This window comes from Suncus etruscus, chromosome 17 (assembly GCF_024139225.1).
Source record: "Suncus etruscus isolate mSunEtr1 chromosome 17, mSunEtr1.pri.cur, whole genome shotgun sequence".
Lineage (NCBI taxonomy): Eukaryota > Metazoa > Chordata > Mammalia > Eulipotyphla > Soricidae > Suncus > Suncus etruscus.
The window spans coordinates 16,548,342-16,659,579 of NC_064864.1; the positions used below are offsets into that span (position 1 = coordinate 16,548,342).

General features: G+C 37.5%; 1 protein-coding gene and 1 pseudogene across 1 annotated transcript; both read right to left on the minus strand.

Annotated features, from left to right (window-relative positions):
• Window positions 1–18,694: 18,694 nt before the first annotated feature.
• On the minus strand, window positions 18,695–77,099 carry LOC125995117 (neutral ceramidase-like). Its single transcript, XM_049764670.1, has 21 exons — window positions 76,968–77,099; window positions 75,707–75,711; window positions 73,462–73,637; window positions 71,985–72,134; window positions 66,167–66,343; window positions 64,502–64,629; window positions 63,310–63,387; window positions 47,505–47,625; window positions 45,446–45,571; window positions 39,375–39,461; window positions 38,635–38,739; window positions 38,436–38,517; window positions 35,848–35,963; window positions 34,137–34,231; window positions 31,713–31,752; window positions 30,730–30,825; window positions 28,061–28,156; window positions 25,303–25,449; window positions 22,545–22,604; window positions 19,583–19,671; window positions 18,695–18,946 (listed from the first exon to the last, which is right to left on the minus strand). The coding sequence occupies exons 1-21, from the start codon at window positions 77,096–77,098 to the stop codon at window positions 18,757–18,759; spliced, it is 2,295 nt and encodes a 764-aa protein (XP_049620627.1). The 5' UTR covers window position 77,099; the 3' UTR covers window positions 18,695–18,756.
• A 22,964-nt stretch (window positions 77,100–100,063) lies between these two features.
• LOC125995019 (E3 ubiquitin-protein ligase TRIM7-like) overlaps window positions 100,064–111,238 on the minus strand; it is a 35,508-nt pseudogene continuing 24,333 nt past the window's right edge.

Below are 111,238 nucleotides of genomic sequence, written 5' to 3' on the forward strand. Positions count from 1 at the left end.
GTCCAGGCTGTGGTGGCCCAGTTTGATAAAATAATGAAAACCATCATAACCACCTGCATTGGAGTCAATGATTACTGTCCAGAACAGGGCTAGGAGATTAGAGCTTTGCATCAACGTAACCAAGGTGTGCCTTGAACCCCTGAGGACCCTCTCTAAAATCTGTATAACAATTTCAGAATGAAATCTCCTAGACTTAATCTGACATGGTCCCTGGGCCTTCCCTTGAGGGCCCCCCTGGGTTTGAACCACTGGTCTCCATTTTCTGCTTGTTTTCTAGGTGGTGCAGAAACCGTCCTTCCTGAGGTGGCTAGTCATTGGGTAGAAGAACTCTAGGTAGGACTCCAGTTCCCAACTCATAGTTCTGCTTCTTTCCAGGAGTGCAAGAAATTGAATAACTTCTCTTCTGCACACGCAATCATCTCTGCACTCAATAGTTTCTCAATTGACAGACTGAAAATTCTTGGGAATATGTCTCCAGGTGGGTCGATATTTTTAAGAGAGTCCAAATTTTCTGATGGATATTGGCTTTGGCTGCTGCTGGTCACTCAGTCACTTGAGGCCAACCCCATCCCAACCAGCAGGGCCTGGTCTCAGGGACTGTTCTGAAGGGCAATTTCCCTCAAAGTCACATATTTGGATGAGATGGACACTTTCCAAGATGTTTTGTCCAAGGTAACAGAATATCTGTGGTTAGACCACAGATAGGCCCAACCCAATTGCATGGATGTCAGAAGAGCAATTTTTTTTTCAGAAAGCTAAATGGCTCATTTTTAGAAGGTTTTGCACCTCAGAATTCCCAATTGTTCTATCACCTTCCTCCTCCCCACAGAAAGAATTCTCGAATATTTCATAAACTCTGCTCAAAAGATTTAAAATCCAGCAAGAGGCTGACCCTGAATGTAGAGTGGAGGCAGGAAACAGAGGTGAGAACCAGGGAATAGGGAACTTTTGTATCCTATAGCATCATTTCTTTATAAATAATCTTATAGTGGGACCAAAAACTTCAATAAAAATGTCATTTACTCAGAAGATGGTGGAATTCTGGAGGAACAATGGGGTTTTTGCACCGGAGTTGGCGCCTTTACATAGTGGCATGGCAACTACTGTCACAGGTAGTGGTGGAGAGCTGTGATGTTCAGGGGGGTGTGCTTCCTTGGAGAGAGAAGGAACTGAGGACACCAGTGAAGAATGCTTGGATTTAATGACTGTTCTCTACCTACAGGAAAACATCTCTAGATTTTTCAGATTACTCAGTAAATCAAGCAGAAGGAAGTATCCATGGCAAAAGAAGGTTCGTGGTCCTGCCTGGTTTGGGCTCAGAAAACCTCCTGGAGACCTGAAAAGAATGAGTTAGGGACATGTTGCCTGTAGCTTGTCTGATGTGTGCCAGAAGGAGGTCTGGGTCTGGGTCAGGGGGGGGGGGGGCACAAGAAGCATTTGGGAGGGGTGTCACAATCAATTCCCTGAGACTGGGCAGCTCATGGGGGGAGGGAAACAGGGACATTGTGTGTGACAGCCTCTGAGGCTTTGATTCTGACTTGGCCAGGACGATGCAGAAGAGAGTGTTTGGGGAACATTTCTGGTGATACCCCAAAATGGTTCCCTACTAGCAGTGCCCCAATTTTCACAGGGAATTGTTCCATTTTTGAATCTCTTTCTATCCAAATTGGCCACAGTAGATTCAAACCATGGACAAATACATGGGGGTCAGTGGGTCGTGCCTGGCCTGGGAGAACAGGGTGGAGATTAGGGGGTTGGGGTATGCACAGATCCCTGCCTGGATCCCTGAGCTCCCAGGATCTGCTCAGGTCATCACACACCTGACTGAGCTGGAGCTCCTGCGAGTCTTAGGGAGGATCAAGCAGACACTCCACTGGCTTGTCCCCTACTTCTTCCTGGGCTGTTGACTTCTAAGAGCACTGTTGGGCTCCAGGATGGTTTGAGTTTCTGTGTGGACAACTGAGCCTGGCTGTCCTGTGTGCCCTTGTGGGGAATAGGAAGGCAAAGAAACATGTCTGTGGGCTCAGGTTCCTGATAGTGAAAACTCAGTCTCCTGATTTATCCCAGAGAAGTTGACTGCCTGATGTCATTGAGAATCCAGCCTCGTGGCCTATCTCTGGGACAAAGTCTGGCCTTGCTTTGAACTGGTTGTCATTCAGCCTATCCTCACATGGTACCCTCGTGGTAGTGCAGCATGAAGAAGGAGGAGCTAGGTTGCTGCTCCTTCTAAGACTTCTTCCTTCTGCCCTTTCTCTTTTATAGGGGAACCACTTCAATAAAGAGAAAATGCTCTTGATGAGTAGTTGTGTGTTCTATCAGAGCAGGGAGAACAGGACAAATTAGGCCTCCTTTCATCTGGACCACACTTGTCTCCCTGCTCTGAGCTAACACTGAGAACTAGAACAGTGTGGTAGAGATATCCAGTAGGCACTTGGGAGAGGAACGTATCTAGGAATTTTCCTTTGTGAAAACTTATTTACTCCTCAAACAATAGTGAAACCCACATTAAATATGCTAGTTATGTGTGCAAATCCCCAGTATCAGACCACAACTTTTCTTCTCAGGAGATACCTGTGACATCACACACACGCACACACACACACACACACACACACACACACACACACACACACAAAACCACACACACACACACACAGAGCACCCTGTTTCAACTTCTTTCCTCTGATCCCAGGAGAACCAAATTTTAAAAGACAAAACCATGTTCCAACAAGCTGCTGAACATTACAAGCTGGAAACCATGGAGGACATAGAAAGTTGGTTCCATAATTTTGAGACACTGAATAGGACAGACAGGTGAGAAGAGGCCCCACCTATCAAGGGAAAGAGGGACTGTTTCCGGGTCAGTCTACAGTTGTCTCCATGGATGCCTGTATTGCCCCTATTTGATTGTCTTTGCCTAGAAGCCAGATTCAGCCACTTGGAAGACACCAGGTGGGGCACCAGAACTGTGACTAACAGGTGTTTGTGTATCCTTCTTTCGTAGTTACAAACTGTCCTGCCAACTCGAGCCCAGATTCCAGGAAGAGACTCCATCTCCTTGTCAATTTAGAATTGTTGATCTCTACTGATACCAAGTATCACCATTGCAATGGTGCCTCTTCACTACCTGGCTCCCTTCACTACCTAGCAACTTCACTACCTGGCACCTATGTCCCTAAGTTGCCATTAATCATATTAGTAAATGCTGTTTGTTTAAAATCTGGAAGTTCTTTGTTCTTTTTCATAACTAATCTCAGTGTCATCAGATTAAGTCTTCCCCTTTCTTTTAGACTCAGAAGCTTTGTAGGGTTTGGGTAATCGCACAAATGTTAGAGTATGTGTTTTGCATGTGGGAGGCCAGGTTGTAATGCAGCAACATGTAATTTCTAAGCACTGTCAGGCATGACCACCAAGGATTGAGTCAGGGTAGCCCCTGACTAGCAAGTTCAGTATGACCCCCGGAATACAATGGATTAATTTCCAACCTGAAATTTTTATTTTTTGAGCAACCATCTTTTTTTCTAGCTAGGGGTGAACTCAAGAATGATGATATCAAAGAAATTTTAGCTACATTGTAAAATACTGAAACTTTAGGTATTATGTACCTGAGATCATGGTTTGATACCATACTATTTTTACCACAAGCAAGTCAGTTTATGTTCATTCACTCACCAAGCTGTTTTAATTTGTAGAATACTGAAACTACTCTCTGCCTGAACTCTGTTTGCACAACATGGCATTGCTTTTTCTAACTATTTTGTGGCAAATTTGACTGACAGAAATAAAATTTATTTATTTATTTATTGCCCAGTCTATACCTAATACTCATATTCTCTGTTCCAAACCCTTTTCCCAATCCTGGTAAACCTTTAATTACTCGTGGTTTTTCTGAGTGCAAAACCATGATTAAGAAGAACTTCTACTCAGACCCCTAAGACATATTTTGGGGTTAGAAAATTAAGTATGGCCCAGGTTTTGCATAGTTGGGCTTTTGGTGGGATACTTCATGGGTAGGTTCTCCCTACTTTTTGGCCAAATTTTATTCCTTTCTATTTCCCCAACATTGCTGAACATATGAAGAAAAATATAGAAAGAAAAAGAAAAGAAAAATGTGCCATACACACACCTTTTTTGTTTTTCTTGTTTTCTTTTAATTCTTACATTTTAAATATGGGCTCCCTACTTTTTTAGAACATTGGGAAGCAGAATGTTTTCTTTTAATAGACATATCTTCATTTTTCTATAAAACTAAGAAGAAAAGAAAAAAGAAAGGTCAGGAGTCAGGGGCCAAGTATTCTCAGATGCATTGTTGGAGAAATAAAAAGGACAGAACTAAATATTCAAGCCGAAGTCAACAACAATAAAATCAAGACCCAAATTTTAACAATCTAAACTTAAATGGGCATTTTTTAAAAATAATATATTTATTTAAGTACCATATTACAAACATGTTTGTAGTTGGTTTTCAGTCATAAAATAGAATACCATCACCAATGCAAACTTCCCATCCCAAACTTCCCATCTCCCTCCTCCCACACCACTGTCTATATTTAAGGCAGGCATTCTACTTCTCTCACTCATTAATATTGTCATAATAGTTATTACTGCAGTTATTTCTCTAACTGCACTTGCCACTCTGTGTGGTAAGCTTCATATCCTGGGCCGGTACTTCCAGGCTTCATCTCTATTGTTTTTATTTTTCTTAAATCCCACAGATGAGACTATTCTGTGTCTATTTCTCTTCTTCTGCCTTATTTCATTCAGCATGATAGTGGTACTGGCAGTCCTTGAGGGTAGAGGGTGGTTGTACAGGATGTACTCTGGAATCATTGGTGGAGAGAGGTCTACACTGTATATCTGAAATTCAACTATGGAGAACTTTGTAGATTACAATGGTTTCAAGAAAATAAAAATAATAAAATCAAACAAACAAAAGAAAAAACTTCAGGTATTGCTGAAGATACACCAATCTGATTCTTTCAGAAAATTTTCCTTTACTTCCAGCATATAGACTTACTTCAATTTTCTTCAGGCAGTACAAAGCTTTCCTCTGACAGTGGAGTCTTGGAAATGAGTGTATTAAATGTTTCCCATCAAAAATTGACAACAGAAAGGAGATAAAAGAACTCAAAATAATTTCTTAAACTATTAATATATAAATATACCACTATTGAGACAAAATATCAGATATGCTTGAAATTCCAGTATTTGCTCTACAAAATCTAACACAATTATGTGCATAAAGATGCCCTGAATCATTCATCATAATAAAAGACACTGCTTAATCAAATTTATATTATAATTTAGAAATTTATAAAATCCTTAACAACAAAGGTGAAATTTTTTTTTTGCAATTAAATATCTAATCTTCATGACGATATCTCTATTGTCATATCTTAGAACCTTGAATATGGTCGAAAGGATAGCTAAATTTTTTTCCTGGCAGAAATCATTCATAATCTTTAGTTTATATTATGTTGATCTCAAAATTATTAAACATATTCACTGGATATGTTTCCCTGATAAAAAAAAAACCTAGATTTTTTTTCAGCTAAGTATCATAAAGAACCATAATCATGATGTAATCTGAAGGAATTCTAATCTTTATTCCTATTTCCCTAATGGCCTGAAAGGTGAACCAAACATAAAGTTCACAAAACAAACAAACAAACAGGAAAAGTAGAACCTGTCCTCTCTGCTTTCTTCACACACTAGCTTCCTGTTTCTTAACTTCCTCCTTGTCTCTTCTCTTCTCAGCAATATTCCTACTAGTCAAAAGTTAAGCTCTGCTTAAAAATTCAAGTTACATATACTAAAAGCTAATGATACACTCTAGGACTATAAGATCAAAGATGTATTTAGAGACTCAACATCAAGGGCAAGAGAAAGAAAACAGGAATAAACAACTGAAAATAGAGCAAATCAAAGAGCTCTTACACAGCAAAAGAAACTGCCACAAATACAAAAAGAAATCCTGGCATCTAGGAGAAGTTATTTGTATATCATAATCTGATTAGGAGCTAGTTATGCAATATTATAGAGAATTATTGTAATTTAACAACTAAAAAGTAAGCAGCCCAATTTAAATGAGTAATGGGCAAAACCAGAAGTGGGTGATTTTCCAAAGAGGATATCTAAAAGATTTCCAATCAATGAAAGACTGTTCAACTGCATATATTATTAGTATATGAAAATCAACCACCACTGATTAGATATCAGTTCACAGTAGTAAAAATATCCTTTGTCCAAAAGGCTGAAAACAGCAATGCTATCAAGGATGCACAATAAAAGAACTTCTATTTAGTATACTAGTGGGACTATAAACTGGAAATGGCATAGAAATTCCTTTAAAAAATAAAAATGTCAATTTTCCATGAACCATCAGTACATATCTAAGTATTATCAAGTTTGGAAAGATATTTACAACTCTATGTTCATGGTGGCACTACTCACAGAAACCAAAAAATGGAATCAACCCAGATACACATTAACAGATAAATGGATAAGAAATCCATGCTATCTATACTGAAATTATAACCACTGAGCAAAATGTCAATCTCTTGCTTCTCCTAGGGGAATCTATAAAGAATCTCTAAACCAGGACAAATATGAATGGGTGCTTATGCCCATCCCCTTGCCAAGCAAGTCTTGCCCTCAACTATCACAACACCAGATGCCCTGTTGGAAGACCTATAGTGTGGCTAAGAATAATATGTGTATAAGAATCCAGAGTGTGAGGTTATAATTTTATTTTATATTTTATAATTTTAGCACTTCCGCTTTCTCACTCATTGCTTTATTTAACAATATTGCTTCAAGTTTCTCACCTTTTCTCTGTAAGACAAGATCAAAATCACAATCCTATATTGAGGCATAGGTCAGCTGACATATGTGAAACACATTGCACTTTATCCAGCATACGTGAAATTAATATTTCAAATCCCCTAAAATAAGCAAACTATTCAACTCAATTAAGGAAATATTGATTTAGACAAAATTCAAGAGATGTCTTAATTTCAGAGCATCTAACAACCTCTATTTTCTTATATGTGAACATGAATCTCTGCAAGGGGATTGAATGTACAGTAGTTCTGAAGCTTATCATTCTTTATTTTTTCCACAATAGTACTATGAATATTACCATGAATATGGATTCACAGAAAAATCTAACAGAACCTTAGTAAATGTTACTTACCTTCCTTCTTCTCCAAATACTAACTCAAAAATGCAAACATATCTATGATCATTGCCACATTATCTATCACAGCTGAAATAGCACAAGAAGCCAACAACAGAGAAATGGATAAAGAAGGTGTAAAATATATGCATATATAGAATAAATGTAGAATATATGCATCTATTCAGCTATAAGAAAAGAAGTATTTCTTTCTGCTACAGCATGGATGGAACTGAAAACTACAACTTAAACAAAAGTGAATCAGAAAGATAAAAGCAAAAAAAAAAGTGAATCAGAAAGAAAAATTAAATAAGAAACTATAAAAGCCCACTGTAAACACTACACAGAATTGATTCAATTCCCTCAACAGACAACAGAGTTGTTGAGGGATAAAGGGTCTCATGGATTCTTTAAAGAAGAGGGTTATCGGTTGTGGATGTGCTAGGGCCATTATTTTTCCTAAAACATAAACATTATACCCATGAAAACTAATATTTATCTCAGAAAATTAATAATTTTAAGTAAATAGACCACAAATAAACAAAAGAAATGCTAGGATTTTTTACTACAAAGATATCAGAAGAATGTTTTGTAGCATTTAATATTCCAGTTTATTTAAATTATGAAAATTGAAAAAGAAAACAAATGATGTATAACAACATAGGAATGACTGTTATTGTTTGATTAAAACCAGTCATGAGAGCTTCACAAAAGCACTGATCTATCAATATTTAAAAATGTAAATACTGCTAAATTATAACATTAAAATATGCAGTCTTAAATAAAAACATGCATTTCCTCTCAACATTTCCTGACATACTTTTACTATTTTTTTGCATTGATTCCTGTGTGACTCAGTAGATGGCACTGCAGATTTAACACAAGAGTTTCTCCTGATTTATCCTGCTGCCAGGCCCATTCTTATTTGTGTACAGCATTTCTTCTCAGTTTAGAGGGGAACTTTATTTTGTTTGAGGGGACAGAGGGATAAATAGAATTAAGAAATGGCTCTGAAGGAGGGCAGAAGGGGAACTGGGTACATTGCTGTACACTGGTGAAGAGATGTATTGGAACAATGTATGACTGAAATTCAAAGTTGTAGATGGACAACTTTATAACTGGTTATTTCATGGTGATTCAAATTGTAAAATTAGTAAGAAGAAAAAAAGGCTTTCTGGATTGCAGAAATAGTAGTGCTGGAGTTAAAGTGCATTTCTTTGTTCCTTTGGGGGCCATACAAAGCTGTACTTAGTGATTGGTTCTGACTCTAGACTTGGGTATCACTCAGGCAGTACTCAGGAGACTACATGTAGTGTAGGGGAGCGATCCCTTGTTGGTAAGGTGCATGTGCCTGACCCAATGTACTATCTCTCCAGCCCCTAGGTGCTTGTTGTACATGCAGCCAACACTGGTTTGATTTCCAGAACCATTTGGTCTCATGAGCATCCCAGAACATGGCCCTGACCTTCCCCTAACTCCCACCATTGTTTCAGCACTGCTGGGCCAAGCAGCCGGCATCCTCAAGCCCTCTCACTGAACCACCAGCCCAAAAACTGACTGGGAGAAGGCAGGTAACCTCTGGGCATCATTAAGGGGTGTGACTCACATTCCCACCCCACAACAAAAGGAATAGCTTTCTCTCCCATTTGGGAATTCTGCTCTTGAGAAAGATGGCATAGGGTTATTTCCAACAGGAAGGTCATTTTTAAGATGAACATGAGGCTGCTAACCCAGACCCTACAGTCTGTCAGATAGCACTAATCAGCCAGAGCATATATTCCTACTGGAAGGAGATCCTTCTGTGTGCTTTGTAATAAACTTCTCAAGCAGTGTTACATAGATGAGTTACAAAGACACCAACCTTGAAATCTACTCCTAAACCTGTAATAGAGTTCAGGGACTTTTAGCATCCAATTTTTAATTAGATTCAGATTGGGGGGGGGGGTACATCAAACCGTGCTCAAGGGTTACTCCTGGCACTCAGGGGCTACTCCTGGCTCTGCAGCTCTGTGCTCAGAAATCCCTTCTGGCAGGCTTATGGGACCATATGGGATGCCGGGAATCAAACCTGGGACCATCCCGATCAGTTACATGCAAGGCAAATGCCCTAGCACTTTACTATCACTCTGGCTCCTAGACTCAGAAATGTTATGAGACTTTCAAAATTGCTAGAACCAGGCCAGGAGAGTGGTCTAGCACTCTTTACTCAGGACATCTTAGTTCCCCAAGACTAAAAGCAGACTACTTAAGTACAAAACTAAGAATCAAGTACACATAATTTAGTGATAACTGATAGGGTCTGTCTGAACTCATATGACCCTCAGTGGGAGCCTAGGGTTGAAAGAGAAAACAGACGTGAAATCCAAAAAGTTTATTGTTAATTCAACTGCCCAGCAGACATCTTTTATCTTACCCCCTGAGAGACCTGCTCTAATGACCACAAATATGGATCCTTCAGTTGCTCCCACCTTGGAGCCCCAAAATTTAAATGGTGCTTGAGCATTAGTGCAGAGTCAAGAGTAAGCCCTGAGCATAGAAAAATATGACCTCCTTACCAAAAAAAAAAAATCAATTTTAAGAAAAGCTGTTGGTTCCCTAAATCCTATGCCAGAATAATGCTCTAGTAGACATCACAGGCATTTTGAATAAATTGCAACCAGAGATTTAAATACCACAGATCCAAAGGGATATTGGTGCGCTCCATCATTCTTGAATTTTCTCTAGCAATTGCTGCTCTTCAAGGCACTCCTATTCTCTATTCAACTAAAAATGAAATCTTATTTTTAATTTCCTTCTTCCCTCCCTTATCCATGTTAATTAGGAGGCTACACACTCATATTGATTCTTGTCTGTTCTACATCCATTCCTTACTAAAATTTCAATGCAGCATTTCACATATATAAAAACATTAAAAGTACAATACATTATATAATCATATATGTCCATCATTAAACTACAAGAATTTCATCACTACTTCATTTATTATGTGTTATTAATATATTGATTTGGGGTTGTGTATTTAGGTTTGATCATTTTTCATTTCCACTCAAAGCTCATAAACTGCTTTGCCCCTGGTACCATCCACTTTTATTTTTCTCAATTTGTAGGAAGACAGAAATACAAGGCAGAACGAGATGATTCATGTTCTATGATTCTGTTAAAAAAAAGAAACAACACTGTGATTTGCACTACTGTTAATGTCATTCATGTCACTTTATCCCCTTTCAGCACCTCATTCTTATCCAAAGTGCTCAGTTCCAAACATCACTTTCATATTAGACCCTTCTCAATTCTACTCTAATGGAGATGGAGATTATTATGCTGAGTGAAATGAGTCAGAGGAAGAGCGATAAAAATAGAATAATCTCACTCATCTGTGGGATAAGGAAAAGAATTACAGTGTGGGGATGAATGATATCTAGAGGCAATAGAGATGAGGATAAGGAGGACTAATCTATGGTAGGAAGTTTGCCACAAAGAGTGGAGAAGAGCAGTTAGGGCAGAGAAGAGACCACTATAACAATGATAGTTGAAAATGATCTCTCTGGACAAGAATTGCGAGTGCTGAAAGGAGATAAAGTGATATGCATGTGGCCTCTTCAATAACAAGATTGCAAACCACAGTGTCTAAAAGGGAAAACAGGGGAGTGGGAAGAGGAGTAAAATGTCTGTCTCAGAAGCAGAGAGAGAGAGAGAGAAAGAGAGAGAAATAAAATATACTACTCCCAGAATCAGGGAGGGCAGGAGGGAAACTGCAGACATCAGAGGTAGGAAATGAGCACTGGTGAAGCATATTTTACTTAGTATGACTGAGCACAATCATGAACAACTTTGTAACTCTGGTGGGGGGGGGGAGCTCAACTGTATGATGAAGAACCTTGTAACCATGGTGTTTAAATAAAGTAGTAATTAAATTAATTTAAATAAAAATGCATTTTATGACTGAAACCAAACTACAACTTGTTTGTAGCCATGGTGCTTAAATTGATATATTATATACCAAGAAAAAAATATCGGGGGCATAAAAGAGTTCAGTTCCAGTTTGCAGAGTGTTTCTAATGGTTGACAATATCTTGCCCCAGCTCAGGTTTTGTTAAATCCGGGGATGCCAATTTTTTTTTTTTTGCCCCTCTCCACTTCCTTATGAATGGACTCAGCTCTGAAATCCACCTCTGCTCAGAGCTTCAGAGCAATGATATTCTAGAGATGATGGGCCTGGGTTCTCCGGTGGGTTTTCTCTGCAAGGTCCCAGGTGAATTCTGTCTAATTTGATGTGTTGGTGCCACAGGAGTGCTCTCATACCTTCTTTATAAATTATAACTTGGGTTAAATTAGTTGACTAGGAAAGCCATCCTTTCTGAAGAGCCTACACAGTGGCAGTCTTGGAGCAGAAGAGATGTGCCCTTCTGCAAGTTCACTTATCGGAGCGTGGAACTGGACATGTCCTAAGAGCCACTGATGCAGCTGAATGGGCCAGAAGCATCAGTGCCTGCAACCCGGAAGCAGCTGTCACTGTTGGGTGCCTTGCAAAGACAAGAAGGAGGTGCCACCCACACAGAAGCCCCAAAAGCATGATCATCTTGGCCAAGATGGTGGTGGTGAGTATATACACACACACAAACACACACACACACACACACACACACACCTAGGCAAGATGATAATGATGGGTAGCATAGTAGATAGTAATGATGGGTACCATGGTGGGCATCTACATATACACACATACACACACATACACACACATACACACACACACACTGAATTATCAGATGGTGATACTTCAGATACCCCAAAGTATCAGACGGTGAGATGTGGAGGATATTAAAACAGAGCTGTTTCTTGCTAAGGAAATAAAGTGCCACTGTTCAAGGGTGCACATAGGAAAGTCCAAGCTAGGCATAAAGTGGCAGAATCTAAAACCTTTATTAGGGCCTATCAATAGAGACCTCTGATGTCTCAGGCTAACCAATTTAAACCAAAAGGAGCATGATATCAATAAGCTCTACAGATTCTTATCTAAGTAGTACAAAGCGAGAATTATACCCCTTCTACAAGACAAGTATGCAAGTATGTCCTTGTCCTTGACCCTTTATAATAAGGGTCATTGGAAGGAGTCAAGTTAAGAACTTAGTTTACTTGTGACTCTGAGGCATTTTATCTAAAGAATGTATGCAGTCAGGCTTTGCACAGGGCCAACTCCGGTTCTATCCTCTGTATCCCATATGCTCCCCCAAGAGAGTTACACCTCTAGGGATAATTCCTGAGTTGGATTGCTGGATGTGGCCCCCAAACCAATTTTTTTTGGGGGAACATCCCAAAATTATTTTTTTTATTTTTAATTATCAAATAACATACTTATTAGGTTAAAATTAGAACAGTTGAATGGTCATTTAGAATAGTCAATATAATATATAAATAGGACATTAAAGCATAAAAATTATTAGATTTCTACTTGTACATTAAAAAATGTAAACATGAGAAGAAATTATGGTTAAGATGGAGGGGCACAAAAAAAGAAAAAAAGAAAATAAAAGTAAAAACTTGAAAATGTAGAAGAAATAAATTATCTTTCACTCAAAATACTAATAAAACAAAAGATAACCTATGACTAATAAAAAAATTAATGGAGAAAAATCTGCAATGACAAAAGGTAAATAAATGGCAATATGAAAAAGATTACTAAATTACTAACAAAATATTGATCAAATTGAAGACATAAGAAAATAAAAGTGTATCTCACGAATGTTTGTTGGAAAAACTACCAAGATTATAACTAATTTTTATTAGTAGTATTTAAATTATAATCTAATTTAAAAAATATATAAAAATCAACCTATTTTAAAAGGGCACAAGTATGTAAATAGTAATCAATATAAAAATATAATTTATACCTGTGATCTCAGAATTAAGAGATACTCAAAATAATACTATTGATATGCCACTTTCTAACAATTACTTTAGAAAAATAATAAATAGAAGTTTTAGTAAGATAAATATTATTCAATGTAAAGGAAATGTGAAATAATATGAAGCTGCAAAGAAAAATTTGATAATTTTTAGTTCCATATTCTTTGATCTCTAATGCAGTAATTTCATATCTAGGAATCAATCTCAAAGATACATTTGCAAAATGTGCATGGTTAATAGTAGCAAAATCTTGGACACAATCCTGTTTAAAACACTATGGCATATGTGAAGCTATAAAAATCACAAGAAAAAGATCTCTATGTAAAATGACATGGTTTCTAAGTACATTTTAAGTAAAATAAAGTACAAAGGAAAATTTTAATTGACTAGTTTATAAATAAAAAAGGAACAACCCTTACGCTGGTAATGGGTGATGTACATTCGATGACTGAAACCCAACTATGAACATTTATGTAACCATGGTGCTTAAATAACCAACTATGAACATTTTTGTAGCATGGTGCTTATATAAAGAAATTATTAAAGGAAAAAAAGGAACAATCCCAAACTTTTTTCTTTTGCTTTAACTTTTATTTAGGCACAGTGGTCTACAATACTATTGATCATAGAGTTTCAGATGTATGATATTCCAACTCCTTAGTACCATCGGCATCCATGTCCCTCCACCAATGTTATAAGGTCCCCCTCCGAACCTTTCGCCCCACCACTTGGAAAACCTTTTTTTATTGTTTTACCTATTTTAGTTTGAGTCACATGTGTTCAACAGAGTGGACACTTGTGGTTTTTGATCTACCTGACTCACTTGGCAAGATCCACATTATCCTGATAAGGAAATAAAACTTTAAGACTGACTGCTTTCTTTGACAGATAAGACCAACTTCCTGACTCATACCCAGAGGAGGCCTTTGAGTCCCAGAAACATGTTTCCCTGGCCTGAGTACCCTCTAGGAACTCTTTGCACGTTCACAGCTACACCCCAATTGTGGGGCCATTTATGTGCATCTTCTTCTTCTTCTACATAACAACACAGGCAAGAAGAGAATGGACTGATAGTCAAAATAACTGAATAGAAAAATCTTCCAGGGCCAGAGAGATAGCATGGAGCTAAGGCGTTTGCCTTTCATGCAGGAGGTCATTGGTTTGAATCCTGGCATCCCATATGGTCCCCCGTGCCTGCCAGGAGCAATTTCTGAGCCTGGAGCCAGGAATAACCCCTGAGCACTGCCGAGTGTGACCCAAAAACCACAAAAAAAAAAAAAAGAAAAAGAAAAATTTTCTAACGTAGAGTCCATCGGGCTCTCATTCATATTTGAAAGAGGGATAAAAATGTTCTCAAACAAATAAGAACTGAAGACATTTGCTGCATTGACATTAACTCAGAGACTAGTGTTTAATGGCCTCTTAGTTTTTCAGATCAGAGAGATATTTCAAAGAACCAATACACAATTTTTGCATGCAAGAGTCCTGAGTTTAACTCCCTGAACTCCCACAACCACTGGGTAGACACCAGAGAGGCATGACTTTCAATAAATATTTTTTTGGATATTTAAATGGATGGTTCTTTTTGTTGTTGCTTACTTTTAATTTTTAACTTTTTAAAGCTGAAAGTTTAAATGTATGCTACTTCTGATATGAGGGAAACAGTCAAACATAATTTATCTCCTATGTACAAAATAGACAATAGACAGCTACCAAAGAATTCTTGGGAAAAAGAACAAAATTAATGTTGCTGTAACCAAATTTTCAGATCTACCTAAGGTTTACAGGGTAGATCAACAATAGGGCACAAAACTAAAACTCACAATGGGTTGTATGTTCTTTACCATGAAAAAAAAATCAAAGGTCAGAACATGGGAAAAATACTATACAAATAGCATGATTTCTTTAACAAGCAAATGGCCTGTATAAAGAACTATGCATTGAGTAGGGCATTTGCCTTGCACTCTGCCTACCCAGTTTGATCCCTGCCATTCCATATGGATCTTAAAGGCTTCCAGGAGTAATTCCTGAGTGCAGACCCAGGAGTAACTCTGAGCACTGCAGAATATGGCACCAAAACAAAACAAACAAATATATTAAGAGCTACACTTAGCAATAAGTCAGTTAAAAAAATTTGTTTAACTTCAACTTAAATAAAGAAACCCTACAGTTAAACAAATAAAAAATGCCCCCCTTCCCCAACAGAAACCCAACTACAAATATGTTTGTAATCATGGTGTTTAAATAAAGATATTATTAAAAATGCATATGCTAAAGAAATATTACATATGTGTATATAGATACATATACATATATTTTTGGTTACATCTAGCAGTACTCCTGGCTATCTTTGTAGGAATCACTTCTGGTAGAGGACCATATACAGTGCCCAGAATTGAACCAGATTGGCTACATGGAATCCTAACCCTAATATTATCTCTCTTGACAACATACTAAGTGTCTAGAAAACATAATTCCATTCAACTCTATATCTACCCTCCATAAAATGTGAAAAAATATGGTAATATATACTTGCAATCATGCTGAAATGTTCATGATATTACTTGTGTGAAGGTCGCACAGGAAAGATGAAATCTACAGAAGACTGTAAGATTTTTCTTCAGGAATGTCATAGGCCTCAGTCTGAAGGAAATATCTTATTTGCCAAAACAATCCAGTAAAATTATGCTAACATTTGAAGTGTTATTTGAATAATCAAAGAAAAATTTGCGCCTTGAAAAAGAGATTTTTCTTTCAACAGTATTTATGGAATTATCATACTTATGAAAGCATTTCTTAAAATAGAAAATATTTCTCAAATTTCAATATGAAGTGAATAAACCATTAAGAAGAAAAATGCACTTGCATTTTTTTCTTATATATAATACCTTTCTATATTATAGAAAAGTATCTACCTTCTTTAATTGAAAACTACAAATACCATTATTTGAGATATAGTATAGGGATAAAGGTGTTTGCCATATAGATGGTGAACCCCAGTTCAATCCCTGACACTAAATATGACCACCATGAGTGATTTCTCAACAGAGAACCAAAAGGATGTAAGCCCTAAGCTTTATATTTTGGGGTTCCAAAACCCAATAATAATAAAAAATAAATAAATAACAAATAACAAATTATGAAAGTATATATTAATTTTTTAAACTTTGCCTCTACTAAGCACAAAGATATATTTTATACTAACATTTCCTTAATTTGCTGCAGAATATATATTTATATAATAAATTGGAAAGAAAATGCTTCTATTGAATAAGAACTAAGAGTAAACATTCATAATTATAATCTGTCCTGATTCTGTCTTATAGATATATAGTAGATATTAACAGCCTTATACATAACCACAAACGATCAATTCTCAAAATTAAATAATGTCGATCCTCCATAAATTTTAGAACTGCTTCCTCCCTGATTTGTTTTGTATGGCATGTAAATTAGTTTAAGAATTCATTGCAGTCTTTGACAGGAATAGATGACTCTCATATGCAGCAATGATAGATATGAAATCAATTGTATCAAATAAGCATATTATTCAGACTATAGGACAGACGTAATTACTATGCCTCCTCATCTGGTTGGCACCCAACAATCTTCTTTGGCAGGTGCCTAAAGGAGAATAAATTGATCTATTGGTTGCCAGTGTTTTTGTTTCATAGGACCATCATAACAAAACATCCACAAACCGGCTGAAACCGTGGTAATTTATTTTCTCATCAGTTCTGGAAAGAAAAATTAGAAGTCTAAGACTGAAGTGTAGGCAAGGCTGATTTGTGCTGGAGACTGTGAGGGAGAATAAGTTCATGTCTCCCTCCCTTGGTTTGTGTAGTTTATTAGCAATCTTTGGCATCCTTACCTGGTCAATGTATTGGCCTTCAGATTCATATTGTATTCTCCTTGCATGCACTTCTTTACATGACAATCTTTTTTCAAAATATTTGTCATATTGGATTAAGGGCATGCTGTAATAAGATTTGCAGTAGGATCTCATTCATCTTATTAAAGATAGTTCCAAAGACTTTATTTCCAAATAAGGTGACATTTTGGTGTTGGAGAGGTAGGACAGTGGGTAGAACACTTTCCTTGCACACACCTGACTAGGTTTGATTGCCAGCACTACAAATGGAACCTCAGGCCCCAGCAGGAGTGATCTCTGAGCAGGAGTGTTCCCTGAGCAGAACCAGATAAACCAAATTTTATGTTGCATCCTGGAAGTTCCAAATTAATTTGAATAATTTCAAATGCAATTTGAAATTTTATATCAGATATATATGTCACAGATGAATAGTCACAAAACCATAAAACAATTTTCAAAATACCTTTGTCAAATTATCTAGTGCCTCTCTCCTCCAAATTAAAATGCTCAACAAACATGTTATAAAAATGTGACTTAATAATGATTGAATTTTAAATGCCTTACCAGAATTAATACATTAATTGAATAGTTCCTCTTATAAAATGGTAAACTTTTGAAATCCATACTTTCATCACAAATTTCTCACTAATTACTATACTAGCCTGAGACTAAAGCCTTAAGTATTCTAGGATTCAATAGGTCCTTGATAAAATGAGTGAATGATACCATAATTGAATGAAATTTTTTTGAATATTCTTTTTGAAGACTTTCTCCAAAACTAGTTATATTTCCATTTTTCTATCTACTATCTTTGTCATTTGGTGGTGAATGTAATTTGTGAAAATAGCTAAAACTGACTCGATCAAATATTGGAAATTAAAAACATAATTCAGGGGCCGGGAAGGTGGCGCTAGAGGTAAGGTATCTGCCTTGCAAGCCCTAGCATAGGACGGACCGCGGTTCGATCCCCCAGCGTCCCATATGGTCCCCCCAAGCCAGGGGCGACTTCTGAGCACATAGCCAGGAGTAACCCCTGAGCATCGTACGGGTGTGGCCCCCTCCCAAAAGAAACATAATTTAATGGGATAAGGGCACTTAGGGTAATACAAGGCATGGCTAAAATGCTACACACCTACCTTCTTCATAATAGGCTCTGAAAGGAACTCCAGAAATGATTGGGGCATTCACAATTCAGATTAATATCAACTCCAGATTGACAGATTTAAAAAAATTATGCTCAAATATTGACCATTAGCATGCTTATTTTCTCTAATTGGTCTTAAACATTCCTGGTCAATATTTTTAAGTAATACTTGATTTTTTAAGCAATACTTTTTCAATGTAGCAATAGGGAAAGGTTGTGTAGACTCGAGCTAATCTTAAAGCTACAAAATTTCATTTTTTTCACCTGTAGTTGTAGTCAAGCAAGATAAATTTTCAAACTTTCCCAGTCTAATGAATAAATTAGTTGAACATTGTTCACACATTTTCAGCAACTCTTACTAACATTTCAGAGATTTCACATTAAGGGGAAACTATTCCATTGAGCATCATAAGGCTCTGAATCTCAAAATAAAGAGCTGATAAGACAACAAAATGGGACACATGTATACCTCATGCACATGTGCACACACATGCGAGCACACACACACACACACACACACACACCTGTTCCATTAGCAGTAAATACTCTGTTCCCATACAGGGACAATTATAAGACTTAACATTTACATTCACATAAAATCGATTACATAAATTAAATATTGGATAGCTAGTCTTCAAATGATTGTCCAGATCTTCACCATGTAGACACAACTTCAAAATTGGGAGAAGAGCCTTCAAAAGGGAAGAATGTGGGCTTGAAAAGTCCCTGTTTTCGAGAGTGTCCAAAGTATCTTATTCTGTACGTCCCAGGCTGGGTAGCTTCTGAAATATGCCATTGTATGATCGCATCACTATGGCCTGTGAGTCCCTTGCGCCAATAGAAACTGTTGATAGAAAACAAATGAACAAATCCAATTTTATTCTTTAAAATGCTGCAGAGAGGACCAGAGTGATAGGATAGCAGGTAAGGTGCTTACCTTGCACATGACCCTAAAGGGTTTGATCTCCCATATCTCATATCATCCCCCCTATGTCCTGCTAGAAATTATCCCTGAGCACAGAGCCAGGAGTAAGTTCTGAGCTCTAGGAGTGACCTCTAGGGGTGACCCAGAAACAGAAAAACAATTGTGCAAAGCATATTGACGATAGACTGAACACTTTCCCAGAAAGACAGTAAGCCATCTCAACAACTTTATCCAGAACCCCTTTCAATCAATTCACAAGGACAGCCAGCAATATGACAATGTCTGTGAACATGGGAATAAAAAAAAAAACTAACATGCTTATATGATTGGATGTTATGCCCTCATTAGTATTTACTCTTACAGAAGCTATAATTATAATATTTCACAGAAAACAGAAATGAATAAAAATCTAACATAACTAAATATGGTGAGAAGGCCCTTTTGGAGTTTAATATCATTAGTATGCATTGAACTTGTCTTCCCATTTTTATTCCCTATATGACTAGCCAACTATTGCTAAGGCTTAAAAGATAAATGTTCAATAGATATGCTCACCGAGTATCCCAGGAGGCATCATTATGCACTATTTTCCAGGTTGCTGAAGTGTTCTCATATTTCTCCACAGTGAGGAAGGTATCATAGGTCTGAAATGCAATTAACATAATTGATCAGATACTACTGCATAATGGCAGAATTTGTCTGCAAATATTCTCTTCTTCAATCTTTCCTTAATAAATTACTTCTGTAAAAGTGAATTAAAATTTCACCCAAAATCCTAGGTGTTCGTCTAACAATAATGTAATATCTTTAAAATAGCTATTAAAAACAAGAACTTTCATTTTTAGAAAATGTTGAACAAGCACAGTTGTAGAGATGATGACAAATTTTTAAAAGCAAGACAAAAAGAGGTGGAATAAGGGGGCAAAGGGTAGAGGTATAGGATGCATATTGGGAACAGGGGTGGAGGGAGGTCAACACTGGTGGTGGGAATGGCCCTAATTCACTGTCACTATGTATCTTAAATATAAATGTGAAAGATTTGTAATTCATATTGGTCACAATAAAAATTATTTTGAAAAACAGTGGAGGGGGCCCGGAGAGATAGCACAGCGGCGTTTGCCTTGCAAGCAGCCAATCCAAGACCAAAGGTGGTTGGTTCGAATCCCGGTGTCCCATATGGTCCCCCGTGCCTGCCGGGAGCTATTTCTGAGCAGACAGCTAGGAGCAACCCCTGAGCACCGCCAGGTGTGGCCCAAACTTCCCCCCCAAAAAAAAGAAAAAGAAAAAGAAAAATAGTGGAGGGTCCAGAGCGGTGGTGTAAGCTGTAAGGCATCTGCCTTGCCCACACTAGCCTAGGACGGACCTTGGTTTGATCCCCGCATCCCATATGGTTCCCAAAGTCAAAAAAAAAGTGGAATAAAATTTGATCTTTTTAAAAGCTAAATAAAACTTTTTCATTGCTTATTTATTGATATATTCCAAGTTAACTCAAGATTTAGGAGAAAAAACAATAAAAGTTTTTGATCTTTTCCATCTCTAGTAAAATGAGTTATTAATAATGAACTTCCCCAAGTAAAAGAATTAAGAAGAATGCATAAATCTTCTTTGTTTTGTATGCTAAAGAAACCCTTATATTTTGACATAATGATTTCTAGACAACATATCAGAATATATGTTTTACTTTCCTGTTAGAAAATAGATATATATGCGTAAGTTGTTTTAAACCAAGAATTCAACTTAAAATAAATAAGATATTTGAATAGTGTAATAGATTTAAAGGTACAAAAGCTAGGCTGGAGAGATAGTACAGCAGGTAAGGTTGCTTTACACAAGGCTAACTACACAGGCTCCTTATACAAGGCCAACTATACTTATGTCCCCATAGTGTATAAGGACCCTTTAGCCACACCAGGCGTGACCTCTGAATGCAATGAGAAATAAGTCCTGAGTACCAAAGGGTATATATACACTACCCCCTCAAATTGGGGTGGGGGAGGGTTTAAAATAAAGGGACCTACATCTCTAATTTTCTTTAAAAATATTTAGACTGTGTGTGGCCTTTGAAGGCAAGATTTGAATCTAATTTTTATTAATAGTATTTTACAGCTGTCATTTACAGTTGAATTAATTAGATTCATGTGATAATGTATATATAGCACATGACCTCATAAAGGCAAATATTAGGCAGTGATAAATAGTAATGATGATGACATTATTACTAATAGCAAGAGTATTGAAAATTGCTTAATGTTCCAGAGAAATAATTCTCATCAGAGGGTTTTAAGAATTTTTTCTTCTGCTTTTCCATGATAACAATGATGATAGTATAGTGTTTCTCCATCCTAAAGATATTAAATGACAATTCATTCTGCTGCTTTTCCCTAACTGTTTGATATCATCAGAAAAACGTATTCTAAACATAAATTCTCTGGCTTAGCTTCACTGACTAGAGAATTTCAAACAGGTGCATGTTTATATCCAATAAAACATTTCCCCTGTGTCATATTTGACAATATCATATTGCTACAATTGTTATCACTCAAAAATGATATTTTAATGAGCAGAAATTGGAGTGATAATTTAGAAGAAAAGTAGCTTGAAAATTGAAAAATTTATATAGCAATTGAAAAAAGCAACTCACCAATTGACTCAACTCAGCACAACTGACTCCATATTGCAAGAAAAGATGTTTGACCTTGGAAATCACTTTTATATGCCCACTCTTATTTTCCTATATATCTGTTTATGGTTTAATTTTTCACTGCCAGAATGTGTCCAGTCATGACTTATATAGCCATATCAACATTCTAATAAATTTACAGATGAGTAAAATTGTTTATTTTTATAACGTTTCACATGCATATATTTTAAAATCTACAATATTCATAGATGTGATCAAAATAAAAAGTTCTGAAATTATATGCTCATAACAAACTATGAACAGTAAATACCTGTACTTGTTTTTGGAAAGGGTTACTTTCACAATGCTATTTGGTTCACTTTTAAATCAGTTATGCACTGGACATGTAATTCTTGTGGTATTTCTCAAAATTAGTAAATAAAGACCCTACTAGTCCCAGTAGTGATAAATAAGAAAATGGCCAATGCAAAGGAAAGGAAAGAACCTAGACAGAGTATCTACTATGTTCATTGTAATTTCACAACTGAGGAGATAGTACTGCCAGAAGAAGAAAGAGTCAAAGACACACTTGATTTTTTGGTTCCTTCATTATTTTCCAAATGTAATAAGGTTTCACAATTTTAAAACATAATGGAATTGGTGTCACATTTACATCCACTCAAAAGACAATTCAATTCTTTATTATTGTGTTGTATATACTCCTAGGTTAAATATTACCTGAATATCATTTTTTCAGACTATACCATATTAACTTGCCCTATGCAAATTTTTCCATTAACTTAAAATAAGGTAAATAGCAAATTGGAAAAAGTTACCCTTATGTAGTAGGCTTAGAGGAAAATCTTTAAAAGTTTATGAAAATTTATTAAAGATTACCCGGTTTTCTGCTGAATTCTTTGGGTTGGCACCTACAAAGCTAACTTCAACAACTTCTCCCTGAAATTAAAAATTTATTTAATGAGCTACAATGAATCATTTCTATACTCATATTTGGTCCATTGTTTATTAAACATGTAAGGAAGGATCTTAAATGTATCCCTATGTACATATAATGAAATATTAAATTAACCAAATGAGTCATCTTCTAAGAATGGTACATAACAGTCCTTCAACATGATCATAGAAAATTAAAGCCCTTAAATTATCCAGAATTTTTGGCCAATAAATGTATACTTGCCTGATTCAGAAAAACATAAATATAGAAATATAGTCCATACTATAAAGTATATGTTTAACTGGCTTTTTTTAGCTATTTAATATTTCTCTTACTACCCACACAAAAGAAATGAAGCACAAAAAAATATATATATATATAGGGGCCAGTGAGGTGGTGCTAGAGGTAAGGTGTCTCTGCCTTGCAAGCGCTAGCCAAGGAAGGACCGTAGTTCGATCCCCCAGCGTTCCATATGGTTCCCCCAAGTGAGGGGCAATTTCTGAGCGCTTAGCCAGGAGTAACCCCTGAGCATCAAATGGGTGTGGCTGGAAAAAAACAAAAATAAGGAAAGAAATGAAGCAAATCAAATTTTAAAATTTTCCACACATAAATCATACTTGTATATAGAATATATTATAATATATAATATAATTATATATAATATATAATGTCCAAATTTAAAAAATGTTAAACAGAGTGTGCTTATTTTTCCACCTGGAACAACTTTTAAAAATTAAAATATATTGGGAGACCAGAGTGATAGCACAGCACAGCAGTAGGGTATTTGCCTTGCACGCAACCAAACCCAGACGAACCTGGGTTCGATTCCCAGCATGCCATATGGTTTCCTATGCCTGCCAGGAGTAATTTCTGAGCTCAGACCCCTGAGCACCGTCTTATGTGCCCTCCAAAACAACTAAATATATTTGTATTATATAACCATATTATATGATGTTTGTAAAGATAATTGACACCAGACAATAAAAATTATCCTTAACCTGAAAGTGATCCTTGAGAGATAGAAAACAAAATTTCCATTGGTGTTGTGTCTTAATGGAAACATGAGATTCTATTTGCATCCCTGGCACTTCTGTATAGTATCTCAAGTACCAGCAGGAGTAATTCCTGAGTCAGAGTCAGAAGTAATCCCTGACCATCATGGGTATGACACAAAATAATTCAAAAGCAGCATGAGAGAAGTGAATCCTTACTTATAGGGAAACAAGCTAAGATTAACAGTTAATATCTAGCTCATTGAAGATTGAAGGACTGTAGATGACAAACTAACTTCTAAAAGTGATAAAAGAAATTTCTTAACCAGGTTAGAGAGATAGTAAATGGGTAGGAAGTTTGCCATGGATACAATCTACCCAAGTTTGATCCCTGGCACAATATATAGTGGATGGAGCCTAACAGTAGTATTCCCTTACTGTGTAGAGCCAAGAATAAACCCTGAGAAGATTTGGGTGTGATCCCAAGACAAAAAATAATTAATCTCACCACAAAGAGTGATGAGTTTAGTTAGAGAAATAACTACATTGCGAACTATCCTAACAATGAGAATATATGAGGGAAATAGAAAGCCTGTCTAGAGTACAGGTGAGGGCGGGGTGGGGAGGAGGGATATTTGGGACATTGGTGGTGGGAATGTAGCACTGGTGACTGGGGGGGGGTGTCCTCTTATATGACTGAAACACAACCATAATCATTTTTGTAACCAAGGTGTTTAAATAAAAAATATTATTTAAAAAGAAAAGAAAAAAGAAATCGCTCCTGGCTTGGGTAACCAAGAAAAAAAAAAAAACTGGACATTGAGCTCCCATGTGATCCAGCTATACAACTCTTAGAGATATGCCCTAAAAACACAAAAACACAATACAAAAAAATGCCTTCTGCACACCTCTATTCATTGCTGCACTATTTACAATAGCCAGAATCTGGAAACAACCAAGATGCCCTTCAAAAGATGGATGGCTAAAGAAACTGTATTACATATACACAATAGAATACTATGCAGCCATCTGGAGATATAGTGAGTGAGGGAAATAGAATGCCTGTCTCAAAGACAAGCAGGGGGTGGGGGAGGTTGGAGATAGGGGCATTGGTGTCTGGAAGGTTACACGGGTGAAAGGGGATATTCTTTTTTTTTTTAATAACTGAAATCCAGTTGCAAACATGTTTGCAATCATGGTGCTTAAATAAAGACATTATTTAAAAAATTAAAAAAATAAAAAAAGAAATTTCTCAACCAATTATATAAAAAAAGCTCATGCCCAAAGATAATAGAAACAATAAAACTAAAACTATCCATAGAAACTTCTAATCTATATAACTCCAAATACTTGTTAGAATAAAAAAATTGTAGATTAAGACTAATAAAAATTGTAGCAAAAATAATTCTGCTACCTTTCTATATGTTTTTGCTACTTTTGATATAAGAGACTTTTCTGAGCTTTATGATCACTGTTTATAAAAAAGGAATAACTGAATTTTAGAAATTTATTTTACATGGATAATGCCTAGATAAAACATTTTTCCCATCTCAAGTTTGAGATCTTCTTGCAGAGAGATAATTGTTAAAATTATCAGTGCTACCAGCTGTTCTATGACATGATTAGAGGCAGGGAGCGACATTAAACAGAATTCTCCATTCTCCCACACAGAATCTGAATGATTCCAGGATCTCTTTGTGAATCTTACCACTTTATACTGAGGTTGCGTTGAGTTCAGAACATCCCCAAAATTTTTGCCAGTCGGTGTGTTGTCATTAATATTAGGAATTAATGAGCTTATCAGTTGCTTGAAAAATGGAGGCTCTGGACCACTGCTCAGGTCAGCTACAGTGTCCTAAAACAGAGAACATCTATGTAAAAAAACACAGTATATAGTTAAAAACATTTTCCCAAACCCTCACAGCAAAAATGATTTTTATTAAACACACACACACACACACACACACACACACACACCACTTAAAACTTTAGCAAAATGTCAGGTGAACTTTGCTAAACTAATGCCTAAATAACTACAATTTAATCTTTCATTTTTCTTTTTATGACTGAAACCCAACTACAATCATGTTTGTAATCATGGTTCTTAAATAAAGATATTTAAAAAAAAAAAAGAAAAAAGAAAAAAAAATTTTAGTCACAGTATTTTTGGTCATTGCCCTACACAAAGCACACTACACAGATTCAGTTTCTAGAAAATCCAATTTTGACTTTGTAACTTTGGAAAAGGATAAACATACTATAGACACATTTATATTATAATATGAATATAATATATATGCATGAATATAAAATGAATATTAAAATGAATACAATCTATAATATGATGTAACTGCTCTTTCAATTTTTAAAACTGCTAAGCTCTCTTAAGTACAAAGCTTTTTACTAGATTCTTCTCTAAGTTAATTAGAAAATAGAAGATATTTTAATTTAAAGTTTAAGATCATCCTGTATCATACTGGTTTTTATCTATTTTCCACAAAAAGTCACTTTATATACTGTCATCAAAATAATATACTTTTTCATTTGAAATTACTATCATTTGACATTACTGTCGCTAGCCTTTATATGTACTTATGAACTTTAAACTTCATTTTATGTATTTAATTTTTATAATGGCCCCAGATATGATTTCATTTCCATTACACCAATGAGAAAGCAAGACACTTTAAGAACAAAGGTCTGTTTTCAGTAGATTAAATATAACTATAATACTGTATACTGTAATACTCAAGCAAATATTAAATAAAATTAATCTGATTTTTCTGCCTAATTGTTATAAAATATGAAGATATTTTTTCATTGGAAAACTATAGTCTTTAGTTTTTTTTTTGGGTTTTTTTTTTTGGTTTTTTTTGTTTTTTTTGGTTTTTGGGCCACACCCGGCCGTGCTCAGGGGTTACTCCTGGCTTTCTGTTCAGAAATAGCTCCTGGCAGGCACGGGGGACCATATGGGACACTGGGATTTGAACCAACCACCTTTGGTCCTGGGTCGGCTGCTTGCAAGGCAAACGCCGCTGTGCTATCTCTCGGGCCCTGATTTTGTTTTCTTAAAGGAAAATCCATCGGGGCCCTATAGTCTTTAGTTTTAAAGAAATTTTTAAGTGGTAATCTCCATGAATAGATTCAAGTTTACCATTTTCTCTTTTGTATTTTTTAGGCCACAGCCAGTGATGCTTATGCTGGTTACTCCTAGCTCTGTATTCAGGAATCACTCCTATCTGGGCTGAGGAAATTATATGAAATGCCAGATAACAAACCCAGATTGACTGCATGCAAGGCAAGCACCTTGCCCACTGTATTATCTCTCCAATCCTTATACTTTTCTATATTTTCACAGTTCTGGTTCTATTTTTCTATATCATAGCTTTTATAATAAAAATTACGAGAACTCTATTTTGAACAATTAAATATCATCCGAAAATTGGAAAGAATTTTATGTTAAAATAATAACCTATTTTCTAATAAAACACATTAACCAAAATTTTAAAAACGCCATCAAATACATTAGAAATGGTCGTGTAAAATTTCACCCATTCAAATGCTTTAATCTTTTAATTTTTAATTTAATTTAATTTTAATTTTTAATTTAATTAAAATTAATTAATTTTAATTAATTTTTTTTCCTTGGGACCATATGGGATGCCAAGGGATCGAACCGCTGTCCCTCCTAGGCTAGTGTGCACAAGGCAGATGCCTTATCGCCACAAGGTCCTCCTGTTATTTTAAGGTATATCTTAATTAATGATTGAGAAAAATAAATGAAAATTATTGATTGAGAAAAATAAATGAAAATTACTGATTGAGATTGATTCAGAAAATAAAATGCCATTTCATAAATGACTGCCAATATCAAAATTTCCTTAGTAAAATTATTTAAGTTTATATATTAAAATAGATGCAGCTTGTCTATACATTTCAAATTACTGCTATGCTTTATTAAATATAAGCTTCCATTGATTATACATTATTACCTTCAAACCACCAGAAAAGTAAAAACCTGGCACTAATTATAACTACAAGATTCTGCTAATTGAAAAATGCAAGCCAATTAGAGAAATATTACAGTAGGATAGGAGCTCAGGTGGCATGATCAATTCATGAAGTGATGGAAAGAGTCTAACCAAAATTAGAAAATACTTGTTTGGCTCCCAGTGATAATGACAGTCACTTGCCATCTCCAAATATACCTATTCAGCTTGAAAACAGGGAGTAAATGATACCTTCACACACCACATAATTATTGTGAGGCTAAAGTGAGATGAAAAAAAATGACACTACCAAAAGGTCTTAGCTAAATCTGAATTGACTCTTTCATTTGTTTGTGATATCTATAGACAATTTGAGAATAAAGATTGTCCAAGAAATTGAGCACACAAAGCTAAAGCTCTCCTTTGCTTCTTTTTGCATTCTTCTCCCATTGAGACAAAAACACAGATTTGTGGTACCGTAGCCAGGGCTTTGGCAAGGATTCTGAACTGATGAATGTAAGCAGATAGAGTGTGCGGTCCATAAATCGTAGATGCTGCCTCGTACCGCTGGGCCTGCGAGTTAAAACAGGGCAGAGTTATACAATTTTTCTGTACATTTCAGCTCATTCATTCACAGAGATATCATATTTTGTGTAGGGGTGATGCTCAGACATCTTACCTAAATCCTATCAGCACACTTAACTATAACATAACTATACCTACAAGGAGTGTGAGCATTTTCACTTCACACCACCAACTGCGTGATAAAGGTGCTGGTTTGCCACCGAACTGGAATTCCTTTTAATCTGAACAAGATTAATAGCCCCTGAGGTTACTTCTAGCTGAAGTGTTTGGTTTTCCCTAGCGAATACAGCAGTTGTAGGTGAGGATGTTTTAGTATTCCCTGAATAAGTTGGGGACTGAAGACAGCAACTGAATAAGATTTTTTTAATTCATGCTAGTACTGGGAAATGGTACCAAATGCATCTCCTCTCCTTTCGTCTGGGCTTCAAATCTTCGATTATTCCATAGGAATCTTAAATTTACCTGGTGGAAACTTAATTCTCAATCTACCAGCTGCTCCCTATAACATTTTTCATTTCAGTGTGTGCTCTTCCTTTACTCTGCTCTGCCAGGGTTATCTAGAATTATCCTTTCTCATTAATCCTATAACCCCCCCCCCAAGTCTTATTACTCCTTAAAATCTCTTGAGTTCATTTTTTTCTGCGTCTACCACTTTTACTTTAGTCAAACCCTTAGCTTTCACCCATATCACAACTGTAACTTTTGAGTCAGTTTTCTGCCTCCACACTTGTCCTTCCTGTGCTTTTAAACATCTAAGTAAACTCTCAAAAATCACAGATTTGACTAGAACATTCCGTTCTTGAATTCTACTGCAAAGCTAGAAATATTGCATTATGACCCACTGAGCTGATATATTCATATATACCACATGGAATCTCCATTAATATGTCCCTGCTTCCCATTCTGGCCCTAGTTTCAGATCCCTTGCCATGTGCTCACCTCATGCTATTCATATAATTATGCTTTCTTTCTTATATTAATTCTTTCCCTCTGGACATTTTCATGTACAACCTTTTCAATATGGAGCACCTTTCCTATTATCTACCCAGTTTACGCTATTTATTCTCAGTATTTCATACATATGTTACATCTTTCAAAAAATCTCCCAGTCTTTAAATACCCATATAGATAGGCATATTAATTTATACATCTCTTGCACAGAAATTTAAAAATCTTGGTCATAAATGTTAATGCTCTAGAGGTCAGTGGTGAATTTTTTATCACTGTTATGCCCAAATAATAACTGCGATAAATTCTAATTCTTACAGAAGTATATCTCTGACCATGAACTCCTTTGACCTGTTAAGACCTACTCACTTATCTCAGAAAAGTTTCAGAACACACATAACAAAATACAGAGATTAACAAGAAAAACCAATTAAACTGAAATACATTAGTCAAATAATATATGTATTGTGTGGCACGTCAGTACTTTGCTTATTGCATGATTAAATAATAACTCTAGTAGCAAATATAATTCATATCATTTTAAAAGATGAAGAATAAAAAATATTTCTAGATATTCAATAATTGTATATGACAGGACATAAACTCTACAGAGGCCAGCAGAATTCCACTGCCAGTATCACTGAACATAAACCAGGTAATTTGATATAGGGGTGCCAGGAGATATTTCAGAAACCATTCATTGTACTACTGTGCGACATTTTGTTTTTTACAAATACTTGTGCTATATTTATAAACAAATTATTAGCCACCAATCTCTCCTACATTCTCCGAGACGCTACTTATTTTGTTTGTATGTGCAGATATTTAGCTTTACTTGTATTCTGAATAATTTTTCATTAAGGATGCTAGTAAACATGTTTTGAAGGAAAAATCTGGCCCAATTTTTTTCTAGATATCATAAAAATAGCTTAGCAAATTTAATATTTTACCATCTACAAGCATTTCTGAAATATAGGATAAAAGATGACATGCTTTCATTCAAAGTGTCAAGGTAGTAAAAGAACTTTTGAGGGCAAATTTGCTTCAGCTCTTTATTCTACCTTTCGGCCTCATGTTGGACTATTATTATCACCAAGTTCTCAGAACTGATGTATGATATTTATTTATGTAAAATACTGATCCTTAATCTAAGTCTAATTTCAAGGATTTCTAAAGATCACTTTTGCAAAAGGTTTAACCAATGCACTCAATAAGTAGTAGTTGTCAGTAAAACTTTTCTTTCCTCCTTTATTCTACATAAACAAAAGGAATCAGAAGAATTATCGTTAAATTTAGAATGCTGTGTTCCCCAGCCTGCCTTAATATCAGCTCTCCTGACAAAATAACTTAGTTTTAGGAAAATGAAAGTCAGTAAGATTAGTGTCCTGATGGTAAAGCTAAAACTTCCAAATACAACTTATGATTATTATTCTCTTACATGTTCTAGGATAAACTCTTTTCTCAACAACATGATTAAAGAATTCTAAAAAGAAACCAAGCATTGATGGAATAGCATTGCATATTGACCAGAGTATAGCTCATAGAAATGATAACAACATTTTACTTTATCTGGTGTGATGGTGGTTATTGATAAACAAAATGAAATTCTTTACCTGATATTCCTCATAGGTGGTAATATAATGTGTATAGACATTGCAGAGACCAGACACAACAACAGTCATATTCTTCATTCCATTACGTTCGAATTCCTAGAAGAGGAAAATAAACCTTAAAAAATTACTCTCCATCTAAACAAGTGCTACATCTAAATGTATCACTTATGCTTACTACTTAACACATAATCACAATAAGAATCATTAGTGTAAAATGTCTCTTAATATCACTTCTAATTATCAAAACTCCTAGGGATGTAGAATATATAGTTCACGAGAAGCTAGAACCTATCACTCTGCTCTATAATTAAACAAGTCAGTGACTCTATGAGCATTTTAACAACCACATTCCCCTTGTAAAGTATTTTTCTACTAAAGTATAACCTAAAAAAGCTTGATGGGCAAATTATGTCAAGCTAGAGTTATTTACTCCCAGACCCAATAAGACAATGATTGCTTGTCATTTTACAGTATGGTTACCACTTAGAGTACCTGCTAAATATTACTATTTATTCAAGTTTATTTAGTTATTACTAAATAAATTAGCAAGTGTTATAATTGGTTACATATGTAATAATGAATATATATAAAATCATAAATATTGATAAATTATAATATTTCTAGAATGTGTTTAAATAGAACTTTAAAATGTTTAGGTACATAGTATTTATTTAACTATTTAAAACATAAAACATTATCTAGTTAGAAAATTTTGTATATAAACACTAATATTTTGACCTGACCACAATTCATTTAAAATTTAAAAAAAAATTATAATTATCTGACAAGAATCCTATTCATGTCTAGCTGTTGCTTTTAATAAATTAAATTAAAATAAATTAAAATTTAAAAAATTAATTTTAGTAAATGTAAATCCTGGCCATTTTAGCAAAGATTAACTTTATAGCATATAAAGAGACAGGAAGTTCTTTTCTCTTCAGCAAATATGAATACATAATTACTCCATTTCCCTTTTAACTTACTTCTTGAACTGCCTCCCTAAGTCTTCGTCCAGACATGGTCCTGAGACAAGAAAACAGAATTATTGTGTTTTCCTAGTCAGAATGTGTGCAAAGGATAAGGAATGACTTGTAGTAAAAGCCAAAGAGTTGCCCTAATTCGTTACATGAATATAACATAAAACATCTAAGAACTCAATGAGAGTACAAAACTAAAGTGGAGCTTTCTTTACTGATAAGACTAACTCCAAACCAAATCTTCAAGTGAAAAAAGAAAAGTTGAAGGTGACAAATAGAAACAGTGAATATCACAATTATTTTCCATTTATTAATTCAAAATGCATCGATTTTATTCTAGATTAATAGTAGCAATGAGAACCAGAAAAAAATGCCTGCCTACAAGAAGCTTACCTTTTCATTTGTTTAATTATTCAATAAAGCACAGATTACTGAATCACTAGCAAGTCTACTTCTAGTACTAAGAGTGCAGTGGTATAAAATTTGAAAGAGAAGATGGCCATCAAATAAAAATAAGAGTTTAAACTAAGGGGCAAGTGCTAAAGAGAATAACAAAGGTCAGGCTAAGATGAATGGTAATGAAAAGCACAAAGTTATTTTAGGACTAATAATATGAATGCTGGTGCTAGTGATAAAGTGATGAAGGAGATGGTGGTTAATAGAAAACAGTGTTAAGTAGAATAAGCAGGACTGTCATCTCCATTAGTTATTTGAGCAGAGATGAAACAATTAAAAAAAAAAAAAGATTGGTCCTTGAGATGAAGAGAGTATGTTTTCTGGACAAAAGAACTGAGAGGTTTGAAATCCCTAAAATAAAAGCATATATGATAAAAATGTAAGCAGTTGAGGATTTACTTAGAATGAGATGAGAAGCACTGGAGAGCTTTAAACAGTGAAATAATTTAAATTAATGAAAAGGGATTACTGTGCCTGTTGTGTTGAGAAAAGACCACATGCCAAAGAAAAAAAGGAAGCACAGAAGTGAGATAAGAGGTTAATGTAGTGAACTAAGAAGATATAATTGTGGCTTAAACCAGTTTGGGATTAAAAAGAAAGTGTTGGGAGGACCACAGGGTGTTTGATGAAGAATTTGAGTCAAAGAGGGAACACTGGAAAGAGAAACCAGTAAGAAAATGCCAACACTTCAAGAATTAGAGCTTCATTAAAGTAATAATTATTTAAGTGATATTTTTAAAGTAAGAAAGAAATTTATGAGGAGCAGAATTTGAAAAAAAAATAGGGGTTTGTGCCGGGAGATAGCACTGTGGTAGGGTATTTGCCTTGCATGCGGCCAACTCAGAACAGACGTGGGTTTGATTCCCAGCATCCCCGATGGTCGCCCAGCCTGCCAGGAGTGATTTCTGAATACAGAGCCAGGAGTAACCCTTGAGCACTGCCAGGTGTGGGCCCCCCAAAAAAAATAAAATAAAATAAAAATAAATAAATAAGCAGGGAGTTACTTTAAAAACCATTTTCAAGTACAGCATACTCAGTGTAATTATAGCCTGTGTTGTACATTGCATTTCAATACTAATTTATATAAAAACTGGAATTATGTGACTTTTTGCCTCCTCCACCCAACTCTGCCAGCATCCACTCTTTAAAAAAAAAAAACATGTTTTGGGGGCTGGAGAAATAGCATGGAGGTAAGGCATTTGCCTTGTATGCAGAAGGATGGTGGTTCAAATCCTGGCATCCCTATGGTCCCCCGAGCCTGCCAGGAGTGATTTCTGAGCGTAAAGCCAGGAGTAACCCCTGAGTGCTGCCGGGTGTGACCCAAAAAAATAAATAAATAAAAAATAAAACATGCTTTGGCTCAATGCTGGTGCTTGTCTTTCTCTATAGGATGCTTTCTTGGCACTCTACAGGGTTCCACCTCCAGGAGTAAATTCTTCAGTACAGAAGTAAAAATGTAAGCCATGAGCACAGCTGGGTACAATACAAACACAGGAGTAAAAATATTTTTGGCTAAATAAGATGATAAATGCAGACTTTATTGTGACAAGAATTTCACAATATGTATGGCAATTAAATTATGGTGCTATATGCCTTATACTTTACAGCAGTTATTAATTCTATTTCAAAAAACTAGAAAATTTCTTCCATAATTCTATTATCTAATAAAGTTATTTAAATTACCTGTATTTTAATATTCTTTTGCTTATTTCTACTAAAATGATCATTCAGATGTCAGTTAAATTTGTAATAAATATTTAAAATGTTTACCTTTAAGACAAACTCCTACCAGTAATAAGCATAGAGAAAATTTCTTTTTTTAGGAACACCAACATAATTATTTAGTACTCATTTTATTTGTAGTCCCAGAGATTGAACATACAAGAGCTTCACATATTTAAGGCTGTTCCACTGAGCTATATCCCCAATCATAAAAAAATACAATTTTAACTTAAAAATTCATAAAGAACTTACGTAAACTCCCCAGGAATGGCAGTTATGGCCAAAGATCCAAGAGTAATAATCTGAATATCAACAATATCTGGGTGCCAGGGATGAGGCTTTGACAGCTAGGAATCCAAAACACAAAAATCAGTTTTACGAATATTTTTCTCTCTATGGTAAAGAGATAATATTCACAGAAATTACCCTATTAAAATTTTTTAAATATTTCCAACTGAAGAGGGAGGTTTTAGTATTTTATTCTACCATTACCCCAATGTTCTTTCTAATCTGTAGGCAATCTTCAATATATAGATAAAATAAGAATCTCAAATGTCAGTGCCTCTTAACCTAACTAATTAACTAACCTCATTAATTTCTCATAGATGAATGTTTTTGATGCATTTGTGCAATTATAATGTATAATGTATAATGAAGATTTCTCAGAAAGTATTGTGACTATTACAAAATGAATAAATTTTTCATAATTTAGAATGGGCTAACATGATTCTCTTTGACTCTAATAGTATTTACAATATTCAGTTCCGAAGTTTTGTCTTTCTAGATTTCTTCTAAGAGATTATTTATTTTTATATTCAGACTAATATAGAGTTTTTCCTTAGTGTTTTCTTTTCCTCTTTTTCTTCTAACAGAATTTTATTTGAACATTAGGGAATATTTACTTAGAAATTTTTCTGCCAATAAATGATTTTATAAATGTTGACATGCCCCTTTGACATTAGAATGTGAAAATCCATGTTCCAGTGGGGTGTCTTAAAAAAACTGATTTAATTAAAACTGCTGTTTAAACTGGGAGAAAATTAAGACATTAACATATTTAGAAATGCTTTTTTCTAAAGATAATTCTTTTTTTTTTTTTTTTTTTTTTTTTTTTTGGTTTTTGGGCCACACCCGGCGGTGCTCAGGGGTTACTCCTGGCTATCTGCTCAGAAATAGCTCCTGGCAGGCACGGGGGACCATATGGGACACCGGGATTCAAACCAACCACCTTAGGTCCTGGATCGGCTGCTTGCAAGGCAAACACCACTGTGCTATCTCTCCGGGCCCATCTTAAGATAATTCTGTGTGAATTTCTATTCAGGAGTAAACAAAATGGATTCTAAATAAGCCGGGCGGTGGCGCTAAAGGTAAGGTGCCTGCCTTGCCAGCGCTAGCCTTGGACGGACCGCGGTTCGATCCCCCGGTGTCCCATATGGTCCCCCAAGCCAGGAGCAACTTCTGAGCGCATAGCCAGGAGTAACTCCTGAGCGTTACTGGGTGTGGCCCAAAAAACAAAAAAAAAAAAAACCATTCCTATTCTTTCTTTTCACTGTTTTAGTTATTTATTAAAATGGGAAAACTATAAGTAAGTCTATAAAATAGTCATTTCTTATATTCTCTAATTAGGTTTATAGAATTCATATTTTTAAATTCAAAGTTTGATGCTTGGGGCCTAATTCTAAGTACCCTATACAGGATATAGGGTATTTGTCATGCAAGCAGCCGATTAAGTTTCAATCCCTGGCATTTCATACAGTCCCTTAAGTCGGTTACCAGGAGTGATCCCTGCAACAGAAAGGAATAATGCATAAGTATCACTGGGTATGGCCCAAAAATTAAAGAAAGAAAAAACTTAAAGATTTTATGTGAGACTATCTGATTTGATTGATATTTCAAGAGACATCTATTATTACATCTGATTCAAAAGTACATAATTATTTCACCATATATATAAATGCACTACCTCTCCAGTATGAAGTAGGATTGGTTTTGGTTTATGGCATTCTTTGATTTCTTCAGATGGTACACCCAGGATTCGATCCCGAAGTGAATCCCAAGTTGGGTCTCCTTCCAGCATCCCTATGTTGAATAGTTTGATTATTATGATACAAATGCTCTGAAAGTACCATTTTAAAAAAATATTGTACAAAAGTACTTTTAGGAGTTTCAAATATTTGTTTAAAGTTGTTGTTCAGTGATTCCAGACATTTTACAGAAAAGGAGAGATGAATTTTACTGTGCAGTCTACAATAAGAAGTAGTATATAAATAGGCTGTCAAAGTGATCAACACAAAGAATACATTTTTTCAACATTCTTAAAGTTTTGCTACTAAAGTTATGCCTTGTTCATATTATAAATAAAAACAATATTAAATATATAATTAACAACAGGTTAAATATTAGTAGTAGATTAAATGTTGTATAATTAACATGATATTAATTTTTTCCTGACTTGAGAACTATAAAATGACCCCTTCAGCCTGAATTACAAGTTAATTGACTTGATAGAGTCTTACCCTTTTTGGTTTTTGGGTTACACAAGGTGGCACTCAGATTCTTGTGTATAGCTAGATTCCATTTCTTTAAAAATTGTTGTCTTTGCCATGGGGCCATACCTAGTGGTACTCTTGGGCCATTTTCAGTGGAGCTCAGAAGCCATGTGTTACCAGGGATTGATGTAAAAGATTAGATGCCCTAATACTTTGGGCTGCTGGACCAATTGGGAAGACTCTAATCATAGCCAAAAGGGACTGCTTATATTATTAAAGGTATATCTATAACCCTTCTCTGCATGACTTCATACTGGTCTTTTATTATCTTGTAAAAATAATAATAAAATCTATTATTTTAAGATAGTAAAATTAGCTTCCTGCACATGTGATTGTATAAGGGAGATGTTATATACACTTATTGATGAATAACAGACAGCTCAGGCAACAAAGGATTCATATGTGATGGTGGTTCCAATAGATTCTATCAAGTTGTCCTGTGTTGGGCGATGCCCCTTAGGCTTCTGTAATTAAACTCCATGAGTCACACAAAGAATAAATAACCTAATGGCACATTTCTCATAATGCATTTCCCACTATACAATAACATGAGAATGTTGGGTCAATAGCACATCAGGTAAGAATTTTGCCTTGCACACAGCCAACCTGGATTCAATCCCTGCCAACCCACATGGTTCCCTAAGCACTACCATGAGTAATCACTGAGGGCAAAGCCAGGAGTAAGCCCTGAGCAGCACCAGATGTGTTCCCAAATTTAATAGATTAATAAATATAATAAAATGGTACAAGAATGTATATAGAGTGGAATACCACTAAAAATTATTACTTATTTATACTGCTCGTATCATAAGTACTCCCCAAGTATGTTCCACAAGTATATATCTTAAGTATAATTATTTATACGGTGATAAAAGTAGTAACAAATTAATGTATATATTATTAAATATAAATTATTTATTGATAGTATATATTGTTATATATGTGAATACTTATTTTCCATGTATATGGTAACCTGGTTATATTTACTTTATAATATAATAAGTAACATATATTATAAAGGAAGATCCTCAGGGAATATTGCTAAATGAAATGTCGTAAGGATAAAGCAATCACTATATAGTTACATTCAAGTGTGGAAAGAAGTTAAACATAGCAAAAACTCTTAGATTATAAGAACAAAATAGTGTTTTTTCAGAAGGGAAGCAAAAGAGTTGGTGATTAATAGTGTTTTTTCAGAAGGGAAGAGAATGAGTTGGTGATTAATGCTTGCTCTCAAATGTTTGTCTTGCATGTGGTTGACTTGCACCCAATCCCTGTCAACCCATATAGTCTCCTGAACCTCTCTCAAGTGATTCCCTTAGCACAGAAGCAGAAGTAAGTACAACTGAGAGGCCCCATCAAAAAAAGGTTGGGGGGGGGGGGGGAGTCAACTGTAATGTGAAAGAGAAAAGGTAGAGTCTTGGTGACAACCATAAACTAACATACAAAGAAATTAGTTTATAAAATAGTAACTATAGTTACCAACATGTTTGTAGTTGGGTTCTGGCCTTTTCGGAATAAGGTCAGGCAGATTCCCCTCCCTTACAACTAATTCAGCAGTCCACAACCTCCTCTGTTAAATAAATAGCTCAGCTACAAATCCTGAAGCAGTCATACTTCAGAAAATTTGGAAAGTTCTCCAAATTTCACAATACTAGCATCCCAATAGTATCACAACAAGTTTGAAGGGACAGTTTCACAGAAGCCCACCGAGCTCAATAAGCAAAAACAATAATACAGAAGGCTAAACTGGCCCCAACAAATGACATTAGGAACACTATTGTGAGACATAACAACCAATCATCACAAATCGACTTTTATCCATCTATTTTCTGATAATTCCACTTACAATTTTGTTGTAGCAAGCATAAGAAGTAAATGTGTTCTATGGGGCAGAATTGCAGGGTAGAAGGTATAATAAAAATATATATAGTAACTATATTAAACCTTGAATAAGGTTTAATTAAACCTGGAATAAAACTGTATATAAACTGTACCTTACCCTGTGAAAAATTGAGACCTCCAACTCCATCGATAGTGCCGGCTGCAAAGCTGTACCCCAAGGCTGGTTTGCATGTTTTTATCTAAGGGAAATAAATGTTTAAAAAAAAAAAAAGAAAACAGGAGATAAAATTCAAGCAAATCATAAGCTCAGGCTAGAGGGCCTTGTGATAAGAGTCAGATGACTCAGGAGCTCTTACACTGTGTGAGGTATTGACCCAAATAGTGATATTTGTCATATTGACCCACTGATGAGCTGAAGCCAGGTGTCCAGTCAACTCCTGCGAGGCAGAAGCAGACAGTTCCTAGGAAAGACACATTAAAGAAAAAGATTGATGGATATAAACAAATAAATACTAAAAGTATACCCCATAACCACATAGGCATTTCTCTAGCAGCCCAAGTTGCTTCACAATAGTTTAAAAGTCCAAAAGATGGGTTCCCTGGGTATATACCCTGCAAATATGTCGTCCTCATAATGCAGACAATGGCATCAAATCCTTCTATCTGCTCCCAACCAAAAGAGAATGTTTTATTGAGGACTTCGTTTTATTTTTTTTTTAACTTGATTGATTGATTGGTTTTGGGGCCACACCCAGTGGTTCTCCAGGGTTACTCCTGGCTCTGCATGCAGAAATCACCCCTGGCAGGCTGAGGGACCAGATGGGATGCCGGGAATCAAACCAGGTCTCTCCTAGGTTGGCTGCAAGCAAGGCAAACACCCTACTGCTGGCTAGCTCTCGGCTCTGATGACTTTGTTTTAAATACACTTCCTGTATGAATTCAGACAAGAGCAGCCAATGTGACTTATGAAAGCAGCCTTTCCACTGGCGTGTATCCAGCTGAGGCTGAAGCTCAGCATCCTTTTAATCATCTACTTCCTAATGAAAAATGTCAGCGAATTATAAATAAAGATGAGAGGAGCTGTGTTATGACTTACCTTTACTCTCTGATATAAGATCCTCCCTATAATTTGTGTGCTGTCAAGCATATTCTCCCCAGGTCCCATGGCCATGCACATGTTAGGCTGAGATAAAATGAGACAAAATATTTTCTTAGTAAAATAAGTAACTGTTAAGAAATTAAGTTACAAGTTCCAAAGTTACAGGTGAATCTAAGCAACTTAGTTATTTTTATAAGTCACACTTTAGCATTTCATTTCAGAAGTTCTTTCCACTTAAAGATGAAAAAAAAAAATAGAGGCCGAAGTGATAGTACAGTGTAAGGCGTTTGCCTTACACGTGGCCAACACAGGATGGACTCCCGTTCGAATCTCAGCATCCTATATGGTTCCCAGAGCCTGCCAGCAGCTATTTCTGAACATAGAACCAGGAGTAACCCCTGAGCACCACAGGGTGTGGCCTAAAAAGCCAAAAAAGAAAAATTGTAAGGATTTTCTGGAGATTATACAAGTGGCCAACATCTAAGCTAAAACTGTAAAACCTCATCTTTCCATTTGCTGTAGTTCTTTTCTACTTACTTTTTTTTTTTTTATGGCTATTCCTCATGACAATCTTAAACTGAAATTCAGAAACTGGATTTGTATTCAGATACTGAATACAGATATTGGTCAGATACTGAACCAATTTTCTCCTGGAAAAATATGCAAACATACCTTTTATACTATATTATACTAGACAAGTTAATAATGGTCAAATCCTAAAATATTACTAAATGGAACAAAATTTAGTTAAGAAAATATGAGCATCTGTAAATCAAAAACAACTATTATGAATAACCATAGAACCATAATGTTTAAATAAATAAATAAAAGTTACAAAATGTCAAAAAATAAGGTATGAGCAAAACATACCTTTAAAAATGAGTAAATTGGATGGGTGGAAGAGTGATAATACAGCAAATAGGGCATTTATTTGATTGCATGCAGTCAACTTGGACCCAATATCTGACATTTCATTTTGTCTCTGAACACCACCAGAAGTAATTCCTGAGTACAGTGCCAGAATTAAGCCCTAGGTAATGCTAGGAGTAGTACAAAATCCAAAAATAAACAAACAATAAACAATGAAACTGTGTGCTGAAGAGATGGTACATTGAATAGGACTTTTGCCTTGCACAAGTATTTTAAGCATAAGTAACCCTGAAAGACAACTGATAAGATAGTGACAAACCAAAAGTTTTATTTATTAAAAGTTTTAAAAATTCAGTAAGATTAAAATGACTTTTGATTTATTCATATTAGCTTTGATCTTTCATTTGTAGGATAAAGAATCTACATGTATAGCAAAATCATTATATTGGATACCTTCAAATTTTACAATGTTATGTATTTTTACAATGTTAATCTTCATAAATCTAGGAAGGAATACAAAAAAGTAGGAGGAAGAGGAGGAAAAGAAATAAGAAAAGATAATCTCCCAGTAGATACACCGTGAAATTCAGATGAAAGTTACAAGAAAAATCAAATGAAAATGCTCAGTCTTGTGAAAAATATCATTTTAAACTTTGAAGATATAACTTCTGCATATTGTGTTGGCAGACTGAATTGGATGGATCTGTCACTCATAAGCAATGTGAGTGAGAGAGCATTTGTGTAACATTCCTTCTCTTTGACAGCAAACACACTGTTAAGAATTTGTCCTAAAATGAAACTCATACAAATGTGAATATATACAAAAGCACAGTGACAAAGCATACTTACATGATGGAAAGGAATAAAAGAAGAGTCTGAGAGAAGAAATAAAAGACTAGAAAGAAAATATTTGTGAGTAGAAAGTGGTTAGTTTTAAAAAAAAAAAAACTATAGGCTTAAAATGGAAGACTGGAGTCAATTATGTCTTAAAATATATTTGACTAAAAATTGGGAGGCATTATATAGAACATTAATACTGTGTGATCCCATGTATATAATTGTATGCATATACTTACATATGCACAGAGGCATGAAAAGATTATCTGAAAAGAATGTTCACTGAAGGTTTAAGGAGACGTCAGAGAGATAGTATAGAGATTAAGGTATTTGCGCTGCATGCTGCTGACTAAATTCAATTCCCTGACTGCTTATGTTTCCCCAGATCCATCAGACTGACCACTGTTCAGTGCCCCCTTTCCAAAATCAAGCACACAAAAGATATTATAGGGCAAATAGAAACATCTTTATGTGCAATTATTTTCAAAATTTTTCAATGTTGTTTGAATGTTTAACCCTCATATAGAATAGCTTAAAGATAAAATGCAACTATTTTCTAAATTAGAACTCTTTTTAGGGCTGAAACAAAGGGCATTTGTCTTGCACCTGGCCAACATAGATTTTATTTCCTGTATCCTATATGATCTCCTAAGCCTATAGGTGTGATTCTTGAATTCAAATCCTTGAGTAATCCCCTAGTGCTACCAGGTGTGACCCCAAAGCAAACAAACAAATCTTTTCAAACAAACCACAATAAAGCAAAATAATGGTCTATGTTTTGGAGATGGAGAAATGGGTAAATAGCCCGTGTACTAAGGTATTTGTGCTTCGTACAGTCAGCCCTAGATCAAGTTCCAGCTCCTAAATGTGGCCTTGGATGTCTCCTCATCCTACCACCTTGGTATGACCCACACATTTCCCATAACTGCAGGACTGGGGCAGTATAGCATCCTACAGATCCCTGAGCACTACATGGCAGAAAAATGACAACATTTGCCTATTTACCTCTTTATTTTGTTTTTAGGGGAAATTGTCGGTTTGTTTGTGTTTTTGTTTTGTTTTTGTCTATCTGCTTGTTTTTTGTTTTTGTTTTTGTTTTTGGCCACATGTTATGATGTCCAGAGGTTACCCCTGGCTGTGCACTAAGGAATCACTTCTGGTGGTAACTGGAGTCCCTATGTGACGTTGGGTATTGAGTTTGAATCATCCACATGCAAGACAGGAGTCTTGCCCACTTTATTTCTGGACCAACTTTCTCTTACTTAAATGAATCCTGACAAGGCCCAGGAAACCACTTCTCCCTTTGTTATTAAGCATTCTGTTTCCAGTCCAGATAACTTGAAAAAGATCATGGCGATAGCTGATGTTTGTCAAAGATGGTCAGAAACCCTACCTGAAGACAATCAACAAGGGTCATTCTCCAGGAACTGTTCTGGCTCCAGAGTGGGCAAGTGATATAAACAGAACCAATCAGACTTTCTAAAATGCAAGCCCTTCCACTCTCCTTTCTATTCAAGGGAAGAGATGAAGGAAGAGTGGGATGGAAAATAGACCTTTCTCACTTCTGAAATCTTGCAAAGGTGAGGAAAACCAGCCCAATACACAGAGAGATAGAATTCTATAATAAAAAGGGATTGATTTTTTTTTGATTTATTCAAGTTATAGATAAGATCTAAAAAAAATCACTGAGTGACTTAAAACACTGCACAGAACATCCGACTGCAAGTTCAAACCCCATTGCCACTGACACACTGAGATGATCCTGACCATGGAAACAACTAAAACATAAAACTAAAACTAAAACACTCATTGTGGAAAAAATACACATAAGGGGCCGAGAGATAGCATGGAGGTAAGGCGTTTGCCTTTCATTCAGAAGGTTGGTGGTTCAAATCCCGGCATCCCATATGGTCCCCTGTGCCTGCTAGGAGCGATTTCTGAGTATAGAGCCAGGAGTAACCCCTGAGTGCTGCCAGATGTGACCTCTCCCCCCCCCAAAAAAAAAGAAAAGAAAAATAATAAATGCACATAAAAGGAATAAAATAGTAAGTTACATAAATAAAAGCTAGGATTAAACTCACCCTTATAAGTGTCAGAAAAGAGAATACCATAATATTTTTGTTTGGTTTTGGGGGGGTTGTTTGTTTGTTGGGGGCCACACCCTCTGATGCTCGGGGATTACTCCTGGCTATGCGCTCAGAAATTGCTCCTGGCTTGGGGGGCCGTATGGGACACCAGGGAATTGAATCGAGGTCTGTCCTATGTCAGCCTTATGCAAGGCAAACACCCTACTGCTCTGCCACCGCTCAAGCCTCGAGACTATCATAATTTTATCAGAATACAGTTATTTTCAAAAATGCAATTGCAATGAATATGTGATATTAAATCTGATTTACTCATTTGACTATTATGAGATTTTTCATAACATTAACTATTTCATGAAACTAATGCATAAAATTACAAATAATTATAATAATCTAATTACCAATTTCATCTATAAATTCTGAAATTCTATAAGGATGCTTAAAATGTAATATAAATTAATAACGTGTGAAATTTTTCCAAAAGGGAGGTAACAAAAGAAGATTTTCTTTCTAAAAATAGTAATGCATGATATAAAAGAATAATTGTTGAAAATAAGTTGCTTAATGGGTGGGTTTGATGGAAATAGAACAAATAGTCCAGAAATAGTGTTTCATAGAAGTAATATCAAAGCAAGATTTACTATCTCCAAGATAGTAAATACAGCAGAAGCATGTTCCTGACCCAGTTTGATTCCTGATATCAGATGAAGCCCTGAGCATCATACAACCCTAAAGACCCCTAAACATCAAGGGGTGTGGCCTCCGAAGCCTCCAGCAAAATCACCACTTGGGATGACGTGGGTATCCCAGAACTTCAAGAGCAGCACCATATTATCTGGAGCTTAAAATGAACCACTGGATTGGTTGGCCAAGAATTACTGATGAGGACTCCAGGAGCCTCTAGAGCACTGCTTAGAAAGCTAAAAACAAATAAGTAATAGCACTAGAAAAAAAAAACTAAAAGCACAAATAACAAAAACTCCCAAACATTTGTTCATCAAGTCCAAGTTGAAAAAATATTAATGAATATGAGGAGGAAGCAGCTAGCACTGTTTGTTTTTAAAATCTTACATTAAAGACCCATGTATAGTTATTAATATATCTTTAATAAAACAGTGAAAAATTCAAGCCCTAGGCAAATAAAAACATCAAATAAATGGATCATAAATTTTGTTTGTAAATGCACAAATACACAAGTAGCAAAAGTGAGAGTGTTGACTTCTGGGAAGAAGACAGAGATAAATAAAATTCTAATCTCTGTCTTCTGTCTTCTTTGAACTTTTACTGCAAAATTTTCCTATTTGTAACATTAAAAGGAGGATATTATCTGATGCATTATGAAAACCCTATAAGTTTTCTAAACAATGATAACTATCTGAGGCAGAATTTGGGACACTAACATTGTCTTCAAATCCTGAAGCTGTTAAGAAAAAGATTTAACATACTTGGAATCCATTCAGATGCTTCTCCATTCAAAAATTAAGCCATATTTAAAATATGCAATATGACACAAGTGATATTTAGTAGATTCTTCTAGAAACATTTTTGTTTTTGTTTTTGTTTTTGTTTTTGTTTTTGTTTGTTTGGGGGGAGATTGATTTTTTTTGTATTATTTTTATATTTTCCTTCCTTTTTCACGTTCTTTTCTTAAACTGATTTCTATAGTCTCTAGAAGGACTCCTCTCGTTTTTCTCTTGTTTAAATTTTTGCCCCCCCCCTTTCTTTTCTTACCTTCAAACAGAACCACATAACTTGAACCATCTTCTTCTGCCTCACAAATTGAGGGGGAAATAATGGAGGATATCAAGACCAAAGAGTTGTATGAACATTGAGTAGAAATAAAAAATGATCAGATTTAAACACCAAATCCAAAGCCAACTACAACAGAATCGATACTCAATCTACAACAAGCTAGACACAGAAGGGACCACTTACACTAGCAGCCCAAGGGGCAAAGGAAGGGCGATATGGGAGGCATGCTGGGAAACGGGGTGGAAGAAGGACAACATTGGTAGTGGGAATGCCCCTGATTCAATGTCACTATGTACCTGAAATACTACTGTGAATGATTTGTAGTCCACTTTGGTCAAAATAGAAATTATTAATAAAAAAGGAAAATAAATAAAAATTAATTAATTAATTAAAATAAATTAAAAAGAAAAGTATATGCTAAAGCTTTAAAATAGACTAGTGTATTTATACTTAAAGAAAACATTTATAAATTACAAATGTATATTTTAAATGCAATAACAAAAATTCTTTGTCTTAATTACTTACCCCGCCAATAGGACAAGAACTATTGGCATTGTCACAAGTCTCTTCTGTATTGATACAATGTGGTCCCAGAATATTAGGAGATACGTCTCCTAGATTTGATGATGCGAAAGCTGCTACATAAGGTCCCTGCCAAAAGAAGCATCCAATTGTCCTTTATTCCTTAGTTTCTGTAATAATTTCCACTAAAATATAATTATTTATACAAATAATTATAAAATTATTTGTATAAATAATTATATTTATATAAAAATATTTACATAAACTATTTAAAAATTACCTGAATACATTAAAAGGAAAACAAACAATATTCTGATATTTTATTTCTGACCTTTCCATAGTATTATCAGTATACATACTATTATTATTGGTGATTGTCCAATTATCAATAAATTCATTTTAAGTAAAAGTTTCCAAGTTATGCCTCAAATAAAAGTATTTTGACAAAAAAGTATGGCTTGAAGTAACTAATTATAAAAGTCAAACTAATCAATCTAATCTCTGGTATTGTCGCTGAAGCTCAGAGAAATATTCACTTATTACAGTGCATATTTACTGGCTTAAGAGTCAAGTCAAATTTTTGTTTCAAACTTAACCTAAGTATATTTCCAAAATTACATTTTTTTCTCTCTTCCTTCCTCCCTTCCCTTCTCTCTCTTCTTTCTTTCTCTCTATCTCTATCTTTTTGTCTAATTCTCTCTCTTTCTCTCACACTCTCTATTCTCACTTTCCCCCAGGGATTATTCCTCACAGTGTTTATGGACCCATATAGGGTACCAGGGATTGAACCTGGGTCATCTGCAGGGAAAGCAATCACCTTACCAACCTTACTATATTTTGACCCTTTATTAATCTAAGAAATAAATAGTCCTTTGAGTAAAGCATTTATTTTTATTTTTTTAATTTTTATTTAATTTCATCTTCAATGTTTCCATTTTCTTGGGAAAACAGATAATCAAATATCAGATATCATGTGTCTTTCTTATACTTAAAAGACCATAATTTTCAAAGTTAGTAGCACTCAGCTAGAAATGAGAAATTTCTTTCCTTTCTCTAAAGTTTGTCTAGGAACCAGAGAGATAATATAAGCAAGTGCTTGCCTTATATGCAGCCAACCCAGATCCAATATCTCGCATCCCATATTGATCTCCAAGGACTACTAGGAGTGATTCCTGAGCACAGAGCCAAGCATAACCCCTGAGCATCACCAGGTGTAACCCACAATTACTAAATAAATAAATATGTATTATATGTGGTCTTTGATAAAAAATGGAGTTTTCTCAACAGAGACTAAAAGATTAGACCAAATGTTCATAGAGCTAATGTCTTTATAATAGCATTTATTCTAGATAAGCACTTGGGTTCAAGATACTGGAGAAAGGAGAAGGGAATAAAAATAAAATAAAAAAAAACAGACAGTGTCATTTCTCCCACTTTTCTACCTGAAGAATCTAAAGAGAGTGGAGGAACTTCCTAATTTATAACAATTAAGTTCCTTACCAGCCATCTCTGACTCTGCTACTCACTGTCTCCCATTTACCAAAAGAATACATATACATCATGATTATGTCTGGCTAGCCTTCTCATAGAAAAGTAGAATAAAATCCCTGAAAAGAAATAAGTCCAGAACAATGAACAGAGCCTATCATTCAGATTTTTATTCTATAAGAGTATTTAATACTTTTATTGCTCAAAAGGAATTTAAATATTAACACTACTTACCCTATATCCAAAACTCTCGGATTTTTTTACTCTGAAAATAAATTTAAATATCAACAATATATATATTATATCCAAAAATATTGAATTGCAAAACTGCAAAAACCTTGACCTTGTCCCTCCTTATCCAATTAGTTATAACCTCACAACTATAATTTGCAACCAAGATTACTATTCACTTTCAATCTTCCTTTCCTCACAGAGAATTTTTATTTTCAATCATGTCAGTATGTAATACAAATGATGACATTTTCCTCTGGAGAGTAGAATCAACTGTTCTGGACATTGTGTGAATAGATACTCAATGAACTAGGACAAAGTTGTCAGTGCCGTGAATTCTCACCTCTCCAGGTAGATATTCTTTGTTTTTCTCTTGCTCAAGAAGGTAGGCTGCATAGCCGACATTGTCACTATTTACAAGATGGTTGCTGTTGTTCATGCTGACTGGGTGAATGGCAAACCAGCTGTAAAAACACAGGAAGGACTAAGTTGATGAAAAGGATAAGGTACAAAAAAAAAAAAAAATAAGAAGCTTAAGTTTCCTCCCACAGAGAAAAAAAACATTATTATAGCATCTCCACTTTTATGTTCTTTCATTATTATGAAGCTTAAATTATAAATAACATTCTCAAAGGTTTATTCATTGACTCAAAAATACAAAATTACTTTTATAAATATTTTATCATTCTCATCTTCCTTACAAGTTTTGAATAAGAACTAATTTTGGGGCCGAGTTATAAAAATATAGGCATAAAGCTTTTGGGACACCAAGAAGACTAGCAATTAATTCTGAAAGGCATTTCATGGAAAGCGTACAGTTGGGTAAATGCACAAAGGTGTGAAAGGGAATATTAGGCATCATTCAATATATTCTATTGCAAAGTAATACCTTGCTTACACATTGAGCTGTGCAATCTACAAATTAATTTCACATCTTAACATTCTTTGAACTTTAACAAAAAGACTTGTGAGACAGAATGCTATTACCTTCAATGGTGTCTCAGAGAAGAAAAGCAGTGACACACTCAAACAAGACTCAATATTCATCTTGTTACATCTTGTCTTTATAGGGTCAAAGCTCCACCCAGCAGAAAAAATATACTCACAAGTGGGAGACTATAAAGTAGATTAATTAGTAGGCTTGAGAAGAAAAATGAAATACCATTTCATAAAGTTTCAGTCTAATTTCAGACTTATTCAAACTCTTGATTAAGTCCTTTGTTAAAAATAAATCTTTAAAATAGTTCAGCTATGTTACTACATAATGCAGTGTCCAAAACTGAATATTCATTAAAGGCTAAGCATGTTTTTGAACTTCAGTGTCATCATTCAGGATTCTCTTCTCATTGCCCAAGAGATGTTCAATAAAACCTTCACTTAATGTTGTCAGTAGTCTTAGAAATGGCAAGATTAACTGAAGGAGGCATGATGAAGCCAGGTACTCAAATAAAATTGTTTGTTTGTTTTTAGCTTTATCCAGTAGTACCAGGGGGACGATCTGGGGCATCTAGAATTGAATCCTAATATTGCAATTGCCTGTAAGGCAAGCACCTTATCTGTACTATCACTCCTGTACCTCAAATACTGAAGTGACTAGGCAATGTCTTGCTTGTATAAAACCTGCATTCAGTGGCCAGAGTGATAACATAGAGGGGAGAACTTTTGCCTTGCATGTGGTGGTCCCAGGTTCAATCTTGGCATCCTATATGGTTCCCTGAGCCTTCCAAGAGTAACTTCTGAACACAAAGCCAGGTGTAACCCTTGAATGCAGCCAAATATGCTCCCCCCCAAAAGAAAAACCTGCATTCAATCTCCAGCACCCTATATAGGCTTCAGAGCACTGCCAGGAGTACAGAGTCAGTGGTCAGTCCTGAATACAGACCAATATGGCCTATAAAACAAAACAAAAATGTTCTATTCAATATCAACATGAACTATATTTTTCCTCATCAATGATATAAATATTTATGTCAACATTTATGATTCTCCTTAAAAAGCAGGTCAAAGGTAGCCAGCTCAGTGGTAAGGGATTTGGAACCCTATACAAATGAATTAAGCTAATTTGGGCAAGAAGGACTGTGCAGACTATGAAAACCTGGCAGTTTTTTCAAAGTCTAAAGCCTACAGCAGCTGCTGTGCACCAGCAAAATGTTGCCTTATGAAAGTAACAGTGTTACCTGATTTTAATGAGTTTTTTTAATGTTTTTAAAAGGAATCACAAATCAATATTTTTGTGAAGTATTCATTGATTTAAAATTTCTTAGAGAGAGGCTGACGCGATAGGACAACGGGTAGGGCATTGGCTTTGCATGCAGTCAACCTGGGTTTGATCTCTGTTATCCTATTGCCATACACCTTTAAAATACTTTACTTTTTCCTTTTATCTTTTCTGAGTTAATTAGCACAAGTACCCTTAATTATGTCCATCCTGACTCTCGGGTAATTTATGTTAAACTCTGGCTAATAAAAGTGACAGGGGAGGAGCCAGAGAAATGGCACAATCGTAGGGCATTTGCCTTGCACACAGCTGACTTAGGACAGACTGCTGTTGGTTTCCCCCAAGCCAGGTGCAATTTCTGAGCACAGAGCCATGAGGAACCCATGAGCGTCACCAGGTGTGGCCCAAAACCAAACAAACAAACAAACAAAGTGGCAGGGGAAAGCAGCAGAAAAAGAAGTTTGGCTGAATCACTAAGATCCAAGAAGCTGCTCAACAACCCCTGGCCAAAATGAACCTTCTCCTCTGACTCTGCCTGACTTCTTGTGTGAAACTGCCAGCTGAGATCCCACATGTTAGAGAATGGCACCCAAACAGGGACATGAAACTTCAAAATTGTGAATGGAGGAACAAATTTCTTGGGGCACTGAATAACAAAACTGGTATAGCCAGGTCAGCCCCCTCTTGCTGCACTGAATGTGCTATATCCTCTACTATTTAGCTTACATAAACCTCTTTCTGAGTTGCATCATGCTATTCTGGAATATTTACCAACATCTTTCAAGATGTTCAAGTAATATCCTGGAAAGATCTATATCCCCTGGGCATGACTCTCACACTAACACGACTATGAGCCAGTTAGTCAATATTCATGCTTGGAGTCTGAAGACACTGACCAAGATAAGGAGAAGTCAGGACCTACCAGATTAGGGCCTCGTGAACTGCCTTCTTATCAAAGACTGACTTCATTGGGCAGCTTTAAAAAAAGCTTGTGCAACATATGACTCACGTCTCCTATTGTAGAGTGTCTGTGAGGATGGAGTAAGAATGCACTTTGGACACTACAAGATTTCCAGACTGTGGTCAGAGTATGCCTGAGCCCCTCACAATATTCACAATGAAAAATATGGTACAGTGACCAGGCCAAAGCCAAATTACACAATCTGGGCAGGTCTGGTAGGAGGTTGTCAGGAAACCAAGTTACTCTATATATGTTACTGGGAGAAAGGAAGTTTGAGAAAACTACCCAGCAGGCTACTCTACCTCATACTGTGTTAGCTTATGCTTGAGACCTTGCATTGGCTGGATGGGAAAAAAATATATTCAGATGCAGAGTACAAGGGTGGTTTAATGAAAATATATCAGGGAGTTACAGAGCATTTTGCCCAATTCATTGGCAAACTGACTCAGGCATTCCAAAGGCAGGTGAAAGGAAAGAAAATCCAGGAACATCTCATTAGGCATCTTGCCTTTGAGAATACAAATGAAGACTATCAATCAGTCCTTGGACAGTCAGAAAGGAGGAGGATGTGATGGGTTACATGAAGGCTTGCCAAAACGTGGGTTCCATCTCCCACCAGGCATGTGTGAATGCTCTTGAGGCTTACTCAGTTCAGAGGAAAACTGGCAGACAAGGGTATCAGCATAGAAATTATGGGCCTCATCCGACAGTAATTTCAAGACCAAAACCTAGACCTTGCCCTAAATGTGGCAGAGTTATTCACTGGGCAAGAGATTGTAGCTCTGTAGAATATGGAGAAAGTAGGGAGAGGATAGCCCCAAGCCTCTCAAGTCTGGATTAGATGTTATTACTGTTGGATGTTTGGCCATTATTTGGGGGAATGAGTGATCCTCCCTAGTCCCACCTTCTGGAGACCACCACCTGGGTGGGAGATGCAACAGGAGGGGATCATTGGGCAAGGGACTGTCCCAACAATTAGTAAAGGTAGGGAAACTAGGCAGAGGACCTACCCCAGTCCCTCCAAACTCAGGGGTCCTAAATCAAGCAAAGCTGCAACCCACCACTACAGGAAGTGCTGCCCTAGACATACCATGTCCAGATGATATCACAATAGCACCAGAACATTATTGAAAAACAAAAAAACAAGGAATGCCTTACTTGATTTTTGTTTTGTTTTGCTTTTGTTTTTGAGTTACACTGGTGATGCTCAGGGGTTACTCCTGGCTCTGCTTAGAAAATCGCTCCTGGCTTGAGAGACCATATGGGATGAAGGAGATCTAACCGAGGTCTGTCCTGGGACAGCCACGCACAAGGCAAACACCCTATGGCTGCACTAATGCTCCAGCCCCTCCACTTTTCTATCCTTATCTTTATTTTTCTCTAACTTTTCTAAATATGCCACAAGGAGAACCCTATACTGCTATGGAAAAACACTTCCAAACCTACAAGCTCTGTCTATTTGGTTGAAAGTTTAGAAAGAATGGGTAGCAGGAAATATAATCATTAGTGGAAGAGCCTATGCATATGTTTCTACTGAGGGCAGTCCCCAAAAGCAAGTATGGGCCCCGCTACGGCTCATCAGATCTTGTCAAGATCTTGTCAGATCTAGTCAAGATTCCTTGATTACAGGAATCAAAAAGTAGCCTTTTATTTTTTTCCTATTTGATATTGTTCCCTTTCCTTTATTACATAAATATTAAGAAATGAAACTCTGACTACCCTACAAAGCCCCATATAAGCAGAAGTAGCTAGAAGATAATAACACTGGAATTCCTACTCTTTCAGATATTTTACCTTGTTAAAATTAGGTTTAAGTTCGGGCCAGAGCAATAGCACATCGGTAGGGCATTTGCCTTGCACATGGCTGACCCAGGATGAAGCTGGGTTCGATCCCCTGGCATCCCATATGGTCCTCCAAGCCAGGAGCAATTTCTGAGCATCACCAGGTGTATCCAAACCCCCCCAAAATAGGTTTAGTTTCATTTATTTTCAAAAGTACCCCTAAATTTTGTTCTAACTAAAGAATTAATGTTTCTATTTTTGTCTTTTTTAAGCCATTTATACACCACCTTCATTCAGAAAAATAATCTAATTCTGATAAATTTCAAACATTGTTATTAGTTGCTTTTTGTAATTATAATTAGTTTCATTTTAAATAGTATTTAATTATTTTATATTTAAAATTATATAATTTATATATAATTTAAAATTATATTTTTAAATTATAGTTCAAAACTATTGTTTTATTATCTAATAATATTTTATTATTTAACTAATAAGTAGTTTCTTTTGTTGTTGGAGAGCCAATCCACCCTTACAATAATGGAGCTGCTGCCTGCCTACAGCCCAGTTAAAGAAGCTTAAATCAGCAAACTGGTAATCTAAACCTGCAAAGAGATTGGCCACTCCTAACTGCTCTGCAGCAGACTGAAGTCGTCAAAAGCTGCAGAGACTTATTCAGAAGTACGGATCTGTACATGGACACAAGTCCAGGCCCACTAAAACATTTTATTTATACTAAGACAGGGAGAAATCTTGGAGATCAATCCCCCAAAAAGGGGCCTGCCACTTTAAGAGCAAAGGGTCCTCTCATTTTGAAACTCCTTTGTCAAACTGAAAGCAGTTATGCTGGGCAATTAGATCCCTTGCTGTAGGCAGGGAGAGTGATTGAGTAGTGGCAAGTTGGTGGAGTGATATTGGCTGGACTTTCTTAACCTGGCCCCCCTTCTTATTAAGCCCTATTTATTAAACCCTATTTGTCTTATTAAGCCTTTGCAGACAAAAAACCCTATTTGGCTGCAGTTGGTGAGCCTGCCAGGAGTAATTTCTGAGTACTGCCAAGAAAAAGGAAGTTGTAACAATTGACACAAGAACCAACAATTGAAGATTGTGGACTTTATGGGATTGGAAAAAAAGATCCAGTATGTGCTAAGAATGAACAGAGTGGCCAGAGCAGAATAAGTCAGGGCAAGGAGAAATGGCAGTTCTTCCTTATTTTAATTAAGATGAAATTTATTAGTATTCAAGCATGTGGTTGTCATTGTGTTACAATGCACAGAATATAGAAAGCCAATATACTATAATACTGATAAAGAATGAAAGTTCTAATCATTGTTATCTATAGTAAGACAACAAAGTTGAATTCTTATTTCACTTTTTTGAAAATTAGTTAAAATTAATTAAACTTTTTTCTAAAAAAACTGAAATAACTCTTTTTAAAAGATTTTTTTTCCAGAGTAAGAAGTTTCTGAATTTTTCCTTCTCTGCCCTCTGAAATAGGTGCTATTAAAATATCAGGCTTGTCACAATAACCATTTTACTGTGATAAGAGTTGAATATTTATAAAGCTATACTGAAAGGTATATCATTTTCATTTAAGAAAGCTATATTCAAATTTTATTTAATTTGGTCAAGAATATTCATCAGGGAAAAGTGCAAAAGAAAGGAAGAAAATGTGGCTAGTTTTGAAAACTTTTAAACTAAAAACACAATATAAAAACACACTATTAATAAACATGTTTAAATTAGGATTTTGTCACAACTAATGTATACACAATAAAATGGTTTATGGCTGGATCAATAGTACATAGTGGCATTTGTACATACATATTTATGTACATATATAGCAATAATATACAGTAGGGCATTTGCTTTGCACACATCTAACCTAGGTTTGATTCCCAGCATTCCATGCGGTCTCTAGACTATACCAGGAGTGATTCCTGAGTACAGAGCCAAAGGTAGGCCTGAGCATCCTTGTTTATGGTCTGGTCCAAAAGGGAAACAGCCTACCACAATCAAGAATAGTAAGTAAAGTCAAGAGACTTGAATCATATTTTATTTTGTAATCAGTTAAAATTTATGAACCTTCATTTTCTAAGGTTTAAAAATAACAAATTTCTACTATGCTTATGGAGCAATATATTAAAAAGGCTATTCTATTATAATTGAGACATTTGAAGCAAAACAACTATCAGACCCAATCTAGTGTTCTTTCTCTCAGTCCTGGGTCACCATTTCCATATGCAATTTGTGCTTATACAAAGTGACCAAAATAAGTAAGTTAAAGCTAAAATTCAGCGATGAGAAACAAGAATGTTTTTGCCTGACTTGTACAAGGTCCTATTTGCTAGGGATAGCCACCCCAGCTGAAATATCTAGTGATAAAAAGAAGTCTGTTTTCCACTGAAAGGAGTGTTCGCAAAGATAAACAGTGTCATGGAAGCCTTTCCAGTAAACTATACATTTGGAAAAATGAATGTCCTTTCAAAATTCATGTCTATCAGAACCTCAGAATCTTGAAAGGACATTGTTCAACGCATTACATTTACCGTGATTCATCTCTGAAGATTCTATTTCCAAATTGTTCAAACTTAAGTCCAAAATTCCACCTTAGAATGTGACGTTATTTATCTGTAAATAAAATCTTTAGAAATGTAATCATGGTAGAGAGTAAGTGAGATCAAACTGACACTGTTTAGGTCTGAAATCTAATGACAGATCTCATCAAAATAATAGGAAAGAAACAAGAAGCACCCAGAAAAAAGTGAAGTAAACCTTGTGCAGATGTGGGTAAGTAATAAAGTGCCCCAAAATCAAGAACAATCGACAGTCACCAAAAGGAGATTTAAGAAGAGATTCTCCAGGGCCGGGAAGGTGGCGCTAGAGATAAGGTGTCTGCCTTGTAAGCGCTAGCCAAGGAACGGACCGTGGTTCGATCCCCCGGCGTCCCATATGGTCCCCCCAAGCCAGGGGCAATTTCTGAGCGCTTAGCCAGGAGTAACCCCTGAGCGTTACCGGGTGTGGCCCAAAAACCAAAAAAAAAAAAAAAAAAAAAGAAGAGATTCTCCCAAAACACTGAAAGGACCTAATTCTGTAAACACCTTACTTTTGGACTTTCAATCCTTGACACTACATATTTTAATAAGTTTTAAACAAGCCAGCCCATAGTGATTCAAAACAAAAGCCCTAAAAATTAATATTGTAGCCTTATGTTTTGATGACTAAAAAACTAGTTTTGGGGTTAAATATAAGTTATTTATTAATTTATTTAATAAATCAATACTTAGCCTATTTGAATAGCATATTCTTCTCTATAACATAATTATCAATCTATTTCAAAACACTTGGAAATTAAAGGAACTATTTAAATTATTTAGCATAAAGACTGGTTTATATTAAGATTGGAAAAATCTTTTTATACTGTTTATACTAAGAATGAAAAAACATCATCCTGGTATTGGTGATGATACTGGTACTGCTGCTGTTGCAAATTATAGAGATAAGACTATCCCTTTTAATAATTAAAAAAGGGGCCGGATAGATAGCATGGAGGTAAGGCGTTTGCTTCGCATGCAAAAGGTCGGTGGCCGAATCCCAGTATCTCATGTGGTCCCCCGAGCCTGCCAGGGACGATTTCTGAGCGTAGAGCCAGGAGTAAACTCTGAGCATTGTCGGGTGTGACCCAAAAACCAAAAATAAATAAATAAATAATAGTTTAAAAAAAAAACCTGAGGGGCCGGTGAAGTGGCACTAGAGGTAGGGTGTCTGTCTTGCAAGCGCTAGCCAAGGAAGGACCATGGTTCGATCCCTCAGCGTCCCATATGGTCCCCCCAAGCCAGGGGCAATTTCTGAGCGCTTAGCCAGGAGTAACCCCTGAGCATCAAATGGGTGTGACTGGAAACCCCCCCCCAAAAAAAAACCTGAGCATCTGGAGTGATAGTACAGCAGGTGAGGCACTTGCCTTGCACACAACCAACCCTGGATCAATTTCCAGCATTCCATATTGAGTCTAGAATCACTCAGGAGTGACTCCTGAGTGCAGTCAGGAATAACTCCTGAGCACCATCAGGTGTGCCCCCCCTTAAAAAATCAATGAGAGACTTCATCATAAATTTAATATGTTAAAATATATAGTTTCAGGGTTGGACAACAGGTAGGGCATTTGCCTTGTACATGGTCCATCTAGGTCCAATCCCCAGCATCCCATATGGTCCCCCTAGCCTGCCAGGAGTGATTTCTGAGCACAAAATTAGGGATAACCCCTGAGCATTGCCGGGTGTGGCCCAAAAACCAAAAGAGAAAAAGTAAAATATATGTTATATATATACATATATATGTATATATATATGTTTGCGTGATCTTTGCATTACATGTTGTTGAGTGTGTAATACATGCTCCATAGGCTAGAACCATGAAATATTTAAAATGAAGAAACTCTGCCCTCTTGTGGCAAACATTTTATATCTATGTACTCAACTCTCCAACTCAGTCAGGGTAGGGCAGGTGAACAGTTTAGGCCAATAATGCCTCTTATGCAGAAGAACCAATCAATCCTTAATAGAAGTGGAGTGTGCTGGAAATAAACCTTTAACTGTGTTAAGCAATTTAGGATTTCATAATAAATCTGGTGTTCCTGGTATAACTTACCTTGTCTGTTGTGGTTCCTGGTATTAATTACACAGATTAACATACTTCTCACCTCCCTAGCAGTTTTACCGAAGCACACTTTCAAACTATTCAGAGTAAATGGAAAGAATGATTTGCTACATACAGTATACTGAGCCTAGAAAGCCAACCTGAATTTCAAACCAATAGATGCACACATACAGACCAGAAATACTCAAAGAAAAATTTATAAGGTACATATAAATGTGGCCTGCCTCCTGAAAAAAAGATTATTCTATCTTATTTTACTTTATTCCATTTTATTCTACCATCTTCTATTCAATTTTATTTTTCTTCTATCCTATTCTATTCTACCATCTTCTTTTATCTTCAAAAGTCCTGTTTGTTAAAGCTCTTTTCCGTAATATTAACAGTTAAGTTAAGGCAGAATCCATTAAATTCCTGCAACCAAAATGCTTGAATCAAGAGATCAACAATAAATAAATAAAACAAATAGCCAATATGAGTGTTTTTTAATTAGGGCTAACAAGAAATTGAAGAAATTACATGGCAATTTTGGTCCATCCCTTAGCAACAATTATAAAACACCAGGATTGGCAAAAGATACACACCCACATATTGTTTGTAAAACATCAATGTGCACCATCAAAACCTTTCCAGAGAAGAAGTTGGTACTTTGTGAGAAAATACTTAACAACACACTTTCCTCTTTGGCCCCACAATCGAATTTCTAGGAATTTATAAGAACATCACTAGCAAATATACAATATTATCTGTTCAAGAATGCTTACCAATGTATTTTGTGCTGAGAAAAGCTATAAGTTAAATAGCAAATGATAGCTTCTTAGTTGAGTATAAGATCTTACTGAGAATACTATATTGTATAAATATTTTATGTAATTTTATATCAATTATATTTAGCATTTTAAAATGGCAATTTTTAAACTTCAAAGAGCTGAGTTATCAGGAACAAGTACATTTGGACTTTGTGAAAGATCTTTATTAAACATGAAAAGACACTCAGAATATTCAGAATACATGCAAGCAGTCTCAATATTCGATATAAACTCATTATTTTCACAATTTTTACAATCAGCTGTATTCAGGGCTTAAACCTGGTTCTATACTAATTTCTGGCAAACTCAGGGGACTTTATGGGTTGCCAGGGATAGCTGTTCTATTGCTTCAGTCACTTACAGTGAAACCAGTAAGTCCCAGCTTTATAGAATCAATTTCTAGTCTTGTTTATTCCTGTATTCCACACAGAGGAATGAGGAGAAAAAAATATTCCTGGATATTTACCACAGTTGATGTTGGAAAATATAGTGTTGAGTTTATTTTTCTTTCTTATGGGGTCTTTTACCAAACTGGCTTTGCCCAGAAAGTACTCCTGGTTCTAATCAGGAATCACTCCTGGCACTGCTCCAAGGAGATACAGAACAAGCCATACTGTCCATAGCATTTCCTATTACTCTGGCCTTACAGTTTTCCTGATTTTTGATGCTCACCATTTTCCCTGAGAGTGAGCATTTTGATTTGAATTCCCCGATAATCAATGATGATCCATTGTTTTCTAAATGAACCTTCCTATGATCCCTTTCCATAAGAATGAGAGGAATTGTATAGAAGAAATAGAAGATGAAGAAGAAGAAGAAGAAGAAGAAGAAGAAGAAGAAGAAGAAGAAGAAGAAGAAGAAGAAGAAGAAGAAGAAGAAGAAGAAGAAGAAGAAGAAGAAGAAGAAGAAGAAGAAGAAGAAGAAGAAGAAGAAGAAGAAGAAGAAGAAGAAGAAGAAGAAGAAGAAGAAGAGCAATGGAAAATCAAACAACTGCTGAGACTTTCTTACTGATTTATATCAACCAGTTTCCTCAGACTACCTCTTACAGCCCACAGGTTAAGAGGCAAACAGGGAGAAAATGTCCACATCACTTCTGCCAATTCAGGACAGAAACTGAAAGGAGCAAAAGAGAGTAGAAAAAGAATCCTAGAGCGGTAGTCCAATTACTTGCACCAACCAGTGCTGAGAGTGGGCTATCCTGCACTTTTGCTCTCTTGCTGTGTTTAACCTTTGCTTTGTTCTCTCTCTCTCCAAAAGTTTCTTCATCACATCCAGCCTTATTATATCAGGTTCTCAGGTTCTCAAAGAATCAGTTTCATTTTCTCCTTTGAGGAACAGCCTTGTTCTTTGAAATTGCTTCCAGAGTCCCCCAAAGTGAATTTGTAAATGATACAAAACTTACATTTTATGGATTTTTGTGGTTGTTGTTGTTGTTTGGGGGGTTGGTTTTTTTTTTGGGGGGGCATACCAGAGACAGTGCTCAGGGCTTGTTCTGACTCTGCCTTCAAGGATCACTCCTAGAGGGACTCACGAGGGGTGCCTGGGATAAGGCAAAGAAATATCTGAGTTAAATGTCCCTACATCTATTTGTCAGCTAAATCCAGGGTCAGCTCCATTTTACAGCTCAGCTTGGCTTTCTCAATGTTCCTGCCTAAATCGAGTTCTTTGCAGAGAGGTCTACATAATTTCCTTATTGTTCTATAATTATAATGTCTTTTCAAGCCTACTTAAATATATTGTCTTCAGAAGTAGGTGATAAAAATTTTAAGAAAAGTAATTATATCTATTTATATAAAGCCACCTTCATTCACAACTTACATGAATCACAATTTTTAATAAATGAATGCATAAATAATAAAATGTGGAAAGAATATGCACATTTGCAAAATGTGGTAACTGACTCTCAGTGACTTTAAAAAATTTGCTTATGGAGCACTGACATATGCATTTGAGTTCTAGGTATTTGATTCTTCTGTTGGTTGGTTGGTTGGTTGGTTGGTTGGTTGGTTGGTTGGTTGGTTGGTTGGTTGGTTGGTTTGGGGGCCACAGTCGGTGGTGCCCAGGGGTTACTCCTGGCTCTACACTCAGAAATTGCTCTTGGCCGGTTCAGGGGACCATATGGGGTCTTGGAATCAAACCTGGGCCTGTCCCAGGTCAGCCACATGCAAGGCAAATGCCCTACTGCTGTGCTAACTCTCCTGCCCCTAGATATTTGATTTTTAATTTTAGGTATCGCATCCTATCACAGACTGGGAAATGCTGCATGACACACACTAGGTGAAGAAATGAAAACCAAAATGCAAGTAAGAAAGAAAAGATCATAAACTTTAATATGGTTTTTAATGTAAAGACTCCAATCTTCATGTTGGCATTGGCTGGTTCAACAGTGTTCTGTGACCTGCCAATTCTAAGTCTGTGTTTCCAAACTCTTTGTTTCTTGGGATCCTATCTAACAGCAGGAAACTACATGTGGTAGTTGGGTTACTTAGCAGTGCAGATTTAATTTTATGTTGTAGATATTTTTAATATATTCAAAAGAAATTATCACTGTGCAACAAGAGGCAACCGTAGGAGCAATTATATCAAGGATAACATATGGCCTCTATGAAAACAATAGAAAATTAGTGCAGGGTGTTAAGCACAGCAGCTGGGAAAACATTATTTTATCCATAATTTTTGACCCTGGAGCTTCTATTTATGTCATACAGTTATGTGTGAGGGATCAAAAACATTTGTGTAGAAACATAACATTTCTAAATTCTCTATTTTCCATGTTAAATGATTCAGAAACACATGAAATGTAACTATAAATGACCTCATTCATTCAACCAAGGTTTAAAAAGATGGTTATACTACTTTTTAAGGAGCCTAATATACATGCTGTTATACTATCCTCCCCCAACCAAATTTTCCACCAGAGCATTCCACCATCTAAATTTCCTAGATTCCTTGTTCATTCCCTTCCAAACTCAGCCCATCTTTTAGAGAGATAATTCACCACTTTTTCTGACAATGTAAAAAAATCCATAACTCTGTAAGGTCTGATTGGAATGTCATTTTCTCTATGAAGTCTTCTGCAAAGCTAAAAAATAGACCTCATACTATTCCCTCTAAACATCAGAGGATAAGTTTTGCCCTGGTGGTAATGCTGATAGTCATTAGACTTATTTTAGGATTAATTGTCCTTCAGCTTGTCTACATCTAACCTCAATAACCCCATCCAACAAAGCTGGGAGACAATTAGGGCACAGACTGGCATGTATCCAGCTCCACATGGCTCCCTGATCATCACCAGCTAAACAAGGCTCCCTGAACAAGATTGAAGTGGCCTAGGTAGTCCCTAAAAAACATGGTAACCTCAGGATCTTGCAGTGAATTGCTGGCCTGGTAGCCTGAGAATTGACAGAAGGGATTCCAGGATTCATGAGCAACACTTGGAAAGGCCCTTTCCCACCCCCAAATTCTTAATACTGGGATAAAGTCTTATTGAACCTAAATAACTCAGGCTCACAGTTACAGGCCTAACTATTTTTATTGTTGCTGTTGTTTTATTATTTTATTTAATTAAAGAACCATGATTTATAAGTCTAACTTTTTTTTGTTTGTTTTTTGGGTCACACCCGGCAGTGCTCAGGAGTTACTCCTGGTTCTATGCTCAGAAATCACTCCTGGCAGGCTCAGTGGACCATATGGGATGCCGGGATTTGAACCACTGACCTTCTGTATGCAAGGCAAATGCTCTACCTCCATGCTATCTCTCCAACCCCTATAAGCCTAACTCTTAAAAATGTCTTTTTATTTAAACGCTATGTGGCAAATGACACATCTATTCTGAGAATGAATATAAATCTTGTTATATCGGTTTATATGAGAAAATTAATTTTACCAGAAAATTTTGTTTTGTTTTATTAGTACACGATATCCAGAAGTTCCCAAGGGTTGCTCTAAGTTCTATGCTCAACCGTAAGCCTGGTGGGCTCAGAGAACCAAACTCAGGTTGATAATATACAAGGAAAATACCCTACCCACTGTACTGTTGCTCTGGCCCAACCAGAAACTTTTGGTGACTGCATTATACCCAAAGAATTAACTCTTGAAGCTAGGAATTTCAAGCATTCTAATACATTAATAATGGAAGAGAAGGGTTCCAGTATTATTTTCATTTTTACCATTTAGCTAATAATCTTTGAATAATTTTTGTATGCCAAGAATAGAACAAGAAATTTTCATGTGCTATATTATTTAATCTTAAAGAAATTCTTAGGAGTATTATCATTTCCATTTTCAAACAAAATAGTTATTATATATATATATATATATATATGAAACAGCAACTGATCTCAGGCTATAGGTCTAGCAAATGGCAGAACTGATATGGAAATCCAAGGCTTAAAACCTAAATATTGACATCTGAACTCTATCATACCACCATGCTCTTCTCTAAATTGTTATGGGGTCAACCTTAGTATCTAAATAGAAGATCATAATCTTCAATACTTGTTTTTATCCCTTATTGTTTTTAATTTAATACACATAAAAACTTTCACTTAGGTATTTTATTAATTCCACCTGATAGACTCCTACCAACTTTAATAAAATGCATTGTAACCATTTTTATGAATTTACTTTTTAGAGCCAGAGTGATAATACAGCAGGTAATGTTCTTGTCTTACAAGTGTTAAACCAGATTCTATTCCCAGCATCTCAGAGCAATGCATGAGAAATTCCTGACACAGTCAGGAGTTCCTTCTGACCATTGCTGTGTATGATCCAGAAACAAAAAAAATATTTTTGCATTTTCATAAACAGAAAATATGTGAAACAGCTATTGTGCAACTTGACCAAAGTCATATTACCACCATAATAGAAATTCCAAAGGTAAAATCTTGATATAAAAATAACTGATCTAGGGGGCCGGGAAGGTGGCGCTAGAGGTAAGGTGTCTGCCTTACAAGCGCTAGCGTAGGACGGACCACGGTTCGATCCCCCGGCGTCCCATATGGTCTCCCCAAGCCAGGGGCGATTTCTGAGCTCATAGCCAGGAGTAACCCCTGAGCGTCAAATGGGTGTGGCCCAAAAACCAAAAAAAAAAAAAAAATAACTGATCTTGGGGCCGGTGAGGTGGCGCTAGAGGTAAAGTGTCTGCCTTGCAAGCACTAGCCAAGGAAGGACCACGGTTAAATTCCCCCGGTGTCACATATGGTCCCCCCAAGCCAGGGGCAATTTCTGAGCGCTTAGCCAGGAGTAACCCCTGAGCATCAAACGGGTGTGGCCAACAAACAAACAAACAATAAAACAATAACTGATCTTTAAAACATGTGCCAGACAGTGCCAGGCTCCAAATCCAGATAAGCCATGAGATTCTTAGAATACTTCCCATGATTGGATCCGAGGTATGTCTACACTCTTAACAACTCACCTATTGTCAGCCTCTGCTGCCAGTCTTCTCCTTCTTAATTAAGGGAATTCATTAAAGCAATTAAAGAAAATTACACAGAATTTTTTGGTAATGGAAATAACCTAGCTACAATAGTGTTAATGTTTATTTAATGTCAATATACAAAGTTACTGCACCTCCACCAAGTGTTATGTCACTATTGTTATGTTATTCCTAGTCTGCCTCTTCCTTTCCTTCCACCCTCAACCACTTGATAATCTCTGATCTACAAAGTTCAAGGATAAGCTATTATTACTGTTAGAAAAAAAATTTTAATAAATACAGTACCTTAAAATGCCCAAGTCATTTCCATTCAAATCTACCATTTTCAAGACCACCATTTCCTTGTCTACATCAGAAGAATATCTGGTCAGAAGGAGGAAAAAAAGAAAATTAGTCAGTTAGAACCATGTGTGAACCTCCTAAATATAATAGAAGTCGACAAAAAATACATTTATCTTTTTAAATTTCTATCCCTATCCTATTCAATGAAATGTCTTTAAAAACAGCATGAAATACGTAAAATCAAGAGTTTCAATGGCCTGCAATTTAAAGCATTCTTATACATCCTTTCAAAAGAAATTAGATTCTGTTATCTAAAAATCAAGTTCTTTAAAAGCTTCAAAAGTAGCAAAAAAAAAAAACTACAAATATCAAATGGTCAATTTGAATTGAAGTTATTATTTTATACTGCTACAGTAACCAAGTACTTCTTTTCTGTTACAACCTAGTCCATTGCTTAAGATTAAAATAATAATATTAAACTAATGATCTCGCTTTTTATTTTATTCAATATGCTAGTTTTATTTCTTGCTATTTGTTTCCAGAGTTTTGTTCTTTTATCTCCTCTCTTGCTATATCCTCTTAAACTAATATGATTTCTCTGAATAGCATAGCTATTTTTTATTTCTCAGATACATTTTGCACTTATTTTTTTCCTCAATTTTACAAAGGAAGAAACTGTAAGTTAATAATAACTTAAGGTCACATAACTGTGATGAGAGAAAATTTAGATGAAGCCATAGCAGTGTCGATTCCAAAACTCAGAGTCTTCACATTCTTGCCCTGATTCCCACCAGCCAACAAAGTGGGAAAACCAATGCCCAGATGAAGCTTCTACCTTCAACTTCTATTTCTGCTTGTTTTAATGTTATTCTTTTTGTTTGTTTGTTCTTTGGGCCACACTCACAGTGCTCAGGGATTACTTCTTGTTCTGCACTGAGAAATCACTCCTGGCAGGCTCAGGGGACCATGTAGGATGCCAGGGACCAAACCCAGGTCTATTGTAGGTCAGCTGTGTGCAGGGCAAATGCCCTACCGCTGTGATATCACTTCAGCCTTTTGTTTTGACTTTAAGTTCTTACCAATTTTTCACCTTTATCTTTTTCTAGAGTTCCACCATTTTTCTCAGGTAACAGATTTTCTTGTTGCTTTTAAAATAAAACACATCATAGCTTTTTTTTAATAATTTCCCGCTTACCTTGCTCTCTCGGACTCTGGATTCCAAAGGTAAGAAGTAGGGCTTCGATTGATCTGGGTACCATTCACGTTTCCTTTATTGATAAAGATTTTGCCCGGTTTCATATTTTTGTGTGCTATATCGATGCTCTGTAGATTAAAGCAATAGTTCAAAATGAAATAATCTCCAGGGGATAATGACTTTGTCAATATAAATAGGAGAGACTGTGATCAATTTCCTTTGTGTCCAATCTGTTCACACACACACACACAGAAGAGGAAAGCTAGAGAATTATCACAATGGCAGTCATTTCCAGAGGTTAAGAAAAAAAAATCATCACTGATGAGAGAAAAGAAATTCTGTGTGTATGAAAGAAACTTAATTCAATAAGTTGGAGGACTTTGTCTCTTGGGGCCATGGGTCAGGTACTATCTTCCATTTTAAATGACCAAAGATCACTTAGCGTGATGGGAGGTGTGATGGAAACAGCTGGATCTATGGGGTTGGTGTTCCCATAGATCCAGCTGTTTCCATCACACCTCCCATTTTTTCAAACTTTGTGAAGCAGAGAGATTAGAACGTTTTCCTAACAGCATACATCTACCTAAATGCATATGTATTTTATAGAAACAAACATTCACAAAACAAATCACATTCTTCCTATGTTTTATACACTGTCACTGTCATGATATAGTTTTGTTTTTAATACTTATATTTATTTTTAATACTTTGGGTTTTTTTTTAGATTAAATTCTTTTTTTTTTAATGCATAATTTTTTTTTATTTAAACACCTTGATTACATACATGATTGTGTTTGGGTTTCAGTCATAAAAGGAACACCACCCATCACCAGTGCAACATTCCCATCACCCAAGTCCCAAATCTCCCTCCTCCCCACCCAACCCCCGCCTGTACCCTAAACAGGCTCTACATTTCCCTCATACATTCTCAATATTAGGACAGTTCAAAATGTAGTTATTTCTCTAACTAAATTCTGTCAAAGTGTGCTTTATACTATCATTTAGAAATGAGCAACTGGAATTTGAAACATATTCTTATAAAAATACTGAAAACTGAATTTTTGAATGTATGAGAATAATTTTGGAGAAAAGTAGAGAGAAAGTAATTCTGAAAGAAAAAGGAATGGAGAAAGTACTAGCAAGAATCCTCTGCACTTATCCAATATGATGAAATATAGGACAAAAATGAGTAAAATCTACCATAGCCAGGAATGGGAAAGAGTTAATGCATTTGAAGGGTTCATGCGGGTCTTGAAAGTCTGGAGAAATGAGGGTGTGTGTTCATAAATTATATGCTTTTGTATGATTTTAAACAAACAAAAGAAACACTAGGAGAAGTAAAATTGCCTATAATAACTTAAAGTTCTTTGATGGGTTTACTTGATGACCTGGTATAGAGAATAGACCATGTCATACCCAATAATTTATGAGAGTGATCTACAAAGTGGTTTGTTTCTTTAGCTGTGCTTACTACCACCAGAGAAGCCTCTTCTTCCATCCCATTGGTAACTCAAACCCACCCACCCTTCTCAAGATCAGGAACCACTAATGTGGAAAGGAAAAGGCAAGTAAGTTCTAAAGCTGTGCTCAGACCAAAATCCTTCAGAGAATTCACATCCTCCTGAACTGCTCCAAAAGTTAGCTTTCTTTGAGGTTATTGCCTACCTTCACAATGCCAGAGACCATGTACTCAAATGTTCGATTGCTGAATCCTTGACTGGAGATGACAAAGACAGTATACTGAAAATATCCTCCAGGACCTGAATGCGTGTGAGTACCACTCAGGATCACATTGTCTCTTCTGTACAGGGAGCCATATTTACTCTTTAGTCTGTTCAGGACCTTCAGACAAGAAAAAGAAAAATATAGAATTAGAAAGAAAATTACATAGGCGCTTAGTATGAGACTAAGCTTTGATGAGTCCAAATACTGATTCATATTCGTATCATCCCTGTCAAGTGGGATTTTACTTTATGATTCAGTGTATCACTATAGTAACAGCAATTGTAATATCCAACATTACAGACATTTTTTCTCTGTGCAAATACAATGTTGATATATATATGTGTGTGTATATGCTTTAGATATAACAATTCCAAGAGATAAATGGTTTTATATGTGTATATATACGGATAGACACATATATGTATATATACATTATATATACACACATATATATAAATTCAAATATATAAATTTAGATTTAGATGAGGACACTAAAGTACACAAAAAGCTAAATAATTTATCTAATAAATAGCAGAGTCCATGCTCCAGTTCTAAGCAGGTACATCTTCAGTATTCATTCAGCGCAAAGTATTAGTATGGAAGTACTGTTTTAAGGACTAGGAATATATGATGTTTCTTTTTAAATGAGGAAGAGAGGTCATAAATTTACATGTATACATGTGAAAATGTATCTTCAGGGGAAATAAAGACACTGAGGCTCTCTTTCATCTTTTGAGTGGAAGTCAGATAACCAGAGGAACTGCCATCGCTGGACAACAGCCATGTAAAGAATGACAACTCCAGCTGTCCCTAGATTCTTTGACTAGTATGGCATTGACTGTTCTTCACCCAATAGCCTTTCCCACAGCTATGTCTTGATTGTTCATTATCCTTGGCTCTGTAGAATGTCCTCCCTACTAAGCTCTAATAAAGTTTGGGTGCCCTGACCAGCTTGTTGCTACTGGTTCAATTGGCTCTACTGGTCCAGTTCAGCTGGCAAGGCTGGTCTCGTTTGCTGCTTCCACCACTACACAATATGAAATTCACCGAGTGCTTTCTTTGTTACTGGAAATCATTATGTACAAATTCTTGAAGATCTAAGCTAGCAGCATAGTAATTTGTATTAAAAGGATACCTATAAATGTCATTTTATACATGTAGATAAGTGTATCTATTGTTTGGTAAGGAAAAAAAGGCATGGGAGGGTTTTTTTTAATGTTTTTTAATGTCTATTAAGATTTAATTTTAAGCGCTGAGATTTCCAATATTGCTACTAGCAGGGTTTTATTCAGAAACCTTTCTAACACCACAGCCTCCATCAGGGTGTTAGATTCCTTCCACCATGTCTCAATGTCATCCTCCTCTATCATCCACTGTCACTATCCTCCCTACAGTGATATGCTTAAAAACCAGTTTTTAAATCCCTTAAAAACCAGTTCTCCACCCACATGTCCAAGAACAAGTGAGAGGATAAATAAACAACAGTACATCTACACAATGAAATACTACACAGCTGTCTGAACACATAGCCAGGAGTAACCCCTGAGTGTCACTAGGTGTGGTCAAAAAACAAAAAACAAAATTTAAAATTATGGGCTGGAGTGATAGCACAATGATAGGGCATTTGCCTTGCATGCAGCTGACCTACAACAGACAAGGGTTTGATACCCGGCATCCCATACGGTCCTCAAAGCCTCCCAGTAGTGATTTCTAAGTACAGAGTTAGGAATAACCTCTGAGCACCTCCAGGTATGGCCCAAAAGTCAATGATTATTAATAATAACAGTTATTATTAATATCATAATTAATCATTAAATAATTTATTATAATAAATTAATAACAATTTCTGTTTTTCTTGCACTTGAGTGATTTTTGTTTTTTAATGTTACATATAACACATATGAAGAAGATCATTCTGTGTCTGTCCCTCTCCTCAAAGTAAATATACTGACAAACTCAGTATAATTGATTTATTCAACCACTCATTGAGTAATTGGTCAATTGTTGACTGTAAAGGATAGTTGAGATCTAAAGGATAGTAGCTAAGGTGTGGAAGAACTCAATATTGTCATTTAAAGAATTTTATTGATTGATTTTATTGTAGTTTACAATAGTGTTGATTGTGGTTTCTCATGCCCGTAATTCTAATACCACATCCAAGAAAGTAGTTTTAGTGAAGAAAGATTTTCCCAAAGAGGCTGGCTTTCCTCAAGGCTTTGAATGTAGAATTTAGGCTGGTCCTACCATCTCAGGACTGAAATGTCCTGAGCTCAAGGAATAGACAGTGCAAAGGTCTTCTTTATTGCCCTATTGCTCAAAATGAAGATTCAACATACACTGACTAATTACTGTTCTAGGAAGCCAGTTTCTCAGATTCTTACAAAATCATCCTAAACTTCAATCTCTGATATAAAGTCAAATATAGAGGTAGGTCATCTGGGAAAAAGAAATTTAAAATTTAATTATCTAATAACAAAGCCTATAAATAATCATCATAAATGGCATGTTTCCTATTCCTACAGTAGGAAAAATTTTAATTGAGACATTACATTAATATATAAAGTTTAGTTCTTTGCCTTCAGTTTTTACCTGTTTGCTTTTAATGACACTCTGGCAACAATGAGGAAAAAGAGAGTAGGAAACCATCTATTTTTCTGCTGTGTCTCATTGCCTAGAAGTCTTCCTTAACATTCATTTAATGCTAAAAATTTCATCAATCCTAAAATGAAAACTGAGAATTTACCAGAAACTAAGTGTCATACATAAGCCAAACAATCATTCACACATACTTATTTTTTATAATTTCCTTGGTTTAACTAAATGGGCCCATTTTAAGGACTTTGCACTGGAGGCAGACTAGATCTCAAAGTAAATATATGAAGAGACACAGCACCTATAAAACAACACATTAAATCTTCCCCTTCACACTTCAAACTTGCCAGCTTATATTTTGACTCTCCTTTTTTTTTTTTTTTTTTTTGCTAAAAACTCCACCATTCCCTCAATCACAACTATCTCTGACTCATCAGAAAAACAGTGTAATGCAGTGTTAATGAATGTGGGTCCTGGCACCTAGATGCCTGTCCGACTCTGCATACTGCTTCTTGTTCAAGTTAATTGACTCTGCAAGTCAGTTTCCCAATTGTCCAATTACAAAGCAGTAACTCCCTCATTTAATTGTTTGGAGGATTAAATTAATTAAAAAATATAGGTAAAGCAGTTGGAGGATTAAAATGGTATAGATGAAGCATTTAGAGCACTCCCTGGTTCATCATGAGAATATGTCCGCAGCAAGCTTTTATGTCCATTCATTCCCTAACTTGTTAGTATTGAATTTGATAATGAGAAAACCAACCTCTTGCTACCAGGGAGTCTCAATGCAGTGCTACCCCATTTGTTTAAGATTCTCATGCCAGCCTCATGGGATGTTGGGTAAATTACCAAATTAAGATAAAATTTGTTTCTGCCACTGAAATTACCAAGAGTTGGGGTAGAGATATTAGGGATGGGAAGAAAGACTAAAAGTACCATTAAGACTGGTGAAGTAGTACTAAAAGTACCATTAAGACTTCATCAGAGTTGAAAATAAATTGGCATACCAGAAGCACAAAAATTAACACTATTGTAAACTATGTTTATAATATGTTACAATGTTACATGGTATGTGTATATTATATGTTATATGTACATAATATATGTTATGTTTGTATACTATGTTATAATAAAAATTAAAATATAAAACAAATAAAAATATTTTACCACCCTGAATTACCTTTCTAGCTCTTAACTTTTCAATACATCATGAAGCTCATGTATTTAATCTTTTTTATTTAAAGTGCCTACTGTTTCCTCAACAGATCTTCACTATTAGACCTTATATTAATAGAAATAATCTGTTCATTTGTGGTATAGTCTTAAATTCTTATCAGTTGTTTATCTTAAATATTATCGAATAATCATCCTGAGGCAAAATTGTGTTTGCATCACTTCTCCACTTCACTTTTGAGAATTCCCTATTACCTGCCAAACTATACTCAACTTGGCATTCCAGGACCTCCAAAATTATGAAAGTACAACTATCCTAGTTGATACATATTGGACATACATCTTCAGTTAGGTGCCTAGATATGTTCTAATAGAACTAATTACTGTCCCTTCAAAAAAATACCTTTCGGGCCTGGAGAGATAGCACAGTGGCGTTTGCCTTGCAAGCAGCCGATCCAGGACCAAAGGTGGTTGGTTCGAATCCCGGTGTCCCATATGGTCCCCCGTGCCTGCCAGGAGCTATTTCTGAGCAGACAGCCAGAGTAACCCTGAGCACCACCGGGTGTGACCCAAAAACAAAACAAAAAATAAAACTTTCTTATTTTCTTATTCTTCCCTGATATCTCTGTGTTCATACTATCCTCTTCATCTTTGTGTTAGTCTCAAAACTTTTAACCATTCAATGCTGTGAATGGGACTCACGTAGTTTCCTTACACAGCTGATGCCCTGGATATAATTTAGGTACATCAATAAAACAAACAAAAAAGCAAAACAGACAATAAATAAACCTTTAAATACTGCTCATTGAAATGGAGGTTGATAAAATCTAACAGAACAAGTCTAAAGACAAAATTAGATTCTTAATGATAAAGATAATGTAATATACACAGGTATTGTTTTATGAGGATACATACCTCAAATATATACCAGTTAATATGTTAATGCAATAGTACTTCACTTCTAAAAATTGATGAAAATTCTACCATTTAAGTATCACTTTTGCTTTGAAATTTTTCTTTCATTGTTATATTTAAATTCTCATTAAGTTCCATGAATAAATTCTCATATAACAACTTAAAGGGAGAATTAGTGGTTACTTGGTATTTTCTACACTTTCACCAACAGGGATTAAATAAGAGCATGTATATAAATACCTTCTGAAAGCTTTCAGAAAACCAGCCCTAATAATGACATGAAAGGGGGCCGGAGTGGTCGTGAGGCAAAAGGTAAGGCATCTGCCTTGCACACACTATTCTATGACAAACCATGGTTTGTTCCCCTGGTATCCCATATGGTCCCCCAAGCTGGGAGCGATTTCTGAGTGCATAGCCAGGAATAACCTCTGAGTGTCACCGGGTGTGGCTGAAAAAAAGATAATGCCATTATAGGGGCCAGAGTGGTGGTGCAAGCGGTAGGGCATTTGCCTTGTACTCACTAACCTAGGACTGACTACGGTTCGATTCCCTGGCGTCCCATATGGTCCCCCAAGCCAGGAGTGATTTCTGAGCACATAGCCAGGAGTAGCCCCTGAGCATCACTGGGTGGGACACCCCCAAATAATTAAAATTTAAATTAAAAAACAATAATGCTATGAAATATCAACTGAGTTCAAAGCAAATTTTGACCAAGAGGACTTGAGTGAGGATATAGACTGGAGAAGTAAGACAAAGGCTAAGGCACTTGCCTCTAATTCTGCTTCAAGGTGGGGTACCACCATGGATGATCCCCCAACAGAGAGCCAGATGTGACTCTTGAGCACCACTGAGTATACCCTAGGCCCCCCAAAAGTGAAAATTAAACCTCTTTTATAATTTTCTGTTGGACTATTAAGCTAATTTATTATGTGGACAGTAGGAAAAAATTACTATATGAAAAATCAAGAAGTTAGTTATTGTCACATAATTTTAATGATGACATTTATTTCATTTATTTTGTGATGTTGATTTGTTGTTTAATAAATCTTAATGTAGTAAAGGTGCCTTAATCACTGACCTCAAGCCTGAGTCGTTGGGAAACCATCCCTATTTCGATGGAGACGAACACGGTCCGATTGGACCCATCAGGCTCTGCCATGATGAAAGCACGACTGTACAGTCTGGTGAGGAGGCCTCGAGCATTCTGGTCAGATCTGGCATAACCCATCTGAAAAGGAACAAGAAGCCACTTTATCTCACGAGCTTGCTGCCAATAATTAGGCAAGACCACATAAGACAAATACTTAAGACAAAGAAAACATAACATTGTCATTCTAAATGAGATGATTTAAGTGTTTCAAGAATAACCCCAACATTAGAAAATTAATTTTACTGTTCTGTGTAGAAAAATCTAAAGGGAAATAGTGTTCAGTTTAGCAAAGCTCTTCACTGGTCTACTAATGAGTAAGAACCTGGTGTGACTTGAGAATTTCATCCCCACTCTTGAAAGCTTTTAAAGCTTTCTTCTTTTTAACAATTTTGTCACTGTATATCTCACAGGGATTCGATGGAAGAATTTATTTATTTATTTTTAAATATCTTTATCTAAGCACCATGATCACAAACATGTTTGTAGTTGGGTTTTAGTTATTAAAAAAAAAAAACGCCCCCTTCACCAGTGCAACATTCCCACCACCAATGCCCTCTATTCGAAGTAGAACCTTTTTTCCTGCTTGTCTGAATCGCTACACAAGAAAATAGTTTTCTTAACACCATCCCGTATTTTCCAGGAACAACCTGAAGACTGCAGTTTCCTTCACTGTTTAATGCATCACTTTTTCCCCCTGAGAAAAGTGGCTTCTTTAAATAGTTAACTTTACTGAAGGTGACTCACCCTGGCTTTCATTCTGGTTTAACCAGAGTTGTTTGGAAAATTAACATCCTCAATCCAGAGATTTTCTGACTTATTTTTTAGAAAAAAAATACTTGCATACCAACAATCAACTAGATAAAGATATATGTGTTTGCTTGTAGCATTGGTTACCTCCCAATAGTCCTAACTGTTCTCCTGATGGTTCCTTATTATCTGACATGGGCCTGCTTCCATCATTTATGGTACCTGCCTCTCCCCTGGAAAATTAAAGTTTGCTAACCTTATCACTTCTTAAAAGTAGCCAATTGCATTTACAAAGGTGCTATAGTTGAACAAAAGTTTCTCCTCTTCCTAATATTTTGGTGTTATAGCATTAGAAGACACTGATGTCAATATAAAAACCAAAAGATGGTGTAATCATCAAAAATAAAGAAAAGGTGTAAAATAATAAATGATAATGAGGAGATAGATAAAGCAGCTTGAGTGATTGTTTTGCACGCAGCCAACCCGGTTTCAATCCTGCACATACAAAATATTCCCTGAGTTCTGATAGGATTGATTCCCTGAGTTTGGAGAAGATTGATTCTTTGAGCATAGGTCCAGGAGTAAGCCCTGAGTACTACTAGGTGTGGTCCAAAATTCAAAGAAACAAACAATCATGAGAAGCTCATAATTTACCTACCAAATTGATATCAGCTACCTGTCCTGTACAGTCAGCTCGCCCAACACCAATATGGTAGCCACTGAAATTCTGAAAGAGAGGAGGTTTTGGGGCGGTGGTCACTGGAGTTTGGGTGCTTGAACGTTTAGTGGTTGTGCTGGTTGTGGAGCTCACAGTAGTGGAAGGAGTTTGTGTGGCTGGAATATAAAAAGTATAAAAATATAAGTATAAGGAGAATAAGAAGAATAAGGTATGTAAGAAACAACATTTTGTGGCCTGAGCAGTGGCGCAGAGGTAGGACATTTGCCTTGCACGTGGCTGACCTAGGACGGATAGCTGTTCGATTCCCTGGCATCCCATATGGTCCCCCAAGCCAGGAGCGTTTTCTGAGTGCATAGCCAGGAGTAACCCCTGAGTGTCACAGGGTGTGGCCCAAACCCCACCCCTAAAAAAGAATTTGGCCAACTAATTTGGGATTTTTTTTTTTTTTTTTTTGGTTTTTGGGTCACACCCGGCAGTGCTCAGGGGTTACTCCTGGCTCTACACTCAGAAATCACTCCTGCAGGCTCGAGGGACCAAAGGGGATGCTGGGATTCATGGCCAACTAATTTGTTACCATTAATTAGAACAGGTAAAACTAGTCTGCATTTCGCCTCCCCCAGGAATTTATTGTGTATTATAATAGTAAATAGAATTTTTTTTATTTTAAACTGCAGATATATCATCCTAGCAATCAAGGTCTCTGTCAAAAGTTTAGATTTTCATCACCACTCTCTGTAGTGAACATAATTTTCTTTTATGTATTCTGGCCCTTTGACTCCAGTTGAAGAGGATATAGTTTTCTTTCACAAAGCCTCCTAAATCCACCTTCTGGGGATTTTTCCTACCATCATCTCTTCATCTAGAAACTTCCCCCTGTTCTTCTTCACCAACAAATATCTAAAAGCCTCCTCAAATTTAGTTCATTTTCCTCAAACCCATACTTAGCTCAGTCCCTTATCTCCAGTATGTCTTCTTAGCCGACTATACCCTGCTCTAATTTTCCTTTATCTTCCAAAAAGTTTGTATTGTAACCAAGAGCATTATCTACTTTATGACATTGTTCTATCTTATTTTAAAGATATCATGTCATAATGTGTAAATTTATATGCACATAAATATACACACAAGGATATACATGCCACCATCAAAGGAGACAAAAAGTCAAAACAAACAAAAAAAACACAAGTACTAGAAACAAATACTTTGTGCTTGAAACTGACTCTACAACTCACTAGCTGAGAAATGATATAACCTGTCTCATCCACATTTTCTCCTCTGTAAAATTGAAGTAATAAATTTTGGAGCTATTTTAAATAATAATATGTCAATATAGAGTTAAAAAATAACTAAAATGGTTTTGATATTTTTTTACAAACTTTAGAATATCAAGTTATATGTCAAAATATAGAACATCAAAATAAACATTGTTTATGTTTCCACCTATGCACAACAAGAAGTTGTTATTGATAGGCCAACACAGCAAAGATCAGTGACACAAGATTTAGTGGTTAGAAAGTTCTTTAGGTAAAATGTTAACATGTAGCATCCTTTTACTACTTCAGGTTTAGTAGCTGAAAATAACACACCAAAAACAAAGAAAAACGTTTCCTTCATTTTACATATGAGATACTGGAAATCTAGAAAAGTTACTCAACCAACATTTCATGGTGAACAAACTACTTCTTCTACTTCAGACTCGATGCTTCTTCTACAATATTCTGAATAAAGTTAGATCATGCTTTCTCATCCCTGTGTCTTTTTTTGGTGACAAGACACTAATATTTCAAGGAAGAAAACAGACATGCTTAACCTTGCTTCATGGGTTTCAATGACCGGGGTTCAAACCAAAGCCAAACATAATCAGAGACAAGAGCAAGTTCTTTTCAAGATTCTGACTCTGTTTTGTTTCCAATAAAATAATCCTAATGTCACAACTACCTATGTATAAATTTTATGTGAATCAAGTGAGAACATTATCTAGATTCCTGACTACAGAGTTGAAACAAACCATTCCCTAAATAAAGCAACTTTTACCATGAAAAAAGTTATTTCAATCATTAATTTCCCTGAATCTGTCTTCAAATCCATTCATTTTAAGAGCAGAAACTAAACAAGTTCTACATATTCCTTCATTTGTAGAAATCTAAGACCCTGATCTGCTCACTACTAACACACGAGGAAAAGGAATGCAGAACACAGGGGCCCTGCTTGAGAGTACACAGACAAGGCCTAAAGGCCTCTGAAGCAAAAACCAATGTGAAAATTTTGTCTCTGGGACCAGTGATGGGGTACACTACATGACCATCTGAGCACCACAAGGTATAGCCCTGGAGTCCCCTGGCCAGCACTGGTGGGGATCACTGGTGTGATCTCTAACCACTCAGAAATTGAGCAGTGTCCCATCCCTAGCCTTAACATTAAACTATCCTGCCTGAGTGGTGAGAACTGTCAAGTATGGCCCCAGTGTCTCAGAAAAGCCAATGCTTTCTCTAGACTAATTTAATCCCATTGTTTTCCTTCTCTACACATTGGGAGGGGGTGTCCCTAGGACCCTAGCAGCTATTCCCTGTGTTATTTGGCTTATCCATGAATGGTCTAGTTTTAAGGCCAAAGGTGCAGTGCTGCTTGGGCCCTGTAGTACAAGAGACCACCAGAATTATCCAGGCACACTCAGGGGCCACTAGAGTCACACCCAGCCGTGCTTGGGGACTCACAGGTTATACTCAGTGATGGCCAAGAGTCCATGTGGTGCTGGAGATAGAACTTGGGTCAGGCATTTGTCCTAATCCATGTACTAAATCCCTAGACCTATCTCTACAGATTTTAACAGATATGCAACTTAACACCAAAGTTCAGACTCCATCACAGACTCATCATAGATGGGATCACAGACTCTATCATAGATTGGCTATAAATGTTGCCTAGAAAAAAAGTAATTTTTTTCAACATTGAAATAAAGGAAGAGTCTGGGGATGGTATTTTATACCCCTTTTGCCCCTAGGAGAATATGATACCAAAATAAGAGAAAAAGAAGTTCAAGCATCTTAATGGACCTGAATAATTGTGTGTGTGTCTCTCTTTCTGTGTGTGTGTGTGTTTGTGTGTGTGTGTGTGTGTGTGTGTGTGTGTGTGTGTGTGTGTGTGTGTGTAGGAACTCAGAGGTTCCTGGGATTATTCCTGGTTGTGCACAGGAGTAGCTCTTGAAAATGCTCATGGAACCATATGTGGTGCAAGGACCTGGAAGTAACTTGATTAGAACTATGAAAAAGTATAAGACAAATAAGTGCTTGTTAGGCTATGTGGAGGCAAAGGTAAACCTAATAAAAATTGATTTTTAAAAATATAGAAATGGCAATTCAAGAAAAGGTTAAACAAACACCTTGAACTTTAGTATACTTTGAACTTTCATACTATCAGCATTATCAGGAAACACTCTCTTGTCCCAGTAATTAAGTAGTAATAGCATATGATAGTCGCCATGACACTTGCCTTTATGATTTTCAATGGTTCCACTGGTTATAAACAAGAGGCTGAGAAGAGCCACAGTGATTGCTGTCATCATCACGAGGACAATAATTAGGAATGTTTCCAGTACAGAAAAAGTGCGCTTGGCCATATCACCTGAGGAAAAACAGAGATGGAGAAATAAATAATTAAAGGTGTTAAAAAATACAGAATCATAAATTTAAATGTGTGTGTTTTAAACGGCTAAGGGTTAAGACATCTTAACATTAACATTAACATCTTAACATATTTCAGATAAATATAAACCAGGGTCAGCAAATCCAAATCCACACATACTAGTCACTATTTCTATACCTCAAGCCCATGGAAAGAAAGATCAATAGCACTTTTGAAAAACTCAGATGGTTTTTTTCTCAGCTGAGTTCAACCTGGTAGTGACCATTCATCATGTGACCCCTAAGCAAAAAATACATTTCATTCCTTGACTATATCACAGTTACTTTTATTTATGATGTTTTTATAGGTCTATACAAGGTCTAGGTTGGATTATTTCTGTCAGCAGAATAAGTGGTGTGCCCACATCTTTCTATTCTTCTGAGAAAGCTAACTAAATTTAAGTCTATGCTCCAACAAAATTATTTTGTTTACATGTTGGAGAAAATTATTAACTTTGGTTTTAAATACCATATTCTGAGCTGGATGGATAGCTCAAAAAACTACACCATATTCTTTGCATCTTGAAACCCTGACTTTGGCTCCCAGTACCACAGGTTCCATCCAGGCACTGTCAAGTGCAATTTCTTTTCTTTTCTTTTCTTTTCTTTTCTTTTTTTCTTCCGGTTTTTGGGTCACACCCAGCAGCACTCAGGGGTTATTCCTGGCCCTACGCTCAAAAATCGCTCTTGGCAGGCTCAGGGGATCATATGGGATGCCGAGATTTCAACCATAGTCCTTCTGGATGCAAGGCAAATAAATGCCTTACCTCCATGCCATCTCTCCGGCCCCCCAAGTGCAATTTCTGAGCATTGGCAAAGTAGTTGCCCTACACCCAATTAGGTTATGGCCACCCGAAAACAAGAAAGTTGGAACAAAACTAAAGATCCTCCATATTTTAACTTTTTATTTCTTTTTTGTTTTGTTTTTGGATCATTCCCAGCAATATTCGGTGGTTGCTCCTGGCTCTAATTTCAGGAATCATTCCTGGTTGTGTTCAGGTAATGATATGGAATACCAGAGATTGAACCCATGTCTTGCAAGGCACATGCCTTAACTGCTATACTATCACTCCAGCCTCTCCATGTTCTAACTTTTAATAATATCTTGTGTTTAAACAGTAACTTGTTAGAATACATACTGTTTTACCCAAAACAAATACTTTCCCCAACCCCATCAGTCATTTTCACTCACCCCTCTTTACATGTAAAAGGACCAACTAGATTGGATTAGTTTGAGAGTTTTGTCACTCTCTACCCTTCCCCCACCAGATTTGGATTGAGCTGGTTAATAAAAAGAGGTTAGTTTGGTGGGCTCCAGATAATATTGGAAGCCATCCCATCTTTATGCTTTTCTACCATATGAATGTCTCAGTTTATTAATATACATGGCAATCCAGCTCCAGACCCTTTCTCCTGGGGTTAGATTACAGAAGTGCTTCTCAATTATTTTCTGTCATGCCCCGCTAGGAAGAAGAAAACATTTTTCGCACCCCCCGCAGAGACATAAACACGGGGTTTAGCTTGTTATGACAGTGTTTGCTGAGGTCAAACGCGCCCCCTTTAAGGAGCCTCGCAGCCCTCTTGGGGACGCACCCCGCTATTTGAGAAGCACTGGATTACAGGAAGTGAGCCTTTATATCTGGTACCCAATGCATTGTCCCAGGGGTTACCCCCCAGGGTGAAATGTTAATAATCTCTGTTGGATGATTGTCACCTATGTCTTATCTTTTGGCCAACAGGTATTCAAGATTTTTTATGAGCCCAACCTTCATCTTGAGAATCAGCAAAATGTTTTATAATTTTCTATATGTCAAAAAGTCCTTGACTTTCTATATTCCTGCTCTCACAGTTATGGGTGTCCCTAAAAGTATAATGATAAACAATGGTTCAGCATATATGTCTGAAAAATTAAAACATTTTTTCAACAATGGTCTATTAAACACTCTATTGGCACCCTTTATAAAGCTATAAAGAAAGAGCCAAAGCTTCACTAAAGGGGACAAAGCGCTTTCATGCGGCTGACCCAGGAAAGACCTGGATTTGATTCCTATGTCTGATATGGTCCCCAAGCCAGGAGCGATATCTGAGCTCATAGCCAGGAGTAACCCCTGAGTGTTACAGGATGTGGCCAAAAAACCAAAAAAAAAAAAAAAAAAAAAAAAAGTTTCACTGAAAGCTTGCTTGTAAAAAAAAGTTTCACTGAAAGCTTGCTTGTAAAAAAAAGAAGAGGGGGAGGGTGATATATAAAGCCTTTCTAATTTGGGGGGAGATGTTTGGGCCACACCCCCACACCCAGTGCTCAGGGGTTACTCCTGGCTCTGCTCTCAGAAATTGCTCCTTGCAGGCTCTAGGGACCCTCCTTCGGTAGTCTCTGTGCAAGACAAATGCCTTACTGCTGTGCTATCACTCCTGCCCCCAACTCTATTTTGTTGTTGTTGTTCAAGACAGGAAAAAAAATTCTGCAGTGGAAAGAATACTGGCAAAAGGCTAGTAATTAAATTCAGATTGATCATTTATTTGGTTTAAGGATGAAAAAGGAGAGAGCTGGGGAAAGACTTTGTTTTGGGTAAAACAGAATATAATCTAACAGTACCTGATGAGTATAAAAAACTGCACTTTTTGCTATCATTAAAGAGAGTTTATATGAGGCCAGATTTTTAGCAAGCCTAGTACTCAAGAATATATAAGAAACTAAACTGTGGTATAGTTACACAATGAAATACTATGCAGCTCCTAGGAAATATGAAGTTATGAAATTCTCTTATTTTTTATTCGCAATTTTTGTGGCAATCGAACTGAGTTGCCCATTTAGAAAAAAAAAAAGCTGTCATTTGTCTAAAGAATCTGGTTATAAATATGTAACTTCTAATTTTCTTTCCAAATGTTTTATACATGGATGTATATGGAGAGTATTATGCTAAACAAAATGAATCTGAGGAAAGATAGACATAGAATGATTACACTCATTTTTGGGATATTAAAAAAAAGGTTGGGGCCGGAGAGATAGCATGGAGGTAAGGCGTTTGCCTCTCATGAAGAAGGTCGGTGGTTCAAATTCTGCCATCCCATATGGTCCCCTGAGCTTGCCAGGAGCGATTTCTGAGCATAGAGCTAGGAGTAACCCCTGAGCACTGCCGGGTGTGACCCAAAAACAAAACAAAAAAATAAAAAAAGGTTGTCTGGGATTAGTATTAGAATTGATCCAAGTTCAATTCCTAGTATTCCATATGGTCCTTCTACTTACCAAAAGTGATCCTTGAGTGCAGAACAGACAGTTCAATGTTAGAACCTGAGAACACTGCAATGCTGTCAGCTCTGCTGACTATAAGGCCTCAGGACTTCACCTAGCAATGCTCACGGGGGCATATGGTGCTGTGGATTGAACCAGGATCAGATGCATTGAATGCATGCACCTTAATTTCTGTACTATCTCCATAGCCCTAGAATCCATTATTTTAATCATGCTTCAGGAAGCCAGAGCAGTGAAATGGAATTGGAATCCCAGTGCTTATACCTAAATAGTGACATTAAGCTAAGATCATTTTACCCCCAGAGTTATAAATTTGTAACAAATATAATTATTATAACCTAAATAATTGTTGTAGCAATCTGAGTTGTCCATTTAAAAAAAAACTGCCATTGGTCTAAAGAGTCTGGTTACAAATACGTAACTTCTGATTTTGTTTCCAAATGTTTTATAAAATATGGCATGTTGAGCTAGCATTTCTTTTACCAATAAACTTAGTATTACTATCTGAATACTTAATATCTACTTTTGCCTTTGGATGGGGCATGCCTATCAGCCTTACAGTCCTAACCCATAAATTTTATGAATCAAAATTACTATCCAGTGTTTGTATTCATTGCATTTGCAATCCCTGAACTAAAGGCTGAAATCAGTCCAGGAAGAGAATTCAGAAGGCTGAAGTACTCAAACTTCTAGGTTCAATCCCCAGCACCAAATGGTTTGCCCTCCAGCATCTGGGAACTGAAGTGAAAAGAAGGGGAGGGGAAGGGAGGGGAAGGAAAGGAAAAGGGGGAAAAGAAAGAGAGGAAGGGAGGGAGGGAAGGAAGGAGATAGGGAGGAAGGGAGGGATAGAGGAAGAAAGGGAGGGAGGAAGGAAAGAAGGAAGGAGGGGGAGGAAAAGAGGGAAAGAAAAAGGAAGGAAGGAAGGAAGGAAGGAAGGAAGGAAGGAAGGAAGGAAGGAAGGAAGGAAGGAAGGAAGGAAGGAAGGAAGGAAGGAAGGAAGGAAGGAAGGAAGGAAGGAAGGAAGGAAGGAAGGAAGGAAGAAGAGAGAGAAGGAGGGAGGGAAAGAGGGAGAAAGAAAGGAGATTGGTCATTGGTTATGGTTATTTTCTGATTTGGGGGGGGTCACACCCGGCAGCGCTCAGGAGTTACTCCTGGCTTTACGCTCAGAAATCGCTCCTGGCAGGCTCGGAAGACCATATGGGATGCCAGGATTCGAACTACCATCTTTCTGCATGCAAGGCAAACACCTACCTCCATACTATCTCTCCGGCCCCTGGTTATGGTTATTTTCTGATTTATTTATCATCATTATCATCACTTACCGCAATACCAACAGAAACAGCTTCAAATTTAAGGAAAAGCAAATTAGTTCTGTCTTAGCCACAACTTTTACTGTCAGCCCCAGATGTAAAATATCTTTAAAGCTTTAGTGACACAAGGAAATTTACTAGTTATTCATTAGTTTGTACTCCAGTGGCAAACTTTGAGCCCAATACCAAGTTCTTGATTAAGTTCCTAAGCTCAAAGCTTTGTTTGCACAAAGATTTAAAAAAAAATGGACTAGTACTTGGAGTACTCAACTGCAAAACATCTCCCTCCACATATTCTATATTTTTATTGTTGTTGTGGTTGTTGTTATTCCTCTGTCTTCCTCTCTCTCCTCTTCTTCCTCTTTTTCTTCCTTCTTCTTCTTCCCATAGTCACTGGATTTAATTGTTTTAATAGTAAATTTTCCACCTCTTACTAGGGTTTCAGTAATAGATCCAATATGTTTCACCACTGAGAAATTCAACACTTAATTCCAGCATATTACCTTATTTTTGAATCCATTATCACTATTTGTTTCTCTCGTTGATGTTTAAAATTTCATTTCAAATGGTAAAGTACAAACCATATAATCTTCAGAAGACAATGCACCTTGAAGTGCAAAGACCATGAAAACATTTTAAAGGATTCTATATTTCCTCAGAGTATAGACTTAATCTAGTTTTTAAATTTCTCACAATCATGAGGAGGTTCTAAATACCTAATAGCAAATCACCCTCTACATCCTTACCAAGCTAAGGTCAGAATGAAATAGTAAAAAGTAATAATTTAGCGAAATGAATTTCCAAAGCTAAGAAATGAAACTTCAAGTTTCATCAACCCCTTGGAAACACTTATTCTAGACAAATCCCTCCCTCTTCAAGAAAATACACATGTTCTTACCTGAATTGATTACTCCAAAGAAACTTGTATTCCCAGGAAAGCAACCAGTTTTGCAAAATGATGTTTCCTTCTGCCTTGAACTTTGCTTGTTTGATTTCTCAGAGCTCTCTGGTATCTGTGGAGGAAAAGTATATCAGACTTTAATTTTCTGATACCTGTGATAAATGTGGGTGTGGGTGTGGCTTAAGGATTAGATAAATGCACTTCTCCTGAAACAGCCTGATAATGGAAGATCTGCTGGTCTAAGTCCATTTTTGATATGCACATCCTAGTAAAGAATGCCTGCAAACTAAAACAGAAAATTAAATAGAAGTTATACCTACCACTTACCAATCAACTATTGATGAAGAAGGAATGAAAAGTATACTGGACATTTTATATGGATCCTAGGACAAGAGTGACTCTCTATTCTCCATCCATATGACATTCACTCATGCACATACATTTTTGCCCATGGACAGATGAAGAAGACATAGGTGTAGAAAGGACTTCCAGATCAAGAAAGAATTGTTGGGGCCGGGTAGGTGGCGCTGGAGGTAAGGTGTCTGCCTTGCAAGCGCTAGCCAAGGAAGGACCGCGGTTCGATCCCCGGGCGTCCCATATGGTCCCCCCAAGCCAGGGGCGATTTCTGAGCACATAGCCAGGAGTAACCCCTGAGCGTCAAACGGGTGTGGCCCAAAAAACAAAAAAACAAAACAAAAAAAAAGAATTGTTAAATTGTGCATAATCCAGAAATAGTCATTTCAGAATGCAAGCTCAGTCTTTGAATTCCTATGCTTTTGCATTCATCGAACTCTTACTGTCTATCAGGGGTCTCAAACTCGCGACCCACGGGCCGCAAACAGTCCTCCATACAACATTTTGTGGCCCTGCCCTAGAGGAATCTTTTTTTGTTTTGTTTTGTTTTAGTTGTTTGGGTCACACCCCCCAATGTTCAAGGCTTACTACTGATTTTTGCACTCAAGGATCACCCCAACTTTGCCTCCTGTAGCCCCCAGGTAAACTGAGTTTGAGACCCTGACTCTAGGTTATTTTGACCCTACCTTGGTGATTTTGTCTCTGGAGTATGCCAGTTCCTATGTTCACTCCTCACAAATGATAAAGCAAAGTCATATTCCTTCTTTAGCTCGTAAACTCTTATCATCAGGAAGAAACTACCCAACACAGAACAATGCGAACTGGGGAAAATCAGGTAAATACATCCAAGTCAAAAAAATTTTTCTTTCCAACCAAGATGCCCTTGAAGAGATGAATGGCTAAAGAAACTGTGGTACTTATACACAGTGGAATATTATACAGCCATCAGGAGAGATGAAGTCATGAAATCTTCCTATACATGGATGTACATGGAATCTATCATGATGAGTGAAATAGGTCAGAGGGAGAGAGATAGATGCACAATAGTCTCACTTATCTATGGGTTTTAAAAAAAATAAAAGACATGTTTGCAATAATTCTCAGACAAAAGAGATGAGAACTGGAAGGTCCAGTTCATGATATGAAACTCACCACAAAGAGTGATGAGTGCAGTTAGAGAAATAACTACACTGACAACTATCATAACAATGTGATTGAATGAGAGAAATAGAAAGCGTGTCTCAAGTGCAGGCGGGGGTGGGTGGGGAGGAGGGAGATTTGGGACATTGGTGGTGGGAATGTTGCACCTGTAAAGGGAGGTATTCTTTACATGACTGAAACCCAACTACAATCATATTTGTAATGAAGATGTTTAAATAAAGATATTTTAAAGGGCTCAGAGAGATAGCACAGTGGTGTTTGCCTTGCAAGCAGCTGATCCAGGACCAAAGGTGGTTGGTTCGAATCCCGGTGTCCCATATGGTTCCCCGTGCCTGCCAGGAGCAATTTCTGAGCAGACAGCCAGGAGTAATCCCTGAGCACCGCTGGGTGTAGCGCAAAAACCAAAAAAAAAAAAAAAAAAAAAAAAAAAGTTATTTTTTAAAAAAGACAATAAGAAAAAAACTGTAACTTTTCTTTTTTAGAAAGGGGGTCAGAGCAGTGGCGCTAGAGGTAAGGCATCTGCTTTGCACTTGCTAGCCTAGGACAGATCACGGTTCATTTCCCCGGGGTCTCATACACTCCCCCAAGCCAGGAGCGATTTCTGAGCACATAGCCAGGAATAACCCCTGAGCATCACCAGGTGTGGCCCAAAAAGCAAAATAAAAGAAGTTAGCACTACAAATACTAATAATTTACATATGCTTCTAGAGTAGTGATCATACAAGGCTTGGAAACATTTTTCACATACCAATGTTACACACAACTGACCCCAGTTTGATCCCTGGCATCACACATGGTCCTCCTGTACTTCCAGGATGATTTTTAAGCAGAATCAGGAATAAGACCAGAGCACTTGAGAAGTAGAATACAGAATGGAAGGACATCATGGACTTCCTTGCATCCCAGTAAAGCAACCAGTTTTTGAGCTTTGAACATGTGCTGGACTTTAGCCTGACATTGCATGTGTAAATATTTTTTTCCTAATCCCAGTTTGATTCCATTTTCCTGATCTCTCCTTTCCCCAAGACTCACGAAAAAAATAAGAATTCATAATTTATTCTAACTCTTTAGAGTGTTTTTTCCCACAAAGTTGCCCCAGACTTTCCTCCAATGTAACGAACAAAGGATAAAGAGAGACCTTGCAAGGTCTGAAAAGAGCAGAAATTTAGAATCTGAAGACTGAGTTATTTTTCCCTTGGTTATCTTAGTCCTTTGAACTTAGAGGTAGGAAAAAGTCTACGTTGCTTTGAGTCACATAGAAAAAAAAATTTTTTGTGTGTGGTTTTTGGGTCACACCCGGCAGTGCTCAGGGGTTATTCCTGGCTCCACACTCAGAAATTGCTCCTGGCAGGCACGGGAGGACCATATGGGACGCCGGGATTCGAACCGATGACCTCCTGCATGAAAGGCAAACGCCTTACCTCCATGCTATCTCTCCGGCCCCACATAGAAAATATTTTAAAGCTGTTTCTAACTTGGTAGTATCAAGCAAATAAATTATGAACTAATGATATTAAATGTGAATGCTCAAGACTGATAGGTTCTGTACTTTATCGGTTTATTTGAGTTTGGGGTCACATTCTACTAAGCTTTGGGGAAAGGGTTTGCTCCTAGTGTTGCTCAGAGAAGTATTTGGTGTTGTGAATCTCACACATATAAGCAAAGGAAGTGTTCTACTGCTGAACCACATTCCCAGTTGAAATTCTGTACATTCCACTTCCCCATTCAGATTTCAAGTGCTCAGGTCACATTGTTATCCTGGGTGGGAAAGGGGGAAATTAGGCCATACCCAGGGTTATTCAAGGGTCACTGCTGGATCTGCATTCAGAAAATACTCCTGGAGATGGAGGAGCGTGAATGACATTTTGTGGTGCCAAGGGATTGAACCCAAGTCAGTTATATGCAAAGCAAGAGCCCTACTCACTGTACTATCACTCCATTCCCACCCCAGTATTTATTAAATCACTCAGCCATCCTCCACATTTTTTGCCACTCAGGATCACAAACTCACAAATTGTAGCTTGGTCAACATTGCCTCTATAAGCATAGGGCGGACCATATCAGGATTTGAACTCACTTTTGGTCACTGAGCCATTTTCTGGGCCTCTTCTTTCTGTGCATTTTAAGTCAATCTTGGCACCTTATTGATTAGGAAAAAATATTTAAATGTGTAATCTCAGGCTAAAAGTCCACACATGTTCAAAGCTCAAGAACAACAAACCATCCCAAAAAAATAGGGAGAGAAGATGAAGAAATATTTCCCCAAAGAAGATATAGAAATGATCAAAGGCCATAGAAAAAATTTTCATCATCTCTAATTATCAGGTATATGCAAAGCAAAACAACAATGACATATTATCTCACACTAGAGAGAATGGTTTATATGAAAAAGACTAGAAACAACTGAACTAGGAAGATGCGGTGAAAAGGAATTTTCATTCACTGCTGGTAGGACTTGCCTGGTTCAGCTTCTTTGGAAAAGGATTTAGAGACATTACAAAACATGAAGAGAACTGCCTTATGATGCTGAAGTTCACTGCTGGGAATATATCCCCAGAATACAAAAAGATTCATCCAAATAGACTTAGGTGTATCTAATGTTCTATTTACAACAGCCATGATCTGGAAACTATCTAGGTGTCAACAACAGATTATTGGATTAGGAAGGTGCATATATATCATTAGGATAGATATATATATGCCCAGTAGAATCTGAATCAGCTGAGAAAAGCTAAAATTTCAGCCCACTGTAAATTGGATGAAGTTAGAACATGCAGTGCTAAATGAAGTGAGTCAGAAAGAAAAAGAGAAATACGAGATCATTTTGATAATATATAGAGCATAAAGAATCAAAGAAAGAAATTAGACACTTTCCAATGCAAACAAACCATGAGACCTGGTTATTAAAACAGGAACTGTGAAATCAAGGTGGGGACTTAAAACATTGATGGAGAGCTTGGGTTAGTATTTCTGCAATTAAAAAACAATGACTTCCATAGTATTATAAATTCAATAGCTCATTCAAATTAATAAAAAAATTTTAAATATAATAGTGAATTGTTAACAACTTGGCCAAAAATATAAAACAAAGTCAGGTTTGGTTTTTGCTTGTATTTCATTTGTTTTACAATTTTCAAAATATCAGAAGGTTTAAAATGTAAATAAAATAGGAATTACTAAAGATCTTTACCTCTATGTTAGATAAAAAACTAAGAGTTAGTGTTTCTCTATCATGTTATATAACTCTTCTGAGTATTTGGAAATTATTCTCTAATGGTTTATCTTTTTCAGAGAGGCAGATAAGAATGTATTGCACTTGACAATGACAAATCCAACCTGTTTTTCATACAAAATTATGATACCAGATTGGGAGAGAATAGGCTGCTGCTAAATGTATCATCATTTCAGGGACAGGAGGATATTATCTTTTGATTTAACTCTTCAAACTACATAAATCTCAGATGTTTAGTACCTCACCCCCATATTATGAATCCGACGTAAAGAATACTGTCCTTTGAAAGGATTTAGTAAAGGACCAACAGAATAAAAAAATCAATTTTCTTTTATCAAATTTCTGCCAAATTCTATGTTCTCTCTGTCAACAGGGGCAAAGGTAACCTGGGAAGAACATGGTAAAAAAAGAATGTTATCTTTCTATACTGTGCAGACCAAGCATGAAAGGAACCCCACCAGGAAGAATATTTCTTCTCTTCCATGCCCTGAGCAGATTTACTGAAAATCATTCATTAGATCAATCAAAAGGTTAGAAGGGAGGAAATGAGGCCAATACCAGGCAAACAAGCAATTGTACATCATTTTTCTCTCTTCTCTTTTCCCCTCTCCCTTTCTCCTTCTCCTTCTCCCTCTTCCTTTCTCCCTCTCCCTCTCTTTCTTACTCTCTCTCTCTCCCCAAATCCCTCCATGCTTAGGGGACAATATGGGCTGCTGGGGATATAATCTGGGTTGGCTCCTTTTAAGTCAAGCACCTATCTATTGTATTATTTCTCGGTTATTGCGATTTGTCTGACTTATTCCCAAGGACCATCCAGTCAAGGGCCTGGGAGAAAAGCAAAACTATCATTTATATCTTCCTTAAGAAAACAATGTTAACAGGAGTAATTAACATATTGGATTTGTCATTGATTGGGGTTCACAGTAATCTTGAAGGTTATAGTCAGTGGAATGCAAGGGGTTATATGTCTGATGATTCCTCATGAGGTGGAAGCCAGGGGTGAGGCTTGGAGTAAACTAGAGCTTATTCAGCATTTCAGTTCTGAGAAACAGACACTGGGAAAGGTTTGCCACCTTTGCTACCTAGATTACTCAGGAATCTCAGAGGCCAGTACATGAATCAAATAAAAAAAATCAGACTAGGATGTCAGGAAGAAACTAGCCAAGAGTCTCAAGCAGGCAAGAGCCAAAAAGAATCCAATTATGATATAGTCAAGGCAGGGCCCTGCAGAGAGGTAATCTAAACTAAAGAGGATGACACACAAGTGCAGCAAGGCTTGGTGGTCTTGAACAAAGGCCTTTTATAGACAGTGTTTGTGATTCTATTTAATGAGTCTGTAGATTAGAGAACACGTTGGTTAGGTGACTAATGACACCAGGACCCAAGGACAATAACTTGCTGAATTTTTACTATGTAGATATTCATCAAACCAAGACAAGAAAGATAATCATCTTTTAATAATAAAATCATATGATGACCAAAGCAAAAGTTATATAGGCCACTTGCCTTGCAAGTTTGAGGTTTGATTTCTGGTACTACAGTAATAAAAAAAAAAAAAAAAAAAAAAGCCCCTTAGCCAGGCCAGGAATAGTCCCTAAGCTCATAGCCAGAGTGTATCTTTAAGAGAATGAATGAGGGGGAGAGCAAGAGATAGAGTTTCAAAGATAAAGAAGGAAGTTGTTGAATGGTTTTCTAACTCAGAGTAATAATAGATTAGCTAGGTGTGGCTGTTATTGAATCCCACCCCACAGAAATGGCAAGTGGTAATGGCGACGTTGAAAATCACATCCCCATGAGGAAACCCTTAGGACTCAAATATGCTGTCAGGTATAGTGGTACTGAAAGGCTCTTGGTACCTTAAAGTGGGACCATTTGCAGGGTGCTGCAGATGTGTGGCACAAACTAAATTTCCTGATGTGATTATACCATTTCTTACAGAGCTCAACTAAGCCAGAAGTTCCAGATTTCATCAAAGATTTAATGTCACCAATTATGGGACAAACCGGATTGTTCCCACATCAACAAAGAATTCAAGCACCAGCCTAAGGCAAGTAAGGGATCAGGTGGTCTCCATAGCCAGGATCAGGACTTACAAGTGGTCAGGATGTGGACTCACATACAAATTTTTCTTGTTTGTTATTATTTTTTATGTTGATAGATTTACTGATGTTAAACCATCCTTGCATTCCTGGAATGAAACTAATTTGATCGTAGTGAATGACCTTCTTGATGAAGCATTGGATCCTATTTGCCAGGACTTAGTTGTGGATATTTGCATCTGTATTTATCAAGAATATGGGTCTACAATTTTCTTTTTTAGCTGCATCTCTGTCTGGTTTTGGTTTCAAGGTGATGTTGGCTTCATAAAACCTATATGGAAGTGTTCCCATTTTTTCAATTTCATGAAAGAACCTGGCCAGGATTGGTAGTAGTTCCTTTCAAAAGCTTTGCTAGAATTCATTAGTGAATCCATCTGGGCCTGGGCTTTTGTTTTGGGGCAGACTTTTGATTACCATTTTAATTTCCTCAAGAGTGAAGAGGATATTTAGATATGCTACATCCTCCTTATTCAATCATGGAAGGTTATGAGTCCAAGAATTTATCCATTTCTTCCAGGTTCTCGTGTTTAGTGGCATAGCTTCTCAAATTAGCCTCTGATTACCCTTTGAATCTCTGCAATATCTGTAGTGATCTCCCCTTTTCATTTCTAATACGGGTTATCAAGTTTCTCTCGCTTTCTTTGTGACTCTTGCCAATGGTCAATCAATCTTGTTTATTTCCTCAAAGAACCAACTTCTGCTCTTGTTGATCTTTCTAATTATTTTTTTTCTAAATATGGGAGGGCAGATGTGGCAAATAGTTTTTGTTTGTTTTGTTTTGTGTTTATTTTTAGATCATAGTCTGTATTTCCATCTTCCTGAGGAGCCGTTAAACAGGATCCCCAACACCATTTCATACAGATGCCCAAGGAAGAGTCCCACCAGAACATGGCTAAGCAGGCTGTGACACAAAAGTTCTCTGAGATTGACATGCTTTTGTTAAGCTTCAGAAGGTAGCTATCAGGGCACATTTTTCCATGCATTCATCAAACTGCGCTGTTGTCCCATGTTTGAAAATTCCAGAATTGAGGCTGGAGCAATAATACTATAGTGGGAAGGGCATTTGCCTAGGTTTGATCTCTAGCATCCAATATCATCCAGCAGATTACTAGGAGTGATTCCTGAGTGCAGAACCAGAAGTAACACCTGAGCATCCCAGAATCTTGAAACTCCTCCTTGCCCAAGGGAAACTAGACTTTGGCAGTTGATGGGTCTTGTTTGGGGGCCACACCTTCACATGCTCAGGGCTTGAGGGACATGTAGGTAGTGCCAGAGATTGAATGACACATTTAAGTCACATTTAAGGCAAGCCCATTGTAATTTCTCTTAGGCTCCTTTACCTTAACACTGGAAAGGAGTTTAAGCAAAGTGAAGATAATTAGCTATCCACTGCTGAAGTGACACACAGCACACTGCAGGTTTGAGGGAGGAAAGCTAATGCTGCTGTTGTCCTGGGCTTAGCCCCTCATCAACACTTCTAGATAAAAACACCCCATTTTCAAAATGAGATCAGCACAGGCCAGCACCTGAGTATTGCTGTAGAATTGGTGAAGATGGCAGGGCAGGTCCTGGGCATGCTGTCCAGGAGGCAAACACTTGAGATCCAAGGAGAGAATGAGGTGGAGTTGGCACAGTGTGGAGTCCAAGCTCAGTTCAATTCTCTCCCTTTTTCTCTACTGTCCATGAAGATCTTTCTTAAAACTTTTTTTTTGAAGGGGTTTTTTTAAGGACTACACACAATGATGCTCAGGGATTACTCCTGGCTATGCACACAGAAATCGCTCCTGGCTTGGGGGAACATATGGGACATCAGGGAATCTAACTATGGCCCATCCTAGGTCAGTGCGAGCAAGGCAAATGATGCCTTACTGCTTACGCCACCACTTCGGCCTCTTTCAACTTCTTGAATAGTCCCTTAAAAATAACGAACTTGAAGGAGACGTTTCATACTTTACTCTAAATTTCAGAAGAGACTGTGGTAGGTTTGCAGGCAGGTACATGGCTACATCTCTTGAGTGTGTTTTTAAACTCCTGAAGGAATTCAAGGTCATCCTTGCCCACCATTTCCTGCAGCTGCCTGCTAAGTTTCAATGGTTGGGTTATATTGTCCCCTAGCTGGGCCAAGGTCTCATTCTGCTTCTGCAACACTTCCTGTGAGAGTTTTTCCAGGTAGCTCAGGATTCGGCCCTCCTGCTCCACATGGAAGGCCCACAGAGCCTGGAACTCAGCTATTACCTTCTCTCCCACTCAGCTGCAATCTGCTTCAAGAGTTCCACTCTCTATGGTGGAATGGAAAACCTAAGACATACAGTATGTCTCTACCTTTGAAGCATACCATCATAAGGCTGACTACAGGCTCTGTATATGTTGGTGGTCAAATCCAAAATTTCTTCATTATAGGTGCCAAAAAAATTTTAGCTCTGTGGTGGTTGTCAAAGCCAGTTCTCTATAATAAGAGATTTTGGGTTTTGCACAGATTCAAGAATAAAACCTTGGATAGTGTCTTTCTTTATGGTCCTAGGAAAAGTTCTGTTCATTGGCAGTTGTTGTAGTCAGTCCTTTGTAATTACTGATTGTGTTTTATGCACAGATCCTAGGATAGAGAGACTTTTGATATCATCTCACCATTATGAGGTGAGGTAGGACAACCTGCCCTGAGATCAAGTTGTTGCACTTTTCGTTTCTTCAGGGTGTCTTATGAACTTACTCTGGCACAAATTTGTGCCAAAAGAGTATTAGGGCCTCCTCAGAGGTGGGTTGATTCCTGGTGCTGGTACAGGAAACTGTGCCAGTTATGAGATTGATATCTGGGTTCTCAATTGGACAGTCAATATCCAATCACACGAGGTCTAAGTCATGTCCGCATGAAAAATGTTCAAAGAAGATGGAACCCCTATATTATAAAATATGAGTTCTTATCCATATTAGATGAGAACTTCCCTCTATACATAATATTTATTCATTTTAACGTGCCTATGAAAAAAGGAATGATGCCATATTATATTATTGATGTATTTGGAGGTAAAATGACAGCTATACAATCTCTGTGCCCTATTTTTTTGACCTGAGTTTTTATCCCAAGGAGGACTTTTCTACCAGAATTTCTTACTAAGCAGAACCCCACAAGCAAAAATAAAATGGGGAATGGAGGGGAAGGAGACTACTCTACATATAGAAATAAACACAATAAGAGTTATAACATTTAAGGAAATACACATTCAAAGAAATGTAGATATCCCCATCAAGTTTTCTGTGATAGTCTGCAGGGGGATTTTAGGTGGGGGGGGAGACTAAGATAAGATGAAAGGCATATTTTTGTCCCATACCATGGTCTTGTGGAGTCTGAAAATGGTTTGCAGCAGTAAAGATCAGGTAGTGTCCTCCAATTGGGGGTCCCTCTGAAGCTGAATCTGGTAGCACGTCATAGTCCACAATGACGGTAGTTGGGAGAACAAGAGCCACATCGAATGAGTCAGCAGGAGCAGTGGCTGCAGCTTTCTTCTGAATTGATAGATGGGGGGGGGGGCCCGAGAGGGTTCCTTTCTCTTTGGGAGCTGATTGGCAGCTTACTGGGACAAGAAGATAATCTTGGTTCTTTGGTTGTTAAGACTTGAGGGTGAAAAGGTTTATTGGGGAGAGATAATGGATCAGGACTGAGACCATGAAAGGATGGAAGTTTTGGAAGTGGTGAATGGAAATTGGAAAGGAGGGATTAAATAAAGCAGGGCCTATATATTTAGGCAGGAGTTATTTAAAATACAGTTTAGACAAACAGAGGAGTCCACTACATACTCACTGAGACCCACCTGCAGACAGACATTACAGATATTCATAGGTTGTAGTTGGATGCCTGACCTTGATGGGATGGATTAGAGTACTTAAAATATATTTCTCAGGACTGAGTGGTAGCACAGAGGCAATGTATTTGCCTTTCTTGATGCAGATTCAGGATGGACCTCAGTTCGATTCCCAGCGTCCCATATGGTCCTCTAAACCAGGAGAGATTTCTGAGAGCATAGCATAGTCAGTAGTAACCCTTGAGCATCACCGAGTGTGGCCCAAAAACAAAAAAAATTTTTTCTCTTTTTTAGGGGCAGAGGCAGAAGTTCAAGGAGGAGCTCAAACATGGGACCAATGGCCATTCAGGCCTACTGGGGCTGAATGTATTGAGAGTAAAATGTGAATTAACATAAAAGTACAAAACTAAATGATCAAGTAGAAAACTCGAACAAGTAAACTCAGAAAAGTGCAGACATTTGATACGTAAGCTCTTTGATTTAACCCCCAGGACAGGAATTACCAAAAAATTCTATTCTTAATTTTTAAAATATTACAAAATGGGGCCCAAGAAATAGCATGAAGGTAAGGCATTTACCTTGCATGCAGAATGATGGTGGTTCGAATCCCAGTATCCCATATGGTCCTCCAAGCCTGCCTGGAGCAGTTTCTGAGCATAGACCCAGTAGTCACCCCTGAGCGCTGCCAGTGTGACCCAAAAACTAAAATATTACAAAATATAAAAAAGTGAGAAAGATATGAATGGAACTTTTAGAATTATATGGCACTGACTGAATAGAATAACAAGGAACCAATCAGTGCTCTGTTCAAATTTGTTAGTTAAGGACCAAACCACAGCTTTTTTGAGATGCCTTAGCATCTCACACACACACACACACACACACACACACACACACACACACACACACACACACATAAAAGACAACTACCGGGGGCCGGGCGGTGGCGCTGGAGGTAAGGTGCCTGCCTTGCCTGCGCTAGCCTAGGACTGACCGCGGTTCGATCCCCCGGCGTCCCATATGGTCCCCCAAGAAGTCAGAAGCAACTTCTGAGCGCATAGCCAGGAGTAACCCCTGAGCGTCACCGGGTGTGGCCCAAAAACCAAAAAAAAAAAAAAAAAAAAAGACAACTACCGGTTTTCATCTTCTTCCCTCTGATATCAAAAGAAGTGAATTATAAATGATATATCACAATGTTCTAACAAGCTTCAGACAACTACAAGCTGGAGTCAGTATATGCCATTGGGACTTGGTTCCATAACATTGAGAGGGTGAATGGGACAGACCAGTGAAAAGAGACCTGTCTCCATGGCTCCCTCCATTATCTCTATGAAATTATCTTTGACTGCCTGGACTTGACCACTGGGCAGACACCAGGCAGGGCACCCAGACTGTAACTAATAGGTGTCTGCGTATCCTTCTGTTGGTAGTAATGACCTGTCCTACCAACTCAAGTCAGGGCCACAGGGAAAAGGCACATCGGCCTCCCAGTTTAGAGTTGTTGATCTCGACTACATACAAATATATCACCACTGCAGTGATGCCTCTTAAACACCTGGCACTCTTCACTACCTGGCAACTTCACTACCTGGCACCTATGTATCTAAGTTGCCTTTTAATTATGTTATTTAATGCTATTGGTTTGCAATTTGGAAGTTCTTAATTCTTTTTCTTTTCTATTATTCAACTATAATCTGTTGTCATCAGAGAAAGTCTTCTCCTTCCTTTTAGACTCAGAAGACACATGGGTTGTTTGAGTTGGGTCCCCCTTATGCTTGTAATGGTGTCAGGAGACTTGCAGAGCTAGTAGGAGGGACAGGGGGAAATGTCACAAGCCTCTGATTGGACAGTCCTTGAGTCCACACACTGTCAGAAGAGTAAACACATGAATCCTTAAGCCTCCTTTATATTTTTATTATTTTTATTATTATATTATTTTTGTTTATGGGCCATACCTGGCAGCTCATATTTTATTCCTGGCCTGTGCTCAGAAATCATGCTTTGCAGGCTCAGGAAACTCTATGAATGAAATCAGTCCCATTGGGTAAGAAATCACCCTACCAGCTGGGTTATCTTTCTGGCCCTCGGCTTGTGTTTAGACGTTTAGTGCAGATGTCCCATGACCACTCACTGGGACATTTTTTATAAGCTATACATTCTGGGAGTGGTTAGCACTTTGATTTTAAATCAAAATCACTGAGACTATCCCCATATTTGCTATTTCGAAAGTTCCACTGCTTGTAAACCTGGAATATCTACTTTGCCATGTTTCTAAGGGGCTGGAATTCCTGTGAAGATCCCCTACCAGTTCACGAACATTCCCTGTGTGTCCCTCCTTCCCACTCAGACTGAGCATAGATCAGATCTGTGTGCTTCAAAGGCCTGAGGTATGCTGAGTGTGAAAGCAGAGTCCATTAACACTCTGGCCAGTTTGCTGCGGCCAGAAGTCATACCAACAAGGATCCTCTCCACATCCTTTTTAGTCATTTTCCTCGGCTGCCCTTAGCCATCCCCAGGGAGAACCTGCAAGGGCTCATGCATAGGTGAGTGTATCCTGTGAGGTGCGGCCCCTCCCATGGCCTTAAATGGAGGAATTCCAGGCATCTGAAGTTCCTGTAACCATGCCTCCCCAGCTCCATGAATCCCTATTTGGATTCCTCGGTCCAAACCTACATAGGAGATCCTGAAAGCCTGTGGACAATCCATTGGATCAGGATCCCCAGAGCCTGTACACAGGCCAACGTCTGTGGAAACAAACAGTCCTGTGGCCCACTGGGAACAGCTGGAGTCCAGGAAGGCAGAGCCACAGTGTAAGGAGCCTACCCTGGGCAGATATCAGAGAGAAGGCAGGGCTGGGCTTTCTGTCCTCTCGGGCTCTTTCCTGCAAGGGCACCCGGCCACCAGTCCAGAGTCCCTGGCCCATGTCATGTTGCTTTTGCTCCAGTGCCTCCTGCTGAGCAGCCCAGACCTCCAGTCTTTGCTGAAAAGACCAGGATTGAGGACCCCTCAAGAACACCAGTTCAGATGTGCTGCTAGACCCCATGTGGTCTCAGGGAACTTCAGGAGTGCAGCACGGATTTAGCACCTCAATTGACACAGGAGAGCCAGCAGCACATTTTGGGACACATGCAGCAGAAACTGCAGAATTGGGAAATGCACATCGAGCAGGGGAGAGGGAGCTGGCTCCAGGTGCAGAGCCTGCCTGTGCCCAGAAGGAGGGCAGGAACACCGAGTCCAACTTCGCAGAATTCCTGGTTTTTCCACCCCAGCTGCTGGCACTGCACTTTACCTGGATAGATACAGTAAGCACAGGGTTCTGGACTGGGATGCAGGAGCCTCCCTACACTAAACCCTGAGTTGCCTCCACAGGCCCCCTGTTTTCGAGGTTCAGATGGATCCTCCCCCTCAACCATCCTGCCACTAATTTGATCCCAGGATCTAAAGGAGAAACACTAGGCTTGACAGACCTGAACACAGAGGCCCTCAGAAAGGCAGAATAACCCATAAGAGGAATACTCATGTAGCCAGAAGTTAGGGAGCAACCAATTCCCTGCTTCCCATCCGTCTACCACGACTCAGGGCAGCCTCAGCCCTTAAAAGCTGCCTTCAGGAGACATCACTAGCAGGGAGACCAAGAGCATGATGCTGTCCTGCCCCTGCCCAGGTGTCTCGTAATGGGGAGGAAGAGCCGGAACATGAAGGGTAGGTTCCCTGAAGTGGAGGGCATGGGCCACCTTCTAGAAGTTAAGTCAGTCAGAGGCAAGGAGGGGAGAGTGCAAAAACAACTCCGATTGCTGTTGAGGTCCCAGCAATCCCAGCCACTTCCTTATGGGGGTTCTGAACTTGCAGCTTGACCTGTGAATCCTCATGTGACTATTATGGACTGTAGCATCTCCTGATGACACTCTTCCTTCCTCCAGGAGCTCTTCCAGATGCTAATCCCTGGACACTGCCTGAGATCGAGCCTCTGTCAACGGAAAGAGAATGGAGAATATAGGGCCCCCACTGTACAGGCAGTGGTGGCCCCAAATGATAAAAATGACAAACTGTCATCACCACCTGCATTGGAGACATGATGAGCACTCTCCAGGACAGGCCTTGGTGACTAGAACATTGGGTCAATGTAGCCAAGGAGTGTCATGGACCCCTGGGGACCCTCCCTGAAGTTTGCATTCCAATGTCAGAGTGAAGCTCAGGGACTCCAGCTGGCATGGTCCCAGAGCCCTTCCCTTGAGGGCCTCCCTGGGTTTGAACCACTGGTCTCCATTTCCGGCTTGTTTCCAGGGTGGTGCAGAAGTCTTCCTTCCAGTGCTGAGGTGGCTAGTGATGAGCTCCAGGAGCCCCATTGTTCCTGCCCCATCTTAGAAGGGTGTCAGTCATTGAGGGGAAGGATGCTAGGCAGGGCTCCAGATCCCAACTCACCATTCTGCCTCTTCTCCGAAGTGCAAGAAATTAAATAATCTCTCTTCTGCACACGCAATCCTCTGTGCACTCACAAGTTCCTCACTTGGCAGACTGAAAACACTTGGAACCAAGTCTCCAAGTTTGACCCTGAAGAGAGAGTAGAGGTAGAAAATGGATATCCGGAGGTTACAGGGAATAGGGCCAAAAACTTCACTGAAAATTTTAGCTACATGGGAAACAGTGGAATTCTGGAGCGGGACTGGGGGTTTTGCACCCATAGATGAAGCCTTTACATGGTCATGTGACAGCCACTGTCCCAGGTAATGTTGGGGAGCTGTGATAATCAGGAGGTTATGGCTTTTTTGGAAAGAGAAGGAACTGGGGACACAGTGAGTGAAGAATGTTTGGATTTAATGACTATCTTCTAGCACTGCCAGGAGTTATAATCAAATACTCCTAGCCATTCTCACTCAACCAAGTCAATGTTCACTGCAAGAGTCTAAGGATGAGCTGCTGTCCCAACCTTGCTATGCAGTGCTAGGGATTGCCTGAAAAATTCTCCAGTGAGACCCAAAGGTTTTAAGGTCATTTCCAGTGGTGATTAGGGAATGTAGCCTCAGGCAGAAGATAGCTCATCTTCTATTGTTCTTTAAAATAAAAGGCAATAAAAGGCAGTAAATATAAAATAATAAAAGCAATAAATATCTGAGAACTCTGTTTATGGGCGATTGTCCTTCACTGTAACTTTACCTTGTCCTCTTTGCATCGTTGTTCTCATAATTAAAAATTAAAAATTAAAAAAAATTAAAAAGATAAAAAAATAAATAAATAAAAAAGCAATAAATATAAATTTATCTTCTGTGGTTCTTTATAATACAAAGGCAATAAAAAGCAATAAATATATATACAATAATAAAAGCAATAAATATAAATTAAATTTAAAAAGAAAAAGAAAATATATGAATAGAGAAAATTAAATGAATAAAGTTTAAATATAGGGGGGAGAAGTGGCAGATGGCTTTTTTTTTGAGGGTTTCTTTTGATCTCACAGTCTATATTTCTATCTTCCTGGGGTGCACTTAGCAGCACCCCATAAAGAAGCCAAAGGAAGAATGCCCATCAGAACATAGGCTAAGCAGGCTGGAACATAAAGGTTCTCTGAGGTTGACATATTTTTGTTAAGCTCCAGAAGGAAGCTCTCAAGAGACATTTTTCCAAGCATCCATCAAAGTGGTTTGCTGTCCTGTGTTTCAAAATTCCAGAATTGGGGCAGGAGCAATAATAGTGGGTAGGGAATTTGCCTAAGTTTGATCTCTAGCATCTAATATCATTCCCCAGATTACTAGGAGTGATTCCTGAGTGCAGAACCAGAAGTAGCCCCTGAGCATCCCAGAATCTTGAAACTCCTCTTTGCCCAAGGGAAACTACATGGGAAACTACACTTTAGCAGTTGATGGATCTTGTTTTCAGGGTCACACCTGCAGATGCTCAAGGCTTGAGGGACCTGTAGGCAGTGTCAAGGATTGAATGAAAGCCAGCAACATTTAAGGCAAGCCCATTGTAATATCTCTTTGGCTTCTTTACCTTAAAGCTTGAAAGGAATTTAGGCAAAGTGAAGATAATTACCACTACTGAGGTGACACACAGCACTCTGTAGGTTTGGGGGGAGGCTTATGCTGCTGTTGTCCTGGGCTTAGCCCCTCATCAACACTTCTAGCCCAAAACACCTCATTTGCAAAATGAGATCAGCACAGGGCCAAGGCTTTTGTTGTCCCATGGCAACAGAAAGCCTTGCTGGATGAGGACTGTAAAGCAGCGGGAGGAAGTCTTCTCTGTGAGAGCAAGTCTCCAGTCCTCACAGCACCTTCACAGCTCCAGCCTAATCCAGATGCTAAGATCATGCATGGACAGGACCCACAAATTCAAAGGGCCTCAGTTAATTCTGCCCAGCTGACCATGAGTTCATTTCCCCCAAGCCCTTTAGGGAACAGTTGATTGGCAGATAGGCCCTTCTTAGCCTATTGTTCTATTGGTAGAACAATGCCATTCAGTATAAATGATAGTTCAGGCTGGAGAGAGAGGAAATGGGCTGTAGAAAGTGCAGTAGGTAAGCATTTGCCTGGCACCAGGTGACCAGAATTAAGATTCTGTGGACCCCACCAGGAATGAGCACAAAGCTAGGAGTGATTCCTGAGCACCGAAGGGTTTGATTCAAACTATCCAGCCCAAAAATGTTTAAAAAGGTGAGGGAGAGGACTAAAGGCCAAATCTCCCTAATCTGTAGAGGAATCCACCATTCATGGGGACTGAGAGGCCAGGAGAAGCTCTCAAGGCCAGATCCACAAGTAAGTCCCATGGAACAAAATAAACTAAATAAAAGGGGACACTCACTCCTAGAAATTGACTGGGAAGGTGGAGAGGTGACACATGTTCCCGGTCGAGTAGAAGGAACATGTGCCCACCTAGAGATCCAGGCCCACACGCACACAGGAAACAGACCCCAAATGAGGGGCGTCGGTTGAGGGTTGGTCAAAGCTGAGTACTGTCCGTTATTGCACTGCAATGCCCAGAAGCTCCCGTTGGGGGTGAAGCACGTGAGACCGTGCGGGCCACCCCAAAGGTCCAACGGTCTTTGGAGCCTTACTTCCACCTCCCTGGGCTAACGGTAGCAGAGCGAAGCCACACGAGGCCAGAACCCGGGTGTTGCTGTCGAAGAGGTGACGATGGCAGGGCAGGTCCTGGGCACACAGTCCAAGAGGCAAACTCTTGAGATCAAGGAGATAATGAGGCGGGAGTTGGTGGTGTTGGGGTCCAATGTCAGTTCACTCTCTTCTCTTTCTCCAGTTCCCCACGAACATCTTCTTTCAACTTCTTGATTAGCCCCTTAAGGATAACGGACTTGAGGGAGACATTCCCTACTTTAGTCTTCATTTCAGATGAGACTGTGATAGCTTTGGGGGAAGGCACATGACTACATCTGTTAAGTGTGTTTTTAATCTCCTGAAGAAAGTCGAGGTCATCCTTGCCCACCGTTCCTGCAGTTGACTGCTAACTTTCAACAGTCGGGGGGGATCTGGTCCCCTAGCTAGACCAAGTTCTCATTCTGCTTCTATTTCACCTCCTGTGAGAGTTTTTCCAGGCAGTTCAGGAATCAAAGAAGACCCCTAGAGCCTGGAACTCAGCTCCCACCTCCTCCTTTCCTGCTCATCTGCCATCTGCTTCAAGAGGACCCTGCTCTCTTTCTCTTTGGTGGAACGGAAAACCTAAGAGATACAGGGTGTCTCTACCCTTGAAGCATGCTATCATGAGATCGACTACAGGCTCAAACCCCTAAGGTCTGTCTTTATAGTGCAGGAAAATTTAAGTTCAGTCGCAGTTGTCCAAGTCTGTCCTCTATAATTAGAGATCTTGGTTTTTGCACAGACCTAGGATGAAGCTTTGGACAGAGTCTTTCTTTTTGATCCCAGGAAATGTTCTGCTCATTCTCATTTGTTGGATTCAGTCTTCTGTAAATAGTGATCTTGGATTTTGCACAGATCCTAGGATGTAGGAACTTCTGATTTCATCTCACCATTATCAGATGAGGTAGGGAAATCTACCCTTAGATCAAGTTGTTGTTCTTTCCTTGTCTTCAGGGTGTCTCATGAAAACTACCCTGGCACAATTGGTGCCAAAGCAGTATTAGGGTCTCCCCCATAGTGGTGGTTGATTCCTGGTGCTGGTGCAGGAAACTGTGCCAGTTCTAAGGCTGGGATCCGAGTTAGGAGTTGAATAGTTGATATCTAATCACATGAGGTCTAAGTCATGTCCTTATGACATATGTTCAGGGTAGAAAGAACCCTATATTATAAAATTTATAAGTTCTTATTCATATTAGATAAGAACTTCCCTCTATACATAAGATTTCTTCATGTTAATGTGCCTATTTTAAAAGGTATGATGCCATATTATATTATTGGTACTTTTGGGAGTAAAAATGAAAAGATATGCATCTCTGTGCCCTGGTTTTGACCTGAGCTCTTATACAAGCAAGACTTTTTCTACCAGAATTTCTTACTAAGCATAACCAAACAGGCAAAATATGGGGGATGGAGGAAGCTACCTCTACATATGGAAATAAACATACTAAGAGTTAAAACATTCAAGGAAATAAACATAGAAAGAAAATGTAGATATCCTCATCAAGTCTTCTGTGATAGTCTGCGGATGGTGGGGTGGAGAATAAGATCCACAATATATTTTCATCCCATCCCATGGTGTTATGAGTCTGAGAATTGTTTGCAACAGTAAGAGATCAGGTAGTGTCCTTCAATTGGTGGTCCCTCTGAAGCTGAATCCTGTAGCAAGCAATAGTCCACATGAGGGTAGTTGGGAGAACAAGGGCCACATAGAATGAGTTATCAGGAGCAGTGGCTGCAGCTTCTTGCTGGCATGACAGACGGGGAGCCTGAGAGGGTTCCTTTCTCTTTGGAAGCAGGGTGGCAGCTGACTGGGACGGGGGACAGTCTTGGTTTCTGAGTGGTTAAAAACTGAGGGTAAAAAAGTTTAAATAGGGAGAGATATGAGAGTATAGGAGTTTTTAAGTGGTGAACTTACAGTGGAAAGGAAGGGTAATGTATAACAGGGGTTATATATTTAAGTGAAGATTATTTACAATAAAGGTTAGACAAACATAGAGGAATCCATTATATATACACATCCACTTACAGACATTAGAGATATCCACAAGTTGTAGTTGATTGCCTGACCCTTATGGGATGGGTCAGAGTGCTATAAATATTTTCTCATTTGAGGGGCAGAGGTAGAGGTTCATGGAGGAGTTCAAACGGGGGGGACCAATGGCCATTCAGTCCCACTCTGGGCTGCGTTGACAGTTAAACGTGAATGAATATAAAAGCACAAAACTAAATGACCAAGAAGAAAATTCAGAGATGTAAACTCAGATAAAGTACAGAAATTTGATATGTAAGGTCTTGGGTTTAATCTCAAGCATAGTAATGAACTATTCTTAACTTTTTAAATATTACAAAATAAAAATTGTTTTTAAAAAAGTTGTCTTTGAAAAATATAGATTCTACAAAAATATTTAGCAATTTTCATCATTCTAACATTGTTCCTAGAAAGTATATTTGAAAGATGAAACCCCAGCTTAAATTTTGAGAAACTGAGAAATATCTGAATGGCACTTTTAGATTTATAGGGCACTGACAGAACAGAAAAACACGAAGCCAATCAGTGTTCTGTTCAAATTTGCTAGTTAAGTGTGTAAATTCCCAGTACCAGACCACAGCTTTTCTTTTGAGGAGATTCCTGTAGCATATCCCTCTCCCTCCCTCTCCCTCCCTCTCCCTCCCTCCCTCTCTCTCCCTCTTTCTTCTTCTCTCTCTCCCTCTCTCTCTCCCTCTCTCTCTCTTCTTCTCTCTCTCCCTCTCTCTCCTCTCTCTCCCTCTTTCTCTTCTCTCCTCTTCTCTCCCCTTCTCTTCTCTCCCCTTCTCTCTTTTCTTCCTCCCTCTCCTTCCCTCTCTCCCTCCCCTTCCCTCTCTCTCTCTCCCTCTCCCTCCCTCCTTCTCTCTCACAGTCTCTCTCTCTCTCTCTCTCACACACACACACACACACACAACAACAACAACAACAACCTGTTTATCTTCTCTCCTCTGATCCCAGGAGAACCGAATTTTAAAAGATATAACCATGTTCCAACAAGCTGCAAACAACTACAAGCTGGAGCCCGTGGAGGACATAGAAAGCTGGTTCCATACTTTGAGACACTGAATAGGACAGACAGGTGAGAAGAGACCCCAACTGGTCAAGGGCAAATGGGGCCTGTTTCCAGGTCAGTCCACAGCTGACTCCATGGCTCCCTGCGTTGTCCCAATATGATTGTCTTTGACTGCCTGGAAGCCAGATTCAGCAGCTGGGCAGACACCAGGTGGGGCACCAGGACTGTGACTAACAGGTGTCTGTGTATCCTTCTGTCCGCAGTTATGACCTGTCCTGCCAACTCGGCCCTGGCCACAGAGACAACATGAATTATTGATCTCTACCTCTAGCAAGTGTCACCCATTGCAGTGGTGCCTCTTCACTACCTGGCACTATCTAAGTTACCTTTTAATTATGTTATTAGGATGCTGTTTGTTTGCAGACTAGAAGTTCTTGATTCTTTTTCTTAACTATTCTCCGTTGTCATCAGATTAAGTCTTCCCCTTCCTTTTAGACTCAGAAGCTTTGCAGGGCTTAGGTCATTGCACAAATGTTAGAGTATGTGCTTTTTATTTGAGAAGCTTGGTTGAAGTCCAGTAACACAAGGTTTCATAAGCAGTGCCAGGCATGACCACCAAATGTTGTGCCAGGATAGCCCCTGAATACCAAGTTCAGTATGACCCAAGGAAAACATTAAATTGGGGCCGGGTAGGTGGCGCTGGAGGTAAGGTGTCTGCCTTGCAAGCGCTAGCCAAGGAAGGACCTCGGTTCGATCCCCCGGCGTCCCATATGGTCCACCCAAGCCAGGGGCGATTTCTGAGCACATAGCCAGGAGTAACCCCTGAGCGTCAAACGGGTGTGGCCCAAAAACCAAAAAAAAAAAAAAAAAAAAGGAAAACATTAAATTAAATATTCAATATGAAAAAATTATTGCTTGAGCAACCATGTTCTTACTGGCTAGGGGTGAGCTCAATAATGACGATATCAAAGAATTTTTAGTGACATTGTGAAATACTGACACATTGTGCAGTAGGTATACAACGTCATGGTTTGATACCATACTGTTTTTCCACAAGCAAGTCCATTTATGTTCATTCACTCACCAAGCTGTTTTAATTTGTAGACAAATACTGAAACTCTACTCGCTGGCTAAACTCTGATTGCACAAGAGGACATTGCTTTTTCTCACTACTTCGTTGCGAATTTGACTGACAGACCTCTTGTCAGAGTCTCATATTTATTGCCCAGTCTATACCTAATAATTAGTTACACTGCTCCCACCCCCATTTCTTTATCCTACTGTTTGCTGTTGGCTTTTCTGAATGCTAATGTGTAAGTTGCTACTTAGGATTAAGATCAGCGACTATTTGTCCTATTTTAATTAAAATGTCAGCATTCAGGTTTATCCACCTATTAAAGTATCATCTATATAATACTTTGATTTTGTGACGTTTTCTCCCTTTATTTTTTCCTATTGGTGTGGCTATGCCCTGTGATTACACACATGTGTGGTTGTGGGGCTCACACATCTGTTTGACAGGCTGACAGGGAGCTCTGGTCAGGTTTAAGTGCTCACATACTCTGCATAGGTGTCACGGATTCTTCCTCCCCTGTGATGCTCACACATTCTGCCTGTAGTACTCATGGGGTTTCTGGGATGCTCATATTGTGCAAGCCAGTGTGGAACTTTTGAATGTGCAGGTCGCTTACCCGCTCACCCTTTGTCAAGGGTTTGGGGTAGGGACCATACAATATAGTTGTAGCTTTGGTGGTCTCACAGACAAGGCTGAGAAAATGGGGATCCCAGACAGTACAACTGCCTGAATGCTCCTTGATGCTACTCAACAATGCTAGAAATTTTTCATATGTAAACTTTAATATTATGACCAGTTACTGAGTGAGAATACAGAAAACACATCTGTGGCTCTTTATTTAATTTTTGTCTTCAGCTTGAATTATGTAATTCTTTCTCTTTATAAAGTATTTTATCTGTAACATTCAAGAAATTGAAGTATGCCCTGTCTATTATTTCATTGCACTGATGTCATTAAATGGGAAAACATAGTCCCTGAAACAATTATTCAAGAACTGATACAAAGATACAGAAAATGGAATCAGTTCACTCAATTATGCTACACATAAAATTCACCCAATTGTACAAAAGTTATTAACACTAATGAAATTCAACACTTGGAAGAAAATATAGGAAAAACTTTTTGACATGTATATGGCCATTATTTCTTTTGTTTTGGACATGACACCAAAAATACAACCCACAAAAGCAGAACCATACTAATAAGACTACATGAAATACTTCTGCAAATAAAATAATCAACACAAAGTTAAGACAACTCATAGAATAAAATGATAAAGCTGCAATTTCTATTTTCAATAAGAACACAAATTGTTAGGTGCTCCTACCATTCAGACGCAAACAAGATATTAAAACATTGTGAATAGGGACCAGAGCCATAGCACAGTGGTAAGGCTTTTGCCTGGATACAGCAACATCTGACAGAAGCTCAGTTCAATACCTGATATCCCATATGGTAGCTCTAGCCTGCCAGGAGAGATTTCTGAATGCAGAGCCAGGAGTAACCCAGAAGCACTGCCGGGTCTGGCCCCAAATCCCCCCAAAAATTGTGAATGAAGATGGAAAATAAATTAGATATATTTGTCCTAAGTAAGTCAGTATACCAAAATGTATATTTAAAGACTTTCCATATCACTCACTGATCATTAAGGGGAAATAGATTACTACAACAAACAGTCTTCATCTTCACATGATGAAATGATTATGAGAAACTTAGGAGTTCAGTATGGATAAGGAGAGAAAACCCTGATTGTTGGTGGGGAGCTATTAATGGGTTAAACCACTATGGAAAACAACATGGTGGTGTCTCATAAAACTTAAAATAGTTGTTCTTATAGTCAGAAAATTCCTACACATATACAAAAGAAATTATTCAAATACCATATATACTCGAGTAGAAGTTGAGTTTTTTTGCAAAAAAATTTGTGCCAAAAATCCCAAACTCGACTTATACTCGGGTCATACACGTTATTTGATTCAATGTATGCACACTGAATCCAATGCATAGTCTTCAGTCATCTTCTGCCGTCTGCTGGAGCGGGCGGTGCTTCAACTCAATCCACAAGTCGTGCCTGAACTGAAGAGGTAGACAGCTGAACTGAACTGGATGCCACTGAGTTATTTAACCCACAGTATTCAATGGCACATTTAATTAAGTGAAAAATCCATTTAAGGCAGTAAAGTTGTGTAAGTAAGTGTTTATAAATCCTGAGTCCTTATAAGCAGCGGATTTGAAGTATAAGGATTCCGAATTTTTAACCATTTATTTACAATGCTTTACTGTCTTAAATGGTTTATTCACTTTATTAAAGTTGCCATTGATATGGGTTAATGTGGTATGTCAACATTTTATAATATGTCAAACAGTCATGTATTGTAAATGTAATCATGTATTTATTATTTATTTACTGATTTCTTAATTATTGTTTTGGGTATATATTTTTATTTTTAAAATTTACCGGTGGCTGCTGCATCTTTCACCTCAGCTTCTACTTGAGTCACTAAATTTTATTCATTGAATAATTTTCAATCTATGTTCTACAATGGAATTTCCTGAGAAGTTTTTCTATATACTAATATCTTGACTCTGCTCCCAGAGATTCTGATTCATTTGTTCTGGAATGAAGTTTTTTCTCACTTACTTTTGTAATTCCTTTATGGCAATGTACAGTCCCAACTGAGAATCACTGCCCTCTCTGTACTAATCCCTAGTCTACTTCTTATTCAGTGAACTTTACCTAACACTCAGTTCTATCAGGCTCCACTCTGGGTGGAGTGAGAGTCCTTAGGAACTTAGAATGGGGTAATCAGAAATATCAGCTTCTTAATTTGACCAGGCAAGTAAACCTTTTAATATTTCTTTTCATTATTAAACTGAATTCCCTTCCATCATCTTGAATTCCTTGACTTAATTTGCCCTATTATTCATTTTTATTAAGTACTTAGTTATCTGTAAAGGTGTTTGAATTTGATATGATACTGACTCATGAAATATATTTCTAGACAGGTGAAAGTCTACCTTCATTTAATCAAGTGATTTCCACTTAAGAACTGTGCTAGAACAATCCAACAGGGATGGTAGTAGCCTTAGTTGTAGTTACTTGATAGAAGGATGCCTTATATTAGGTTGGTAGATTTTCAGTGGGGAATTTTACATCACATGTTAAATTATAAATTCAATAACACTCAGATAAAGAGGGAAAATTTAACACATGCATCAAATTTTGCCCATAGATAGAATAAAAATAGCTATTTTTTTTAAATAAGGACCTAGCATAGGGGAAATACAAGGCAGATTAATATAGGGCAGATAAGAAATAACCAGCAAAATTTGGAAATTTGAAAGATGGTAAATGAGTTACAAATGACTTTAACAAATACCTACAATTAAATTACTTGATCAGTGGCCAGAGAGATGTCTCAATGGGTTGAATTCGTGCTTTGCACACTAGTTTTGACTCTTAAGTACAGCCATCAACAACAACAGCAAGCCCTAGTATTGAGTCAGGACTAGTCCCTGAGCACTGGTGTGTGTATGCCACCTCAACCCACCCCCCAGCATAAAAAAAAAAAAGTAAATGAATACATTTATTTGGCTGAGCAGGAAAATCAAGAAGCTATTTGTTTCACACCAACACTTTCAAAATGTCAGTAAGTTGAAGTACCACATTTTTCTGAAAATGAAGAAAATAACATATATTAAAATAAGAGTGCTTCCCTGAAGGTTTATTTAAGAAATGGTCAAATTACAGGCTAATGTCATCCTACAGCAAGTAGGGTCTTTTGCCTTGCATGTAGCCAACCCCGTATCACATAAGGTCTCTTAAGCAACACCTGAAGTAATTCCTGAGCACAGAACCGGGACCCAAGCACCACTGCTATGACCCAAAAACAAAAAAAACAAACAAACAAAAAAAATGGTCAAAGTGCCAGATGTTTTCCTGCTGTGAGAGAAGAAAGTCTGTGCTGCCACTTGTTTCTCTTTCACTGGAGAGGAGAGAGTGAAACAGGTTTCTGAGTGGGAGTCAAACTTGGAGTTTCTTCATATAAAACAAGGTTGGAAGAATGTTGGCCATCAGGCCCGGAGAGATAGCACAGCGGGGTTTGCCTTGCAAACAGCCAACCCAGGACCAAAGGTGGTTGGTTCGAATCCCGGTGTCCCATATGGTCCCCCGTGCCTGCCAGGAGCTATTTCTGAGCAGACAGCCAGGAGTCACCCCTGAGCAACGCCGGGTGTGACCCAAAAAAACAAAAAAACAAAAAGAATGTTGACCATCAGCTTGCTCTAGCCCAGATCCATTATTTAGGGTTATCACCTCTTTTCAGAAAGGATATTGGGGAGTCTTACCAGCCCAGCCTTGCAGAAGAAAAGAAAAACCTAAAAGAATGACCCAGAGTTACCCCCAAATAAGCCACTGATCAGATCACTCTGCAGTGATAGTTACCATCAACAAAACAAGAAGGTAAACAAAGGGAGCTAAAACAATTAATAGACCTGGAAGGTTTCACAGAGACTATAGCATTAACTTTCATGTTAATCTCTTATATTTTAAGACACAGGAACAAGTGAAGGACCTATCAACAGATGAATGAAAAAAGAAAAAGTCCACATAGTCATGGAGTATTACTCAGTCATTTAAAAGAAAGAAGGCTACAGAGAGACTCAGTGGTAGAGAATATGCCTAACATGGACAAGACCATGAATTTAATCTCTGGCACTTCATGGTTTCAGATCATAGGCATGGATGGAGCTGATAATCCTTTCTAGCATTTCTGGGTATGGCTCTGATGGTCTTTGAACACCATCTATCTGAGAATAAATGATCTCCACATAATTTGGGTCTGCTGAAATGACCCTGACCCTCCAATACTGCTAGGTATGCTCCCCCTTCAAAAATATGAATTCATAAAAAGAAGGAAATCCTGCTATTACAACATGACTAGACACTAAAGATCTTATGTTAAATGACTTCATTGAAAAGAAGGGAATGTAGGACACAGAAAGTGATAGAGGAAGTCTCAGCATTTTGGCCTCTTTGGTTACTGTCTGGTATTTACATTACATAAGTTCACATGAACTGGAAACTTCAGGGAGTCCCGAGCATTGAGAGCCAGATGGCTTGAGCATTGAGAGCCAGTAAGTAAGAGCTTACTAAGTAAAGGCTTCCACTCTGAGATAATTGTGGCACAATAATTTTCACATGAACTTATCTTCACTTAAAAAGATCATTTAAGGGGGCTCGGAGAGATAGCACAGCGGTGTTTGCCTTGCAAGCAGCCGATCCAGGACCTAAGGTTGGTTTGAATCCTGGTGTCCCATATGGTCCCCCGTGCCTGCCAGGAGCTATTTCTGAGCAGACAGCCAGGAGTAACCCCTGAGCACCACTGGGTGTGGCCCAAAAACCAAAAAAAAAAAAAAAAAAAAAAAAGATCATTTAAGGAGAGAAAATTCTGAGAACAAGTTGATGGAAAAGATTTATGTGTATATAGATCACTTATATGTACATATATATATACACACTATCTATCTATAGATAGATAGATAGATAGATAGATGTATAGATAAATAGATTGTGTGTGTGTGTGTGTGTGTGTGTGTGTGTGTGTGTGTGTGTGTGTGTGTGTCCATCATCCTGCCAAGTCTTACACTGCCATCTAGTGGAAGAAAGTTACCTAAGTGGTAACTAAGCAGCATGAGAGACTAGTTAGGGGCTTATGGTTACCATCTTTCTTTCATCATATTCCAAACATGCCAAGAAGGACATATTGTCTAACACCCTTGAATCAGGAAAAGTGTTCAGTGATGTCAGAGATTATATATTAAGACTTAACAACATGAGAGATAAAGATTTGAGTTTGGGCCCGGAGAGATAGCACAGTGGTGTTTGCCTTGCAAGCAGCCGATCCAGGACCAAAGGTGGTTGGTTCAAATCCCGGTGTCTCATATGGTCCCCCGTGCCCGCCAGGAGCTATTTCTGAGCAGACAGCCAGAAGTAACCCCTGAGCACCACTGGGTGTGGCCCAAAAAACAAAAACAAAAAAACAACAAAAAACAAACAAAAAAAAGATTTGAGTTTACTTCATGAACCTCACCACAAAGAGTGATGAGTTGAGTTAAAGAAATAACTACATTGCGAACTCTCCTAACAATGAGAATGTATGAGGGAAATAGAAGCCTGTCTAGTGTACAGGTAGGGGCAGGGTGGGGAGGAGGGAGATTTGGGACATTGGTGGTGGGAATGTTGCACTGGTGATGGGGGGTGTCCTCTTATATGACTGAAACCCAACCACAATCATGTTTGTAACCAAGGTGTTTAAATAAAAAATATATTAAATAAATAAATAAATAAAAATATTATCTAATAAAAAAGATTTGAGTTTATAATCTAAAACCAGACATCTTTGGAAAATGTTGGCAAGGTACTCTGTTCACCAAGTACTAGAACAATAAGATTAGGGAAGCCCCTAGAAATTTGAAAAGTATATTATTGAGTAAGTAAAAAATGAAATCTGTGGTTTAAGAAATCTCTTGCTCCAGATAGGAGTGAAGCTTGGAAATGGGTAATTTATTTAGGACAGACTATGTGACAGGGCCAGGAAACTGAGTCAGTCCGTATTCTCAAAGGGTCTCAAGTCCCTGCTCATGACATCTAAATGCAAGCTAGTAATATTTAAAGCATGTAGCAACTTATACGTTGCTATCGGTCTTCTTGTTAAATGGGTCTCAAAGTCTTGAGTTTTAGCTATTGATTTGTGACTTACGAGGAGTAGATGT

Bases quoted from the DNA above. Each gene is read 5' to 3' on its own strand.
- LOC125995117 (XM_049764670.1), bottom strand. From the start codon at position 77,098: ATGGCCAAGCGCACTTTTTCTGTACTGGAAACATTCCTAATTATTGTC. The intron at 64,630-66,166 runs GTAGGCAATAAC...TTTAATCTACAG, and splicing joins TGGTCTCTGGCATTGTGAAG to AGCATCGATATAGCACACAA. The intron at 31,753-34,136 runs GTAAGTTCTTTA...TTCTTGTCTCAG, and splicing joins GCCATTCCTGGGGAGTTTAC to GACCATGTCTGGACGAAGAC.